The following is a 144,179-nucleotide window of genomic DNA, read 5'->3' as shown; positions in this document are numbered from 1 at the left end:
AACAAGTAATACAATATTTAAGAAACAGTACTACAAAAGAGAGAGCCTCCAAACATGAAAGAGAAAACTGATCAAAAAGAAAAGTAATAGATCTGACATTTTCAGTTTGTATGTTCAATAAAACGCCACGTCTGAGCAAATCAGATAATTTGATGAAAAATTGAATCCTAAAGGCAGCATGTTGTCTGGTCGGTCAGAAACACAGAAGACCTTCCTCACCACAAATATCTTTCTTGTAGCTGAAGATCCTCTCTCTTTTAAGTTTAAAAAAAGTTGGCTTCCAATCAAAAAAACAATGTTTCAAACAAACCCCTGTCATGTGCCCTTCAGCTCCGGGTGCTCTGTTTGTCTCTGTTATCTCCTCCTTCATGGCTCCTCTCACCTACTTCTTTCCTGCACAGCCAGGCAGGGAGAAAAGGTGTTTTTGCCCTGGGCTCAGGCACTACATTTACCACACAGTATTGACAGATGTAGGTTATTCGGTACATGTGGTCAAGACACAGCATGTGGATTCCTGGACTGTAATTTAATGCAATGTTTTTTCAAACTTTGAAAGTATTGACCAAAGTTTTTTGTATTTTTCAAAATTTTACTTTTCAATAAATTGTCCAGTTGAGTTTTAAATATGGGAGACATGGTGTTTTAATGTGATTTATTTTTTGTCTATTTAGCGACAGGGGAATCCTGGAGATTTTCTGAGATAGCCTCATATACTACGGTAATAAAGAAACAGCCAAAAGATACTACTAGTGGCTTTAAATTTAAAAAAAAAAAAAAAACTATTTACCTAACAGAGGAGAAAATGAGAAAATCAGTTTCTGGGAAATGACCTCAAATTAAATAACTATGTTAAAGAATTAATGAGAAACAACTTAACTGCCTGGCTGACCCAAGCATTTCGATAATAATGTTATATAAGTTACTTACAGTGAATAAACAGGGGGTTTCAGTGTTTCATTTGAGGAAATTTTAGAAGGTCACACGGCCGATGATAAGCACACTTTCGCTATTTCTAGCATTGAACTTGTGACCTTCCTGCAATTCAACAGTCTTTGTATCTGCTGCAGCAACCTAAGCACATGTTCCAGCATCCCACTTTGCCTCCCTCACTTACCTTTACAGCGTTCTAGTGGCTGGAAACAGCCATCACATCCAGCTCCTTTGACCATTAATTCATTACATTAATCTGCGCAGCCCACTCTGTAAATGATCAAAAGCCATCATTTTGCAATGTTATCGTTATCATCACTAATTGATTTGATGATCCATGCATTCCATTAATAATGTAAAAGATGGGAGATTAAGAATTTAACTGTCCATTGCCATTAATGTGATCAAGATGTAATAAATGAATGAGCTACATTTCATTTAATTTAATCAAACCCAATTTTATGCAGTCCAGTTTCAGCCCATATATCCTGCTAGTACGCACAAAGGAAATGCTGGTGGTTGAATGATGTAGAAGTTCTTCAATGTCTTTTTATAGGCTTAAGTTTTTAGACTTCCCCACACCACCTCTTCCTATAGAATAAATGAATTATTGAGAATGGCTTTCAAATGAATTGAAGTATTGTAAAACACAGGGATCAAGCAATATTATCCTTTTATTCAGACAAATAGCCTGTACTTATCCTAATATGAGGCAAAGACTGCATTTTGCAAAACAGCTTAGGCAGTGATTACATATTACCTTTTTTACTCACAAATAATTTACAATAAACCCTCTATTTCAAGCACACAGAAACTTGCTGAAGGGGTCATCCCCATCTCATTCTCGCCATCTCTCCCTCTCTCTCTGTCTATTCGCTGTCCAATTAGAAATGCTGCAGCTCCCCCTATTGGCATGGATCAGGTGGGAGTTTTTGGAGATCAAAGTTTCCCAGCTTTATCAAACACAGCTCTGTATTGTAATGAATACCACAGCCAGGAAGCCAGACATGACCAACACTCGACACTTATGAAGCGGTAATCTTTATCCGAGATCTGCGCACTGCACTTTGCCTAAATGGCACAGTCAACAGAGTGGTGCTGGACATGTCATTAAAGCATTCATGGGTGTAATTAAGCATGCCTAATCTCAAATGTCATCAGAAACGACTTCATTCGACAGTACATCTGAGGTTATTCACTTTCTTCCAATGGTGGAAAATTATATCAATTTACAGGGATCACACAGCGGCGGAAATCCCTCAGTCTCCAGTATAATTACTGGTCTCCTGAAACAAAAGCTCCCTTTCTGCCTTAACAGTCGAATCTCATGTGCCCCCGCTCTCGAGATCCCTTTGTCCAACGATGCCCACATTCAAGATGTTCAGCCAGTTTCTTCCCTGTGAAAATGGAGAGGTTGATGCCTCTCACTTGACAGCTAGAGAGCAATAGACACAGTGTGAGTGGCTCTCTGTCCTTTGGGCCTTTCCTCCTGATTTTTGGAAAGCGCAGATGAGTGCCACTTTTCGAGCTACATTCACAGCGAAGCTCCAACTGTCCCAATTTTTCACTCACATGTGATCAGGGCCTGATGCTTCTTAATCAGTTTGAACAGGATAAAAATGCAGAGAGGCACATTCTTTCAATTCACCTTTCAGCTGCATGGATAAGTGATAAGAGATGAGATATGAAGCATTGTGATATGCAACTGAGCTCGAAAACTATGCGTATTGTGAATGTTGTTGCCTAAAAGTGAGATAGCTTGGGATTTTTTTTTGTATAATGCTTCCCTAGTATAAAGAAAAATGAGGTGGGAAAAAAAAAGCAGTGATGATGTGATGCCTTAATTTAAATTGACTTTAAAGACAAATACTGCACATAATCTCAAGTTCTTCTAAACAAGTGTAAGCACGGGTACAGATTAGGTCTTGTTTGTTTATTTGTTATTGCCTGTGTGTGCACATGTGTGTCTTTTCAGCAGATCTGTGAGATCATTGGACAGCTTTGGACGAACAGAAATAAAAAAGAAAATAAAACAAAACAGCAGTTTAGAGTTAAGCACAGCTTACGCATGAGTTAAGCAGTGTGTGAACACAGCCTAAAACAATCAAAACTGAATTGATTCCCTCCTTACCCACTCCTCCCTTTTCTCCCCCTCAATGCTGGAAAAGCAGATTGAAGCCCGTGATAGCGCCGTATATCTGTCCGTCTGAATGTATATCTTTCAGCGAGGAGAAGGCTGGAGAAATGGAAATATGTGTGTGCAGAGTGGAGAAGGAGGGAGGTGGTGTGCCAGTAAGTAAAGTTTGCCCCAGGTGACAGTTTGAACAAACTCCCATGAAGCTCTCTGCCGAGAGAGTTGCATGCTGGGCCGCGCAGAAACAATGGACTAATTAAGGCGAGGCTCTCGGCGCAGGGTTCATTGCAAGTCCTTGGATCTCGGCTGGACGCTGGAATGAGTGGAGAGGGAGGGTGTTTTTTTATCCTGATTAAATTCAGATCAAGGGAGCTGACACAATCTGGCTTCAGTTCTGGCTTAATGAATGGCTCCAATTATTTTAGCTGCAGGTTCTATGTCCTCCATCTTCGGCATACACAGACACACATATACACATATTTGGGGTGTCTATGAAATAACAAATACAGTGTGGCATTGTCGAAGTTTTGATCTCAATATGTGGCTATAAATCATTCGACAAAACACATATATTGTTGTCTTTTTCCCTCTCTTATACCAGCTACTATACTGTACTGAAATAAAGTGTCAGTGTACTTTTCTAAAGTGTCACATGCAGATCATTAAATAGAGCAACTAAAGCCCTTGATTCAATCTATGCCAACCATATCAAGAGGAAAGATGAATTTGGAAAATAAACAGGGGCATACGGAAAATCTTAAGGTAGGTGCTTTCTTCTTTGGTGAAGGTGTAGGTAGAGGAGGAGAGACAGAGAGTAGGAAAATCAATTTTCCCAGGATCAGAATTTTTTGTTGTTGTTTTTTTTTAAAAAGAAACATTAATAACCAATAAAATCTCCTGGTGTAATTTGTGAGCCTTTTTTAATATCAAATTTATCCTGTCAGTCACTAAAATTAATATACCGTAACTGTGCATGATATCCTACAAATTGACTGAAACAAGAAGCAGAGTCAGTGTAATTCAAACAGGCAGTTTGGCACTGGACAATGAAGTGGTCTAGTAGGAAGCAGCAGGCAAACTTTCAACTCGCAAAAAATGTAACTCTTTACAGATTGGTACAGGTTTCTAGGCTATATTCCTCTGTACGGTTAAAGTAATAATTTTGCTTTTAGTGGAGCTGCATTACCAACACTGAAAGTAGTGGTCAGACATGGAAAAGATTTGTGTAAAATTGTCTAAAATTATATTCACGTTTCCATTCCAACTGGCGCTAGGACAAAAAGAAAGAGTAGTGGAAAGTTGTACTCAGGTGAAAGGTCTGTAAATTACATTTTATGCACAATGATGTAAAATGACTTGTGTTCAAAGTAAATAGTAGTTCACTGAAATACTAAATAAAGGCTTATTATATTTTATTAACTGTAGGATGGTGGGCTAGAAAACAACTCATTCAGCTCTTTTTTCCCCTGCTGTGATCCTGAAAGCTTTCAAACACTGAGTTGAATAAGCATTCAGCAGTTACAGGGACTGTCAGAAACAGCAAAAATATCTAGCATGAAGGCTGAACTAAGTGAATGTAAAAGTCACAGCTGGAGATTCTACTGTGCGGTGTTTTTTTTTTTTTTCCTTTTTAGTATTTAGCCACATTCAGCATGCACCTGTCAGTCTTGCTGTGCAGCGTTGATTTTTGGTCACTTAGAGAGCCCTCTGGGTGGTGTATTAAATCAGCAATTAATTAAGGTGGATGCAATCTGTTTCTTAACTATGCCAAAGTATTGTCACCTTAATTACTTTTCCACTCCATATTATTCTCTTGTTTTTGTGTGGTTTTCAAGCTGCTAGGCCTTGTTCAGGTGCAGACACACACCTCGCCCTCCCAGACACCCAGTCAGTGAACATTTAGAGCATTTATGCTTTACATAATCTCAGTGAAGTGCCCTCTTGCAGTTGCTTTTTCTCTGTGGGTTTTGTTCCTTTCTTGTGCTCCGTTCTCATGAGATTTATCATAACCTATCATGTGCTTTTTTTAAAAAAAATTCTGTAACAATTGTGACTTCCAAGGGCCAATACGCAAGATTGTAAACATAGCAGCAAACAATGACGTCCCATGTAAAGACAGAGTGAGGTAATAGTATCAGAGAATAAAGTAATTCCTGTTCTGTGCATGTTGTGTTCCCAGCTTCTCTGTTCTGTGTTTTGACAGCAAGTCTATTAGTGCAACTCACTAAATGTGAGTGCATGTGTGTCCCTCCCATTGAAACTGTCGGCCATCCCTGTTAAGCAGAGCGAGAACAACCTCCTACAACACACTGTCAAAGTGAAAGTGCTGTCCTCAGTGTCCAGCTGTTGTCTCAAAAACAAACTACAGTTTGTTTTTGATTTGACAGTTACTGATTTTAGAAATAGACAGTACAAGTACACAAACAAAAATAACAGATTTATCCAGGTACTCCTAAAAACATACAGAAAAAGAACAAGGGGGATAATACTAAAATAATACTAAAACCTATTTACTATCGATATACATCTATTTTATGATCAAAATCAATAGCTAAAAGTTCTTGTGGGCCGATCAAGGGACACTGATGTAAAAGTCACAGAAAAGAACTCTGCTTTCAAAGAGCTCCGCCAGGGTTCTTCTTTCTTTTTGGATGCATTTCAATACCATGACCTTCACACATGAGAGCAGTGTGAATCATACTTCCTCTTTTCCAAGCAATGAAACAGGCTTCATCTGCATTTAGTGAAGTGGAAGCATGTGAAACCATCCTGTTTGAGGTCAGGTGACTTTAAATGAAAGGAATTTACTTTCATTGCTCAGTGTTTTCATTTAGAAGGCACGAGGAGGAAAAACATTATTATTGATTTACAAGTTAGTCCAACCTGATTTACTCACCTCTCCCTGACAAATGTAGTTGGTTGAGTCCAGCTAAGTTAAACATTTACTTTACCTGGCTGGTTGCTTAGCATGCCACTGCTGTATCAGTAGCGGTAGAACAAAGAGGCCTGCTGTTGTTTGAAGAAGCAGAATGTTTATTGATAATTTCAGGTTTAGTCATCAGTTGGAGCCCTAAAGTAGCCACTAACAACTGTACCAACTGCCAGGAAAATGTCTAAGAAAGTAGAAAATGGCTAAAATTCAACATCACTGCTTTAACAATGCTTGAATAAAAGGTAAAAATAAAACATTCCATTATTAGGTGAGCTAATTAGAGCTGCCAGGATCTCTTTGTAAAACTACACTTGTCTTATCAGCTTAAATCTCAAAGTACGGCTCAAAGGAGACAAAGCTCGTCTGCCCCCAAATTGGCACCCTTTTGATTAGCTTCTCCTTGCTTAAATGAAATTCTAGAAATTATCTCAGTATGATCACAGGTGTGAAAGCTTCTCTACAAAATCCATCTTATCCTCTAAAAAAGGAAAGTTGGCTATTTACACAGACAAGGCTGGACTCATTAATGTGTCCTTTTGGTATTCTTTGATATAAAGCGTGGTTGCTAAGCAAATTTCACAATTATTTTAGCTTTGTATTCACACTAGATCTTTGTAGCACTGACATTTTACTCTTTCCTAAATAACAAGCAGCTTCATGACTAATTAAACGTACTCCTAACCTGACTGACATGTACAAATTGTCACAGCCAGGGTTTTGACCCCTCCGTCGCTGCTGTCTGCTCCTCTGCTACAGGTGTGTGTCGTTATACGTGCTGCATCCGCACTGTTGGAAATCAGCGTGGATGCAGAACAGCTGTGGAAGACGCACACCTGCAGCTCATCTACCAGCAGCAATAAAGACCGGCTCAGCGCTGCACTCAGTGTCAGAGCTTACCGACTGACTGCCTCGAGCTGAGACCAAGGTACGACACTGAGCTGTTGGAGAAGCCTGTTTCCCCCCCCCAGCTGTCCTCTAGAGCAGTGGTTCTCAACCCTGTTCCTCAGGACCCCATGTCCTGCATGTTTTAGATGCTTCCCTGCTCCAACACACCTGACTCAAATGATCAGCTCGTTATCAGGCTTCTGCAGAGGCTTGATAACGAGCTGATCATTTGAATCAGGTGTGTTGGAGCAGGGAAGCATCTAAAACATGCAGGACATGGGGTCCTGAGGAACAGGGTTGAGAACCACTGCTCTAGAGTGAGGATGTGGACCCCTGCCACCCTCCGGAGAAAGGGCGTGAACCCCCCCACCCCCCCGGATTTCCCTGACTAGCCGTCGTGAGCGCCTGGACTGCCACTCCCCTGGAACCTGACTTCCCCCCTCCCTCAGCTGGAGTGAGTTTTGGCCTGAGAGGCATTATTTGTTGATTTGTTAATAAAACCTGTTTAATTGAGATCCGCCTAGCGTCTGCTCTTTATGCTCTCACTCTTGGGTTCATACTGTGACACAAATATGCTCTCTGACTCCAATCAGCACAGTATGTGAGGAAAGTGAGTGTCATATGGCTGCTGAAGGGCTTAATGTGGCTGTTAAATGAGAAGTTACTGTAATGAATCATGTTTATCAGTTTGTCTTCCACTTCTAAAGACTTCCTATTATTTTCTGTACCATCCCCAGCTCCAAACAGACACGCCATTCAGTTCATGGTCTCAAACCAAAAACTCTATCCATCACTGTTGTTTACTGACAGTTCATTCTTGGGTTTTAAAATCGTTTGTTCCAACTTGGCGGCGACAGCTATCGAGCTTGTCGAAGGCTGGGAAACAAACGCATGCTGTCATCTATGCTGTCTCTCTCTCTCTCTGTCTGTCTGTCCTGGCCCGTGAGGTTCTTCACAAGTGACAGGTTTCTGTTTGGCAATCTGCTTCGTCCGCTGATTTGTATCGGGCTGTTTTTGTGTGTGACAGACTGAATGTGCAAGCGCTGCAAGTTTGTGTGTGCACGTGGCAATTTGTGTGTATGCATATGTCCAGCAGATTGAGTTCTAGTTAAGCATCTTCAGATGTAGGGATCTAGCTGGCAGTGGAAATAAGAATGTGGCTTTCACAGCCAGAAATAACCGAACATTGCTGATAAACAAAACTTTGAGTTGCAGAGAAGGAACATAATAATTGTGTGGAAAGAAAAGAAGGTGCACCACTAATAATTTCACATACTCTAAAACCATTTGCCCCAGTCAATTGAGTCCATCAAATGCCCCTAGTAAACCCAACTCCCTTCCCAGAAACAGATTTGAAAGAGATTACACAAGTCTGTGGTTCACACTTCACATTCATTAATGCTTTTGATAGTGGACACAGCTACATAGAAAACTTGCTCATACTGCTATCCAGTCATCTCACTTGCTGAGGACAGCCGATAGCCTGATGAATCACTTAAGGGAAGAAAAAGCCTTTCACATCCACTTTACAGAATAGTGAAATTCTGTTCTCTGCTTATCCCACTTTGTTAGGAAGATGGGGTTAGAGTGCATAATGAGTCAAGAAGTGCACCCCCAGAGCAGAGCCATCTTTGCAGTGTTGTAGCTGTAGAAAGATTGTTCCTGCATCATTTTTCAACGTAGTCTCCTTTACCTTAAATGCACTTGGTCCACCGATGCTCAAGCGCCACTATCCCTACAAATCACATCTTAAGCCTCCAAGTAGTCCTCCGCAGCATGCACGACCTCAGCATTATTGTGTAAATGGCGATTTCACAAGTGGGACTTCCAGTTGGGAATGGGACAGAAGTCAGGTGGTGCAGGTTGGGTGAATAAGGTTCATGGGGCGCGAGTTTCAAGCTCCATTTGGCTGCTTCTGCCACCTGTGCTGTGTGGACAGACGCATTGTCCTGGAGCAACAGCAGTCAGCTCTAGGTTTTCCTCTATGTTTTTCTTGGATTACTTTAAACATTTGCATCTTTGTGGACAGTAATGTAAGGCTTTATAGTTTACAGTTATACCCCAAAATGCGAGTTTAAACCTAACTCGATTTTCATAGGTGAGGCCGAGAAATTTTTGACGTACCCTCATACTTTACAGACAGTTATGGTTCAGTTAAGGAATTTTCAATACAGCAGGATAGAGGACTGTCATTTGTCAACTGCTCAGGCAAAGATATATCAGGAGCCAAAGGGTTATGTGCAGTATATGTCATGTATTGCAGAAATTGGAGCTCATCCTATTTTGTGAAAACTTGAAAAGACTTGATGTTATGGTTTGGTGAGTTAAAGTCATTGTCTCCCACTAAGGCCTAAAAAAATCACCCTGTTGGGACACAACATCTATTTGAACATAATCATTTGCATTAACACTTGGGAGAAGGTATTTATAATGTCCATCCATCCATTCTCTATACACCGCTTTATCCTCATTAGGGTCGCGGGGGGTGCTGGAGCCTATCCCAGCTGACTCGGGCGAAGACAGGGGACACCCTGGACAGGTCGCCAGTCTGTCGCAGGGCTACATATACAGACAAACAATCACAATCACATTCACACCTATGGGCAATTTAGAGTCATCAATTCACCTCAGCATATTTTTGGACTATGAGAGGAAGCCGGAGTGCCCGGAGAAAACCCACGCATGCACAGGGAGAACATGCAAACTTCATGCAGAAAGATCCCAGGCCCACCCCGGGATTTGAACCGAGGATCTTCTTGCTGCAAGGCGAAAGTGCTAACCACTACCTACTGTGCAGCCCTATTTATAATGAGTCTTATTATATTACAATTTGAGCTCATAAACTGCAGTTCAGCAGTGCTTATACTACTGTTGCTACTATTTGACTTTCTTCCTACATTGATGAAGTTGCTTCACAATGACTTTCACAGTTACACTGGGTGTGCAGACATAATGTGGTAGTCATAGAGGAGGGGAGTCACTGCAAAGAAACAGTTGCGGAAATGATAAATTATTACAATCACAAAGCTAACACTGTCACTACTTAAAATGGAGAGTTTCTTCTCTAATGCAGAAAGACTTTATTTTTGAATACCTATTTAATAAATTTCCAGATGTGCCAGTGGAACAACACATGAGGAATCTTTCTGTGTGGTGAATTAAAGAGCAAGTTAAAATGACAGACCAAGTTGTAGTGAGGGAGGATAGATGACAGTACTAGTGTCTTTTTCACTCATCTATAAAGCTTTCCTAAATAATTAACAGCCAGTAAAGCAATCAGTAACACCTCCAAATTAACTGAACACCACTGATTGGGGAATGTTTTTCTGATGAGCAACTGGAGAGTTATTGCACTGTACAGTACAATAGAACCATATTAATTAATTTGCAGCTGATACAAACGTTAAAAGAACTTTGACACAGACATCTGATTAACTAGTCAGCTGGCCAGAAACTGAGGCTTTGTTTCTGTTCACTGAGGTTCGGCTCAACCTCTGAGATGATTTTTTTTTGCCTTCAGTGCAAAATGTGTTTGTGAGGGTGTGTATATGTCCACGGGTGTTAAGAGAAAGAGAAAGTCATCCGTAGGAAGTGAAGATGCTGCAGCTGAATAATGATCAGAGCTCAGAGATGACAACCACTGTAGAGAGAAATCTGTGACCTTTCCGACTTTTCTATATCAAAAATATTTAGGGGGAGAGCAGCTGTCTCCTCTGATCTAAAGCTCCAGCCTGAATAAGAAACATTATCGTTCCCGAGTGTTACCAGATAGCTTTGTTGGGAGTGGTGTGTAGCTGGGCGGTGGCGGTGTTGTCAGTGTGTGTGTGTGTGTGTGTGTGTGTGTGTGTGTGTGTGTGTGTGTGTGTGTGTGTGTGTGTGTGTGTGTGTGTGTGTGTGTGTGTGTGTGTGTGTGTGTGTGTGTGTGTGTGTGTGTGTGTGTGTGTGTGTGTGTATTACTTTTTGCCTTCACATTTTCTTGTTTTCTTCTTCCCCAGACAAAACAATTGAAAGGCTGTTTTCATCGCCACATATTCTTTGCATTACGGGTAAGTCGATACACGCTGCAAACTCTTCAAAACCAGAGCTGCATGGGCGCTGTCATCCAAAACTAAATGAAACATTTAGCCAAGGGACACGGACCCCTACAAGGCAGCAAAAGTAGACGGCATATTAAATTCTTCTGAGGGAATGTAGGAAAGGGGGGAAAAAGCACTCAAACATTTTATATTGTAAGTGGTGCCATCTTTGATGGCCAAACAGCTCAATCAGCAATCTGTTGGAACATTTGGAAAATGGGATTCTCCTTCAGTGATGACTGCAGGCATTCACTTCCTCTGTGATGGAGTGATATCATACCAATCCACTGCTTTTATTTACCTATAGCACTCCATCTCAAATTTAATATTACAACATATATTTCCACATCTGCCCCAGCTAGTTTTTATCAGAGGTCAAAATGTCTCCAAAACGGCACAGTGGTGTCATTAGAAGTCTATCAAGGAAGGAACATTAAATAAAAACATCTTGACTCTGCTGTGTTACTATTGCAGCCTTTGCTACTGAGGAGCCCATGGACTGCAAATGGGGTGCAGTGCACTGTGGGAGCTGCTGCCATACAGACAGATTACTCTTGTCACTGCTGATCTACGTGGAATGGCTGGCCATTACCGAAATGATCTCAGGCCGCATACAAATGCACATTATATAAGCACAGCACAGGTGGACAATCGGCACGAGATAGATATTTGATGGAGACAAGTGGTGTGTATTGTAGCCTGTATGGTGAGAGATAGATGGCAACACAGAGTGCAGTGACGTGCTTGTACACATGCACACGCACTCACAAGCCGGGACACGTGCAAGACACACACATGTGCATACACTCATACACACGGCGCACACATGGAGTCCCAAAGCAGATAAAGCCGTCAGTGGAATTAATATCTGTGTTCTATAGTGCTTTGGGCCAAAGCCCTCACCGTAAACACATCACTCACAGTGTAGCCAACCAGCCAAGGGATCAACCCAAGGGTTGGGAAGGAAGGGAAACGATTTAAGTGTGCGGGTTTGTTGCAGCTGAGCAGCACTAAAACAGTAAGACAGTAAGCTTTGAGGTACAGAGGAATGGTGATGTTTTCTTTGTTGACTGTGGAATTTTTTTTTCTGGAAAAGTGCAGCATTTACTAAACATCTGCAGTGCAGAAACTGACAAGAAAACATTACCCTAAGCATCTGGTTACACTGTAAGTTCTTGTTATTGTCAACAAATCCAGCAAACAAACCAGAACTAACATTGAACTGATCCTACCAACAAGTATTGTCTGATGACTCCATGATGTCCTCCATTTTCATCCAGAACTACTAAAAACCCATCACTGAGCCACCCGATAATACAGACCGACTTAGTTTGAACACCATCCTGGTGCTAGAAGTCAACACTGGTATACCAAATTTGTGCTAGCTGAAAATAGTCCCCCCAAAAAGGCACAATTTACTCTTTTAAAGGTAATATTTAACTACAGCAGGCAGCTAAAATTGGTTAGCCTTAATTGAAAAAGGAAAGTATGAATTTTTGACCCACTTTTAGTGAGAACAAATTAGTCAAGGTTGGAGAAGACATTAAGGTTAATAAAAGGCTGAAGTGAGAGAAGTACAGGTTGTTTTAATTTTTCACAGTTTTTTTAGCGACAATATTGAAAATTTAAAAAAAAAAATTATCACCAACCGTATTCTGTACCCAAACAATAAAATAAGTGGTATCAAGCTTTCCCTACAACAGAAATGTCTGGCTTGAGATCCTTTTGCTCTTCTCCATTCAGTTAAGCTTCCTTTAAGTCCTTGTGCAAGATTAAACAGTCTTTGTTGAATGGAGGATTGTTTGCTTGAGTACAATACATCTGACAGATCTGTATCCAAAGAGGGAGCAGCAGATATCATGCCGAGTTGATATGAAAGCAGCAAAGTAGAAATATTTGATAACATGGCTTCAAAAGGATGCCAAACCAGAACAGATTTTTTTAAGGAGTCCCATTGCTTCAGCTACAACTTTGAAGTTGTTTGTGAAATTGCAACAAGTGGAAAGTCACTAATAATTAACCTTAACAATCTTTTGGAGATGATGTTGAACTTTCAGTGGATGGAAGGAGGCCGTAGGGTGGGAAAGACAGCAAGAGCGGACTGTGGGAAGGGAAAAAGGCGCAAAGGATCGGGGTGAGATCATAAAGGAGGGGCTCCAGAGCATTTGGGAAGTCAGAGCGGTCTGTGTCAATCACATAGGACTGGGCCATGGCTGAGTGGGAGGTGGTGATGGACCAGAGCAGGCTCCCGTTATCATGAAAAAAGGGCAGAGAGGGGACAGGCTTAGACAGTCAGGCGATGAGTGAACCTCTGCGGGAATGAAATAAATAAATCAAGAGAGTGAATTTTTAAAGGGGAATAAAGAGAGCGACAGAAAAAGGGAGAGACGGCTGTTTGGGGTCCGACATCAAAGTGGATCCAGGCTGAGGAGACCTATTGTGTGAGGGAGAGAGAGAATGAAAGAGAGGCGACGAACGTGAGGAAGATGGCGGGCTTAGTACAGAGAGCAAGAGATATGGAGGATATCACAACCGTTTTAGGAGATACGCTGAGACAAGACAGGGGTGAAAGTTAATTGAACAGAACGGGGACAATCTCTGTTTTCGCATTCTCTGTGGCTGCTTTGTAAGCCTGATTACTCAGTCTTTGCCACTGAACGGAATTACTTTCCTACAGGCCATCTGTAGAGCTAAGCACACACAGGTCTGCCATATGTCTTAAGGTAATATAGAAAGTCAGGATGAAGGCGCAACATAACCGAAAGAGAAGGCACATTTTACAGCTAACACACGGATCGAATGAATGGTAAGGCTCACAGAGAGGAAGATCAATGAAGTGATTTGGGGCTGAACTGTAGCTCAGTCCCATCCAGCTTTTTATTAGAAAACAAGCAGCAGAGAAAGTCTGTAATGGAGTGTCTCACCTCAAGTCTCCTCTTGCGGCCATTTTAAAATACAGGGAGGAAAAGATGGAAAGAGAAAGAAAGTGGTGATGAAGAGATACTGCAGAGGACTGATGCTGCCCTACGTTGTGACGAATGATGAAAGTTTCAACAAACACAGCATGTTTAATTATTTCAAACACTAAACCATGTAAGAATAACAAATATGAGCAGATAATACGGACATAAATGTAAATTTTGCCATGAAAACAAGAAACAGCATACAGTAATTGCAAGATATGGTCCTTAGATTTCAGTGCTGAAACAATATAGACAATATAATCAATAATGACACACCTGAAGACTAACAGCTGAAACCTACACAGACTGGGCATGCCACACAAACACTGTTCCTTGCAAATTTGCACAGATATTAGTCCTTTAAATTACTTTTGATGTGCTGCATATGTTGTTTAAACCACTGATTGTATATAAAGGTGGATGAATCCTCCATGATGTCACCCATAGGATTCCCTAAAAGAGATTTTGAAGGTCAGTGTGGCAGCTTCATCCGTTGCCTTTTTGCCTTTTTAACAGCACAATGTGGTTTTATTTGTTCTAATCTAATTTATTAATTTATTTTATTGTTTATTTTTACCACTGGTGTGCTGCTGACTGTAAGCCAAATTGCCCCTCAGGGATAATAAAGATTAACTTGACCTTGACCTTGGCAGTGTCTGACTTTTTGTGACTCCCAGCTTATCCAAAAATTAGCACCGTGCGTTGGCCATCTTCTGTCAGCACACACCTGTCACTCAGAGTTGGCACCCCCTTAATTGTACATACAATTAAGCCTCAATGCAATTCAAACAAGGGAGCTTATATGGAAATTGAACCTCCATATGGTAGGCCTGAGCAGGAGACTAAAAAGTCATAGAGACCAAAATATTTTTTGCACGAGGCTATAAACATGTTTATTTCTGCTGTAAAGTTGAACATTTTAACATGGGTGTGTATGCTTTTGGAAGTAGCGTCAAGTGGACATTTGGGTAACTGCAATTCTTGGCATTTTTGTGTTGGCTCCATGTTTATGTTCAAATACAAACCACTATATAACAACTTTTCGTAAATGGAACACAGTCAAAAAAGGGGGAGAATTCTGATGACACCCAAATCAATTTGATCACAGAATAAACAAGACTATAGGTGTGCACAAGCATTCAATACAAGCTTTTAATTGACAGTTGCAATACACCGAGTTACGTTTCATTCCAGTACCAAAACTTGTCAGTGCTCACCCGTTCTCCCACCCATGCAGTAAATACCATAGTGAACTGAGCAGTAATGATGTTTTTCTGTTTCACATTACACACAGCTGACAAACCGCCTTTGTGAACTTACATGTATCAACTACTGTACTAGCAGCGTTTTCCCCGTTTAGAGCAGTGTCATTGTTAAAATCAACAAAGCCAGACTAGAGTTTTCTCTAGTCTCTAAAGCATCTGTACAGGCACCAACATATGGGGAAGTGTCATGTGTGGGCTGATGACTGACTCAGAAATGCACAGCAATTCTTGAGAAAACAAAGTGAAGAAATTCAGAGAGAGAGAAAGAGAGAGAGAGAGAGAGAGAGAGACAGGGAAACATAAGCTAATTACGCGCAGAAAAAGTTGTAAGGAGAAAAGAAAATATTGCTTTCAGTTTGATGGAGAATTGCTTTTGAACCGGCTTCAAGTGAAACCCAAAAAACATGGAAGCACAGCATTTTCTTGTCAACCCATAAAAAACCTTCACAGCGCTAAAGCATGACAAGTTTCTGGCGCTGACCACCCACTTCTACTTGCCTCCTGAAAAAGTGTGAACTGAGTCACAGAGGGAAAAAGTATGTGAAAGTCTAAATCACAACTCAAGCACACACGAAACCGCACGACGCAGCCAAAAACTCCACGAAAAAGTGTTGCGCGGCACATACACATGTCCAGAAACATTAAAAGTAATGCATTTTATTGTCTTTCGTATCTAATCTGGGAAATGTTCGACAGACACAGGCTATCACTTAAAATTTCCTGGCAGCGTTTGGGTGAAAACTGATGATAGTGGGTCTGCTTAGTGTTCCAAATGCTGCCTCCTGAGACTCATCTGTAAACACACACTTTGAAGATTGCTTCACACTCACCCACTTATACTTAAAGAACCTCTTCATACATGTGCACACTTCAGCAACAAAGGCCTTCCCACTCTGTCTCTCCCTCTGTCTGTCCCTTTTCTGGTCTCTCTCTGTCTTCCCCGTCGCTCTCTCTTTCTCATGCTTCACCCAGGACGTCCGGATGAGCCTCTCTAACTCCTTGATACTGAAATGTCCCCCTCTCTACCCTTCTTTTCATCTCTCTGTTTGCCCGCTGCAGTGGGGTGGGAGCTGAAAGGCAATAAAAGAGCAGCCTGTTTCTGGTTCCACCAAAAAATAAAAAAGGGGACTGATCCATTCTGTGTTGAGTGGTTTGTTTTTCCTCTTCTCTGTGTACTTTGCTCCAGATTTTGGCCTCTTTTAATGTGGTCTTAATAAGAGAGAGGGAATGATTTAATAGAATTCATTAGCCCGAGCTGCCGGTCGCGGCTTGGCTGTCCATCCGAAATGTTTTCTGCACACACAGCAGCAGGATGTTGGAGTCTATAAAAGTCCATAAAAACCTAAACAAAGATATAGTGTTCAGGAGTTTTTAATGACTCCAGTCAAGTCAACATGTTCATTCAATTAGAAAGATTAATTTTCTCCAGCACGCAGCTGGCAGCCATGATTTGCAGCATTGATTTAAACAAGCGCAGACCAGAGATAGCAGCGGTCAGGGGTGGGAAAGAATGCATCAAAATCTACACTCACATTACACGCACCACCTTGACATTTTTATTGGGAAAAATTGTTTGAAATGTTTTCATTTCTTAACCCTGAACCCCAAGCAGTTTCCGGGCATTTTTTATTTATTTATTTTTTGCTCCTGTCACATTTTTACTCGCCGTTAGCTCATTTCTCAGTCCTGCACCTCTATGGAAACAGCACAACCATGGCCAGAAGAAGAGACAACTCCACAGTATGCAGTATGAAACAGTCATTTTGCTTTTGTATGCCATAAGTCACACATAAATAAAATTATAGTTATATTTATTTCATTTTTTATTTTACAAAATGGGAAGAAAAAAAAACATTTTTCCAAATGCCTTTAGGTGTTACCAATACTGGCAAAAAATGGTGACGTTACTTCTACTACTATATTTTTCATCTTTAATATTTTTCCACACTTGTCTCATCTCTGCTCTGTGTAAACACAGCCTGCACTTCAGCCTACTTCCGTCCCTGAATTTTTGTCATGTGACTGCAAGTCACAGCTAAATTACTAAAGGCATCACGGCTGTGCAAAGGAGTGCAGAATGTTTTTTGTTTATTATGGAATCTGGTTAGTGAAAATGATTTACTTCTTGCAGTTATTTAAAATGAGACATGTAGAATAAAGCTATTTTGAAGAAATATCAAAATCTTGAGCCTAGATTTGATTCATTTTGCAGATGGATCCAGACATCACAGATGAGTTCAAAGACCTTTGGAAAGTTGAGAATCCACCAATTCTTTTTTTGCTTTACAGCTCTTATCTCCAATAAATGGTGTGATTTTGACATTGTTTAGAAAAGACAACCTACCTTTTCAATCCTGATTTCAGAGGGTAAAAGAACAGCAATAACTTTTTTTTAATGAAATACATAGGCAAAACATTCCTTAAAATCATACATATAAAAACATGCCATCTGTGCATCTGCTCTTTAAATCAAAACACTCCAAACTACAGACACAAGGTGCGCTATTTGTTGTTGCTGAGGCCCTCTCCACCGAATAATGAATTCCTTAAAGTTGTGCGAATATTTAATAGGCAAAGGAGGCTTTTTAAAAACCACCAGCACATTTCATTGTTGTCTTTCAATAAAGCCAATATAAATATTTATTTTCACTGTATTGGTCTCATAAATAATTCAGGTAGGATAGAAGGAGGCTCTCAGGGGCTGTGGTTGTTGTTATTGTTACACTTTGGTTTACTGTTATGGCACTCTGCTTGGCCCAGAGCCATGGCCTCTCTTCTTACAGTGGTCCACTTCTTAACTCTTGTTTTGTTTAGAGGGAATCACTGTGGGAGCTTTTGTTTTTTTATGATAAGTTTGTGTTCATTTGGATACAGACAGAGAAAGATGGTGGTGTGTTTGTGTGTGTGTGTGTGTTTGTGTGTGTGTGAGCGCGCATATAGGGGCCAATAGAGACTGCAGAGAAATCAGTAAATCCCTTAAATGTGTTGTTCAGTTTATTATCACACTTAATTCTTTGGCACGTATGAACATGCACACACAGTGCTGAATAGTAGTTTTTTCTGCAATTCAAATCATATTATTTTTTAATAAGGATTGCTAGTTCTTCTAGTAAACATAACCCCAGTGTTGAAGCCATGCTACTACAAAGGTAGGTTTTTCTTAGCTAGTTCTATTTAGTGTCTCATCATTATGAACTTTATCAAAGGGATAATTGAGGAAAATACCTGGCACTGCAACACCATAAATTTCCATTTATCACGGAGGAACCAAAGTTCCAAATAAGCCATTACACTCCGCCGATCACAGCTTTCTATTCGCAGTTCAGACAGGGCTTATGAGTTTGACCCGCCAGCCTTCCATCAAGGGCTCAAATTGGCAAGATAAGTAATGCAACAGATACACAACAATAGCAATAAAAAGCTGTCTAAGGAAGAAAAAAAAAAACTCCATCAGATTAGGGTTAAGACTTCAGAGGTTCCCCTGCCTGCTGTCCTTAGCCTCTCACAGTTCAAAATGCAGGTGGTGGGGAGACAGCAGGACTGCTGGGTCAGCAGTCAGCACTCAGTGGTAAACAAGTGCAGAAGGAGGGAGAGGGGGAAGAGTCAGACTGCTCATGGAGAGAGGGAAAGCGAGATGAGGTAAATTTTGAGTATTCCAGAGTGAGTGGTTCGGAAGAGAAGGGCAAGTGAGGTGGGAATCACAGTGGGAGAGGAGGGAGAAGGTGAATTGAAGGAGACAGCTGAGGAGGGAGGCGAAAGAGTGAGAAGTCGAGCGACTAATGAGTCAGCGTTTGTTTACTGGAGTTTGAAAGCTTTAAAGAATACAAAAGTGTAAGTAAGAAAGAGGGTGGTGTGGCAGTGGATGTGTGTCAGTGGTAATTTGTACATCTACTGAATGAGAGGCAAATTGCAGAGAAGGTGAAATAGAATTTGGATAGTCTTTGCCAGGTTGGTTCAACCGGGCCAGAGATGTTGAAAATGTTGAAAGAATTAGTTTAGTGACAAGTCTTTTATTTTAGAGCATAAATGGACCCAAGATGCATTGAGAAGGCATTGACATCTGATCACTCAGACCACATTCAGAAATGTGTTCTTGGTCACACTGAAGGACCCATCTGACATCTGATTTCCTGTTTTCAAAAAGCTGGCTTTGTTCATGACATCTGAACATTCTGAAAAGCCAACAGAGATACTTAACCAGTACATCAAACATCCTGGGTGATTTGGTTTCCTTGGAACGGGCCAAAGAACAGATCCAGTCTGGGTCTAGTGTTTGGACTTCTTCCTTTTTTCTCTACATATTTATTTCCATTTAGAGCATGGCAGTGACAGTCAAACAATGGGCGTTCACGAAGTCGTCCACTTGTGATTGAATCACACAAGACACATGCCAAAACCAGATGTGAACACAGCAACTGAGACAGTCCTGAAAGTGGGGATTCTTTTGTTTTTGTTTAATAAGACTATGTCAAATTTTTTTGGACATAAACTACCCTTTTAAAGAGAAGAGATCCAAACATGTACTGAACCGATCAGACTTCTGCAGTTACAGTTGAATTAAAATTGCTCTCCCTCAGGCTTAGGAAACAGAATGTGCTTATAAAAGGACAAAAGGAGCATCCTGATGTCAAATATGCACCACACTGCACCAAATCTGCTGGATTTAGAAATGTCCATAGGCTAGGCCATGCTTAAAAAAGTTGCTGCAGTAGCTTAAAGTAAGCTGTGTAGCAATTCAAATAAAAGTTGAAAAATCATCCCATAGTGCATGTTAGCTAAAGCAAATGCCCAGTCAAGCTGGTGCAAATGGAAAGCAATAAGTTGATGGTAAAACGTGTGCACAAAAAAACAAAACAAATTCCAAAAAAGAAGAAGCTCTGATTTGAATGGATGAAGATTTGAGTTCCAGTTTTAGTAAAAAAAATTCTCACAAAAAAATTATATCAACACCAAACACCAGAACCAGAAGAAAGGAACAAAGAAAGGTAAGTATGAACAAAGAAACAAACAATTCAACAACATTTAACCTGTAACTTAATAAAGGATAACTGAAACAAATTTTGGCTGTGTGTTTTCCTTTAACCCATGGATGTAAACTGTAACAATTATGAACACAAACAAACCTGGGATAGTAAGTGCTACAATGTTACACTAGCATGGTTAAATTAAAGCAGAATACACAAAAGATGATAGTGTTGTGTGATGTGTAAAATGAATGCACTGAGGGACAAGTGGTGAGGTGAAATGAGAACTCTCACCCACTTTGTCACAGGCTAGTAGCTGCGATCAGTCTGCCCTGGTGTCTCTCAGTGTTATATTGTTTTGTATTGTGATGTATTTCAGTCTGTAGGTACATGTGGGGGTTGGTGGGTACCACAGACACTTCAGGCTTCTGTTGGTGGCTGCTACTTTGGTGTGGAGCCTGAGGCTCCAGGTAGCAGTCCGCCAACTTAGTGGAGAAGCCATTTGGTTTTTGAGTGTTCATGACCTGTGTGGTCAGTGAGTGTGAGGCACCAGTTTTGTTGAGTTTGTTTTTGCAGTCTTAGTATTAGTTTTAGTTACTGGTGGTGGGTGTTGCTGATGAAATTATGTTTGGCCGGGGAATTTAGTTACTTTGTTTGTGTTTTGTGAAGTTTGGAAACTCTGTTATCCTTCGTTTTGTTATATTCTGTTCTTTGATTTAGCAACACTCACCAGTCTTGTGTTCTTTATTATCACTTTTATGTTCCTTTGCCAATAAGCAATAAATCCCTTCACCTGAACCAATAACATTCTGTTTTTTTTGTTGCATCCAGCCAACCCCTAGAGGTTGGATCGCAATGCTGCTTCATAGACATTAGGGGGTTGGACGTGAACTGGAAATTTCCTAGCTGTAAGGAAAAAGTGCTAACCAAAGAGCCACTGTGCAGCCTGGTTGTAATTCAACACAGTGTAAATAAAAATAACTATAATTTACATAAAATATCAAAAGTGAAGTTGTGGAAAACAGAGAAATAGGAGGCAACCCTCTTGTTGCATTGCTGCACTACCTTCTAAAGATTGTCCACTCTAATCTACACTCCAAAAAAATAGTGTTTGGTCTCAGCAGAATAGTCAGTATAATGTTTGCCTCAGTCTTTTTGAATTATGACAGCCTCTAATGAAATTATGTGCAACCAACAAACCTCACTGAGTTTGAAGAATCTGCTTTTCCTCTTCAATTAAAGGTATTTTAATTTACCTAATGATTGTAGTATGAGCACAAGTTTTTAAATTGATTAGTCATAAATTAATTAAAATGTTCCAAGGAGTATTTTCACATTATTTAAAATTTTAGTTATGAACACAAGCTTTAAAGCTGGCAAATCTTTTAAAAATTAAGTGGCTCCATCCACAGGACTTAAAATCCAAACCTCAAGGTAAAAAAAAAATAAGACAATTTCATGAAGTTGTTTCTATCTGAATTTATTTATGAATCAATTAATTCAGAAGTTTGAGTTTAAATTCCAAACAATATTAAGTTGAACCAATAAACAATGTTATTTAAACCATCTTTCCGACAGGGATTGTTTCCGAGGTTAAATATAGTAGTTTCTCGTTTTTCTGTACACACTGCTCTGATAATACAGAACTCTTTAGTGATCAGCATTAAATGTCTAACCTTGTGAAAACATCTTCCCTGTTTTGGTTACCCTGCCCACTGTTGGCTCTTTTTATCTTCACCATAAAGAGGAGGGAAGGTGTGATGTTCAAATGTCAGCCAACATCAAAACTATACAGCCTTATGGCCTAAATGTTCCCCAAGGAACCAGCAGTGGCAATCATACTCGGTCAGTCAGTGTACAAATGTGTGTTCTGTTCCAGAGAACACAACTTGGTTTCATCCCTCACCTTGAAAAACTGACACACATGCATCAAGGTGATATGCTTGACTCGATTAATCACAGTAGAAGACAGTAATGTGTCTACATTTAAATGTCAATCATCCTAAGGTGAAATTCTTCATTAATTCTTGCAAAAAATAAAACAAAAAAAAATCCCCTGACTCACAGAACAGACTGGAGACATTTAGCAGCTTCCCCGAAAGTTAAACCTTCATAGGTTTTGACATCAACTCATTTTAAACTGCCAAAGAGCCACACTGGTGTAAAATAATCAATAATTTGAACAAAGCTACTCCTGTGAAAGCTTCTCTCTACAAGGAATACGAATAAGTGTTCTTCAGTGTCTGTGAGGTCTGTGAAGCCAGACCACCTAAGGCTGACCCACACTGCATGCAGACAACTTTAATCTTTTACTACTACCGACACGTAAAGATACAATCTATCTGTGGTCTAAAATGGAGTGTTCAGGATGGAAGATTTAAGGTGTTTACCCTCCCTACTGAGGCTCACAGTCAAATGTCTGTTTCCTTGATCTCCCTAAACTGCTTTATAGGCCCTTTTTTTATTGCTTCCGCAAATTGTTTCCCATAGGTTATCCCCGTCAAAGATGTTCATGCATAAAACTGTCCTCTCTTCATCTTTATTCATCGGCTGTCTTACTATTTGGTTACCTTGTAAACGCAGTAAAGTCTGTTTTTTTGTTGTTGTTTTTTTAAAGAAGATACTGCAAGCACATGGGTTGGGAGGCAGCGGTGATTTAGGTTTTGAAGAAACAAACGTTTCACTAAAAAAGATCTTTAGATTTTCAGATAGGGACGTGAAAGAAAAGCACTCCTCTTTGACGTGGCGAATGAACATCATGTAAACCCTCAAAACCGACAGAGAGGGGTTTTTCTTTATGCTTGTGTTGTTCGAAGACCTCTGCAAATTGGCCACAACTTTGTAAAGTCGACCTTCCCCTGGATGAATAAATGTACAAGAAAATGATCTTTTCATGACCTGGTTCTTTTGCCACCCTGTCTTGATGATGTAACACGTTTGCACCAGCAAAAGAGACTGAAAAAAAGAAAAAAATCTAAATAAATTGTTATAAAAATACATTCCCTCTCAAAGAAACACACACAAACACACATGCATCCACAAACACCATGTCTGTCTCCATTTGTCCGTGTTTTAAATCCCTGCCTGTAATGGAGTCATCCAATCGATAAGTTATACTGAAGAGTGAGTTGAAGGTCAGCGGCGTGATCCACTTCCAAGCTGCCCCATAAAATCTTTGGCCACTTCTTTGAGAGAAAAGCTTCAAATCCTGAAGGATTTTGTTGTTGTTATTTGTTTTGTCTCGATTTTAACTCAGAGACACCGAGGAATTCTCTCCACATAGATCTCATAGATCTCATTCAGCTGTCAAACTGCTGTCTCCCGGCCGTATTTATGCTTGTGTAATTACAAAAGCCAGATGACAAGTCGCTGACAGATGGCAGATAGATGGGCTATGCCCTTGAGTTTGGACTGTGCCCACATGGCCTGTTCATCAAAAACATAATAATACTGTTGGTGGAGTCACACATTGGAGCTCCAAGCCCAAGGACAGGGAAACGTCTGGAGGTCTCCTCAGAAGCTAGATGGCAATTATACATTCAGTGTTGAAGAGAAATGAACGTTTAAATGTTCACACTGTTTTTCCTTCCCAGGAGATATATATACAGCCATAAGTGCCATAAATATATTGGCCCGTAAGTGTTTTTGACAGCAAGTTCCCTCTTTTGGGAGCAATTCAGTTAATGCTTGTTGGGTGAGAAAATGGAGGACTTTTTAGATGTTGCAGCCATCAATCCAGAGCATATTTTTCATCTGAGAGAAGAGATGGGGGCAGCCATAACGTTATGTCATCTGTCAATAAAATACTTTCTTGCTCCCACAGCAACCGTGCAGCACCATCCAGTATTCAGCAGATTGAAATGCCTTACCCATAATGCAAAGAGTATGTGATGATGTATAGGCCCCTTCAGCTGTTTAAGTTGAGATAAAAGATAGCAACCACTATCATGTGTACACATAGCAATTTTTTGCCAGCGCTCGGGAAGAAAGTGAATGTGTAGGCCCACATTGCAATCATATAGTCAGGTTTGACTTGCGTAGCCTACAATAACCGGTCCATTTCACTGCAGGAACTAGGTCATAAACTCTTCACAATTCTGTCACTGAGAGTATTATTTCAGCTGCTCCGGCCACTCGCAAAGCAGAGCCAGGAAGACAGTTGATGTCGGCGTTCAAGAACAACAAAAGAGCGCATCAAAAATTGCAAGTGCCTTGCCAAAAAACGTCACCATCTCATCACCATCTGTTTTTCCTCTGCATAACTTTCATTCTCGGGCCGGGAGACGAAGGCTTTTACCCGCCGTTGCCTAGCTGCTGTCGTTTTGTGATGCGGCAAGCAAAAACAAAGTTTCGTCTAGAATATGCCAGTAACTCATCTGCAGCTGCCAACACTTCATCAACAGCCAGTGGAGGAACACTACACGAATCACAACACAGCAAATGGGCAATTTCAAGTATTTAGCCTTTCAAATCACCTGACAATACTGTTGCAACTTTGATTCATAGCTTTTGAGCTTCCAAATTGTTTTCAGCACATGCAGATATAATGTGGCTGGAAAAATATACATAAACTACTTCAGTTATTATCAGTAAATCATTAACTGAGGGATGGAAAGGGTCTGTCAAGCATGGCAACATCAAGCCTTTAATCTGCAAGTTGTTTTATTACACAGATAAAGACTAAATCATCCATTTGTTTATATTGCCCCTGGAGGCAATGAATTGCTTATGAGCACACATTATTTTGTCTCTTATTATTTGCAGGCAATCATAACAATTTACTGGTGGGCTTTCCATTTCCTGCCTGGCTTCAGTAACAGTTGACTAAAAGTTTAAACATCCTAGTTTGTTTGATTCTTGTTACGGCTTAAGGAATTAAACAGAGTTTGGAGCTGTGAAGATATTTCAGTTAACAGAGGCACGCAAGGGTCTGTATAATGAGATAGAAGAATGACAGGTAATTCAGCTGATAAGGAAAAAGTTGTTTCTTCTTTCAAATCTGTGAAAAGATTGCAGCAAAGAACACTGAGATTCGTGGAGACATTTAACGTCGGACACGCAATCATTCACTCTACGTGGCTGTGTGTGTGTGTCTGTGTTCCACACAGGCCTCTGTAGCCGTCATCCTGTCTCCAGAAGGATTTAATCGAGTCCCTCAGGCCTCGCGCTCAAAGGCAATGACTGACAACTGGCAGAGGGTGTAAGAGATATGCATGACTGTGTGTACTGTAAGTGTGTGTGGTGGTTTTGCCTGTTTCTGAATACTACCTGTCTATAGTGCTAACGTGGTATTCGAATTAAGCTATACATGCAAGGGCATTACATGTGTAAGAATTTGTACATACGTGTATAAGGTTTTAACATCTCGCCGAAAATTGACTACATAGTCGTAGTACTGGAGTGCAAGTCTGTACTTGTGGATGCTGTGTGTATTGTACAGAGTGAAACTGAAATTTTGGAATCAATGGAAAACCATGGTTGACCTCAAGTTTATAATTAGTAAAGGAAATTGGTACCACTTTACACTTCAGTTCAGTCATAAGAAGGTAACAATGATAGAATAATATGTGGTTAGTCTGTATAGTGTATATATACATGTAAAAGTAATAATAAATTAGTAATAATATTACAAGGAATAATAAAGTGATTACAAAAAAGTTCTTGTTATCTTGTGGAGTTTCTATACATGTTTGATTAATAAAAGCAAAATGAATGATGAATGAAATGAATGAAAAATAAATATATACAAAGGAAGCAAATATGCTATCCCTAGGTTAAGATTATTTCATCATATCTGTGCATGCTATTTTATTCACTGGGCTATTTTGTTTATATATTCTCTCAGAATACTACATTTGCAAATTTGGCAAGTTGAAAATGTATCTTGCCATAATCAACAGCTTTTTTCCTTCAAGTGAAGCCCTCCCCACACTACACTACATCAAAGTCTACTGCTGGATATGTTTTGTCACTAACAGCCCAAATAAAGATTGACATTTCATGTAAAGGCCTCACTGTTAATTATATCAGTGTACAGCTGCGGGTTAGTGTTGGCTAAAAGAGAGTTATCAAGCTTTGAGGCTGTGAATGGTCGCACTGTATGAACAGCGGTCTCATATGTCAATCTGCAGGGGGACTACTGTTGCACCGCTAAGCCTCGTCATTGTTACAGTTGCTACTGTCGGCGAGGGGACACACTTCCACTGCCGGCAGCCTGCGTGAGGGTGTTTATATGTGTCTGCTGTGCACAATATGCATGCACGTGGGCAAAAGCACGTCTGTGTCCACCTTATGCTTGTATCAGTGTGTCCTCAGTCATCTGTGTGCTTTCCATTGTGAGAGTGTCAGTGTGTATGTGTGTATTTTGGCAGAAGATCAGATCCTGCGCCGACAACAACAGGACCCTCAGTTTAGTGCCAAGTCACACAGTGCCCCCTAATTCCCCTATAATCCACCCTGTCTCCAGGCAGGTGATCCTTGTGTGTCTATGTGTGAGTGCATCTGTAGATTCGTGTTCCCAGTCCCACTCTGGTGACATCAGCAAACTGGTTATGCTCTCGATGCTTTGGAAACTCATTTTCCCATCAGCCTGTCACTCCACACAGTAACCGGTGAGCTAAGCCCGACATAGCCCCGGTTAAGCCTTATCATGTCCTTTGTCTCTCGCTGGGGAGTACTTGGGCTATTAAATACCAAAACAAGACCTGCCATCAGTCAATCTGTCAGCAATTAACATATTACAAGTGCATCATTGCTATAAAAAAAATTGATAAATGTCTCACCAACTGTTACCTATCTGCAGAATTTGGCGCAGTCTAAATTTACAGCATGATGTTTTCCAAATATAAGTAAACTGTCTTTGCCCTTGTGAAGATATGGTTCAGTTAAGCTCAGAGTTTAGTCTGGTGCACGACAGTGGGCTGACAAATTTCACAAAGTATCAACTGTAAATAATGTTCAGAAGTGTGTGAGGCCGTTTTTCAAAAATAAAACACTTCTCAATGAGGCTTAAGATGCCGGAGTGCTATGCCAAAAAAACCCTCCACGGTCATCGACAATAAGTTTTAACCTAATTCACTCAAAGATAACATATTCACATAGCTTGTTTTATTTCACTAACACTCCAAAACCAAAATATTCAGTTTACAATGAGTGTCGTATTTTATGTAAAATCACAGAAGCGGTATCGATCCTCTCATCTAACTGTCAGCAAGAAAGTGAATAAGTGTATTTCCACAAAGCGTATCTATTCCTCCAATAAAGAAACAGAAAAACGTTGCCGAAATTATGCTAGGACGGACATCAAACATTCAATATCGGCATTGCATCAAGCAGAACTCCACTTTGGATGCCAAAAGGATGTGTTACATTACCTGATATTTCTCTAAAATAATTCCAGATGTGTATGGGAGAAGCCGAAGCTACACATTCGGGAATGCACTGAGACAAATACACACACTCAAACATATGTTCATAAAGACTCACGTAGACATCACTGCTCTACTCGCACACAAACGCCCAGGACATAACCACCATCTTCTCCCCCTACTGAGTCTAACATGCCCACCGCATTTGTCAATCATTCAGTCAGTTATACCAAGTGTCAATCATCTTCCTCGCTGACCGGCCATCACGGTGTGCAGCCGGAGTGAATACCGGCCCCCCTGCTGCACTCCAGCCTGAACTCCTCACCCCGACCATAATGCACTTGGCCTCCCTCCAGCCTTCCTTCAGCCTCCCAGCTTTTACCTTTCTCTCTCTATTCACAACACAAGCATTTATGGACTCACAGATCCATCACTCGCGGTACTTTATGTACCCTGTATCCCCCCCTTTAGTGCTCCCCCCGTCCTTGTTTAGGCTCTTGTCCAACTATTCCTGGTATTTAGCCTGAGTGACAGTGTTTAATAATGTGCTCAAGAATAAAAGGGCATTATTAAAAGGGTGAAGGAGGAGGGGGGAGGCTGCTAAAAGGCCAGCTTTTAGGGAGACCAGGTGAGGAAGTGTGTTTGTATGATGGGTGCAAATGAGTCCCACTGGTGGCAGTGTATGTAGGCCCCGAGGTGTGGACGCATAATTAAAAGAAAGCATGCATTAATGTATAATAGCTTGCTTAATGATTAGGTAACAACTATCTTAACAAATTCCCCCTCGCTGGTGTGCTCTGTCGGACAAGTTCAGCACTGATTAAGATTAAGATGCCTTTATTATCAGTACTTCCTGGTATATATATTTCATGTAGCATGAGTTATAATACGCACTGTTCAGGAAATCACAATATAGAATGTAAGAATATACATATATAAACGAAATAACACAAAGAGTAAACTTGCACACTCCAACTGCAATCTGGTATGCAATTCTACGTGAAGTTAGCATTAACTGAACATCACAAAAGGCATTACTGGCATGTCTAGGAATGTGTGCTGCACGGCCGATCCAGGCCAATGATAAGGCACCATCTGTTACCCATGAGTGGAACTGGTGAGCTGTCCACGTCCACAGATGCATGCACACACCAGTCGTGTCACTTCCAAAAGGCCTCCCTCTGCAGTCAAGATTATGGACGGGGTCGGTTGGTTTTCGTTCTGTTATTGTAACGACTTTGGGAGGCGGACGCTGGCCTTTCTTCCTCTCTTCGGTTTCTACCGGGGATTACGAGAAGTAATGGGGGTGAAGGGATGGCTATAAACTCCCGTCTCCGCTCGCTCTCTTCTATGAATTTAGGGACACTGGGCCCCATAACAGCAGTTCCCTTCTCCTCCCTCCAGTTTTAATTTGATTGGATGTGCTAGCAGGGAACAGGGAGAGACTTACAATGGGAGCGAAGAAGTGACAAAAAAGGAAAAAAAAGAAGAAAGATCATGTTATATCATTTTTTTCTTCATGCTGTGTACAGACTTTGGTTGTTGTGCTTGGAAGAGGTTCAGAGCGCAAGCGGAGGCTGCCATGGGGCACAGAACGAGGATAAGGTGACTCCAGCTTAGCAGAAAATGACCACGGGATTGTGTTTCTGCAGAAAGCTTTTAAAAAGTGGCACTGCAATCCTTCTGACCTCACTATGGTTTAATTAAAGAGCACGCAAGATGAGCGTCACTCAAAACAAATGGAAACAGTACATTTTGAGAGTTTTTTCCCTCTCCTTACTCGCGTGACACTCAAGAATGGGGCAGGGAAAATGTCCGTTCCAATAAAAGTTTCTGATTTGTATTGTTCTGTTATCTGATGGTGGGCTGGAATGAAAGTCTGTCAACAAATAAGTGTCCAACACCAGTCTGAGGCGAGCATGTAACCATATGCCTCATATTTGTACTTGCTGGTGCTGTTTAAGAAGGCTTGCTTGCCAAATGTGAGGATTAAAATGAAATCTGAAAACAAATTGCTGGTATATGCGGTGTCAATATACACGTGATCTCCTGCTATACTGGAAAGTAGCGAGAATAATAATATAAAAATAACATTAATTAGACTGGCTACTGGAGTACTGAAAAAATAAGAGATTAAAATGTAAACAAGTAGTTGTCAAATGTGTTTTTTTTCTTTTCAGTCCTAAGCTTTTCTGCCATGGCAAAGGAATCCTTCTGAAGGCCTAACAAGAACATCTGTCAAAAGATTCCAAACCTGCACTGGTAGTGCCAATAAATTTAATAGAGCAAGAGATCTCTTTTCTTTCTGACTTTGACATGACTTGGCTTGAGTACAAACACAGATCTTTTGTCTGCTGTCTGCCTTGAGTTTAAATTTTTTGATCCAAGACTTTTTGGACGTGTGCACTCTTCATTCTGTGTGTCCAAAAAGGGTTCTGCTCACTGGATTTGACATCCATCTATAAGCATATGCCAGTCCATCTTCTAAACCTCAGTTCACCTGCAAGTCCCTCCCAAATCCACTCCTGTTACAGGGAACTTCATAATTTCAGCTTCACCTCCCCAGGGTGACATCACCTATAGTACCAGAGGAACAATACATAAATGGAGGTGGAGCAACAGGAAGCTAGTTAAAAACTGCGTCGGGAGGTTGGTGGGGAAGCAGCAGGACAGTGACGCAGACAGCACCAGTATGAAGCACCAGCGTAGATGCCCAAAAAGCAGTAAGAGGTCCTCAGACTGGTGGGAAGATTCCAGCAGAGCTGTAGCAGGGGGAGGTGTAATGAGAAAAGTCTGCGATGAGATAGTTAACAAGAAAGTTGTCAGGTCTACTCATCCAACCAACCCACAAGAGCTGCAGAATGAATAAGTAATGCAGTCTGCTCTCATAAATGAATGCTAAGTTATTTATGACTGTTATTGGCTAGTATGAATTGCAACTGTGGTGGAACTTTTAACGACCTGCACAAGTCTCTGACACAATTAAGGCGCTCTTTGTTGCCTCGACTATTAATTATGGCACTTTGAATTATTATTTCATGCCACCAAAACAATAGACTTACATTTATGCAATACAAATGCAGGCACAACACAACTCTGTGTGATTCACTGAAAAAAGCTTGATTTTCCTTGTGAACAAACTGTTGAGTATTGCATGTGAAATGTCAATTCCTGCCAATGCACAGTGGGCCTACACTGGATCTCCTTCTAGTTCCTTGCTCACAAAATGCTAGGATTTGGTGGCACAACGAGCCTCACAGGTATAATAGAGCATCTGTGTGTTCCTCCCCCCCATCCCCAGGCCCTCGTCATAAACCAACATGTGTTCTCAGTGAACTTATCAGGTTAAATAACGGGTTAACCGAAAGAGGGGTGCACCGAAGCTGCCAAGTGTTTGACGCTGGAGCACCGACGGACTATTGGCAGGAAACCCCTTGTGGCTGTCTCATATCCAATGGCAGCCTCCCAAGTGTTTGCTGCTGGCGAAGTGTGTACGCCGTGATGGGCATGCTATCTCTCTACTAGCTTAATGGCCACGGACCATCCTTTCGCCACTGACAACATGCTACTTGTTTTCTAGGTCAGGGATGTCCCTTAGGGGAGAAGGATGTGTAATGTGAACATACAAGTCTCCCCATACTTTTCTTGTTTGGTTTTTGTCTTTTTTTTCACCCAGTGTTTGTCTTGCTACCTCCATCATCTCTGCACAGCATTGCAGTCCACCCAGATCCCGTCTACTGCCAAATCCAGTGGCACAGTCAATGTTTTTTTTTTTTCTTTTGGTTCAATTTCACAAAACACACAGAACACATGCAGCTCCCTGACAGAGCACGTGAGCAGACAAGACAAGAATGAACGAGTTTTATTTTTATATTTTTATACATGAGTCTGTGCATGTGAGTTTTTGTGTCTGGAGGCTATGAATGCAGAAAATATGTCAGACCCGGCTCCTTAATCCCCATGTCCACCCCACCTCCGTTAACCGCAACTCCGTGCTGGTTGGTTCTCTCCGTCACACCGCAGACATCTCAGCTGTCCTGCTTCTTCACTGTCAAGGTGCTAACAAACCGTGAAAGGTGTCAATACAGAGGTCCTCTGATCAGAGTTTGGCTAGCACATGAAAGCTGTCACACGTGCGTTTTTGCTCGGAGCTCATCTGGCCTCGTAGCGCCGTGCGTGATGGCAGGAATACGACTGTGTGAGCCGAAGCTGATGGTGGGCCAAAAAACCTCGACATACTCTGGGTTTTCAGCGAGACCAGCTCTCCGTGCAGATGTGAGCAATGCTTTGGCTTCAGCCGACACAGTGCTGATCCAGACCTGTGAATCTGATACCAATTACAGGGGGCCTAATCATGTGCCTCCCCCAGTCCTGGCTTTTGTTAAGAAATGAAATAAAGAGATGGAGGAAAAGTAAGGCAGAGAATTAAAAAAGAGAGGGATATATATATATATATATATATATATATATATATATATATATATATATATGTATATATAATTTTTTTAAGTCCAGAAAGTGCAGCGAGAAAACACAGGTCAGGGGATTGTTTAGAGAAATGATCTGGCAGCAGAAGGCTTAAATATTCTTAATTTAATCTGTGAGGAAAATGTTTGCTGGCTTTCGTCTGGTGGAATGAGGAGGGATATAACACAGCGGACACATGTGAAATGGACTTTATGTTTTCTGGCCACATGTTAGCACGATTAACCACACCCAAAACTCACCAAATGCTCATGTAAGCACTAACAGACAAATGCAAATACACTCGCATATGGACGCAGACTTACAGCCACTCACACGCATACAGATGCATCATTGTCATTGCTCTGTTCTCGCAGGTGGAGCGTTGGCATTTAACCAGTCAGCATTGCCCCGCTGAGCTCCCAGCAGATTTGCGGTTCATCAGAGGGTCATATCTCTCCCACTCTCTCTTTCCATTCATTCATTGCTCTGTTCTTCACAGCAGCTTCTGCCAAACGGAGGGAATGTACTGCCCCCTAGTGGAGCCTGTCTGTCACATAACAAATAGCATCAGTTCGCCCTGAAAATCTTTCAGCTAATTTGAACCCATAACCTCTCGGTGAACCCTGTGTCATTCAGAGTTCACGATGTCTGAGTTAACAGCTAAGCTTCTTTTTATTCTCTGATAATAAAGCTTAGACACACGCCTGATACTCTTATTGAATTGAGGGCTTTTGTTTGTTCGTATGAAGCATCCCATCCTTTGGTGCTGATGTCAGAGGACAGTGTTTTCAGACTCCCAGGCTGAGCTGCAAGGTATGAATAGCATATACGTACTCAGAGCGCCGGAAGACATTTCCATATAATTCTTTTTTTTCTCCTTATGAATAATTTCTGTTCTGTATCTAGTTTCTAACATTGCTGGTCATTCTGTGTGTTCTTATTTCCAGCAACCAACAGAACACTTTAATTTTATAGTTTTTGAACTGTATGTGCAAAACTGAGACATTCCTTGCTTTCACAATTTTATACAAAATTCGATGCAAAATTCTCTGAAGGAAATATGAGAGTTGGTGTTGTCAAATCTAGTCTTGCTTCTAATTATTTATGGTTTTGAGCTACTAATTGTTGTACAAACAAATGAACAAATGGATATTAGTGAATTTGTATATGCGGTCGATGTGTTTTATGCAGACTGGAGAAGCTTTTATTTGTGTGGAATTATACAGTATTTATTTTCTTATATATATATATATATATATATATATATATATATATATATATATTATTAATCATATGAATACTACATATACAGTATTTATATAAATTCTTGACACTCAGAGATACTTTATAAAGTAGGCAATGAACAGTTTTTGCATATATGTATAATATACACACAATTAAAGGTAATTTTTGCATTAATATTATGATTGCTACTATTACTATTATAATTTCTACTGTTTAATTCAATTAAATTCTTTACTTTCTCTTCTTTTCTTTTATTTAAATATAGTAGCAATTCACAAAATAAGTAATCTCAGGGCACCTTCCACAGTAAGTTCATAATATGGTCATTTTCATAAAGAGAAACCCAAAAATTCAATACCCGCCTGTTAACAGTGGTGATGTTTCAGGGCTTTAAAAAAAAATGAATAGGATACATCTTGGAACCTGTTTCATTTTTTGAAAAACAGAATTTCCCCCTTTTTTCCGTTAAACTATTATGAGATGCAAAAAAGAGAGACAAAACAGTGCATGACAGAGAATCTGAACAGGTCTGAGAAAATATGGGAAAGAAAAATAATTATAATTTCCAAAGATCCTGTGGCCAGTTTTGTATCACTCTCTTTAAACTGCTTAAAGACTGTGTGTCAAAATGTAGCTGTCAGCTTGAATAAATTACCAGAAAGAAGACTGAGCGCACTTTTAAGGAACGTACCTCAACATATATTTTTATAATCCTGGACGACGCAGATTTCTGCTGAAAGTCATGTATTATTTTATCATTTCCTACAGAGCAATTTCTCCCTCTAAATCCCTTAGGCAACTTTAATTAGCAAGTCTAGACATCAGACTTTGTCCTATGGCTCCAAATCGGTCAGAATTTAAAATCCATCAGGGCCAAGTAAAGCATATAAAATCAAAGCAGCGTTCCTTTTAACACGAGGTCTTTGGGTTAGCTCTTTCAGAGATTTTTATATATCTCAGTGTTGTCTCTTTTTGTGTTTTTTGTTTAGATTACATTCTAAACTCAAAGGAGGAAACTTTATTTTGAAAGAGCATTTGTTACTCATTATTTATTAATATTTTTTTATTCAAAACAAGATATAAATTTAGATTGCTTTTAATTATTGACTTTACTACTCTAATTTTCACCACACATAAATATACAGTTACACATGCTTTATTTGATTTGTAATATTTTGTATTGTAATGAAGATTTTTGACATTAATAGTATGTGTTGAACAATATTTTTGGTTTTAGGGTTTGCTTTGTGTTTTTGTTCTCTGCTTTTTAAAATATATTTTTCAAGCAGTTGAACACAATACAACACATGTTGGAGTTTTAGTGAATAACATATATCTTGCTTTTTGTTTTTATTTTAAAACATGCAAAATCCATTGAGGACAAATAAGAGAGTCAGAATCTTTAAAAAGGAGGAAAACAAACAAAAGTACATGGAAGTTGTGGAAGAAACAAATTAGGCACATTGTGATGTGGTACATTTTTTCCTCATAGTGCTTTAATGAGTGAGCTGACCCCAAAAAATATATTCTTATTCTTGTATTTCCAGGAAACAAGTGGGTTTTTTTTTTGTTTTTTTTGCGTGAATACTTTGTTTTATCCAGCTTCACTGTGTTACTTCTGCTCTGTGGCACATCAGCAAAACAGGCGGCCTGTTTGTCAATGTTTATCATTGTTTTCTTATTCCTGACATACACATATGACCGGCAGCAATGCGGATGTGATGGAGGGGAACGGAGGGGAGAGGCTGACGAGCATGCTTGGTACTAGCAAAGACATGATGTAGTGGAAAGACACACAGCTATTTAGAAGGGAGAAAGAGAGAGGGGAGAAAAAAAAATGGGCCATTGCCTCTCGGCGGCCTCCCTGACAGCATGTTCACATAACAACTGGTCTGCTTTCGTGGACACTCTTATCTTAATGAGGCCCAATCCCTTGTTTAGCCCACAGTGGATCCACAGATAGGATTGTTTTTAAATAGGCCCCCCCCAACTCCTACGTTCCTCTTGTACCTCTGTTGGCTTACTGCCTGCACCGCATCAAGCCCAGGCAGGCCGCCTTCCACGTCTGAACTACTGAGACACGATACATCAGTGTCAAAGTTGTCATCTATTCTGGGACAAAGAGCCTGTTAGGGAAGATCTCTCTGCTTTTCTTGAGGGATTGACAAAGAGATTTGGCATAACTGTCCCCCTCAGCCATCCTGATACATATTCAGGAAAAGAAGGCAAGACAGTACTGTGAATGTGCCACTGTGAAACCACTCTCTAGGCCATTTGTGATGTTACACATAAAGAGGAGTTTGTCAGATGTGATGTCTGTCTGCGTTCCGGGCTGGAAAAAGTCAGAGACAGTGGGGCTGAAGATCAAGAGCCCAGAACAGAGCGCAGAATGGCAGAGGTCAAGAAAAGGTTGCCAAGGCTCTGATGGCTTCTACTGTGACTCGGAAGGCCTGGAGGACTTCCGCTGCGGGCGTACAAAGATGCACGTCCCAATGTAACTAGGGCACGGAGTCATGCATTAGAGGCACAGTGAGCTCTGACTCGCTGCTCGTGCATAAGTCACGACTTCCACCTTGGCCCCGCTGCCAACTGATGCTAGACCTCCACGGATCGCCTGGGCTCAAAATGCTCGCGGCAATCTGCAGAGGACGACTTAACCGCCAACACTGCAAACGCACAGTGAAAAGTTCATTCAGCATGTGTCATCTGAGGTCCTCGCTCGCTGTGTTTATACTAATGCTTTGTGAAGATGCGCAGCTTTGGTGCTGAAGACCAACTCCTCCATGTTGATTAGGTTAAATGTGAATTCTGAGGCTGCATAAACACTTAGTAGAGCTTCTGAGTTGGTGTCATAAGGGCGCACGTGCAGTCAAACTCACGGTGTGCAGGGAGAGTGCAGGGAGGTGTGCTAGGAGCCACCCAGTAAGATTATAGGGGAGGCACAAAGTCCTGTTTGAGGATGTTAGTTTAAGGGTGGGAACACTTGACTTACTGGCTGCAGGACTTAGTTTTGAAAACTTTGCGGTCAAATGGTCAGGAGCCACATAAAGGGCACTGCATCAGAGGAAACGCAGCTTCTCAGTTTTGTTTGAGTCACTACTTGTGTGATGATTGCTGTTAAAATAGGGACACAATATTAGAACTTCTATGTTTAAATCATGGTATGTTTGCCTGTAGTAAGAATCCTAAGTTTTATTGCATTCATTGCCAACTGGGATAATAAAAAGTGGGTGAATTAGCAAGATAGAAACACTGTCACATGTAGCCAGTACATGTATGTTAAACTAATATTATGTAAAATAAATATATATTTTTTTAAAAAGTGCTTATTTGATGCCATCTCACTGTGTATTTGCAAATTTTAACTGCATGTCTTTAGTAAAGCAAAAAAAAAGGTCAAATAAAATGCATCACAGCACACAGCCCTGTATTGTACTATTTACTGAAACTTGCCAGTAACTTTCAGCTCATGACATCACTTGTGTTATTGTTCATGCAAAATAAAAAAACAATAAAAGAATACATATTGTGTACTACTAAATGCCTTTATTGTCACTGCAGTAACTTGCATTAAATATGGCCTCAAATATTACCACTTCTGAAGCTTAATATGTACAAATCATTTTTAATGATTCTACACATATTTAAAAGATACTTTTTTCAGTGATTTGTATTACCATAATATACTGAGTGGTTTATTTTTACATTTTATTACATTTACACACTACAAAAAATTCTAACAGCTAGGCTAAAAGTAGCTAAATAATGAAATATTAAAAGAAAATACTTTTTAAAATATAGTGTCCGTTTAAATCTACCAAGTTTCAGTTTTAAATAATGTTGCTGCTGCTTGTAGCTAGGATGGAGAGAACCTAAAAGCATTTCTGGCAGCAGCAGTTCAGCCTGACCCGGGGAAGGGACAGATAACCAGAGCGGCTCCTAAGGCCAGAAAAAGCTATTTCAACCAAGGATTTAAAAGATAGAAGAGCCCTCATAATCTGCATACAGGCACAGAAAGACCCGGCAAATGTCCACAAGCAAGGACAAAAAGAACCAAAGGCAGAAACCAGAATCAGCTTTTTTACAGCCTCGTATTAACATAGCAGGAACACCAAGATGGAAATGTGGATAACATAGAAGAAACTGCAGTAAGTTCAATATGAAAGCAAACACATACCATGGTCTGTTTTCCAAGTTTACAAATGTACATTTAGGACTTATCAAAAGAGAATACTGTTATTAAAAATAATATATTTAGCATTCGAATGAAAACAGCTATAGTAAAATGTTGTGCATTTTGAATAAAATGCACACACCATGGCATTACAAAGGCAAAGTTACATCAGCTCAAGCTACAGTTTGGATGAATTAAATATATTGTGTATAAGTCCATTGTCATATTTGTGTGCTTTTGTGTCACAGAAAGATCTTTGGGCCTTTTTTTTTTTTTTATTTTACCACAACCTGAGCTTGTGGTAAACCCCAGCTCCCCCTTGGTTTAGATCTTGCCCTTGTGCCACTCCATTTAACTGACGTAAAGAAAATCTGACATCTGACAAAAGTCCCCGTTATCCAATCTTTGCAAAACTGCCCAAGAAGAAAATGTTCAAGTGATTGACAGAACTGTATTTCCTCCAGGAGCCTGGGTGAATAAGGGCTGTAAGAAATGCACTTTCATTTACAAATAGCTCCTTGGGGAATACAAAGCCACACAGTGCAGAGATGTTCCCCAAGGTTCCTCCCCTGGTCCTCTGAACTTACACGGCTTTAACTTTGTGAAACTGTCAGTTTGAAAACATGGATTTCTGGAATCAAATGTAACAACAGATATGTGTGAGCCAAAAAATGAAAATATTAAAATAAATCCAAACTATGCAACACAATCTAACACAAAGTAGGTACACCCCCTATCAAAAGGTTTAGGACACCTTCTAATTTATTTAAATGAGAAAGTGTCCTAAAACTTTTGACAGAGGGTGTATGCAGATTACTTCAAAGGGAGCTCAAAGTTTAGTTGTAATTAAAACACCAAATGCATGATGCTGAGACTAAAAAAAAAAACATACAGAAGACTACAAATTTTCCCACACCATAAAAATATCAGCTGCATTTTTAGCTCAACCCTAACCCTTACTCTCATGCAACAGACTTAAAATAAAATTCCAGCCGCAGCTAACTTAATTTTCCTGAGGGTTATCTCAAACCATCATTTTTTAGAATAATTTCTGCTGGACCCGCTATGATGTGACTGAAACTTTTAAAGTTGTTTGGGTTTTTTTAGCATAAAATATGGATATTTAAAATGAAATTTGTGAATTTTTTTAGCTTTATAAACAGAAATACTTACAGAGATAACATTTTAAAAAAAAACTGCCAGCCTACTGTCAGTATTTTCTTTTTTTGCACAATTAAATTTAAATCCATGTTTGAACAACCACACCTCAGGAATCACCAAAGATAAAAGCCACTAAGATTTATTATGATTTCTCATAATGCTATTGACTGAGAAGTAGATTGAACAGTCTCTGATTAAGGGTGAGTTAAACTATGAAAAACGAAAACATGAAGCTCTGCTAGCTTTCTGAATTGTTTTATGGGGACACGGGTACAAAATACTTAGAAAACATCTACAACTCATATTACATAGCTCTTAAAGGGGAACTTCGGTTTTTTTCAACCTGGGGTCTGTTTTCATTTGTCATTTCATACATGTGAGTGATGGAGAAATGAATTTTCGACATAGCTCCAGTATTTAGCCAGGCAGGCAGCTTAGCAGCTCAGCTAGCAGCTCAGCTAGCGAAAAGTATGGGGCAACAGGACGCTAGAAAGCAAATCTCGTTCCGAAATCGCGCGATTTCAGAACGAGATTTGCTTTCTAGCGTCCTGAGATTTGGATACAGACCACTACAAAGAGCGATCGCCAGGTAATGTGGAGGTTGTGGAGGTGCAATGATCTAAAAGTCCACACCATGTAACAAATGTACAAAATTAAAAGCTGACATTTATGTTTAATATCTGACTCATTATTTATTCAGTTATACAAGCAGGTCCACTCAGGCAGTATTTTTTTTTAAACTGACGTCTTCCAAAGATTCAATAAAATACCTTTGACAAAGGGGGAAAAGATTTGGATTAGAGAAGACAGGCAACCCAGAGATGTGGTGGATGAATCACAGATAGGGGACAAACAGTGGAGAAGGAGTTGGAAAAACAATGTGCGTTAGAGCAGCGGTGTTGTGACAGTCTGGGAAGCAAACAAGACTGAACTCACAGATCACCAAACCAAATGAGACTACATGAGAAGAACGAATAAGTTGTCAAAGTCTCTCATGAGCCGCCCTTGTTTGTTTGTGCCTCAAACCATTGCGCTCCGTTCCTGAGACAAAAACATTATAGACCATGAAAACCGGAGAAAAGATTAAGTTGGGAAGAAAGTGAAATGGAGAGTCGGGGGATGGATTATTAAATCCAGCAGGATTTGTCCGTGTTTAATTTATTTATTTTTTTTGTGAAAGTTTAAGGAGAGGTTGTTGAGAGGCCACAGCCGGGCGGTGTTATGCAGTGTAATTGTGTGGCATTTGTCTTGGCACTGCTCCGGTGTGACTGCGGCGTCTCGGCACCGCATGAGAGCAACACTCAGCCTGCAGTTTGGTTTAATTTGATGAGACATTAATTGGCTCGACAGTGAATCGGGCATGTAACGCTGCTTGGACGGACCAGCTCTCTGACATGTCAGCTGGGTCGCAGAGTGTCCGGCGGCCTCACACCTCATTGTAGCGCCACAAAAGGCAGAGGGGTCGCAGGTGAGAGCTGAGAGTGGGCCGCCGGGGGGGGGGAGGGGGGGAAGAAGGTGAGGGGAGGGAGTGAAGATGAAGGCGGGAGTCCCACGGTTAGGTCAGGAGTTCAGTGCTGGAGTTTGTCACCTGCTTGGCTTGGCACGCAATCCCTCCTCTTGAAGAGCAAGACTAAAGCTCCGCCGCCCCCCTGCACACCCCAATTCTGTCTCCAACTACCTCCCCCTAATTGGATTTAATGAGCGATTTAACAGCACAGCAATGCCCAATCCAATCAAACTGCTACTGTCTGCCACCTTAATCCTGGGTGTCCTTTCTAATGCTAGCATGTTTCAGGAGCCTCCTGTCTGCAGGACAACTCCAGCATTCTTGCTTCTTGCTCCTGCATCACACACTCTCCCTCAGCCTCCTGCCTCTTTCGCTTAAAGGCCACACTTTCTAAATCAGTGTGCAGTACGACTATCAGTGTGCAGTACATGTTGGTCATTTCAGACCAACATGTGATTTACACATATGTGCAATAACTACTCAAGCTATCTATTATTTTCATACTTTTATACAGAGTGCTTTTTGTAATGCGTAACTATTTTTATAATGTTTATTTCTACAGTTTCTCTCTTGCTGCTGCTCCTACTTTTATTGACAAAGCTGTCTTTGAGAAATGCACAAAGAATTCCAATGACAATACAAATATTCTATTCTACTCTGTTCTATTCTATATTACACTACCCTGTCCAAAAACGCCTACATATTTTAGAATAAATGCAAACATAGCCTTGATCCATTTTATCTTCTACCCACATTTAATTCAGTTTCTTAAACCGTAAATGTAGATTCTTCACTCCATCCAAACAAACAACACTATTGCTTTTAAGGCAGCTGCTCAGAATTCGTGGTGCTGGCACTTCAACATTTTATATTTCAGCTGTCTTCAGCAGTGTGCAACCTAATCAGAAGCCGCTGAAAATAGAAAATGAAACTTTAAAACAACACAGTTCAGTTTGCACAAGCTTCTGCTGTAATATGAAGAATATCTGAGCTGAAGAAAATGGCTTCCAACAAGCCAAAGCACCTACAATGTCCCTTAATCACAAATAGATGCTTAAATGCAGGATGCTATGGAATTACACCTACCATCTAACTATTAGGTTGTGTACATGTTTCTACCTTCAGCCATTACTTCACTTTTAATGACCCCCCGCTGCACAGTGCGACTGTTTCGCTCTCAAAGACGTTGCCAAAGCTGCAAATTCTTCCCCCACGTTTATGGCACCAAAGCAAAAAAAAAAGTCAGTACATAAAGCATGCGCACAACTTTGCTGTTTACGATGTTTCCGCTCTCGTTCTCACGAAGTTACAATTGAGGAGTACTCCTGTTTTGTATGATAGAAGATTGTGGAATTAAATGAAGGGACTGGGGAGCATCCGTGCGTTGCAGGAAGAACTGTGGCGGCCTCCATAAAGCAGTGCTTCGACTGAGAGAGATTTGTCACTGCAGGTTGGCAAAGCTGCTTCTCAACGTAAAATGCCGAAAGCAGCTTAATTATTAGGTCAAAGGAGAAAGAGCAGAGAGCTGCTGGGGGGGCGGGGGGTTAAACATGTCATTATCAACGCATTTGTTTGGGGTTGTCATTGCAAGTACACAAAGGCATTATTTTCGTAAAATCACCCGAATCCACAACAGCATGACCGTACCACAGTGCAACACTTTTCACCTCTCATTTTACACAATGCAACTAAATAACTTATTTATCCCAAGTCTATTTTTGTTTATCCCTTTGGCATTTGTATTATTTATAGGTTTTATATGAATATTCTAGCACAAAGAGATGAAAGCTGTGCAATTTCAGCTGTTTTAGAACAAATGCAAATGTAACTTTACTTCAAATTAAAAATCACAATTCCGCTGTCAGTGTCATTTTGCCAAACAAAGCAAAAAAAAAAAGTCAGCCTTTTTGTAATTTAATTTTTTAAAATTTATTTGAAATATATAAATAACATAAAAATGATCAGAATAGCTTCTATAAAAGTACATAATTCTTGAGTGATTAAATTCATAGATGCTGTTTTATCATTTTTCACATTCTCCTGAATTAATTCTACTGTGTCACTTACAGTTCAATTCTGCTTTAAATGTCCACTATTGAATTTGTGTTGACCGTTCAAACTCAGGCATTGGCAGTGATGCATTTCTAACTACAGTAATCTACAGAACTGGATTTGCAAATGCATCCTGATGTGCAAACAAGTAAACATGTCACGCTCATTTATGAACAATTCTCTAAACCTACTGAGCTGAAAAGCACACAATGCAGCATTATTATGCACGACTAAACAAGAAAAGCAAGTCTTTGCTAATACAAAGGTTTAAATACAATCTGACAAGGAATCTGGTTGCATTTAATTATTGAACAATGTATATAAAAGTAAAGATAAATAGAGGATGACTTGAGTGCTGTTTCTCCAGAAAAGGCTTCATGTGAATTTGTAGAAGTCAAGAACAAGTTCAGCTCTGTTGTGCCTTTAGGGGAGAGACATGAATAAACTAATTTATGGAGAAAAGCTTACAGTGTATGTATCCATATGCTCCCATATTTAAACTATGCCCCAGTTCATGCTATGAAGCAAACATCTGCACTGCCTTCTCTCTGTGCAATAGTAATTTCACTACAGCGGTTAGAACTGAATCTTTTTTTTTTTTTGAATCTGAATCTTTAATGTCCTCCGTTTCACTCAGTGGCTCTGCAAAAGTCCATCAGAGGGGCACCGAGAGTCATACCAATTTCTGCTTTACTGCCAGAGTTTATACTGTAACTGACACACAACTGCACTAAAACAGATACAGATATTTATGTTTGCATATGTATCCCATCCTGAACTCTCTTTGAGGCTTTGAGATACTTTAATCTCTCTACCATCACTGTGCCTCTCATCTCATGCCGTTTTCACTCCTTTCTTTTTTCCTGGCTCCGGTTCTCATCCCACCCTCCCCTAAGTTTACCCAATATCCCCTCGGTTCAGCGGCAGGGCACTGGGTCACGGCACTGGCTTGATTTTCACACTGTTCCCTCTACTGAGCGCCACATCAAGTTAATCAGGGTTAACAATTGCGGCGGTGCCTTGCTGAGCAGGGCTCCCATCGGCTTAGCGTGGCCTCGGCTCTGGTGATACAGATGGGCTAGTAATCTCTCTCTTCTGAGAGCAGAGGGGACACATGAGGGTGGAGGTAGGTGGCTGGGTGGCGGGGGGGTGAGGGGCAGTTGTGGTCAGAGCGCAATTAAATAGCGACACGGGACTCAGGCAAAGTTGGAGAGAAAAATGGTGAGATCTTTAGACTGTTCGGTACTGCAAATTTTCCTGAAAGCAGAGTAATGGAATGAAATCTGAACAGATGATAGCCTTTGCAATAACGGAAGCCAGCTTTCTAAAATTTAATTAAAACAAAAGATTGTTCAACACTATACACTTTGCTCATGTTCTCACTGTCGGGTAGCTCCAAATTTATCTCGTCTATTCATTTCTCGGCCTTTGAGCTTTGACTTAAAAATACCTTTTATACAGCTCTTTTCACCAGTTTCTCCCCCTCAACAAATTAGCTTATTTATTTGCCCCCAGAGCAGCGTTGTCTAAAAAAATAAATGTAAAATTAGAATTTGTATGCGAGGACTCGAGGTTTAATGGCATGAATCATAGAAAGGGAAGAAAGGAGAACAGTGCTGCAATGCCAAGGTGAAATTAGTATTCTTTACGTTGACTTTGAACACCGCTGGAATTAAATATTCTGCATAAGGTGTAAAATGTAAGTATCTTTAGGTCAAGATTAGTGTGGTGTCAAAGGTCAAGCAGACCACAGGAATTACAAATCCAGAGTAAGTGTATGATGTTCTAAGATCAAAGAGAGGGCAGACGAGGTTGTTAGAATAAAAGTTCCAGCGCTGTGGATGACTGAAGCGTGACCCATTTGGAAAGACGGAACTGTGTGCAATAGCAGCTGGCTAACTTGCACAACACACCCCTGGGTGCCCCGGCTATAGGCTACGCAGACTTAATTATTCGTTCAGTTAGAAGAGGCATTACACAACCGTGCTTTCCTGATAGGACCCATGAAGACTAAAAACACCCCTGGGTGACTGAAACGGAGCTCAGTTTTCTGTAAGAGTTCTTACAACTACCAAGGAAAGTAGAGTTTACATGACCTTCTGAACTCCAAAAACTAGGCTACAGTCTGACTTTGGCATGAGATTGTCTTGGATTTAACGTGTTCTTATAGCATCTTTTTTTTTCTCCCTCTCTCGCAGCTCCACCACTCTGCTTTCACCATTTTTTTTTCCATAACCGTTTGCGAAGTCGCACCTCTTCCGAGTGACACATGTATTATTAACACGGGATTCAAGGGGCATCCCTGCAGGGACACTCAGAGACTTTCACAGGTTTCTGTCGCTGCCACCATTTTGATTTGACTGCAGCTGGAACAGTTTTTTGCACAAACATTAGGAATCCGTGACACTAGTGCACATACTAAATATTTAATGCACTTGGCAACGCAAAGGCGCCGAAGTTTTAGCTGGAGAGCACTTCTCTCCACTTATTACCCATCTCAACAGGGTTCATGAAAGTCTTCAAAATCACATTGAATGTATTATTCTTGAAATACTAAGCTGTCCCAGGAAGGGGAAAGGGTCTTATAAAGTGCATGTGAAAGGACAAGAAAAAGTAGTCATGTTGGAAACGTGGTAGCTGATGCTGTATTGTGCTTGGTCCGCACTCCCGCATTTAAAATATGTATGCTAGATTAAGCTACGATGTCCCACGAGCCACTAGAGTCACAGTTCTTCATTCCTGCAGCGTCCCAACCCAGTTTGTGAGGGTCAATCGGTGATCAGGGCTGGGTAAGGAGATTGACGAAATAAAAAACAAAAACAAAAAAAACAACAAGCATTAAAGACCTACTAAACTCCACTTGGCCTTGTTGGCCTATCTAGTCGAGGGAAAACAGAGTTCACCAAAAGTTCACACGTGTCATCGTTGCTGAATTTGGGTGGAAGTCTTTGATTGGTGAGGAAAAAGGGAGGAGCGAGTTTGCCAAATTTACCCCGACAATTGTTGATATGACACACGGCGTGTACACTTCTGACCCTGATACGCGGGGTCGTTGTTCGGTCAGACTACCGCTGCAGGCCAACTGTGTTTAGAGATCGTGTGTGTGATGGAACCCAGTTGAGATGGAAAAAAAAAAAAGCAAAAACCCAAAATATCTCTGTTACCGACGCTGTGTCGTAACATTTCTGAGCCGGCCCCGCCCGCTTCTAAATGGGTTCAACTAAAGTTCACAGCAGAAGCCCCGCCCCTTCGCCAACACGTCAGCAGGCAGACGATGTGTCGTCATCAGAAGAAAAAGCTTACCTACAACCTCATTTCTAGGTCCATGCTGGCAGAGTCACAGCGACCCCCAGCGGGGTGCATCCACTTGATATAAATTACAAACTACAGCCTCAAAAAAGTTCTGGCTGGGTTTAAAGTGTACCAGAGAGAGAAAAAAAAGGCCTGTTGGCAGTTTCTGTAGATAAATTCTTTCACCAGCTTTGACATTTCTCATACATACAAATCATTATCAATTACTATCAACAGCTAAATGTTGAATTTTTTTTTTCCATGAACTGCAGCAATTTTTTTTTGACAGTATGGCTACAAAAAAAATCAGTTCCAAAATGTGTAAATGCAAATTTGATTATGTTCACATTTTTTACAACATGTTGCACATTCTGCCACATTACGTAATACTTCTATGGTGAAACGTGAAAATAAGTTGAAAAAGCAAAGAAAAATGGCATTATTTTAACTGCCTATTCCTGTTCTTAAAATGTGTTTTTAGAAATATTTATATGTACTGTACTTTGCTATTTGATGTTCAAAATTGAACATTTCAATTTTTCTATTATACTTTCATTTTATTCACATTATTACCTAACTGTATTTTATTTATTTCATTAAATAATATCTATTTGAAATTACTAATAATGTATCAGTATTGGTAAAATGATTTTATTTGTCTATGCATTTAATATTATCGTATGAGGCAAGTAAAGTTAGAAAGATTTGGTTTATTTACTTTATAGGACATGATCCAGCCATTTGATTATTTTTAATTTTTTCATGCAAAAAAATAACATTCAGAAAATCAAACAGAATATTATTATTCTATTTAAAATAGCACTAATATTTTAGCACTGGATATTGGATTTTAAAAAAGCATTAAAGTGCAAACTCAGATCTACACTGACATCATTTTCTACAAAGCCTCCTATAAATTCAGTTATTGTTTACTCATGAAATTCATTCATAAAATCTTAAATAATAAATTAAAATAATCAAAAACATTAAAATCCTATTTATGCCATTTCACCTACATTCTACCATAATATTTAACATGTACTGCATGAAACTGTAAAAGGAAGATTTTCTTAATGATTTTTAACAGGACTTTCAGCTTAAAGTTACCGCAAGCACTTACCTATAAAAATAATTTTAAAAAAAACATGATTGTGAGCTGTGTTAGTTAGGTTCAGATGTATTTGAGATACATTTGTATGAGGTCAGATGACATTTTTTCCTCCAAGGTGATAACATGCACACTGTTCAAAAGCATGAAATTAAAGAAATATATAAAACGTAATTTCAACATATTTAAAAAATATATTATATTTGAATTATATGCAAGTACTGTATTATTACAACTGCACTTTTCAGTCTCATCATTACTGTGCACACACACTCACACTCCCATTGCATATGAGAGAAGAATGAATCACAAACCAATGAAGTACAGTGGAAGTTGGTCTTTTATGTTTACAGACAAACAATACAAAATAAGTTAAAGTAAAGGTTTGGTGCCCCAAAAAATGCAATAAATAGATGCATAATAAATAAGTCTAAGTTCATAACATCTTTTGGTGTTGGTTGTTTGAGAACATAATCAAAAAAGATGCAACATAATCTAAACCCTTCAGCCAAAAAACAAGTAAGACACAGATGCATTTCAGTGCTGACTTCAAAAACAACTGATTTTTTTTTTTTTTTTGTGGAACAAACTTGTGCTGATGTTCCCCAAATGTATTTTTTCAACAGTGCATTTGACTGGCCTCGGTAGGAATGAGGATAACAGACTTCAGAACAAAGACTCAGAGTGCCCACTAGTGTTAGAAATAAACACTGCACCAGTATCATGAAATTAGAAATGTGTGCTTCAGTTTTTTGTTTTTACCAGAAATTCCAACATTCACCTTCACTTCAGGTCTGTGAGGTATCTGCATGACTTCACAGAATAATAAGATATGTAGAATTGATTTGCTGATATATGAAACTGTAGCAAAATGGAATATTTTAAAATTTTCACACTAACAACCATTACTTGTGATCCCTTGAGAATTTTATTGCCGACATGTTGAATATATCATTGTAACTTCATTTTCATCACAACAACCTCACATTTCCATCTTTTTGTGTTATTGTTTGCATTTCTTTTAGACAGTGATGCCACACACTGATGCAGTCACTGTGACAATATTCATTTACAAAGCACTTAATTCTATATTTAAATGGATACAAATGACTTGCAAAGAAAGTGAAACATACAGTCTTTGCAAATATTTTGCTCTGTCCAGGGAGAAAATCGCTGTATGTCAGATGTAGATGACATGGCAGTGAATAATGAAGCTGGATTGAAAGGTTGTTTCATCCAGATCAAAATCCTTTTCATATATCTGCAAACAAGATTTTTGGTCAAACATTGGAACTTTTCACTTAAAGAACTATCAACCTTGGCTCTGAATTTGATAAACAGATTGACAGATTTTTTGATCAACCCAATGCTAAATTCTTAGACATCAGGTCCAAGTGTCAAGGTTAAGCATTTATTTTATCCTCCCACAGCAGCAGGACAGAATTCAGCTAAATCCACAACCATTTAGCATGTTTCTTAATTTATTTGTAAGGGTTATGTTGCATGTGGTGAAACACAGGCAGAAGGTGCAGTTCACCTTAAGGGAACATTTTTCATCCAACGCTTGCATATGCACTGTCAGCAGGATTCTATATTTCCATAGGAAATACACTGTATTCACTGTATCGGTCCTTTGACCAACTTCTGCACAGAGAACTGACAGGTCCATGCTGGTGGTGTGTTTTTTAATCACCCTGTCGGCGGGTCCAGCTGCAGACAGTGAGACTCTGGACGGACTGAAGGTGCAGGACAGGCAGCTCCCACTGTGTGAAAAGTCAGAGAAAGAAGATGGTCATTTACCTTCTAGACCAGGGGTGTCAAACATACGGCCCATGGCCAAACCAGAACGCCAAAGAGTTGAATCTGTCCCACAGAATGAGCTCGCAAAAGTGTAAAAATTACAGAGAAGACAAGAACTGCAATTTTTCTGTGAAAGTAACCGCTACTTTAAATTTGTCCACTGTACTGCCCAACTTTTATGTATTTTTTATGCAAACATTTTACACATTTACAAAGCAGGGGATAACTCACCCTTCTTCCACTTTAGTCTGTATGGTGTGACGGTTCGAGTTACTACACAGATGTGGAAATTAATGCAAACTGAATTTTTTTTTTTTTATCTTGACAAGCTGTTTTGATACCTGTGACTAAATGTTTTGTCCCTTTGTAGAAACACTGATCTGTAAGTTGTAATGCACATATAGAAAAGATAAACTGAGGCGTAATATTGCTGAAATGTCACCTATCTTTCTGAAGAAATTTCAGTTTGTTCATAATGGTATGCAAACAGAAGAAAGTTCACTAAGCGTGAAATTGTTTTTGCACTAAAACAAAGGAAATTATTTGAAGTTGTCGTTATTTAGAGGTTATTATGCTCTGATTGTACTGCTCCAGCCCATCTCGATCAAACTGGGCTACATTTGGACCCTGAACTAAAATGAGTTTGACACCTCTGTTCTAGACCATAGATTAATAGCTAGTAAAGTGAAATTTGCCCCCCAAAAAATAAACAATGTATTTGAATTAAAGTGATTACAAGTGGAGATAAATTCAGTATTTTGCCAATAATCAAATGCTTAAAAAAGGCTTTCATTACATTTTGAATGTCACTTATTAATATTTTGCATTTATGCAACGACAGCAATTATCTTGTATGCTTATAGTCAACCTGTACCACATGTATTGTTTTAAAATAACAAAATAAATACATACTATAAAAAAAGAAAAAGAAAAAACTACGGTACCTTCTGCAATCACTGTTCCTCTGTCGACTGCCTGCAGGTTGAATCCTCGTTTTCCAGACAGTCCAGCTCTTCCTCTACAGCAGGCTCCACTAGCTGGTTATAGGAGAAGGCCACCATGACCTGTTTTACATGCAGATACCGGTCTGATCAGAATTAACACGATAATATGAAATGTGATGTGCTCTGAAAGGCAAGCCAAATAAATGTTGGAATCTTTTCTACATGACTTGTATTTTCTGACTTTCTGATAAGCCAATAAAAGCCTTTTTTTTTTCTCCTCTCGGACTGCAAGGTTGCCATCATTCAGGGATGTGACACTGAAAACATCCACACATATTAAAACCATTTGAAAAAAAAAACAAAGATAAAGAAAGTGTTCATTCAAGAAAAAAAAATCACATGAAATCGTGCAAAATATCAAATCAAATGTCTCCTGGCTGTACCATTGGTGACCTATTTTTCCATCAAATATATTTTAAGGACAAAGCAGCAATTTAATTTAATGGAAAATTAGGAAAATAGGACAGAGCACTATTCTTTACACAGTTGCTAAGTGAATCCTGAAAGCTGATTCGGAGCGTAGTAATATTTCAAATATTTTTGCACATGAAATGTCTGATGCTATGAGCACTGAAGCCCTACTTCAGAGGAAAGCAAAGAACAGAAAAGCCGTGAAGAGGGGGTTTCCGTTCAAACCAATCTGGAAGACAGAAGTGCAAGCTACACTTCTTTTCACCTGTTTAGAAGTACACACCCCGAGTCTTTTCTCAAAGAGCACATCCCCAGGCTTTGTTCTCCACTTTGTCGCTGTTAGTGGAAACATTTGGTTGCTGAGCTCTGGTTTGCCCACGCTTCGTTACGAGCATTACAAACATTTTGTTATGCTTGTTTGTTCCCTAATCCAAAAGGAGCTGCTGGCAATACATGTCAACTTGCATCTCCGTCCCCTAACTTTGAACCCTTTTCTGTGGTTTGTTTGCTTTTGATTTTCCCAATTAGACTCTTAATGCTACAGAAAAAAAAAAAAAAAAAACAAACACTTTGCAATTGGAATTTTCCTTGGCACAGAAATGCGACGCACATTTCCACAAATTATGGGGCACCCATTTTAACCGCTGTAAGCTCTGCCTCTGGAGCAGTGAGGGCAAATAAAAGAGTTTGTGCGCCATTTTCATCCATGTAAGCACAATGCAAAATGACGAAAAGAGGGTGTGGTAATAATCTTCATGTCCTCAGCAAAGCACATTACTCATAACTAATAAATGAAAATAAGTGCTCAAGAGAGAAGAAATAAGGGCAAGTAATGTTACCCCAGAGCACAAATATGATGCCAGATGCAAACAATGTTCCTCTGGAAAATGAAGTTACATTTGTGAAGATACTAAAGGGAAATACATGTCTTGTAATTGGCTAAATGTATTGAATGAGCAATTGTTAAATAAAACATTGTTTATTTTCATATTTTCTTTAATCTGCTTAATTTGAGAGACAAATGGAGTTGGGGATTGTATTTGTAGCTTCACTCATTTAGACTTGATCGAATTTGTGATAGAATAAACCCCTTCAAGTAGTTGTGTAAACAAGGGCCCATCTCCTCTACTCAATGACTTTTGCGTTCTCAATCGCATTCCTTTTTGCTTACCGACAACATTACAAGCAGTCCCATCATGACCCCCATCATGATATACATGTTCTCAGTGAGACCACCAGCCCACAGAGGTCCCAGGATGGTGGCCAGGCCTCCCACTGAGCGACGAACTCCCTGACTGAAACCTGCAGTAGCAATGACAGACAACAGCTCAACACCCAAAACATCACAGGGTGGAAGACATGCATGCTAAAGTTACGCGTTTTAAATCTGCATTGTAAATCAGTTCCAGTTGTTTCTAATGGAAACCCAGAATAAGTTGCGGGAAAGAAGCAACAAGAATCACAAAGCATGCAATGCCGTCCATGACCACTAGATGAAGCCGTGTCTCACCTTGTGTTTTCTCAGAAGTAATTTTGGAAAAAAGTGAAACCTGGGATACTGCTACAAACGGCAAACCCACAACCTGCAGAAATATTCCAATGATGAACTCTGTCAGCTGCCACGGATAATCTCCTACAGAAATCACAAAGTGCAATAGGAGAGAAAAACAAAAACAAAAGTCACTCTACCACATATTTCTACACAATCCACTTCTTAAGCTGTCTCTCAATGGGAGATCTGGGTGGGGTTCTCTATAAGGCAGCGTCAGACACCGTTCTTGAAGATCTGGTTATGCAAGAACAAAGGACTTTTCAAGTTCAGTCTAACCTCGTGGGTTAGCCAGGAAGATGAGGCACCAAATACAGGAGATGTTGGCGATGCTCAGACCAATGACGAGAACCACCCGCTCCGCTACATGACGGCTCAGCCAGCGCACAAACAGGAAGCCAGCGATCACCACCCCACCGGCCAGGCAGTACATCACACTGTTCTCCAGCTCGCCGAAGTTGAAATACTTCTGGGTCAGCGGAGTGACCATGGTCTGAGGAGAGAATCGTTGAAAATTCAGTATCGCATATGAACGCCATATAAACACGTCTTCATGAGTAAAAATGTCTGCTAGTGGAGCTACAGTGCCTCTAAAAAGCATTCACAATATTATTCAGTGTTTTTGTAAGGAATTTACAAGACACAAAGACTCTTTCATGTCAAAGTAAAAACAAATTTCAGCAAAATAATGTAAATTAGTTAAAAGTATAAAATATGAAACAAGTACTCATCCCTTTCAAGCCGGTATTTAGCAAGAGGCACCTTTGGCTGTAATCACAGGATTGAGCTTTTGTGGATAGGTCTTAATCAGCCTTCCACATCTGGACACTGCAAGTTTTCTTTATTGCAAAACTCTGTCAGATAGCACATGGATCATAGGTGAACAGCTACAAATTCTAATATTTTGCTGCATTCATTGTACTCTCTACCTTTACAAGTTTTCCATGACCTGGACATGACCACTCAGATGATCTCCATTTCACTAATTCTATGACATCTAGCACCAACTGGCTAGACCTGTGTTGAATTAGTCAAGTCATTTTGAAAGGAGTAAATACTAATACAATCACTTACTTTAAGTTTTATACTATAAACTAATTGATATTACATGGATGAAATCTGTTTTTACTTTACTTTGACATGCAAGTGTACTTTTTTTGTCAGTTCTTGGGAAAAAAGCCTTTTAACCATGATTCTATTTTGAAAAGTAATAAAAGAGAACACACTTTTAAAGACACTGTGTAATCCCTGATCCACCATGGTTTTAACAGTTTCAAAATTACTGAGAACAAGAACAATCAGCGTAATGAAAGAAATAGAAAACCTGTTTTCTTATTCAGTCAGATGATATGTACACTTCCAGTCAAAAGATTGGACGCACCTTCTCATTCAATGTTTTTTTATTTGTATTATTTTCTACACTGTAGATTAACACTGAAGTTTAACAATTTTTTTGTTTACAACAGAACTCCATATGTATTCTTTTACAGTTTTGATGTCTTCAGTATTAATCTACAATGGATAAAATAAATAAATAAAAAGCACCAAATGAGAAGGTGTGTTCATACTTTTGGCTGGTAGTATATGTGTCTGCATAGATGCAAGTATGTATTTGTCTTGTGTGTCTTTAGTGCACCTCCAGTGCTGTCTGATTGAAGAGGGTGATGAATTGAGCAGCCAGCAGCACAACTACTTCTTCTTTCAGGAACTCTGACAAAAAGAAAGCGACAGACGTTGTTGGAGAAAGGACAAAGAGACAGTCAGAGATCAACAGTGAAGTCAGTGTAGAGAGAAAGTGAAAATTTAAAACATTGCCAACAGATAAATATTCACCATTTTTGCATCTGCGGATTTTGCAAAGACACTTTCATGGCCCCCAGTGCTCCTTACAATCTCAATATTTAGGCAATTTTAAGAAATTAAGAACAAACTTTTGCATTTTGTAGCCTGTTTGATACAAATTATTGGCAATTTACACAACAGCAAATAACTTGGCAAATCATGCTACTTAGTTTTTTGGGGTTTTTTTCAAAGCTGAATACAGTCTTTGCTTTGCAGAATCCGTTGGTTGCCTGATTTTACAGGGAAATAAGAAAACTGCACAGCCTGCATTTAAAAATGGTTCGGTGCTATTTAAAAGATAAATTACAGACAGTTTGTAGTTATAAAGATGAAGTTTGTGAACAAATTGGTTCCATTATTTAAGAAGAAAAAGAACAAATTTAGCTAATCAAAGCAAACAGGCAAAACATCAACCCAAACCAACCATCTCACACAGTGAGTCACCTACCTCGCATCATGCTGCAAGTAAAGAAACTGGACTTGTTGGTTTCTGGTGGCATAGGAGAGGGAGGTGTAGAAATATGGTTCATCGTGCCATTGGAGGCAGGAGAGGTGTGATTCTTGAGTGGGCTGGATCTCACTACTGAACCGTAGGACCCCACCATCTCCTGGGACGACATCAGCGGCTTTTCCTCTTCATTGCTCTCGTCTTCATCTTTCACAAGCTCTTGCTCGGTCTTCTCCTCATTGCTGTTTATCAACCTATTCTTAGCCTTCACATTCTCAATTGGTGGTAGATCCCAGTACATGAAGACTACCACAGGTTGAAGAAGAGTCCACATCAGACACATAAACAGCTGCAAAGAGGGGTGGAAGATGAGTGTTACAGACTTTCTTTGGAGGGACAAAGAATGTATCAAAAAGTTGGGACATCTTAGTGCGCACACACTGGCACATGTCCATCCTTACCCCTGGTGAAGTATATTTATCAACTAGAAAGGGACCAACATGGAAGTCACTAAGCCTCAAAAAGATGTTAAATGCTGGACCTGTGAGAAACACAAAGTCAAAACCTTTAAATCGTGTCCAATTCTGCTACATAACTTGGGTAAAGAGCAGATAAAACTGAGCTAAAAACACCATGATTCATCGTAAATAAACACAAAAGAACATCAGGCAGTGTTCATTGTTTCCTATCAGATCGCAGAGGACCACTGACCAATCAGAAGGCCAGCTTGTCGACATGCCATGACAGTAGCAAATACATTTGCACGGTCCTCTGGGGCAGTGCACCTGGTTAGAGCGCCAAAGATGGACGAGCCGATTCCTGAACCAATACCTGGGGGGGGGGAAAATCATTACCTGAAGCTAAAACCTCTGAATCCTACTTAGACAGGATGCAAAATCATTATTTATGCAGTGTCACACCATACCGGGCTTTGCAAAAGTTCTGTTACACAGTTTCATGATCTTTAGAGACGTTTACATGTCGGAGTGAAAAATTCCATTAAATAAACTGAAAGTTCTACCTTATAGGCAGGTGTCCTTTATACAATTTTTTTTTCTCCGGTGAAGTTGTATCAAGATGGAAGTCAAAAGAGTTGAGATATCTGCTCTCCTTCATGCTGGCCACAACAAGTCTGACAGAGCCAAGCAGCTGAACATCAGCCGGATGACCATCCACAGAGTCGCGGAGAGGTTCAAGAATGGTGAAGATCTTTCAGTGATCTTTCAAGAATGGTGAAGACCTGAAAGATGTTCACCACTCTTTAGCCTCTCCACGACTCTGTGGACGGTCATCCGGCTGATGTTCAGCACAAAGGAGAGCAGATATCTCAACTCTTTTGACTTCCATCTTGATACAACTTCACCGGAGAAAAAAATTTGTATTAAGGACACCTGCCTATAAGGTAGAACTTTCAATTTATTTAATGGAATTTTTCACTCCGACATGTAAACGTCTCTAAAGATCACGAAACCAAGTGTAACAGAACTTTTGCAAAGCCCGGTATTTACCCTGTCTTCGACAAATGCAAGATCAACAATTAATTTCAAAACAGTAATGATGAGTTAAAAGCTAATAATTCATTGGTGCCAACTGAAGGATTGCAATTCCTACATTTGTCCTTTTATATACATGCCCAAGGATGCTCTTCAGTATGACAAACACATTCTTGAAACCTAATAGACAAAATGATTATCAGCCAAAATTACTGTGCACAGACTTACCTGCTACAAATCTGCTTGACAGTAACAGCCACTTGGAGTAGCCCATAAAGTACATTAAATTACCTGAGGAGTAAAAATAAAAGTAAGAAATGAGGCGTGAATAGTCATATACATAACATTCAAATAGAAATTTCAAATGGTGTTTTTATTTTTGTTGAGAGAAATCGAGCGCTCAATATAACTGGGGTTCAAACTCACAGAAATCCTATTTGTAGGCAACTGTAATGGGAAAAAGAAAACATGTGAGACTTGGGGACTCACCCACTATTTCAAAAAGGTTGCCAAACAAGATTATCTTCTTGATGGCTCGCCTCCTGTCAGACCAGTGGCCAAACAGGGGTCCTGACAGCAGCCCGCTCAGACTGAACGCTGACAGCGTCAAACCCAGGAAGTAAGGTTCTGCATCTAGAGTCTGCAAGTACCTCCATATGGTGGGTAAAATCACAGCTGGGGAGATGAAAATGAGGAGAAATCATATAATGCTTATTCTTCTTTTCCTGAAACAGCATTGCCCTTCAGTAAGTGCTTGGAAAACAGTTTAACATCATAATGAAACCACATTCAAGACAAAATATGTGCTATGAATCAAACACACAACGCTATAATATGAACTGTCACCTTGACAAATGCATTACTAATTCCCACATATAGTCCTAGGTGAATATAAAAATCTTGCAGGTCCACCTTGAATACACAAATATGGTGTTACAACTGTCTGTTATAAGGAAGTCACCTTTAACTCAGAGATGGAATCATCTGGTCTTTATCAGGTTAACACAGAGTGATGATTTGAAAGGAGATTATCTGATATCACTGTGTTGTAATTCCAAGTGCAATTTCAATGTCATAATTTAAGTAAGGCAAAGAGAGCTGCTAAAATCCAATCAAGTTTATCTTTGGTTGCCTTGGTTCTCCCTATCAATGTTTCTCTCTTTTTGAGACAAAGGATAGTGTTGACTAAATACAATCCAAATTCAATAATTTAGTCAGCTGACACACAATGAAGCATACTCTTAGGGAATTCCAGAGGAAAGGATGGTTCAAATTCTCATGTCATCTGTGGGAATAGTTGTGTATGAAAGTGATCGAACTAAAAGTCAGAAAACTGATTCTGGCTTCTTTGTAACAACTTTTAGGACACCGATTTTCTGTATCACGGTATAACCATGTATTCTAGCCATATTCAGCTATTCTGGAATTAGTACCATCTGTTTGAATCATGTTGGGAAAGTATGACTTTTAAAAATGTAAACATTTAAGTTGGATTCCCTACAAAATGAATCATTTCACCTACGTATATCTCTGCAGGATTGTTTATCACATTACACTGTAACATATTTGGTGATCAGTGTTAAGAATATATTGCTAATTTAGATATCAAACCTCGCTGTAATCGGTGGCTAAGTTGTGTTTTTGCGTCAATAACTTAACAACTTGCTCTCTCTACCCTTATTTCAGGTAACTCTAGCCTTATTGTGGGGTTGTTTTTGTTGGGTATTTTGGAAGTTTAACAACCTGAAAAACAGTTTCACAAATTTCATCAGATGTCTTTTCCAGTATCTAGTGAAAAAAGCAAGCAGCAGAGTCAACATGGAGATTTTGAAAAGGCTAAGCCACGATGATGGTTAAATTTACTGAGCATACAGTGGAAGAGTGACTTGTTTGTTTTCTATTAGTATGAGGGGCTGGAGGAATCCTGACTACAGCCTGAGTCAGATCTTATTTATTCTTTGCCATATTCTCATGCAACAAACTAATTTGTTTACTCAGAAGCAAGAAAATACAAGCAGCTCCAGCATGCATCAACTTGTCAAAGCACTAAGTTGCAGCTAAATGTGTGCAATAAGTCAGATCTCCACAACTTAGTGTGACAGTCAACAGCAAAACTAACTATCTGGCATCAATTGTCGCTATGTATCACTTCCAATGCAAAGAAATGTGCCTGTATTGTTGATAAATGAATTTCAGGGTTAATGGAACAATTTCTGTGACTAATAAGAGTCACTAACAGAAATCTCACCGTATTCTACACCGCTCAGGAGGAAAATGAGTCCAGTTGTGAAGTACGTCAGCCTCTTTTTCCGTCGATTATCCATCTTCGTTTGGCTCCTGGAATCTTTATATACTTTCTATACGTTCATGCTTCACATTTCCATTGTCACCGCTGGTATAATTCCGAGTGCGCTGCCTCCAATTAAAGCCGAATACAGGAACATTAACAGGACTGTCAGCGACCGGCTGGAAAAAGCGTTTAAAATATAAAATAGTGCATATTATTCCTGGTATCTGGAAATGAAGTCAGTCGGCTTTTCGTGCAGGTAACGTCTGCTGTAGCAAACAATCTGTGCTACGGCAGCCGTGAGCAGAGTGCTGCTGCGCTATTTAAGCCGGACTACATCACTTCCGGTCGTCTATAGATACACATAGATATATACAAACAGTGTTTGTATATATCTATGTAGATACACCTTGGCACAGCCCTTTAAACAGCCCTCACGCACACGCGCACATACACACGGCTCATACTGGACTTTTTTAAATTTAATTTAGTTATTATAACATTTTGAAAAAGGCAATTATGATCAGTATCAAGTCTGAATTTATTTATTTGTTTTTAAATTAAAAGAATAAAAACAAATATTATTTTGATTCTTTAGAAATTGCTGATCTAACCAGACAGTTGCCTCAATTAAGTCTGTATCCACGTTATTGTCATTGGAACACTCATACTGAGGTTTGTCCTAGACTTCTCCTCATTATGCATTTTATTATTATAATGAGTCTGATTGTAGTCGGACACACGCCTATTGTTTATCAGGCTTTTATAGGGATTATTTTGGTGTCAAACGTAAAGCATTTGGGTCAGATTGCAAAAAAGATCACAGGTCATCTTTTCATATTCACTATCTGAAACAGTCATTTTAAAATGGAGCCTAAAATAGGCTGTGGTGAAGTTAGAAGGTTGTGCTGCATGATGGAAATCTCAAACTGACTTGCATCAGGCTTAATGTTTATTTAACTTTTTACACACCTATGGCTGTTTTTATTATTATCAGTATTATTATCATTATGTATACTATTAGTTAAATACACTTTCAGTTGTTACTTGGGTAGGCTGCACATTGTTATGTATCTTACTCAGTAATGTCTTCTCTCTGCTCTGATGTTGTGTTCCCATATGTGTTGATGGGTCAAGATTCATGGAGTCAAAGTTGATTAAAGTATGTATCTTTTATTCTCGATCTAACCATTGATGAAGAAAATAGCGCATCCTTTTTGCTACAGACACCCCTACCTCTAGTATCACTCTTTATTCCATAACCAATGTCAGTGATAACTCTCTTGCCATTTGTCGCCTGCCAGTCCAGTTGATTAATCACTTTTGTTATTAGTGACTGTTCTCTTGCCTTTTGTCTGTGAGACTTCTTGATTCCATCAACTTGACTGATTAACAACTATATACAAACTGACCACAGTGTCACAACTATCGGACCAGCTGTATAAAATGTCTGACTCTGTGAATGTTCTGGGTTGGCTTACCTTCAGAGACTCACGCTCTGTGTTGGTACACCCACCCTGTCCAGGAATACTAATAAACACCCCACTACAGCAGACTTCGCATGAGGATTTTGTGTAAATTTCTTCAACACCATCTACCTGAGAGTAAAATGTAGACAAAACTTTGTTGTACTCTTTAGTTTTGTGTCGAAGACTGTGAGAATGAGTGTTCACTGTTCAGGATAGAAGACAAACTGCTTCTCTCCAGTTAGGCTGTTTATTCTCTCATATCAGTGTCTCAAAAATCTTGTACAATGACCTTTTCTGTTTGGAACGACCTCCCAGAAAAAGATATAATCTGATATGAACACATTTTATTCAGTATGGTGAAATGTCATTGGTTATAGAACACAAACATATAATACATTCAAATATTGAAATGTGATTGGCTAAAGGTGGGGATAAACCGTGTTTACGCTTTGTTCTCTCACTAGTTGGTGCACAGATGTGTCCATATCTCTTGGCACATGATTCATCCAATCTCCAAGAACCGCACCCTGCAAAAAGAACCCTCTTAGCACCCACTTCCTGCTCTCTACCTGTCAGTCTATTCCTTTGTTAGCTGCAATGGGATGCAGCTTCTGGTGGTATCTCATAGGGAGTATTATTATGGCTTCCACCCATAAACAGCCTTGAATTTGCAGTTTCAGTGATATTAGTTGTTATCTTATAAGGAAACAGGAATATGCTGTGAAGCAAAGCCAAATCTCGCTATCATTTTGGGGTGTGTATGTGTGAAAACATTCTTTGTACTGATGCGTGTGTAGCAGCTGTAACTTTCCAGTTTGACCTGTCTGCATCCATCAGGCATTTAACGATTCAGTACTTAGGGTTCATGCTTGAATCCATATCAAGATCAAGCACAACTCATGTGTTAATTGCACAATAAATGGTATCAATATAATATTGCAATATTCATATGTGGCATCAATTTCAGTGTCCAGTGAGCAGTGCCTTTGTGAGATAAGAAATCCCACCAAGAAATGTAAGGGCTACAACAGTCTCTTTTTATAGACTGTGTAACATGTCGCACAGAAAACACGTAAAATAAGCAGCTTAGGTTATTTGAGGTCCTGAATGAATGCCAGCAAATTCTATAACAGCATGCCATAAGGACACCACTAAATATGTTTGCTCCAGTACTATGGCCCAAGTAATGTGCAGTCTACAGCTGCACCTTGTCACTTGGAAATTATAACACATCTCACATTCCATTTGCATTCAAGATGACATAATAGATGAGCTGCCACTACTGAAGACATTCACGTGTACTGTAGTACATTGCATACTCTGACCAATAATCTGATGTACATGGAAGGAAAAACCCTCAAGTCCCAACTGTTTATACTGTGCCAGAGGCATAAATGTGAACTACACAAGGTCCAGTCACTCTGAAAATGGTTTACAAAGATAAGCGCAAACTAATGCAAAACACTGAGTGTTTTGAATAAGATTTATTACATTAAAAATAACTGATCATTAGCAAAAAAAAAATTTCTTTAAAGGTCTTAACTGTTTTACAAAAGCAACGCTATTGAGTTATAAAAACAAAGCATACTATTCAAACCCCGTGTCTCTCCAGTGGGACTGTCAAAATAAATATTCCTAAAATAACTTTGTTAAATGTTATAAAGCTACAAACTTATCCTTGGCATCACTAGACCCAAGTGCATTTAAGGCTTTCCAAACGCAAACCAGGGTTCTGAGTCACCAGCAGTGTTCTTCTCTATCCTGTGACATCCATTACCACTGACAGAGGGACCCTGTTTTAAGTACAAATGCTGCCTCTTTGCCCTTAATTAAATTTTCTGTCCCCTGAGTGTTCACATTTTAGTTTGTTGCCATCTAGCTAACAGTTGCCAATTGCATTCCAGATAACAAAGTTCCATTTGAGTTGGGATTAAAATATCAAAATTTCCTAAAAGCTAGGCTTAGGGTTTGCTAAGGTACGCTGTGAAACTGGAGGGAAACAAGCTAAAAAGAAGAGCAGAGGTTAAAACCAAATGAGGCTAAGCGTATTCGGTAAGCTACTTCAATAACTACACATAAATGTCAAGCAGCACCTTGCATAAGATCATGTTCCAATTATTCTGAACCAACCATCCTCACTTGTGTTCACTGGAACTTTAATTAGACACCTGAGACCAAAAACACTGTCCAGTGAGTTTTATGGCGCAGTTAACATCAGCTTCTTTATAAAACCTTATCCGACCTTCTTAACTACAGCACACAGTGTTCCTGTGTAATAATGTTAAACAGATTCTCCATTCTTGCTGATACCAAGTACTGTACAAGAAAACTTACTTTGGCATGTCGGAAAGCTCAGCTAAGCAGCAGTTCAGGTATGTGGTCAGAAAATATCCCCAGAAGAAAAAAAACATGCCAAAACACAACATAATAAAAGTATGATCCAAGGTGATTTCCCATCTGAGAATCACTTTGTATAAAAGAAATCTTTATTTACAGTTGAAGTTGCAGCAGTTCTTACATGTCACAGTCTTTAGTCCTTCTCCTCGGAGGAATCACTATGAATCAATGAGAATAAAAAACAAAATATGTTTTCTACAGACTCCATGTGTTTTATCTATGTGCTCCACACTTGGGAATTTAAATGTTTTCAGCACCCAGTTCAACAGGACTTTAAGGCTGTGGCAGTAGCAGATGGATGAGTGTGCAGAGTTGATTTCAGAAGGCCAACTTCTTCATGAGGAGGTAGACTCTGGAGTCCACCTCAAAGCCGTGAAGGTTGTTGGCATCTCCCTGCAGCCTCATAAGAAGGCCTCCATACGACACATAGGCAGAGCTGAAAGAAGGAGCACATACATTGAACTGACGATTATGCTACCTTATTTTCGTGTGCCGTCCCTCTTCTGTGTTGCAAACACTGACACACAGTTTTGTTCCAGCAGCTGATGACTTTCCATTTGTGTAATACATGATGCATGTGATCATTTGTAGGAAACTGTGTGGGAAGACAATTCACTTACAGACGTGTGGCAGCCTCTGTTGAAGTCTCATCACCCTCAATCTTGTAAACTTTTCCATACATCACATAATCGAACTGGTCTGCTCTGAAAGTTTAAATAAAGTGCAATGAGAATACAAACTCAATCAGCAAAAAAAAAATAGTGTTCTTACAATGGCGGTGTATCATTTAATATATACATCCTACAAAAAGCAGTGATTAGCAAGGTTAAATGCATTTAAAACAAAAAGTACAATGTTTTACCTAGAAGGCCGATCATCTTGAGGGTTATACTCTCCATCATCCGGTGTTCCATCTTCATATAACGTGCTGGCAATAACCAGCCTGAACTTGTCACCTAAATGAAATTAATGAAATAAAAATACATTGGGTTCTCAGCATGGGAGCAAGACCTGAATATGGAACTCTCTGAAGAGTCTTGGCAAATTTGTCTAGAAAATATTCACACTTCATCCATTTGTATTAGACAATGCCTCATCCAATTTAAGGTACTGCATCGTCTACATTACTCAAATGACAAGCTTGCAAAAATATATCCTAATGTCAGTCCAATCTGCATAAGATGTCATCAGAGTCGAGCTACTACAGGTCACATGTTTTGGAATTGCCAGATTTTGAATAGCTTTTGGAAGAACATCTCTGAGGTACTTTCACACATGTGTAAGAAATTAATAACACCTTCACCATTCATCTCAATCTTTGGGGTGCGTCCTCCAGAAATCACTGTCCCTGCAACACAAGCAAAGGCAATAGCCTTTGCCTCATTAATGGCCCGTAGACTTATCCTTCTCCAGTGGAAATCAGATAAACCACCCTCTTTTGATGGCTGGATCAGAGAAATGCTTTGTATGCTGCAGCTAGAAAAACTTAGATATAGTAGAGCCAACTGCCTGGAAAACTTTAGAAAGACCTGGTCTCTTTTCCTTGAATATGTGCAAAATCTGTGTCCATCGTAAAACTGCCATAATACTTTGTATTAGTGCAATCTGTGATGCTATATAATCAAGTGAAGGAGAACTTGTTTTATTTATTTATTTTTTTACTTATTTCCATGTTGACCTGATGCACTTAATTATGCTTGCAGACCCACTTACCTCAAATGTATGGTCGTGGTATTCATGATTATTATATTCACTTTATATATTTTTTTCTCTTTTTTTCTGTTTGTCTTTTTTGTCACCTTTTGGGGTTTTTTTTGTTGTTTTTTTTGTTTGTTTTTTTTTTTTTCTTTTATGTAAACCAGGGGTGGGTGGGAGAAGGGAATTTGTTCTTTGTTTATTGTAAATTTCATTGTAATGTAAAGAAAAAATTATAAATAAAGTGTTCAAAAAAAAAGAAAATTAAAACTCGAGGGAGCTTCGACACCTAAAAAAAAAAAAAAAAAAATGCATTGGGTTCATCATACCATCATTTTTGACCCAGAGCTATGTATGTCGTTTTGTAAAAATGTATTATCAAAAGGTGGTTTGGTTTGGTTGCAACATGACAGGAATATTACACAGCACATTCAAGTGTGTGCCAGAAGTGTGAGTTTGGAGAAAAAAAAAAGTCAAATGTTATGGGAGCCAGTAAATGTGCATACAACAACTATGTACCTAAAAGAAGAATGATAGCTTCAAAAAGTGTACATTTATTCTGATGAAATATTTAAATTAACAGATATGGTCAATGGCTGATGATACTATATACGAATCATTTGCATTACGATATCAACAAAATCATTCAATATTGACAAGTAATTAATATTTAACTTAAAATAAACAAAGATACACAAAGGACAAAAATGTTGTTTTCTTACCAAGATCAACAGGATAGATCTGAATGTTCACATCCAAGATGAGGTCCATTTTGAAAGACTCACTTTCACAATGAAGGCGAGACACTACAGGGAAAAAAATGATTCATCACAGAGTTTGTATTAGTTATTTTACTCTTAAAGGTTGAAGGTCATTAATTGAAAACCACTCGGGATATTTAATAACTAAATGTAAATAAAAATATAAATCAAAAATAAAAGAAAAAAGATCAGCAACAACTAAAATCTAGATAACCGAGGCTGCATTAAACTGATTAATGGCAAACCACTAACAACACTGGTATTAACTTGGTACCACATCTTTAGATAACTCAAAAAAATAAAGTGCAATATTCACTCCTCCTTTACTTATGTTTATATTTTCACTAATAAAAATGCATGTGGGTGTTTAGCTTGATAGATACTAAGGCAGATCATCAAAATATTGTCACATTTCACAAAAAGGAAAACAAAACAGGGATAAGGTAACTTGTGGCATTACCAATAAAGGAGTAGTGACCAGAAACAATTACAACATTTTGTCAGTGTCTGGTGTTAAAATTTTTCACCTTTTTACGCTTGTTGTACAATCACATTTCACATACCTCTGTCAAACTTCTTGCCATCAGGATCGATATCTTTTACATCAAAGATATCCTCAAACAGAATCCCAGCCATTTCTGTACCAGTCTATGAACTTGTAAGGGAAAAAGAGGGACAAAAAAAAAGAAGTCAGTATGACTCAAGAGATTGTCATATGGTAAGAACCTACATTGTGTATGATAATCTGAACAAACTAGAAATGACATTACACTTGGAGGTGTTGATATAAATAAATAAATAAATAACGAAAATGTTTGCTTATTGTTGGTTATTTCAGTTCACTTTGGCCAGATCTTTGCATGTTGAGTCAAGCAATACAGAAAGAAAGTTAGCAGTATCTGGGATTTTCCCTGAAACTGTTTTCCACCTGTAGGAAGCTTCATAGCTGAGCCAATGTCCCATGCATCTCTAGCCTACACAGCATTGATACAACAAGCCTGGTAACCATGACTGTTTCAGAATCAGCCAACGTTAAGGGGTCCTGTCACTGCATTAACTACAACTTCTGCTGTCTCCTGTTCAGGTTAGCTGCTAGCTTTAGCATGGTATCCAGACAGTTGCCCAAGCTTACCTCAAATAAGATGGACTTCCTCTATTATATTGTGAACACTGTGGAGTCGCTTTCAGTACGTTTCGCTCTCGGAGAACAACTGTGTAAAGTCCACGCTAAATTCCTTATTTGAGTAAAGCTTCATTCATTCTTTTCTGAAACAGACTGTACCGCGCAGAAACAATGTGCTCAACCTTTGGCATGAGAACTGCTTCCGGTTCAAAACTGTCAATCTACGTACAAAACGAGTTGTTGTTTGCTGTTTAGAAATATACATATAAAAAATAAATACATGGGTGAACTATTACTACCTATACTTGAAAAAAATAAACAGCGTTATGAGAAAAGTCAACAATATAGCAGTTTATTTGTCGCTTTGCTCTTGTTAGTATTTACGACATCTCCTTTTACTTTCCAGCCTTCATTTTACAGCTATTCGGTTGCTAGGTGTTTTTTAGCGTCCTATCTGTGTACTGTTGCTAGCTAATGGCTACCTAACGGATATAAAGTGTAATTAAAACCACAAGTCATGCTGAAAATGGATTCTATCAATTTTATCTGCGGATGAACGCCTCGACATGTCTGTAAGCCCGTATTCACAGAGTAAACGATGAAGGAATGAGGTCATAATAATTTTGTTGTCGTCTCCTACCGTCAGAAAACGTTACCTGATTAGCTAGCTTACCAGCTAGTACGAGCTTGCCCCATTTGTGCTTATATTTTTGCTGTCGCTGAAGTTGACTGTCGAAGATATTTGTTTTCATAGCTTTAGAACGCCAATAAAACTACGTGTCATTTGGCCAAAAAAGAGTGACCTGTGTTGCAACGCCTTACACTCTAAAAGTAACTAAATACTTTTAAAAATACTGAAATTGCACAATTAATTGCACCCCAGTGAAAAGGTTAAGATTTTGGGGGGGTTTTCAGGTGATCATTTATTGATTGATTGCATACGCTTTCCTGTTCTTGCCGAAATGCTCACTCGAAGTACAAACGTTATTGAATGAGAGCAGAAGTCTTTGCTGTCAGTAGGTGAAAATTTTAGACACTCACATGAACTCCAGGGAGGCAGCCAAGATGGGGGACATCTTGGCAACAGAGGCCGATCTTCTTGGGATGATTAAAGAGGTAAAACATTCAAATTTTGAGAATGCACATACAGCAATGTGTAAATTTAAGAGGGCATCAGTAGAATTCAATCAAAATCAAACAAAATGTGCAACTTTTCCCTCATAAAGTGTACTTGCATGGTAGTGAGGGAATTGTTAAGATAAGCTTGTTTATTGTGTAAGACTGAAAGTATAACTGCATTTTGCTCTGCTTAAGGTGGACATAATTGCACTTGTTTGTTTCTCATGTAGTACCTCAACTTTGAGGAATTTGAAGAGACGGTTCACAGTTTTGACAAGGAGTGCCAAAGCAAAGGGAGGCTTGTCTCAAAGCCTCGAGGAAGTGCTCTCAGAGACTCAAAGACTCGTGCTACTCAGGTAAAAGATTCAGTTTTTAAAATGTGATGTTCCTGCAGACAGGTTGGTTGTTTATTTGTGAAGGTTGGAGCTAGGGATGGACAGAAAGGGTGGAAGGGATATTTACCCACAATACTAATTAACATGCAGATGATGGGGGAGGGGTCAAGGTTTTAAGCTTTGGTATTTGTGAAACAAATCAAGTTCCTTTGTGTTCCAACTTAAGTTAGTAATGTACTTCAATGTAAGGAGTCAAGAATGGCAATCTCATTTGTTTTCAAAACATGTATACATATTTGTTTGCAATTTCCTGTATTTCTGATCTATTTTGTCTACAGAGATTGTAAGGTATTTTAACAGTCATGCAGATGTTACTGGGCATGAGTTATCATTGTGTAATTTCCAGATACTGTATAATATTCAGAAATACTAGCCAATTATTATTAATGAATGACATCTTCCCAGAGTTTTTGTTTTTCCCCACCTCACTCCTTCTTTAATGTGCCTTTTTTCTTTCTTTTTTCTTTTTTTTTTTTAGAAAGACCTCCTTAGCTCTTTTGATGATGGAGATCATAAGGTGTTCTTTGAATTGTGGACAGAGAATATTCCGTCAGAGGTAAAAGACGCAGATGCTGAGGCCCTGCGCCTGGAGTTCTACCTTCACATTCACTTTACCATCTACCCACTGAGGAGACACCCTGGTAGACACGTATGTAAATCCATGTTTTCTTTCTTTATTCATTTTTTGAAAAGCTACAAAAAAAGTACGTGCTGTTTCGCAGAATGTCCACTAAGCTGTGCTATAGTCTTTTTCTTACTTCTATAGCATGATATCCCTTGCATTATGTAAACCACAGCAGTTCAAGTAAATAATGTATGTATGTAAAGTTTTTAATTTTTATTTATTTATTTATTTCAAAAGTAGAAGCTTCTTTAGTGTGTAGTGGTGGTAGCAGGCCAAGAGACAATCAAATAATAGAGGAGAACTCATGTGTTTTCAAATGATAATGCCAATTCATTACTTATTTAAAATAAATAATTTCACTGGAAAATCTTGATGTGCCTCCAGGACCGAGCTGAATTTGAGGAGAGGATTTCCTACTTCAAACAGTACCTGGAAACTCGGGGAGCAGCACTGAGCCAGACCACAGAGTTTTTGTCTTACTATGCTTTGCCGTTTGTTCCCAACCCCACCGCCCACCCCTCCTTCAAAAATCTTTTTCAGGTGCTCAAATAATTACAGAAAATTATTTTGGTTTTTGCCTACAAGTTGTGACATTTGTCAAAAACATTACCATGGACTACTGTGACAGTGTGCATAATCATCATTTCCATTTTTTTCCCCCCAATGTACGTTATGTGTATGTAGGATTCCTGGATACCAGAGTTGAGAGATAAGCTGGAGCAGTTCCTCTCTGTGACACTGAAGCCATCCAACACTCCGAGGCTGATGACCTTATATGTATCCTTTAATCATGCCTTCCTAAGAAGTTATAGCTGAGAAAATTATAAAATAATCAGAGTACAGATGTACAGACAGTTTGTTCTTGTCTTGTTCTGATCTCAGCTACTTTGTCTTGTTCTGAATAGCAAATCTAAATGTCACAAAAATCACAGTAAACTTCCACCACAGCTAATAGTTATAGTGTCAAAATAGGTTTTGTCAAGAAATGCTCAGTTTAAATTCTTTACACTGTCACCGATTTAGACATTTAACAGACCCTCCTCACTGGGATGACTTACGAAAGGCCCTAACAAAAAGTGAAAAATATTGGGGTTAATCAGAGGAGACACATGCCTCTAGAAGCTGGCTTCAAATGTGCTTTCTATTTCCTTGTCTAGCTGAGCTACATTTGAATCTCAAATAAGAATCCCCTCTGTAGGGAACTAAAGAATTCATTGATGATCAAACCGCTGCCCAGTTAATAAGTAACTTTTGGCAGCTCACATCATATCCACATGAAAATCAACTGCTGGTGAATTGTCCATACACAGCTGTTCAGAGGACATTAGAGAGAGCAACAGTCTTATTGTCTCCCAGCTACTTAAGTGTGTGTAGGCACAATGAATGACAGCTCTGTTTGCTAGCACAAGGGTGTTGGTCAATTTGTCTTTTTTGAAATGTATTGATCCCTCCCTTTAAAACAAACAAGCATTAATGCTATCCCAACTCTTATATCACACTATACAATGAAATGGATTGGCCAAATGTTAAACAAAGATCTGTGACGAATTTGTCCACTTACAAGCAGGATGTTAAACATATTGTGTATTTGTCTTATATCCTTTTGACATTATCTCCCTATATTGTTTCATTGTACGCACCTCTAGATGAACCTTCCAGCTAATGGAACAAATACAGTTACGGGTATATACAATTAAAGTATTTGATTTGAGTTCATTCTTTAACAGGCGTCATGCAGAAGGAGGGTGGGAGGAGCACTAAAGGTAAATATTCCAATCGCAGAATTTATCTTTTACGTTGTATTGCAGTCGTCAAATCTGTGCGTCCATTAAACTACTTCTACTGTGAAAATACAGACACCAGCTACAGACTGCCTGCACAACAACTCTGTCAGTGCCAGTTGTAATTTTTGTCTTTAAACGGACTCTTCAATCCATAGTTTTGAAAGTAGAAGAAGTGTCAAACTCAAGACACCGCATGGCTTCATTGCTCATCAGTGGCAGACAAAAATTTCAGATGAAGAAAAACTCTTTCTCTAAGCACAAACACAAATGTCAAAATCTAATTATCTTATATCTGTTGTGTAGTTACACACATAATTTGGATTTTTCGACAATAAATGGAATTTGTTATGATTAATGGATAAAAATATTATGTAATGGACAAACTTGATTATATTAGGCTTTCCCAAGGATTAGCCCTGGAGAAAAGTTCTGTCCATATGACAAATGGTTGCAAACAGAAACTGATAACGATAAAGAATTATTTAATGATCCATTAGAGATGGAATCAACTGATATTTTAATTTGCAAAGTTTAAATGAACAATATTTTTCAATTATAATGATAAACATCCATCAACAACTTTTTATAAATAAATTACTTTCAAATAAGTATTTTAGGTGTTGTGACAAAGACTTTACGTTAATGGTACAAATGACGTCAGTGATTGTTTCTGTGTGTGTTTGTGTGGCGGTACAGAGGCTATGCAGCAGTTACAGCTCCAGCTGGTTGAATCAGACCGCCGCATAACAAGCTATGTGCGGAAGTTCAGCAAGATGCAGGCCGACTACCAGAACCTGATTGGAATCACTGCTGAGCTGGTCGACTCATTGGAGGCCACTGTCAGCGGAAAAATGGTAGGTCAGGCTACCGAACAAACATCAGTTCCAACAGACAAGCTACGGGTACACACTACATACGGTAGATGAGCAGAGTGCACACTAACACGAGCGAGCTAATGAGTGGTGACACAAACACTAGACAGACAAACAAATTGGCTTTCATTAGCCTTAACAAGTGTACATGCTAACACGAACAAAACTGGATATAGACAGTGTAGTTCCAGATTTGACTAGAGCAAGTTTAATATTTGCTCACAAGCGCTCTTTCCATTTCATAACACAGCTGTTAAACACACACACAAATGATAACCCTGCTCTTCCCACACAGACTGTCTTAAAGCTCAAGAGGCATGCTGTGTTTTTGCAGATCTCCCCTGAGTACCTGCAGAGTGTATATGTTCGCCTGTTCAGCAGCCAGATGAGGCAGAGTGTGGTGCAGAGCACCGACTTCACCAGGCCTGGCACTGTGAGTCAAAGCACACAGCCCTCTCTCTCCTTCACACCTCACTGACAGAAGAATAGCAACACAAGACCTGTAGTCAGTGCGATTTCAGTAAAAGCATGGAAACTGGCAAGTGAGGGACTGCTGATAGGAGTCATAGTCAGAGGAAACTGCACTGATTGTTGGTCAAACAAGGATCTATTAAAGATCGAGGATTTCTCTGCCAAGTGTTGCTTTGTCCTTTGTGCACCACGCAGCCAATTGTAGCCCAAGTATTCTGCAGTATATATCCTGGAAGAAGGTGACTACATCCTGGTGTTGCATATATACGCACTCTTGTGGAAGGCTTGGTGGAAAGTTAAAGACACATTACACAACTCTAAACACAGCAAATTAACAATTTCAGAGTAAGCAGACACAGTGGCTCACACAATCAACCACCTGTGAAATGTAACTCTGCTTTTGATGATTCTAATAATCCTTATGGTTAATGTGAAAAAGTTTTATATCCTTGTTGCTACTGTGTCATTACTGTTACATCATTACTCTGTGGCACAGATAATCAAGAGACTTTAGAAATACACTAAACTGATACAAAGCTGTCCACAGTTTGACAATCATGCTTGCTGCCAGTGGCCTTCATTGTGGTGTTCAACTGTGGCCTGTGAGATCTTGTTTCCTTCTGTTTTGAACTGAACAACTTTTTTTCTTGTGTGTCTGTGTTTTTGCGTGTGTAATGCTTTTGCCCACAAAGGGATATTACTCTATGAGTCCCTATGATGATGGCTATGTAAGTTTCATCTGTTTTCATCTTTACTTCTCTGCTTCTCATCTTGCTTGTGCCTCGCCGTGTCTCCTTCATCTCCTCCATCTCCTCCTCACATTGTTTTTAGGTTCCCCCCTCTCCAACATATCACATATCCCTGATATTGTTTTCAGTGTATTATCCCCGCATTTTTTCCAAGTTCCAACTCGATTGTCCTATTCTTAAAGGATGTTTGGCTTCACTTCTAGTAAGAATGACCTCTTTTGTTTGGCCACTTATTAAGCCGAACAAGAGCGTCTTTCAGGGCACAACTCATTATTATATTCACTTGCTCCCAAAGACCAGAGTCGTATTTCTGCCTCTCAATTCTCCTTATTGGCTGTCTGTCTTTTTACAGCTGTTTGTCAGTTTTTGTTTTCTTCCCTTATGTTTATTGGTATAGTTTTTGAAATGATTTAGCGAGACTCCATTACAGGACAAGTATAGCCAACGCAAGGTGCTTTGATGTACAAACATTTCTCCCACGCTGAGGTTGTCAAGCAGGATGATTACGTTACACCCGTGTGAAATGACGCAGCCAAAGCACTTTATGTAACTGTGATTGTTCTCAACACCATTAATAGCAGGTGCTCACGCTAAACATATAACTGTTATAATTTAGATACGTTGCATGCAGCACCCACAGCAAAATTTACCAACGTTTTAATGGTGACTAATAGTTCATTTGTACTGTCATTACCAAGAGCTGGTACACTGTTCCAGGTAACCTGGATAAAATATTTGTCAGAACTGTATTTGTCTTCAAGCAAATCTTATGAAGCAACCTTTCACTCATCACAGCAACATAACTAACCATAATTATCAGACTCTTCATGCCCTGTATGCCTCCTAAAGATCTTAATTGTTTTTTCGTTTATTTTTTGGCTCGTCCATTATGATTTATCTTGATCTCTGGGGTAAACGTGGACGAGACAAGGGAATAGAGCCCGCAAGTTAGACAATAACATCAACAATAGATGATCTTTAGCTGACACACTAAAGAGGTAAAAAGAGTAAAGAAATTTCTTATGTAAACTACATATTGTCAGAGAATTCGGGTCAAGTCCTTGCTTTGTGTCGGTGCTATGCTGGAATCTGAGAATAAATGTGGCCCTTTAGTTTAGTGAAAAAAAATGAAATTCTTCTGAAATTGCTGCAGAAAAGTAATTTCTGTTTGAACCCCACTATTCTTGATAATTATTGTCTCTCTGTAATAAACAGTATATGTGTGCTAGTGCTTAGTTGGACGTCACCTTTCAGGAGGCCTTCCAACGTCCAATCCTTCCAGTGTCAAATGTCACAAGAAAACATGTCCCCTTTTCCTTTACCATTCTTCAGGGCAACAAATGTTTAGAGAGAAAGGAATTTGGGAAAGAATCCAGGTATCACTGGTCTCATTTTTTGCCTATTTCCTGCTGCACACCAAAGCAAATATGTGGCTAGACCAACCGAAACCTCAGACGACACGGATCACTCTCCTGACCTTAGGCTGCCCCCGCCATAGGTACAACCACCTCCCAAGTTTTAGATTGAATTTCAGAGTCTAAAATCCCCTTTTACTGGTTAAAAACCTTAATAACAAGTTTTACCCTTCCTTGATACACACATACACACACAACACCACTACCTCATTGATGTGTTTCTCTGTTCAGAGGCGTCTATTTCCTTTTGTCTCAAATAACAACGCACAGGCCCATAGTAGAGGTGCATTGAAGTGTAACAAATGCAGAGATACTAACCCACCTTCTCTGGTACCGGTTCTTAGCCAACTTGTTATTTACTGCATGGGTGATATTACCAAACCGTACTGCACTGTATGTTCCAGTGTTCAGCATGTAAACAAAAGCATGATGAATGCATGACTAAAAGACCAATAATGATTTATTAGACAGCAGCTAACATGATTGTTGTAGATGGAGGACCCTCCTGCTAAGAAGAGAGACCATATAAGAATGCTGATGATTTATTGGAGCGGTTGCATGGGTTATGTTTTGCACAGCTCAAAGTAAAGATGTGGTAAATGTCATCTGAAATAATCTTTGAAATATACTCTGCTCCTCATTGTCTTCTCCATTGATTGTGCTTCCTGTTGTAGGCCTCTTCCATGCTGCGATTGTCCATCGCACCACAGTAGGTCTTAAATTTGAAGAACTTTTTCAGTTAATCCCAACAGTTTGGCTATGGGCATGATATTACACAATTGACATGTTATTTTTTTTTTATGAATCTCAAGGAGACCTAAGGACGTACCAATGTTGCCCTCATTAGACTACGAGAAGCTAAAGAAAGACCTGGTTGAAGGCGCAGACAGACTCAAGTCACTGCTGCTTCAGGCATTGCGCTGGGTGAGAATATTATATCCCCTTACAGACATCCTGTGTCATATTTGGTTTCATCATGATTGACTCAAATGCACTTTTCCATGATAGTTTTTGTCTTTAACTGTAGCCCTTGCATTTTCATTTTACCTTGCTTGCCATTGTCCGCTGCTAAAGTAAACCAGCTCCCATTGAGAGCTGATTAAAGTATAATCTTACATCTGTATCATGGTATCTGCCCTCCTAAATTAGCATTACAGGATAACTGCATTGCGGATACTAAGGGCCATGCAATTCTCAACAAGCATTTGTGAATCATCCGTGGTCTTGAAAGCACTCTAGTGTTACCTCTATTGGGACTGTACCCTTATTACAACTAAGATTACCATGTTATAGAAAGGCTACTTTCATATACTCTATAGTGTGTGTTTAGCGTTACAGTTTAAGATCAGCTCAGAAAAGTCATATTTTACGCAGCAGACCAACATGTCTGTAGTCTTCTATTTTGCAGTTTTATTAGAGCGTTGTGGTGAGAAGAACAATTAGGTTTTATTTTGGGACATATTCGTAAGTGTAGCAATTTGTGAGCAGGAAAAAAAGGAAGCATACACTTTATATTTGCGTTGCATGTTTCGACTTTTGATTCCTAATTGTTGGCTCTGTTTCTAATGTTTTTTTAGAGACTCACACGCTCACTCCCTGGTGAACAGAGAACTACTGTGCTTCAGGCCTACATCAGTAATGATCTACTGGAGCGCTACAGTACTAAACAGGTGGGTCTATAGATTTGACTGTAATTGTATTGCATTTTGTATTGACACTACAAAGCACTTGTTAAGGTAGACTAGTAATTAAAGAATGACTGATGGTCTGAATTATGACAATAAGTTTGTCTTCTGTTCTTTCCACTATTATAGACAAAGAAAAAGAACTTGATGTCTTTTGGCCACACTGCCTTATTACTCCCAAGACTTTATGTTCAGACAGGTCATAGCTGATGAATTGGCGCCTCTGCCAGATGTACACAGTTTTCTTTCACACTGATTCCTTAATGCTACAAAATGGATGAAGAGCATCGACTGTGGACAAAGTGGACACAGCTTCTCAGATGTTTCGGAATCCACATCCTACCTCTTTTAGCTTTGCTCTCTGGCTGTTGTCTTATTATAATCATTGGTCCATCATTGTGCTCCACAAAGCTGACAATGAACAATTTCGAGCTAGGTCTGTCCCATTTAGATAAATGCTTTTTATTTAATTACAAAAACCTGCATATAAATGTAATATATAAATAGTATGCACATTTTTTCTCAATCAGACATGCAGTATTTGATTTCAGTTGAATTATCAACAGCGAGCATTGAAGAAATAAGACATTACAGTACTCTGATTTTCAATTTCCCTACATTTTGAAACGTTTAGCTAACAAACAATGTCTTTGCCACTGGCATATTCTGAAGTTACAATGAACTGAAAAAGACTGATAGGACAAACTGATAGAACATGTATGTTATAGTTGAGTCATATACGGTATAATTACAATAAAGCAACTCATATTTTCCTGACAGTTCTTTTGAGCTGAAACGTAATTTCTCAAAATCGTATCTATTTAAGTACTTACAATGGTTTATTTTTGATAATTTCATTTTAATCTGACTGTAGGCAGTTTATGAAATGGTCCTAGCCTCAGATTAAGTAACATTCTCTAGCAATTTACAGTTTCTACATAACAAAGGCCAGGCCAGGAAACTCATTCCCCTCTCAAGAGACTTTTTTACGCAATTTATAGATTTTTTTTTTCTTTTCTTCTTCTTTTTTCTATTCACATTCCCTTCACCTTTAGCTTCAGGCGCTATGTTTTAGAAAATCTTTATGCAAGAGAGAAAATGATCTCCTCAGTGCTCCAAGCCACCTGTAAATGACACTAAAGTTGTTTACTGCGAGAAGACGAAATAATAGTGGAAAGGTGTCAATTTCTTGGAATGAAATCAAAAAACATACATTTTCTGTCTTTGACAATGGCAAAAAGCATAAAAAATGATAACATGTGAGTTTTAACAGACTGCTAGCTTGCGGCTTTGTTGTGCCTCTACACTGCTTGTACTGCTATTTTAAAGGCATTGTAAAAACAAGCTGGCACAGTAACAAGATGACAGGATTCCTAAAATTAGAAGAAAGCACTGGAAATGTGGCAGCTTTTGCAGCCGTACACGTTGCTTAACTGTCTAGCATACAGAATTCTAACATTGCATCAGTTTTTACAATCTCCCTCTACCTGTCAGAGGCTGCAATATTGAAATCACTTGAAGAAACCATTTCAGCATGGTAGCATCTGTGGATAGTTCAGGAAAAGCACCTTCACAAACACTGACATTACATCAGTAACACTTGCTTATAAGGAATTTTATTGATATTTTGTTCCAAATCTATTGTACTTGAAAGCAGTAGATTTAGTTTTAATCTGCCCTACATTTTGTCTTGTCATAGAAAATTGTGCTTCATTTGCTGAGATCAACAAACGAGATCGTTCGCCAGTACATGGCTCGTCTCATCAATGCATTTGCTTCCCTTGCAGATGGTGAGTTCTCAGAATCCATTAGATAGGTTCAAGCATCATTATTTCCCTGTAAGATGAGTCATTGTCTGACTGGATGCACTTGAGAAAACAGATTGATAGAATGGCTTTTCAGTGGCTTTTCTTTTGGGAATAAAACCACTAATGATGCTCCACATCAGTGTGCCTGTATCTATAGAGGGCAGCTTGTATGGAGACAGTACTGTAAAGACAAATGTTGTTTTTGATGGCTCAAATGCTAATGTTACAGACAGGAATTACTTCATTCTCAACAACAAAGCAAAATGTAAGCAGTGGTATCAATATGATGCTGATAAATTTTTTGCTCCTGGTGCTACCTTTCAGTCACATGTAGGGACTGAGATGGTAGAAATATTTCTGCATTTGGTTTACCCCTCACTTCTGAATTCAGTTAGCTTTTGGTTTTGTTAAGGAGATGCACTTCCTAATTCTTACATATTGTATTATATTGCCCTTCTGAGTGTACTAAAATCATGAGTTAAGATAAGATAAGACTTTATTGATCTCACAAAGGAGAAATTTACTGTTACAGGGCTCTTAGAAACAAAAACAGAGGAGTGCAAAAGTCACGAAAGTGCAAGAACAAGATAATAAATATTGCACATAATAACAACTACCTCAAATTTGTTGGACAATGTATTGTTTTCCTTTTTAAAAACACTATTTACAACTTAGACAAAGCAGATGTATTTTTGTGTTGTTTACAATGTTGCCCAGTACAACTTTAAAATGCATGTGTCCTCGTTGATTTTTCGTTCCGTGTTGTGTTGATGCTTACAGGTCGCGTTTACCTCTCCCAGATTCCCATTCTTTTGAAACTCCTGACAGAGGTGCTCAGGAAGGAGGATAGAGAGTCCCTGACTAGAGAAAATGTGCTAGTGGCTCTGCAGAAACTCAGCCTCAGGTGAATTTCAAAATCACCAGGGCTTTTATAAATCCTTACTTTTGCATTTTCTAGAGAGTCATCACCCTTAACCTATGTGAATGCTTAAGCTTAAATTTCATGATTGTCTATCAGATTGCACACAAGTTTATGGAGTGAAAAAACACTTATCACCGCAATATTGCCCTCTAAAGGGCAGCTTTAAGGCAACTGGACACAGCCTATGCAAGCTGACATGAATGAAAAGGCTTTCTAAAGCTACATTTACACATTTTCATTTGAGTAGAATTGTTTTTTACACTTCCTTTTAAAAAAAAAAAAAAAGGATTTTTTTTAGATCTATTTCAACTCATAAATGGTCTAGAATCAAGTGGACATCCATCATTTAGTAACATGTCTTCTTAGGAGGAGCCAGCAGACAGCCATGATCGCAGATGATCTGATTGGATGGTTGGTGGATGAACTGCAGGACTCAGACTGCCTCAGTGACAACACCCTGGAGTACTCTGCAGCTCTGCTTATGAACCTTTGTCTGCGAGCGAAAGGTAAGCAAAGCAAAACAGATATAGAAGTCAAATGCACACACAAAAAAATAGTAGGATGCCCTTTAAGAACCCCTGCCCTTCCTTCTGGATGTTTTATTGTGTTACAACACGGATTCGGAGTACATTAAAGATGGGTTTGTTCCCACTGATAAGGAAAAAAAACAATAGAGCAGCTTCTTCAACATACAAAGCTTTATACTGGAAGGTTTCTAACCCTGGTAGAGGCCAAAATGTCTCTCACAGAAGAAAGTCTGAGTTTCTAAATAGTCCATGACGTCATGCAAATCAATTTGATCTCTTTTAAAGACAAATAGGCTCCCTGTCTAACATTGTTCCTCTTGGATGATTTCATTATAGCTATGACTAAAGGCAGTTACTTTTTGGGTGGGCCTTCAATACGAAGTTTTATCTTCTACGGCCTCTTCTAAGAACAATGCATATCATCATATCTGGAGTGGATCTTTGTCAGCTCCGTTTAGTGCAAATACACAGTGAGCAGTGATGCACTCTGTCTTCCTCAAGACCTCTCTTGTTTTTGTCTCCGTTGCCTGCGATTGCTTTTTATACAATATCAGACTAAAATACAGTGACATTTGATTTGTTAGTGATTGTTTTATGTGAGACACAAGAAGATAAATCTTTTCACAAAAGTAAGCAGAATGAATGAGCTGGAGGGAACTAATAATTACTGATTATATGAGTGATGTATTATAACAAACAGAAGAGTCAGTTTGTCAACCTCAAAAAGGACTCGTGTGGCCGAGTTTAAGTCTGTGTATGTGTGTGGAATAACTGTCTTTGTACAGGAAAAAGGAAGTGTGCAGAGAACGGCAAGCATGTGCTAAAGGTTCTGACCGACCTCCTTGGACATGAAAACCACGAGGTGATACACGCATTTGTCAACACACGGACACAGATGTTATATGCACAGTGCATGTAATGTGCTCACAGAACACAGTCATATAGGCTGGAATAAATACTAACGAATGGAGTAGAAATACATGTGTTAATACTCAGAAAATAGAATAGGTGTAGAATTATTGTTATTACAGGATATAGAGAACAAAATCTTCTTGTCCCCAAAAAAGAAAAAACAAAAACACCACAAAAGAGAGTGATCAACATTTCTATCTAAACACTAAAGTGGACAACAGTACACCGTCTATCAATTATTAGCATTACATGAATACAGCCTTACTACTGGTTGATCTGTTGAACTCACATGTCAGTACCAGAATAACCCAAGCAGATGCACACTATGACACCATCTGTCTTTAAACCATTTTTTCACGACTTGTCTGCAGCTTCCTCGCTATTGTTTCAGATCCAGTCTGTAGACATTCTTTACTCTTTGTATCCAGATTTGATGATTACTGCATGTTCATACAAACTGTTACTATTTGATTTGAGATCATAAAGATAGAGGCTGTGTGGTGACTTTGTCGTTTTGCTTTCCTCAGATTCGACCGTATGTGAATGGAGCCCTGTACAGTATCCTGTGTATTCCCTCTGTGCGACAGGAAGCCAAAGAGATGGTGAGATAACAGAAATGTCTTCACCTGCTTGGAGGAAACAGACGCAGTTTGTTTTTTCTTCCTTTATGTCAGCACACAGCCAGTGTTCGGAGCGGAAACAACAGGTGTTCAGTCACGAGACAACCAAACTTTGCTCACAGATACTGGTGAGCCTGTGGGTTGCATTTGCGTTAGTGCTTCAGATAGACTGGAAATGGAAATGCAATCGCCCCCTTTTACGATAACATGTGGAGTTGGAGAGTATTGATTGATTTGAATGTGTTCCGCATTTCACCAGATATCCCTGATACTTGCATCCCCTAATTTATTTACAATTTAAATGTATTTGAATAATTTTACCAGCATGTCTCTAAATGGGCACGACTGATCTCCAAATATAGTTACAGTGCATACTTCCATTGAACATTTAACATGTAATTCTTGCTTTTGACGCTACCTATAAACTTCGTATTTATCTTATCTATTAAGCTGTAACCTGGTGTGAATGTGTTTCCCTCATGTGTGCAGGGTGTAGAGGACATTCTTCGCAGCTACAGCGAAGAGGAGAACCCAGACCTCAACAGACAGTTTGAGTTCATCATTAAACAGTTAAACTCAGGTTAGTGAAGTCAAATTTTCTGTTACAGTAAACAGATGCTGCCCTGCTAATCCAAAAGTAAGTGCTTTACTTTACTGAATAACTATACTTATACGTAACAATGATGCGTGAGCGTATTTTCTCATATGTTAGCAGCAGTTATCTCTTTTAAAATATGTGTTCTATTTCTTAAATCACTGCCTATTACCAGGCATTATGTGTGTCTTCATAATTATATTTATTACTAGATTATAGAAGTACAGTATGTGACGCCTTTTCTGATAAAGCATGGCGATTTGGGACAGATTTACGTTTTTTTTTTTTTTATCCTAAGGGCTTCAAAACAAACGCAACTGGATTGCTGGTTTTTGGTTCTTGAAAATGTTACCTCTGTAATTCAACAAGCTTCTTCAGACATTATAATCCTTCTACTGTTTTCCACTCAGCTGAGGAGGAGGGACCAGATTCAGATGATGAAGAGGAAGAGGATGACAATGATGTAAGACTTCCTCTCAGCCCGTTAGACATCAATATATTGAGTTTTTCGTTACCGTATTATATTATTCCCATCTCCACATTAATTCAATGTAGCAGTGGGAGTATTTTAATCAAGATAGATCCAACTAACAAATAAGAAGAAAAAATGAAAAATATGACCAAAAAGGGACACCTTATATTTGACACCTGTCCCAAACCTGCAGATGGCAATCTCACCATGACACGGATATTAGATGTCTTTTGCATGTCTGTATTGCATGTGCGCTTTTCAGGGGGTCATGGGCTTGAAAGATTTAGTTCTGTGGGAAAGTGGGTTATCAAGAGAAGGTATACGGTGGTAAGTTCAAGTGTAAATGACTGGAGTCCCCTAGGTGTGTGTGTATACCTACAGTATGTGTACAGTATGTGAGTACCCTATTCCCCTCAACACTTCCTTGAGTGTGGGTGCCCTTGTTCCATTGCTGTGATCTTTGAGTTTTTTGTAGCCCATATCCATTTACCATGCGGATAATGGCGAGCTGATATACAGTATGTTCCCCACTGCTGAAAGTGAGTCCCAAACGTGCAGGCTACACTGGTCTCTTGTCAGAACCTTGTGAATTGGTGCCAAGCACTGTATTAGTGTTTAACCTACTTGTATACTCACGTCAATGCTTTATGGGAGCAAGCACGTTTTCACCATGCCTGAGCAAGCAACATACCACCAAAGTCACCGCAGACTCAGCAATCAGCACATCCCAGAAGAGTTTTATATAATGGTGTTTTGTTTTGAAAGAGTTTTTAGAAGAGCTGCAGAAACAAGGCACAGGTCATAATGTCACAGCTGTGTTTACTTTATTTGAATTCGTGCTGTCACCAAATCCAGACTGCTAAACCGTTGGAATAGAATGTCTTGTGTCATTGCACAGTGTACAGCGAAACTAAGCAGCTGTCCTCAAAGTACTGATACTGATACTACTGTTTTGGTTAAGATTTTTCTGAAACACACTTTGTCAAGCACAGATTATGTAATTTTAACTGATTTGTGATCATTATCTCCTGACAGGAGGATTTAATGGAGACGGACCTTGATAAAGAGGAAGTTCTCCAACCACAGCACAGGGAGCTGTCTGGAGAAAGTCTGCTCACCACTGAGTACCTGGGAGTAAGCAAAACACTCTGAAATAAGATGCTGCTGGAGACTGGGCAGACACCAAATTTTCTACAACATCAACTAAGCACAAAAAGGCTCTTTTTTTTACTAACACTGTAGACAAGCTCACTGCTTACTAATTATTATTGTTGGAATCTGATTATTGGGTCTGCTGTACAGTTCTAGCTAGTGTGCAGCCACAAAAGGAAACAATGCTTGAGACAAGGAGAAGTGTGTGTGTGTGTGTGTGTGTGTGTGTGTGTGTGTGTGTGTGTGTGTGTGTGTGTGTGTGTGTGTGTGTGTGTGTGTGTGTGTGTGTGTGTGTGTGTGTGTGTGTGTGTGTGTGTGTGTGTGTGTGTGTGTGTGTGTGTGTGTGTGTATGCAGGGGTATGAGACACTCAATTTGAGCCCTAGAGAATTGGAAGATTTGATGTCATTGTGCTTCTTAATACTGGCGTGGACGATATTTTTAACAAATGGTTCAATAAGATGCTTCTTGCTCCCTTTGAGTATAAAGTGTGCTAGCTAAAGCGGCCACTTTTGTTACACAGGCCCCTACATTAAAGTATCCTGCAGTGTAATGTTTATTATGCAGTGTCAACAGTTTTGAAGAACATCAGCATGTGCAAATCACAGATTGGAAGTTAAATCATTAAGACAGATGTCAAATGGCACTTGTCCACTGCCAATGATTTAGTAACTATATTTTTTTTTTTTACTTAATGCATTCTTTAAGTCAGCTTGAACTGAATGCAAGGTTCATAGATGTGAGTAAGAAAATGTTCCCACATGACACTGAATCACTGTGATACATCATTATTGGTGTCATATTTACTCTGCCAAAGCTTGCATTCAGCCCAAAACACTGGGCTTCTTTAACATCAGGATTAATGACTCTTGATATCCCTGTTTCATAATTATTCTGTGCTGCTTGTCAAGTTCTTGTCAGTCACCTACCCTGTTTTACATGAGTGTTACCATGTAAGTTGGAGTCAGGTGCTACATGCTACTAATCTTGTGTGTGTGTGTGGTTGTGTAGATTATGACCAACATGGCAAAAGCAAAGAGGAAGTCAACCCCTCTGCCACAGCCAAGTGTTGATGAGCCCCTACAGCGGCCAGTCACCCCTAGTTCTCATCGTAATGCCAGCGCAGGGTAAGCTTATGTCACACGCAATGTCATGAAGTCCAAGTTGGAGTTCACTCTTAAGTTACAACATTCTTCAAGGTGTCTGGTGTCAGTTCCTCAGGAAGTCTACAAGACATAGTTTAGTTTTTCTTTTTTTCTTGACTTGTGCACTGTGCACTAGACAGTCATTTCCGAATGATTTGTAAGCTACCAGAGACATCTAGAATTAGATAAAGGCACCTGACATCTGGACTCTTTTCTCTCAAGGCCGATCAGTTTACAGCAGCACAAATAGCTTGTAGTCTGACCTATAGGTCATTTTGACAATGATCATGCCGCCCCCTTTGTTCATCCACATGGATACAGCCATCTCCAGACAGTAGAACTAGTTCAGTAGGTCAACGCAAGAATGGGTACAAGTGCATTTTGTCATTAATCATCACAAAGCCTGATTTGTCAAAAAATGAGCCAGTACGAGTAGACTAGAACTGGACCATTGTCAATGAAAACTGTAAGTTAGACAGCAAGAATAAAAGAACGGGGAATATTTTAGAGTAATGAATACGACAGCTTTCAGGTGTCCTACCAGGTCTTGGAAATAAGAGACTCGCAGCAAGTAGTTGTTGCTTCGGTTTTATGACTAACTAACAGTAGACAATAGTGTTACTAACCTTTATTTATAAATCAAATTTAAATATAAAATTAAAGATTATTGTATGACTATGAAAAAAAGCTCAGATGAAGCTCAGTAAATATACTTATCGAGGAAGTTCTTAGTAAGAAATCTGAGATGTATTGTTCGTGTTTGTGCAGGGATTATCGAGCCAACACTGAAGGAGGTGAGAGCAGCAGGGACAGGGAATACCCTCTGAGCAGACAGAAGAGTGAGGAAGGAAGTCTACCTCCTTCCCGGTACAACTCCCGACCTCCGACACGCTCTGGCAGTCGCCCCAGTACTGCAGACTCCCTACGTCACAGCATCGGTGGGTGGCTATCAGTTACGTTTTCAGAAATAATTGACGAGCAAAATACTGAATCTTTGAACGCATCTCAATGATGTGTCTGTGTGACTGTTCATCAAGCATTTCCATTCATATTCCTCATACTTAATGCATTCTGTGCAGGAACAATCTAATTTCCCTTCCACCTGCTGTGCTTTATTTGTTTTGTATTGGATCTATTTGATCTGATGCCCAGTGTCAACAAGGAACACGAGGCACTTCCAGACAAGGAAACCTCAGCAACTTCCTGAAAAAGCATAAGGGATAAAGACTCTTCAAAAATGAGCACCAAATGACTAATAACCTGTTTTGGCTTCCCATAAAAATACTGTCAGCATGGCATCAGGCTGTGCTCATGTGTTTGTGACAACGTGTGTAACTGTACTGGTGAATAGTTTTTCGTTTGGGATATATGTATAGTTTTGATTTTACTTTAAATTTGAATGCCAATTAGTTTCACGAATCTCTTACCGTGCGCTCTGTCACACACACATTCAGACTCGGAGTGTGGGCGACTGTCCCAGGAGTCTGAGTTGGACAGGCCATATGAAGGTAGAGCCAGGAAAGGCCGTTCCCAGGAGGAACTCAATGGACACTCTGCCAGGTAAACCGACACGCATCTGTTAACTGCACATACACACGCACGTAATGCTACATAATGTGTGTTTTCACATTCAATTTAGTGGTGAAATCAGAAGGTTGCCTAATGAATTTATTTTATGTATTTTATTGCATAGATTTAGATGAGTTTGAGACCTTACACACAATCACAGTCCCAAAGGGGTTGTTGAACTTAATTAAACAGTTATAGTGGTACAGATACAAAATTAATTTGAAGTCACAGCAAGCAGCGGTCATGGGTTCGAATCCTGCCCATGGCCCTTTGCTGCAGGTCCTTCCCCTGTTCTTCTCCTCACATTTCCTGTCTCTCTCCACTGTCCTATATAATAAAGCCTAAAAGGTCAAAAGCATGACTTAAAAAAGGTAGCGCCAAACCAAAAGCCTAAGCCACAAACTTTCGTCAAGGGCAATGTTTCTATTAATTCAGTATATGTCAGCTTTAGGAAGGGAAAGACGTAGAGCACATGGGCCAGCTTTTATATCCTGTGAGGCCTGGATGAATCAGACCAGCTGACAATTCTTCTGTGTGAGCCGTTTGCCTGTTCTGAAGTGCACTGTAGTGGCATATGGAGAAGTGATGCTCCTTAACTCATAAAATACTTCCATGTTTCATGTCACATGCATTAATAGTGCATTTCAGTTCAGTGCTCCAATTATCTCCTACACATAACGTTAAATTTACTGTACATGTGTAGAACTCCTCCGGCAGATGCGTGTTTCAACAGACATCGCAACTGGAACGGGAATCTGCTGATGTAAGAGTGCCGTGGCAACAAAGCCATGGACACTTCTAAACAGGAGAGAATGCTTATCCTGACCGCAGGCTGGTTCAGTTACTTACATTTGAAGCTGGATGATAAGTTACGGTACAGTGGCTATATTTACAGCCCATCCTGAAAGTGGTCTGTTCTAAATGCAAATTTTCAGTTCACTGCTCAGCAGAAGTGTGGGCGAAGCTATTGGCGGTTGTAGAGTAAGGCCAGTGTGAAATCAATCTGAGCAGTTCCTCAGCAGTGCCATATGTTTTTTGTCTCCCTTTGCTACAGACACATTCTGTAGCAAACAGTCTTTCTGTCAGAACCACTGCAATCAGTCGGGGTGAAAAGTGGAGTAAGAAAATGAGAGGAGATACTTAAAAAATATTTGGACAGTCGTATCAAAAAACATTCATGATCTATGATTTCTAATGTCATTTCATTAAACATTAGATAAACTGGCATTAAATCAGTAGTGGAACACATTTAGCAGAATTTTAAACAAATATCTACTATAATAAAATAAATAAATCAGATTACAACTTGAGAAAACAAATATACATGTCTAAGCAGCATGAAAAGAGTTATTTGGACAGATTTAGATTAACTGATTAAGTTAATATAATGGACAGCACATAGAAGTACTCTGTGTTTTAGGTTTGAACTGTACATATATTATAAAGTGGTTTGTTAAAAGAAACTGTTGCACAAATATGACTGTTCCAGTAGTCTGATCAGCAAAAAACTCAAAAACAACTAAGAATATGAATATAGAAACTATAATGACATGTTGGAAAAACTACAGACGCAGCATTTCCATTGAGAAACGGTGACATTTTTTTGAATGGGAGTCAATTGAAGTATTGGGTTTTTTTTTGGAGCCAGCATCTAACAGCTGTGGGTGGTATTGCAGCTTAATGTACTTCTATGCTCGTTACAACCTCAAACCGGGTTAGTTGCTGCTCGATTTAGTCAGGAACTGGATCAGAGTTGCGGCCGATAAGGAGCAATGCAAATAAAAAAAATAAACAGCATAACTGTAACGCCCAGAGATGTGTGTCGATGTTTGTGTGTGTCTATGGAGAGAGCTGGCAAGAGTGTTGCTGGACACCGATGGGTGACTCAGCACTGCCAAGCTGGTCTGTGAGACTGTGACATGCGTTTAAACGAGCAGTGCCCACAAAGAGACCCATTCAATCAAACCTCCCCTGCTTCTCCTCTCCTTTAAATCCCAGAGGAACTTGACTCCTGAATCCCGCCAACAGTAATGAGTCCCAGGAAACTGCTTCACTTGTCCCTCCCCCCCTTGTCCCCCAGGAACGTAAAACACCTCTACAATGCAACCTGGCCGAGTCTGACTTCAGTAGCCTCATTTCACCCCAGTTTGGACGACAGCTTTTATAGTGAGATGAAATGGGCATTCATATTGAGGTGAATAGAATCTTAGCAACACAGCAATTTGGCAAACGTCAGGTGAACTGATGTATATTTTTATTGTTGTTTTTCAGCTAATGAACACATTTTTCTCTTTTTTAACAAAGCTCTGATTGAGACTCACTCACTTACACAAGGGAACACCTGGAGGGCAGGTTCAGACATTATTCAGACGTCAGTGTTTAAAGACTGCAGTGTTGTCCACACACCCCTACTGTGGTTTCTGAATTTCAGCAACACGTATGCAAATTTCACTTTGCTGTTCCGCAGGGATAGCGTGGAAGTATAGTGCCACCACCAAAGTTCACAGAAATACAGTCACAGTTTGTAACAGTCAGTTTATACCAGATGATATCAGGGAGTCTGGAGCCAATGGGGCTGTCCTGACCAGAAACAAGAATGAAATCCATCCATTTGATATGGTTTACGATTGCTCCACAGGATGTAGGTCATTTGGCTCCTGCCAGATTAGCAGAGTCTGAACTGTCAGTGTGACTGGATGCAGAAGAGCCATTCATCAACTGCGATCCTGTTTCTTGGCCTCACATGACGCCACATTTCCCTCTCTGTGGTTTTGGTGGCGCCATAAATGCAAACAGTTTTATCAACTGATGTAAATTAGATGCAAAGAATTTCCAGGAGGATATAGCTATAAAGCAGAGATACAAACTGTTCTTAGAATGTGTGAAATGCTCTGCTTGAAACGAGTTAATGACCAGTTTGACCACACTTTATTTATTCTAGTGTTTCTCTGCATAGTTTCACAGTGTGACTGACAGTAATGAAGCATTGTCTTCTTTTTACTTATTCGTATTCATGCCTATTATAGTCCTAAGAAAAAAAGTGATTCTTAATTTTCTACCGTTTTCAAAGCAGTGTGTGAAGTTTGAGCAGAAAGGAATTGCATTCAGAAAAGATAATGATGCACAAGTTTGAGCTCTTGCCCTTTATGAATTTCCAAGCTGTGTTTAAATGATAATAAGTCAATGTAAAACCATTACCCACACATGGAGAATCACTGAAAACTATAGAAACTTGTCAATCCTGAAAGTATAATGTACTTTGTGTATGTGTAGTCAGGCACCCTGTTACCAGAAATGAAGGGTATCGAGTGAAATGGATACTATTTAATATCAAGGGCAAGAGGCTTGTGCAAGGTTGATCTTGTGCTGGGCAGCCATGATTTCTTTGCCTGTAAAATCGTTGTGAAATTAGATCTGTTCACGGCTGTAGCACGTCATGATGACTGAATAGCTTATCAGATAAAAAGATGACCTCGTCCTGAATGATTCTTCTAACCATGAGCAAGTAACCAATCAGAATAATTGTAACACAATGTAATAAAGGACAATTTTAGTTATTTCTCAAAAGGCTAGATTGGTCAGTGTAGCCTGAATATAAATTTGTAGATGATCTACACCTAGTTTAACTGGTAAACTGTGCTTGTCTGATTACTTTGTACCTCTATAAATCATAGTGTTTATTTAGTGATATTGATTTATTAGCATTCAAACTCATTCTTTACTTTTTCCTCTGCTTCCTCTTGTCATCAGTGTTGATTACATTCCTGAATTTGCCAGCCAGCCCAAGATTCCCCGCACACCTGACACAGCAGCCAGCCAGAGCAGTGCTCACCGGAGTCGAGGCTCGGCGCTGGCGCCCCAGTTTTCACAGTCTGAGCCACAGCAGAGCAGCCGGCCTGGCTCTGCCAACTCCAGCGGGGGGTAGGAAGTGGAGGTAAGCACATACTAAGGGTGGGAACTCAACATCGGACGGTGTTGGCAAATTTTGGAACGAGCTGGTTACTTTATCTGCCCTGCTAGGCACTTTGGAAAGATAGCCAACCATGATTTGGGGGAGAAAATCAAGTTGGCTCAGAAGCACAGAATTGTTGTTTAAGATGATCTGGGCAGTTTGAGGAGACAAAAACAACTTTTATGGGTTTTTTTGGTCTTTAATCTATGTTGCAGCATGAATTTTTAATTTTACATGAAAAATACATAGAATATATGGAGTATACAATACTGTGATATAATAAATCTATGAACTTCACTGGCAACCTAATTAAGAAAGAAGTGGCTAATTGTGTCTGATCCAATGCGTTCATTTCCTGAAAAATAAAGATAGCTCATCTAAATGATGAAATAGAATCCTCCACGTGCAAAATGACCATAAGCAGACATGCTCATGGAATTGGTGCATAAAACAACCAGAGATATAGAGTATAGCAAAATCTTTACAGATTTGTCATGTGTCACCCAACCATAGCAAATAGCTGGAAAAGAATAACTAAACTAACTGCCTCCACCCGGCAAATGTCCTGTGTTGCAGTGCTCTATGTAACTAAACCTGTGTAACCCTGATCTTAGTCCCTGCTTCATAAATTGCTGTAGCGGTGTGACTGCTTGTGGAGTCAGTCGTCTTCTCTTTCTCCCACCTGTTTTACATTTTTCCGGTGTTTACAAACATTTATATTTACAGATTTTACCATACCTGTCCGCTCTAGTGGTTGTCCCAAAATAAATCCAGACATGGTGATAACACCATTACGAGGGGGAATTTACTGTAAGGAGACAAATCATCCTCCAGTTTCCTTGAGCTCACATCTTGAATTACTTGTTATAATTTCGACAGTTTTCACGGGAAATCTGTAACAAAATCTGCCATTACTTTGTTTCAAGGCCTCTGCTGAGCTATGTGTTTACGCAACTGTGTTTTGCCACTGATGACACTCGAGTACAGCTAACAAAAAGTAGCATGTCACTGACTCCATTCATTCAGTCGCTCACCGTTGGCAGAGCCACAGATGAGATATCAGACTTCCGCCACACCTGAATAGTGTGTTTTCTAACTGGAAAAGCAATAAAATGTTGCAGCAGTTGTAAGAATGAGGCTGGTTCCAGGGCCCTTTAGCTGAATGGATAATCTTTACATCTTTACATCTTACACACAACTTGAGTCACTGCAGAGAAGCTCTGGTGCTCTTAGTTGGATGATAACATCTCTCCATGCTCTCATGCATTTTAATTGCATTTGAAGAGCGATTACCTCCGGCTCTTACATCGGGTGCCCTTACCATGAAGCTTGTAATGGCAGCTAATGGTCACTCAAAGTCATCACATCATCCTGTGTGTGTTTTGTAATTTTGAGGTCTGCAAGTGTCTGACATAACTTAGCTGAAAGGGCAATAAGCAGACACACATGGCATGGCAAGTTTTGCAGCTTTACTGTGAGCTTTGATCGCTTTTAATGGCATGCTCCAGGCTGGCTCTATTTTTTACAGTATTTTTTTTTTCTTTAGATACCGTCTTTTCAATTTATTTAGACTTGAGTGGAGCTTCTGCTGCCTGTCAAGTGCTATTAGCTCTAATGTTTGCTGCTTGGCGGAGTTTGGCTGCAGGCAGGGAACACCAGCCACATACTGAGGCAAGATTCCACTCAGGCCCACTTTTGGTTCACACATCCGGTGTAACTGACAGAGACGCTCCCTTTAACTAAGGAGAGATAGAGGAGGCATTTGTGTGGCTGACTGGGCCACCCACTCAGCCAGGACAAACAAAGACGGGAGCCACTGCTGCTCTGCCACATTGGAAGGATGGAAACGCTGCATTATCCTGCCCAAGTCCGGCCGAGCACGCTGGCTTCATGTGATGACAGATCCCCGTTATGTTGCCGTCCAACCAGAGAAGGTGGAGGAAGTGCGGCTGTGTCTCTTCGGACTGACGCTCTGGTCCTAACTGTGATGAGGAAATCTGATTTTTGCTTCCCTCTTTAATAGGCCGGGAAGAACACTTTCCTTTTCATATGCTGTGATGGGAACTTGAAGGCTGCAGTGCCCAAACACAAAGCATAGTCCTTTCATTGAAAACCTTTGGAATCATATTAATAGATTTGGCATTTTACTGTGAAGGACAGCGAGTAGATTTTAAGTTTTTAGCAAGGTAAATTAACTTTTTTTGTGAAAAAAAAACATATTTGACATAAAGTATTGTTTCATGCTTGGTACTTTTAGCTGTTTAAATGGCAAAACATGACTGGGGTAAACATTTTTTAAATTATTTTTTAATTGACGAGTTGAAATCTGACTCTCCCCTCCTTTCCCTTTCCCTGTAATCCCCTTTATCACCCACCCACCCAACATCCCTCCCTTCATCCCTCCCTCTTCTCTCCCTGTCTTCAGGCAGGCAGTCAAAGAGGAGGTGAAGAGGGAGCTGTCACCATGGGGTAGCACTATCTCCCCAGGAGCATCGGGCTTCCTGTAACATCATCCTCCCAGGTTGTGATCAGGGTCAGGGCAGCAGAGATGGTTGAGGATCAGCAGCGAGAGGAGGAGCAGGAGTGCGCGGAACAATGTGCAGGATTGTGGTTCTGCATTTTTTCCCCCCCTCTTCGGCTTCAGGACAGACGACTTCTGTAACACAATATGAAGTCAGACAATAATCCCAACCCCCAAGCCATGCAGTCCTGTGCCCCTCGTAGCCTCATTTAGCCTTGAATTTCTGCAGTCCTTCCTCAAGGTGATACTTGGCACACCTACATGTGTGGGAAGTCCTCCAGCTATGGCAAAATGTACGTGCAACTGTTTTGAGTCAGAAGCATTGATATTAGTGAGGACACCCCAAGATAAAAATATTATATCACCTTCCTCTTCATTTTTTCTTAATTCTTCCTGTCACATTGTCATTGTCTTTACCTTGGTAGGGATAAACAGATTTCCAGAGATGCTCCTTTTTGTGCATATATCCTCACAGTGTCTAGATAAGTGCGAACATGAGCTTAAGGTTTTAGACTTTTAGCATAGTCAGGGTTTAACTAAATGTAAATGGAGGATTTAGAGTTTATCAATACAGCAGGACTTTTTATAGGACTTAGTTTATCTTTGAACTAACTGCAGTTCATAAAATGCCATTAATAAAAGAGTGATGTAGAAGGGATTTTTCAAAGTTCTCATATTGATTGTCCAAATCAATATCCTTCTGAATTTCACAATGTACAGTATGTATTGATTTTTCCATAGGGTGGAATATGTCTGTCCGCATGAATAAATGATTGTACCATTCTGCAAACACTTTGCTCATGTCAAAGTAGCTGCTTCTGCTTAACTGATGCTTCAGGAAATGCACGGGTCCTGGTATGACTTTGTCACGCTAGTGCATGTGTTTCTTAGTGTTTTTAATACACTTACATGGACACAACATCTGGCAAAAGACTTGAATTTGTGTGAATGTCTTAAATTCTGCATTGTTTGAATTGTACATTTGCAATGTTTCCTGATGTGTATTTATGGTAAATGCTCCATTTTTGGTTGTAATGCATTTTGATAGATGATACATTTTACATGTTTTTAAATACATGTGTGACATGTCACCTCTTTGCTAGTATTCTGTCTTCCTTGTCCTGTTAACTACTCTACTGTTGCTGAATTTTCCAGTTCTTATGCATGTTTAGATCCATGCTACATTCCAGTGTACACCTGGTAAGTCTTGAATCATAAATCACCTTCCCTTACATATTTTACTACCCATGGCTGACATATTGTGTCTCACACAGCAGTAAGATTTCTGCTCTCATGTTGTAAACTAAAAATGTACATTACCCTGGCCACCTTACCTGAAATGTGCACCCTTGCAGAAGATGCATAATGAAGTCCTCATTTAAATCTTCCTGAATGATTGGCATTAGAATTCAAGATCATTCTGTGACCTGTTGTTCATCATTACTGGAAGACACTTGGTCACTGTTTTGCTGCTCTGTCCTCCTCACCACACTCCCATCTATTTTTAACTCTTGTATCAGTGGCCTAAGTAACTTCAGGTGTTGATTGATTGGGTGATCGGTGTTAATAGTTAGTGTGTGCTGTGCATGTGATGACTCTATTTTTGAGATTGAAAAGGTCAGGTGTCAATATTTTGGCAGGTTTATGTCTGATATTGTAAAGCTGTTTTTTTTTTCCTTAAAAGCAGTCAGCATTGTGAAGTAGGTGGGGAAGATTGCAACAGAATGACTCCTCCCTTAATCAGATTCCAGCTATCATTTATACCTGCGCTTCTGCTGCTATGATGAGAGGTCTAGTGTGAAATCAGTCTATTAATATGAACACTGAAGAGACTGTAAGGGTCCAAAATGTACTCGGAAGGAGCTACAGAGCGTAGTGTTGATGGCTCACACTTCTCCATACGAGAGCTCGCATTGCCAAAATGTCTTCCAAATGATGTTGGCTGCCTGACAAAACTAGACTACATTTAAGTATCCTGTTGCATAATCAGGGTCAAGGAAGTCACCTTCTTCAGTAAGCGCTGCTTCATTTCGGACAGTTCCGTTTATGATAACAAAACTTAAACTAAAGTTTAATCCCAGATTCAAAACTTATTTCAGTGAAGTAGGAGTAGGCCTTTTCCATGTCTGGGAAACTGGCTGTAAAATTTTCATGAATGAATGTAGGAATTATCATAGGACTGTATTAGAAACTTGCTTGTAAGAACTTTGGCTTCCCTCATGAGTGCATAATGTCTTCATGAACGGGGGGGAGGCGTCTGAGAATTTGTTCGTATGTGAGGGCAGTCTTGGACCACAGGTAAAAGTGGTCAAAGTTCTGGCTCAGATCTTTTTGGCTACTTTTCCCCGTCCCATAACAGCCCAAATTTAACATGCCACTTATAATCTGATGTCTTTGATTCTGATTTGGGCCACCTTCAAATGTGGTACAAAGTCAGATGCAGAGCAACCGCTGTATGAACAGTCATGTCAGTGATGTGACGTTCACATCACCAGATCAGCATCACAACCCTGTACTAGCCAGACACATCGCACTTGTGGATTGCAAACATGGAGAGTGGCTACAACAGTCAGTGGCGAGACAGACCTCATCAGTAGCTGTGTGAGCACTTCTCTGAAATATTTTTGCACATCAGCCTGTAAATTAAACCATAAAAGCTGATTTCATTGGCCTGTTTCCATCTGTACAATGGCCTGCTGTGTGTGACGTCCTGTTTTTTTGCCTATTCAGGTCAGTTCAGGACTGTGACCAGTTCACACAAGCTGCTGCTTTGCTTTCAGCCCCCTGGTATTGCGCATGCTGGTTCACTGCTACACTGTTGCCATGGCTTACAGGGGCTCTTGAATACAACACAGCCGTCAATAATGTTATTGCACCTGTGCTTCTCCTACTATTCCAAATCTGTTATGAAAAAGATCTTATGTCTTCATTCGCATGCCCCAATCTACCAGAATCCACTACTTAAACACCCATTGTGTGTCACTAGTAACTACAAATTAAGTCCTTCTGATCAAAATGTCAGCCCCATAACATACTGGGTAACGCACAGGAACAACATTGCTTGACAACAAGCAGATGGTCAGTCAGTGTAAATATAGACATATAAAAGCTAGAGGGATAGAGGGATACTGATAGTTTTGGCTGACTAAGTCTTACTAACTTTCACATGGCATCCCCAGAGGAATGACATATTCCGCAATTAATGCTGTGGACGCTGCCAGCGTGGAGCAGCACAATGTGAGGAAACAGGCCACACATGACAGACTGACGCACTTGCAGCCAGGTGGCCATTTAACCCTGAGCTCGAGCCACGCTGGAGCTGTCCAGCTGTAACGGCGACAGAGAGGAAGCTGCTGCTTTCTATCAAAACACAAATGTGGATAAAGACTAAGGGATGGAGCTTACTGATATGGAAAACTATCGAACAGTAATTGGGGCAGCTTCTGCAGGATCCCACAAGACCAGAAACTTTTATTTTTTGGCTAATTGAATTGAAAGTTCACGTACATTTCTCACTGCATCATCTTGACGCTCCGTCTTGAACTAGGGTCCCCATCAAAATGTGTTTTTAGACTATGTCAGTTTTGTGCTTGCAGAGCTAAAAAGAAATGTTTTGGAAAGCAGGGATGCCACTGAAGAGCCCAACATGTCATGAGAATCACTGGCACCCATGTGTTTATCAGTAGACAGCCATGTGCACTGCTGATAAAAGGTGACGCCAACCAAGAAGAGACAATGTCTCAGTGTCTCTGTCTCCCCAACCTCCTGTTTCCTCTTGTCTAGTCCCTTTGAACAAACAGGCCCAAGTCAACCCCCACATTTTGTCATAAACACTGCTCCGTCTTTCCTTTCGCACCATGTTATTCGGTTTTGGTACCTGCACCAAACAAAGGGAAAGAATAAAAGAACAAAGAGCACACTACATATTGACAGAAGGATTCCTGTCAAAGCTGTGGATATTTCCAAAAACATTGTGATGTTAAAGGTCAAAGAGGCCTCTCATCAAGCAGACAGAGCTTATTTGGAATTCACCTTTTACATTTCTGACCTTCTCAGGAATGTCCTCGCAAACTACCTCTTAACCTTCAGCATGAAAGCACTTACACGTTTTCTGTGTGTACACTAGGGCAGATCCCAGCTGTGGGTTGGGAGGTTTGAGGGGACGCTGTGATGTTGGTCGAAGGTTGCAGATGGTTGAACAGCAACGCGATAGAACATAAATCACTGTCACAGCTGAACTCTGCATCACTTCTGCAGTGAGAGATGCTTTTCTGCAGGGACTTCAGCTGATTTGTCTGTCAGGTGACTTTGGCATTTCGGGTTTTGAGCTTAATAGTTTGTTTTTAGCACTAAAAAGCAACAGCTGACAAAAAAGTCTCAAGTCAAGGGTTAATTATTTGCTTGTTCTGGAGCTTTTGACCGTGTCAGATGGAATTACTGTGGATGTTCACATTTTCCACTAGTGTGAGCATTTTTAGGATTTGATTGGCAGTGCTTTTTTTTTTTTTTTTTTTTTAAAAGCCTAAATCTCACATTTTTGCCCCTTGTTGAAGTTTAGGGTCATTGTTGGATCTTGTAGCTAGTGGGATAAAAAAGAAGAGAAAAAGCATCCACAAAAATTGTGGGTCACATTTGCTGTTCCCAGTAATTACCCAGTACCACTTGTAACATCACAGTGAGGCAGAGGAGAGAGAAGAAGATGCCAGAGTAGTCATGAAGCTAGGTTTTGTTGTTCTTACTTGACTTGAAATGGCAAAACAACCTTTGCTGATGAAGGCCACAAGATGTGATTAAAACCTACATAATTGGATTTCCAGTTCTACTTTTGCTGTCCTGATGCTTCAGTAGGCTAACCACATAATAACCACAGCTGGATTCCCAAAATAACATCAAGTAAATCATCAATATTAATTATGCCACTTTGCATGTGGGACACCTCAAAAGGACAAACTCAGTCATGTATTTGAAACAAAACAGGAAGGTGTGTCAGCACTACCAAAGTCTTACCGGAAACTTTGGTCAACCTTGGTTGCTTTAGAAAGGAGGCCAGTGTTTACCTATAGCCTCACCTGACAGACGCCTTCGTAACACGGTTTGATCACACCTCCTTTGTTCTATCTGCTTTTCCAGAGACAAAGATCCCCAGTTGATGGCTGAGTGGAAAAGGAGGGGAGAAATATTCCCTCCAGCCACTTTTTTTTTAACTTCTTGAGCAGTAAATTCTTTCACAGTGACTGAGGAGCTCGCAGTCATGGCCTCAAGCTTATTCAAAGAAGGAGGGAGTTGTTTTAGTCAGTCAGCTGACAAAAGTCAGACAGACCAAAGGTAATCCTCCTTCAAGTCCCTCAGGTGTGTTAAACCCAACACGGGATTAGCACAAGCTTCCTCTGTGCCAAAAGCAGTGGCAGCTTTTTTTTTTTTTCCATTTCTGATTAACGGTCTTATTTTTTTACCATTTTAACTCCGCAGCCGTTTGGCTCACCTTGACTTTCCAGAATAAACTGCAACAAAAGGTGAAAAGAAGCTGTTGAGCAGGAAATTGTTGTTGTGTGTGGGGGTGGAGGGACAGGTGTGGTTAAATTGTGTAATTTTGCATGCCGGGGACAAAAATTTCACAACTCTGTGTCCATTTCCCGGCCCAGAGGTGCTCATTTATCGAAAACTGTAAAGTTGCATCGCTTGTGGAAACATATCTGTCAGCTTCTGTAATTATTAACCTCTATTATCCTTATCTTCATACTTGGACTTGGCGAACAATACCGATCTTGTGAATAAGACCTGCTGTCTGACTCATTCTGTTATCCTCTCAGCAAACGTTTAACTTAATCAAACATAAAAAAAATGCAGTGGGCGTTTCGTCACAAAGGATCAATCAAAACCAATTCAATGCGATCGTTATTAAATTAAATTTTAAACCATGATTATGTTGCCTCTTGTTGTTTCAGTAGATTAAACAATTTATTGAGCTCTAGTATTTTGTCATAGTTGATAATTCTCTGTCGGTTCATCACTGCAAGCAATATTTTTCATATACATAGCTATATGTTCCATTGTTAAAATGAAAATTTTGCTCAGTGCATCGTTAATGTTGCCGTTGTTGCTGCAGACACTAACTTGAAGCCTGTTTTTCAGCAGAATCAACTTATACAAGATGAAGCATAAATTAGACATGAAAATCAACAGAACTGCAGTAACATATATTAACACTAATCACATTATAGTGAGTCACATGTTTTCTCGCTGGCTGAAGCTTCTGTCAAGCCTCACTGATAAATGTTGTCCTTTCATCCCAGTGCGAGATAAGATACTGTGATGTCCGTCACCACTTCGCACCTCTCCAGAACTTGCAGAGACCAAATCCACAGAGAGGAGGGGGGAAAAAGAAAAATCTAAACGGGAAAAAACACGGCCAGTAGGCAACAGGATGCACATGGCCCTGAGAAGGATGACTGGTTGGATCCAGGAAATGGAGAGAGAAGGAGAGGAAGGAGAGATTTTGGATCGCAGCTGCGTTTCGGATTGAAAAATTCCTGTTTTGAAGTGCGGAGACACATTTTGTTGTTCTTTCCCCACGCCATAAAGAGGCGGAAGGGCACAGTTTGCCACAGCAAGGGTCAAGTGCAGTTGTGGCGGTGACAGCTATGCAATCAGCATTTCAGCGAACACAGCCCTTATTTTGTTTTCATCTTGGAGAGATATTTAAAGTGATGGTCAACTCAAATTTTCTTCTTATTAAACCTTGTTTTGCATCCATAAATGATAAGAAAACATGCCATCTCTTGGTGCATGAGTAGCATCTTTGTGATTCCTGGGATTGTATCACTTATGAGGCAACATTTTTGACATTCGGTAGCTATCGGTGAGATTTGGAAGTCATGTTGGAGGAATACGTGCAACAGAAGCAAGCTTCCACGTGGACCGTTTCAAACGGCGGATCATGGAATATCGATGTCACTTTTATAGCTTGTTAAGCAAATAAAATCCTTAGTCACATAATGACTGTGAAAGGCCAGAGAGCTGATAAGAACTGTGCAGTTTGCTCTGACGACTCATTAACACTGGACTTCCTGTTGATGTATCAGTGGCGTGCAGGAAAATGATATTATGACCCTTTAGCCGATCATTTAACACAAGGTTTATAAGCCTGAGGAATTCATTCCACTTGCTCAAATTTCTATTGCCATCTTTTATGAGTTGTTGAAAATGTCTTCCATATTGTGTCATTTATATGTGTCAAACATTTCACATACCTTTTGATTTAAAATGGTTTGTTCACATTTACCTTCACTGAAAGCTCTTTATTGAATTGGGGCCACCAGAATGCAAAAAAAACAACAAAAAAAAACGGAAAATCAAATCAAGTTAACAAATGGGTAGCCTTCGTTATATTTCCAGTTACAAGTAAAGTGTTAAAAAAATGTTGCTCGACTGAACATCCAAAGCACACTGAGCAACATCGTCATTCTTCTTCATTCATATTTCTGTTCTGTTTTTGTCTTCACCATCAGCTGCTATATATCTATATTTCCATACATATATAGTTCAACACAATGCAGCAAGTATCGGTAGGAGTATAACCAGCAGTGAAAATGGCAGCAGACAGTGAAAAATTACAGTAAAAGGAGAAAATGTTAGCATAAGTTGTAAAAGCAGATAATAGTAGTAAACAGTCACAGGCGCTGTTGTTTTATTGCCTTTGTGACGTGAGTTTGATATACGATATCTTGGGCAATCTAATAAAGTGACATTAGTGGAAACTGAACCTTGCCAAATGATTTTTTTTCTGGTTCTTCAAAGGCCTTTTTAAGCACTGGTTCACTGAATAAAAAGACTGAAGGTTGTTCTATTTTGCTTTGGTATGCTCAACTTGTCTTCTTCGTATTCCAATCTTATGGCATTCTGTTAGGGCTGTACAGTGGCTGGTGGTTAGCCTCACAGCTAGAAGATCCCCGGTTTGCATCCTGCCCTGGGATCTCTCTGTGTGGAGTTGGCATGTTCTTCTTGTTTGTGTGTGAGATTTCTCCAGCTTCCTAAACACGATTTAAATGTGGGAGTTATATATAAAAAGTCACTTATTGTACAGTCATCGTGAATGAGAAAAATCAGCTCTAAACCTGTACTCTGTACCAGGCTGTAAACTTGTTTATTTCTTCTATAAATTTGGTCATTTTAACATGCGGGTTTATGGAGACTGACTTACCTTTCGAGTCAGCCTCATTTAAAGGAGTTGCGGGTTTTTTTGCAATCGTTTGTTGGTCTCATTTTTCTGCTCCTTGATTGTGAGTCACTGCAGTTAGATATGATCGCTGGGCTAAACATAGACATGAATGTCATTGTTTTTTTGTCAGCAACACAGACAGAAGATTTGGTGTGATTAGCATTATTATTAATATGATTAATTAGGCTATTTATTTGAAGTATTGTGTGACAGGACGTCCGGGTGAACGCCTGACTCTCATCTAATGGACTTTTCAAAGGGTACATCACCCAAATTACTATTCAATAAAGTAAGCGAAAACAATAAAAACGGAATAAAAACCCGTAGGATAAACAAATTCCACACAGGCTAGTAGCTAAAACTTGACAACATGCGTCTAGATCAGTAGTTCTCAAATATTTTTGTGACAAAGCACAGCATTTATTTTATATTTTCATGGAACATCTTTACATATTATTGTAGCTGCACTGTAAAAAAAAATGAAAAAAGTGCAAAAATATCACTACAATCACAAACACAGACCCAGTTTTTGCATGAATAATGTGAAATAAAATATCAGTGAATTTAAAAAAAATAAATGAATGGAATTTTTAAACATAAAACGATGGTTGACATACATTCACACATTGATTTTTATTGTTTAAATACAAACATCAGTACTGTTAAAATCAAGTTTATTTGTGTAAATGTATTTCTAAAATTAGATATTTTGCACTGATGTCTTTGTTTAATGGGTTATTTGCACATTTTTAAACATAAATGTTGAATAGATGTGTTTTCATTATGATGCACATTTATCAGGCGTGAACTAACCGTGACGTCACCCGTTGGTTTCAAGGCAGAGAAAATGAAGCCCGGATTTTGCTACTTCCTGGTCGCCGTTTTGGATTTTTTGGAGCCAGTGACGTAAAAAGCGTCATCAAACAGACTGGACCTGAGAGCAACTCGGGACAGGATTGGCTGAGGACTCTCTTATCCCGCCCACATTTTACCGCAGAGGCTTCTGTTGCTGTCTATCAAGTATAGCCACGCCCCCTGGCTCCGCCAACTTTAACGATTTATTTTTTAAAATTCAGTATTGATTTATTTTAAGATTGGCCACCTGATCTCTCATTTTGACCATGAAAACTAATGGGAAAAAATCCTGAGCTGTAGAAAATCAGTCTATCAAATTTTATTTTCTCCAAAAATGAATTGGGGTCTATGGAGAAAAAGCTTTTTGGAGCCAACCCTAGCGGACCGTGTGATATTGCAAGTTTTTGACACTTCCGGGTGGGCTTCAAATTTGGAGCCAGATGCTAGTCCGTCTTTATATACAGTCTATGGCATTTATGAGATTTTTAAAATCCCGAATTTTACAGTATCTATACTTTTTTTTTTTTTTTTTACATTGAATCAAATTACATAAGACTAATTCCAAGACACACTATTTGAGAACCATTGCAATTACCACTGTAATATAATGTGAAACAGAAAGTGGTGTTTGCCTACAGCACTGCATCCTGCATTTTATATTCATTTTCCTCCGAAATATCTCGAAAATATTGCAGTTTCCAGGTTAAAATATAGATTTCCGTGCTGGGCTCAGCCCCCTCAGCTTCACATCCTCTCAGCGCCTCTGATCCACGTGTGTGGTTTGTGCACTACGTAGCAGCGACTGCGCCTTTAAAAGCGGACCTCAGTCCTCAGCAGCGCAGATTGCAGAGCGCACATCTGCCCTGTAGCGCGCACTCCTCCTCTACTTTCTCACCGTACTTGTTGGCTCGAGATTGTTTCGATGGAAAGGATTATTTTACCACTTTGTCCTAAATCCGAAGAGACATAAAAGTCAAGTTATTCCACTTTTTTTTTTTTCTGGTCTCGATAATCAGCGCTCCTGGTTTCTCAACTTCAATCACTGATCGGCTCAAACAAAAGAGAAAATGTAAGTGGCATATTTTAATTGATCTTCAAACTGGCATTTTAGTAAACGGAGGAAATGATACAATGATAATTCTTACTATATCAAGTGGCCATTTATTCTGTTAGTGTTTCAGGCTGTGATTGCAGAAAAGTCAACTGAATTTACATTGACAACAAGTGCATTTGTGCCTAATTTAAAGACCGAATTTTGTGCCTGTCGGTTGGTTTAACCTGCTTCCAGTACTGATCACTTTGTTGGTGGTAATTGAGGGAGAAGGGGGAAAAAATAAGAAGAAGTTTTTAAAAAAAACTCTCCCAGGGGCCCACATGGGAGTGTCTGCTCAGTGGTCGTGAATTCAACGAGCCCTGGCATGACATGATGGAAATGTGAGAATCTGTACATTCCACGTGTTCCTCCAAGAACAGTACTGATGCAGGTTGAATAATAGCTGAAACCTTTTTTTAACATGTTTCCGCTGAATATAATTTGTTTTCGAGTAAATTAAAATCATAAAGCCACCACAATACAATTGGAGGAAATACTAGCATTTTACATTCACTGCTCTGTGTAACAGGTTCTGTTGCCAAAGAACTAGTTAATGAGGCATTACAGTCGTTTCTGAGGCTGTTCTTTGTTTATGCTGTGTACACATATAACAGAAAATGTACTTGTAGATTAGATGAACCGACAGAAATCTATTATGATGACAGTCTTTCCTTCTGGTTTTACTGGTTCTCCCACAAACAGCAAATATCCTTATGTGGGTAATTTAAACATACTGTTGAACCTCTAAGGAATCATTTTTGACTTCTGTGAATTTCTTCCTCTATATTTTCCAACTTATTTAGTAAACATTGTAATGGAAAAACTTAAACTTTACGGATTCATTAGTGAGGTTGTTTTTAATCTTAGACCTATCACAATTATAATACCTGTGGTTCAAACATTAACAAGTCAAGGCCTTTCAACTGTAATTAAGTTTTACTGTTTGATATTTTCAATGACCCGGAGGGATTCTCAGTGTTCACTACATGGGTGTAATCTGCAGACTGTGGTGTAAATGCAATTTAACATGTAGCTTTCCCTCTATTAAACGACATTAGATCATTTTGCCCTGCCCGACTGACATCTGTGATCTTCGTCTTCCCGCAGAATGAGCAACAGAGATCGCTGGAGGGTGTATAAGAGGGCGAGCGTCATGTTTTTCCTGGCTGGGGTGGCGCTGACTGTTGTGCAAAGAGGCAGCATCAGTATGGGGGCTCCCTTTGAACTGGAGAGGCAGGCTCGCATGCATGGCTCTCAGGGAGCTGAGCCCGGAGCTGCTCTGGAAAAGAACACCGACTCGTACCTGAGGATGAAAGGCTTCTGGAAGACTGGCAGACACCACCCGCCCCCTAAAGCTCGGACCAACACAGAGCAGCCTGGAACCAGCGACGACAGCAGCCCCAGAACCTGGGATGTGACCAGCTCCAACTGCAGCGCCAACCACAACCTCTCGAGCCAGGAGTGGTTCAAGGGGCTGGAGGACAATTTCAAGCAGTTTTTGCTTTATCGCCACTGCCGGTATTTTCCTATGACACTCAACCACCCAGAGAAGTGCACGGGGGAGATCTATTTGCTCATGGTAATTAAATCGGTGGCTACCCAGCATGACCGCAGGGAGGTCATTCGGAAAACCTGGGGCAAAGAGCAGGTGGTGGATGGCAAGAGGATAAAGACCCTCTTCCTTCTCGGTAAGTCCTCCAATGAGGCGGAAAAAGCGAACCATCAGAGACTTGTGGAGTATGAAGACTACATCTATGGGGATATTCTCCAGTGGGACTTCTTAGATAGCTTCTTCAACCTGACGCTCAAGGAGACCCACTTCCTCAAGTGGTTCCACACTTACTGCCCCAACGTGCAGTACGTCTTCAAGGGGGATGATGACGTGTTCGTCAGTGTGGACAACATCTTTGAGTTCCTAGATAGTAGCAAACACAATAAGAACCTGTTTGTGGGGGATGTGATTTTCAAAGCTAGGCCCATTCGTAGAAAGGAAAACAAATACTACATCCCCCAGGCTATGTACAATAAGACGCTTTACCCTCCATACGCAGGGGGAGGGGGTTTCCTGATGGATGGGACCCTGGCGAGGAGGCTTTACTGGGCTGCAGACACCCTGGAGCTCTACCCTATTGACGACGTTTTCTTGGGCATGTGTCTTGAGGTGCTCCAGGTGACTCCTGTGAAACACAATGCCTTTAAGACGTTTGGCTTGGTGAAAAATAAGAACAGTAAGTTGAACCGAGAACCTTGTTTCTTTAAGAGCATGATTGTGGTGCACAAGCTGCTCCCGTCGGACCTCATGCACATGTGGAATCTGGTCAACAGCGACCTGGTATGCTCGAAGAAAGTGGAGCTCCTATAGCTTGACGAGAACACCGAGATAAGGCCGGCACCAAGTGGCTGAGCTTTACCTCGGTGGATGCCAATAGGAAGTACAGCACATTACATGAGAGGCAGACTTCCCCATCTCTCCTTTATGTGGAGAGGTGCCAGGATAATATTTGAATCTGCTTTTTCTGAACATTTATGCAATTTTCGGAGGACCTTCTTCTAAAGTCTAGTAAATTATGTAAAGATTTTTTTAGGGGTTGACACAGAATTACGTATTTATATTAGCTTTTTGAAGGACTCACACTGTCAGCGTGCAGATTCAGTGACGACAACCTGGTGGAGCTGATGCATTGATCGAGATGTCAACTAAGGAGGACAATTACTTGTTCTACACTTCAAGGCATCTTATTCTGCATAATAGTCTAATGTGATGCAAATCTTTGAAAAGGGTCCTCCCATTCTCTGTGGCCAGCACCGATTCTTCCTCTTCCTTCTGCTTTTGTACGGCTGAGAATCAGGAACCAAGATCCTCGTGGCGGGGACCTGTCACTAAATCACCAATGATAGTGAGTCCATGAATGTGAATACACTTTGAATATTTAAGGTAAAATTCATTACCAGGACAGGTGATTAAAAAATCATAAATTAGTTTTATCTGCTGTAACATATTGTGCTTTTAGATGAATCAGAGGGAAATAATATTTGGTTTAGATTGATATTGAAAATGTAAGAGCAGTTAGTATTAGCGAGTGCCCCAGAAGCTTTGGTTTGAAAGCCACTGCACTTGGACCAGTATGCTGCAATGGCTTCAAATGGCTTCAAAGTTGGAGAAAGACACAACTCTCTCTACCTCAGTGATTCGGGCAGAAAATCCTAATTTTATCATTGGTCACCATTCGAACTACAACATTGCGTGTTTTATATATGCAGTACATTTTCCTAAAGTAAGATTTAAATCACCATTTCTGTGTTGTAGAGGTTCTTGCATTCATTGTTTTGAAATGTGTCTGATTTGATCCGGATGTCTACTGCATATACACTACTGGAAAAAGCACAAAAAAAAAACCACTTGTTATGCATATGCTGTCCATAAGTTTGAATGTGCTGATATACTTGACATGGATTTGGTAGAGGGTTTAAAATGACACTGTGAACTAAAACTATTGCTGGTACGAGAATATGACATGCTAATTTAACCGTCCCCCACTAAAAAGGGGGCAAATTTGGGGTTCTTACATTTAATTTAAAGCAACAGATGAACATATTAATGGAACGCTAAATGATTATAAATCTGAACGCTGTGGGTGTAGTGTGCGATGATTATGTGTAGATGGTGTAAATATATGTAAAAATCAACATGTACATAGAATGTTATTTGTAAATAAACGCCTTGGCAATACAGTTGTCTTTGAAGAATCTGTCCTAGATGGGCTGCTTTTGTCTTGCCTTATCGGCGTCGAACATCTATGTGAAAATCTGCATCAGGTCACCCAACAATAGTGTCCTGTGTTGACATGTGAGTATCAGTTATGCAACTGAACAATGAAGTGAACATACATGTCCAAACAAACACTCAACTAAAAGTGATGTCTTAGTTGATATCAGTATTTTTCTCAATAATAGCGTCTTCCCCTGATAAGTTATTAACAAAGTGTCATTTCCATTATTCTTACACTATTTAAATATGACAGAGAGTTATTACAGCTACTAGAGAACATTTATTGTATGAGCCCAAAATCTGAGAAAGAATCTTAAAGACCAACAAAACAACCATGTAATTTTCCCACTTCGGCGTAACTTTGCCCACCCACTGTCTATTTTGTATTTGTTTTCAGAAAGTGACTGCAAATACTCCTGACTTGGTGTGACATTTCACACTGTTTATGTTAAGTGTCCCCGTCAAATATTGCGTGTCTTTTCACCAAGTAGAGCTGCTGAGACTGATACCGCACTTTAACAGTGAATGTATGAAGCTTTGAGTTGGCCCAAAAACACAAAGAGGGCATCGCGAAACAAAAGAAATACCTTCCTCTTGTTCTTCACGATCTGTCTCTGAACAAAGACAAGAGAGACGCACAGAAACTGGATCGTCTCTATATTGTGTTTCATGATGGTACACTCGCCGACATAGAAGCGCAGCTTAAGGTTTATCTCTTTCAGCTGTTCCCTTTGTTAGGCACAATGTAGAAGTGATATGAAGTCAAATCTATGAAGAAAAGGAAAATCCATTGTTGGACTGTTGTATCATTTGTCAGTGTGGTTTATTCAGCATGACCTGGCAAAGAATGTACCATCATTTACTGCAAATGGTTCTATTCAAGTCTAACACTGCCTAGACCATCTAACAGAACAGAAGAAGAGATCGCAGCAATAGGAAGAAAGTACATCCTAATGAAGATCTCTTTTTTGCAGTTTTAAGCACCTTGATTTCCACTGTTGTATGTGAGCTGGGATTGGAGGTCAGATACCGCTGATATGAGGGCGCTAATGGGGAATGACAAGTGAGTTAAATCTCCACGTTCAAAGAAACACAAGCTACAAGAAGATGTTACTGTGTGAAAAAGCACTGAATCTTACTTTCACGCTAAAACTGCACATCCACCTGGAGAGTTCAGTCCAGTGTAGTTAAGCTCATAGCAGCGGATGCGGCGCTGAGGTGTAATCAATGATTTTTAACTCAGCCTTTTTAGTGAAAAAATTTAATTTACTTGGAATTTAGGCTGATGAGACTAAGAAGCAGTGCTGTTATTGTTCGTGGGATCAGGGAAAGCCATGAACCTCATATCTTAGTGGTTTTAGAATACAATCTGGTGCACTTCTCAAATACTTTTGCCTGTGTTGCTTTTTCACCACACTAGAGGCATAGCTCTGAGAACTGGATTACCAGCATGTCAGTCCATGACTTTGAACGAAAAATAATTCTACAATTTATTGCGTGGAATGCTATCCCATGGTAATATACAAATTGTGGTGCCACCAGGATCTCTTGGGATAACTTGTGGTCCTGTTTGCCTTTAACATTTCTTTTTGACCCAATGACTGCAAAACTAATGCAAACATTTCAACCAAATGAAATGAGCTTTAAAAAAATATCGCCAAAATGAAAGCTGAAAAGAGATCATGTTGCAACATTGTAAAAGCTGCTTTGCATGCCATTTCAACTGGTTTCATGCCACAAGATTGTGCCACAAACCTGCTGACAACCTCAGGGTTCATGAAATGCTGCCAGAGCGACTTTCCCCTCAGGCTGAACTGTACTTTGTATTTAGTGCTTATTTGCAAAGAGTAACATGCAAACAGAATAAACTAAGATGGCAAACATGACAAGCGTTGTCTCATCAACATATCATGAGCATGATAGTTTTTTAAAGCAGCATGTAAAGCAGCCTAGCAGAACCACCGATATAGACGTCTCATAATTTATCTCATAAAAATATTGGTTTCTTATCCTTTCACATACAGGAACTGCTAAGTTGATATTTTATTCATTAGTCTTCATAGCTCAAATCATGAAAAAAAAATTACACAAATATTTCTGAGTTATACATATTTATTATTGTTTTGGTGTGTATTTGGGATGAAAATAAATGTACAAATCATTCACTGTCTATAGTTCAATTGGCATTCACTGAACTTTAAGCACTTCCCATTGTGTGTACATAAAGATGCACTAACTTTTATGGTGGGAAGTCATACTGTTAATGGCCATCGCTCAAATGTGTACTGTGTATGGAGGTACAGGGAGTGGTGACCCAATAAAAAAAGAACAAATGATTCTCACCTACCTCCTTAAAGCTGTCATTGTCAAAGCTCAAAGTAGAGAGGAGCCTAAAACCCAAAGACAAAAGATGAAAGGAGGTCCATGGTCAGGAGATCGCAAACAGTCTGTGCTCTGCCTTCACACAGCAGATGAACTTTTAACACTCATTCTGACTTTTCCCAGCCAAAGGGCCAAGAATGAAAAACACTGGCTTTGTGGCTGGGAGAATGGACTTATCAACCGTTAGCCAAATTGTACTATAATCTAGTGTAAATTTCCCACTGCAGTGATGATATTTGGCTGTATGCAAGTACACAGCTGGCCTTCTAGCCTGCCTACAGACCAGGAGCTTCATATTTGCCGACACTAATTGGAGGAAGCTTTTGATGTCAGTGCGGTCAGCAGGTCGGCTGGATGGAGACGTAAGCTTTCACACTAGCTCTCTATTTTCTTCAAAGGCCTCTGGCGCAGCATCATTGGCTTGGTTAAAGATAGTAACGTCATTGTTTTGGCTAAAATTAAACATAATATTCCTCATCCTAGAGGCTTCTGACAGGCCTCTCTCTTCTTCCAAATCATGTACTGTATACTGTGGTTCCCATTACTGCTAACTACTTAACTAAGAATGAAGCTCTTACACTTTAGAGTGTGATTTTACACCCCAAAATACAGAACAGTTCATTGAATGGACTGCACAAATGTCAAAGTAAGTTTGAAGACATGGAATTTACTAGAACCTGAGACTGAATTTTTGAGGCCACTGTTTTTTTTTTTCTTTAAACTTTCCAGGCAGCAAACTAGCATCTAACTGTGAAGACACCATCTGACTCAGCCTCACCTTCTGCTCAGCTGTGATAAGTACTCTACAGAAACTGAAATAACTCATATCAATTAATGACAGCAGCATGCCCACTGTACAGTATAATGTTGAACAACAAACTTAATATTACCACCATGCTATGAATTAAAAAATACTAGACACATATGTTGCCAAGACTTAGCAGAGAAGGCCAATACCACTGTGATGTTTGGATGTGAGTAATGAAGCTGCAGCCAGTAGCCACTTAGCTTAGCATAAAGCCAAGGTTCCTCCTAGCTTAGCATTAAGCTAAAACCCCCTTTATTGCACCTGTACAGCTCAGTATTTAACTTTACCAGAAGCTAAGTTAGTTTTTTTCCATATGTTTTTAATTTTCTGAGCTATCTAGCCGCATATTTACCTCACAGACATGCGAATGGAAGCAATACTTTTATCTCTCAGCAAGAAAGCAAATCAATCAGAAAACTGTCACAAAAGTCCAAAACAAAATTGCTGAACAATACTATTAAGCATCTTAGGAGAAGTTGACAAAATATAACACAATACATCAAGGCTGCCAACTTGTGACCAGACCTTAGAGTGAGATTTGGTTTGTGTGGGATGCTGACAGGGGGTCTGGGGCCCTCCCCCAGAATATTTTGAAAATTATTGATCCTATTTCCTGTTTTCTGGTGTAAGACCATTTTGCCTGTTAAACTCTTATTATAGAGATAACATTAAGGGATAAAAAATACTGAGCAAAAAAAAAAGCATAATAAAACAGAGCAAGGACAGGCAGTACTGAAAATGGTTCTTCATGTAAAATATGGATGAAAGCTCTGTGGCTGGATGTGCACAACACATTTTCGTATTTTCCACAAATATATGCATTATTGAAATAACTCCAGCAACCACTTTGTAATATTTGTCTTGGAGGATTTTAATGCACACACTCAACAGCTTCAACTTGACTACATCAGCCAACTCAACAATAAAAAGTGCTAAAGCAAAAAAAAAAAAGCATATCTTCATAACTTAAATTATCCATACACTGAACAGAATTACAATCAGACACTAAACTCTGTCCCACAGGAGCAGGATGACAAGGACTAAAATCAGGACTAAACCAGGTCTGACTGGACCTCACAGGAGCAAAGTCCATCCATCCATTCTCTATACACCACTTTATCCTCACTAGGGTTGCAGGGGGTGCTGGAGCCTATCCCAGCTGATTCGGGCGAAGGCAGGGGACACCCTGGACAGGTTACCAGTCTGTCACAGGGCTGCATATACAGACAGACAATCACAGTCGCATTCACACCTACAGGCAATTTAGAGTAGTCAATTAACCTCAGCATATTTTTGGACTGTGGGAGGAAGCCGGAGTACCCGGAGAAAACCCACGCATGCTCAGGGAGAACATGCAAACTCCATGGAACCCAGGCCGAGTGAGTGTATAACTTATTATCTAGGCCCAAAAATAAATAATAAAGACTATAAACTGAGAATAAATGACACAACTGTAAAGAGGAACAGGAAAAGAACAGGGAAAAATTAACTTGTGAGCCATGTTGTACTCCCTGGTGGCCTTTATTGAAGCCTTGATTATCACTGGGGTGGGTTCATATTTATGGCATGGCTCCAAACCAGCCATTTTAATAGTCATAATAGTGTTCCCTCTAGAGCAGGGCTCCAGACTAACTTTTTTTCCTAGGAGCACAGTGGCCCCTTACTGTAATTTAGGGGCGCACACTGAAATCAACTTGCAAAGTAAATATTCACATTTGGCACAACATAACAAGAAAAGCACTCAGAGAGCACAGTAGAGGCTGCTCAACTGACGGATCATTTCCAACGGATGAAATATTTAATAAAAAATGACCTTGTGCTGCAGTGGCGTAGTGGTTAGCACTTTCGCTTTGCAGCAAGAAGACCCTTGGTTCAAATCACGGCCTGGGTCTGGGATCTTTCTGCATGGAGTTTGCATGTTCTCCCTGTGCATGCGTGGGTTTTCTCCGGGTACTCCGGCTTCCTACCACAGTCCAAAAACATGCTGAGGTTAATTGATGACTCTAAATTGCCCGTAGGTGTGAATGTGAGTGTGATTGTTTGTCTGTATATGTAGCCCTGCAACAGACTGGCGACCTGTCCAGGGTATCCCCTGCCTTTGCCTGAGTCAGCTGGGATAGGCTCCAGCCCCCTGCGACACTAGTGAGGATAAAGCGGTGTATAGAGAGAGAATGGACCTTGTGCTGAGCACAGGCATGTATTATCCATGTGCACGTCATATATTTATACCAAATCACATGTAAATTACCCTTATAAAGGTCTGTTGATCAGTTCATCAATTTTGACAAGCCTTTGTTTTGCTAGTGTTAAGAAAAAATGATGTCAATCATTTATTTAGAGATGTTGAACATTGAATGGGGTCAAATTGACTAAAAGATAATTGGAGGGTTAAATAGTCGAACAGTAAATTCTATTTGAACCTGAACAGAGCATGCGTACATGTGTAACTTCCTAAACGTATGTGAACCAAAAATGAATGATCTTGCCACTGGTGCTCAAATTCTGCATATACATGTTAACATCACAGTAAGACTCCCTGCTATTCCACAATTGTACACTACAAACAATTAACAGTTCAGATCTACTGCTCTTCAGACATGAGCTTCCTGATCCTATGTAATCTATGAGCCTGGACTTGACCAAAGTGTTTGTGTAAGAGTGTAACAGCATGCACTGTAGTCCGACATTGATGGAACTAAGTGCAGTGGGTTAACCATTACGAACATCCAGGAAACGTATAGACGATTCATTTCTACTCATACATCCACTCAGCAGAAGGACAGTGCTGTCCAAGATTTCCCATATCACACTCGAATAAAACCCGTGCCATTGTGCCTTCACAGCACATCTGTGCTATAGTACACCCTGCACATGACAATGACAAAGATCCTCTGTGAACGGGGACTCTGAGCAGTACGCTCCCATTTAAAGAGGGCCCTATTTAACTCAGCTACCAAGCAAATGAGATAGGTATCAGTCGTTGTCCCCTCTCCTCTTCACAAAGCCCTATTTAGTCAGCATCAAGCTTTGTCGTTTGATATTTACAAGTCAAAATCGAGGAAGTCAGGGGAAAGATATCAGTTCCCCTCCATTGCTTCCTGTATTAACCATTATCATGTTGGAAAAATATATCCTTCTAGAGCTTCTTCATTGTCTGATTACTCTGAATTGCAAGGTAGTTGGCTGCAAGTTCTGTAATTTTCGCCCTTCTCCTTCAAAAACAGCAAGAAAGCAGGAAAAACAAATGCTACAGCTACATGAAATCAGCACTCAAAGGTGAACTCGGAAAAGGAGGCACACGGGTCATTCTAGATGGCTGACATAACGCCGCAGAGACAAGCTGGCATGACCTCTGCCACTGTTCAAGGCGGGGGGCAACAGATCTCTAAATGGGGGTATTCAGTGGTGCCATCATCGGTGCCTCCCGCCCAGGCACCTTCACGAACAAAGATCCCTGTTCAGCTAGCAGAGACATCAGCTGACAACATACTGCTGTCCCCTGTCTGCTGGTGTCACTGACAACACAGACCTGTCCAGATTCAGGGTCAGCGTTAGTCAGATCACACAGCGTCCTACTAGTGACAAATCAGACAGCAGGAAGAGCTCAGACTCAGTTTAGGATCAGACTAAGGGTGTCAACAGCACATCACAGTTTACACTAACAGTTTGTTTGTTACATATTATATCATTTTAGATCTGCTTGTCGGAACAAAACTGCTACATGCTTGCTTTGTTCTGATTGGTTTCGGTACATTTATCCATGGCACTCTAAGTGTGAACTACTGGACTTCATTTCCTTGTATGCCAAGGCAAATTTGACCAGTTAAGCTGATAATGAGAATGATTTTTCAGCTGCTGATATGGTTGATGGTCACATTTGTCTATTTTAGCAAAAAGAACAAATTCTTCACACTTGATCTGCATCATTAGCATCACATTTGACTTTTCCTCCAGCACCACCATGAGGTCGATGTATTAGTTTTTTAATGACTACTAGAGGGATTGGTCCTCGGAGGATGAATTGTGGCGATTTAGATTTTCTGACTTTAGCGCCATCATGAGGCCAAAATACAACGTGTGCTACTTTGTTTTATGACTAAATATATGTCAGTACTAATTAGTGTCAGTAAAGATTTGCTTTCCAAGACGCTAGACCAGGGGTGTCAAACTCATTCTAGTTCAGGGGCCACATTCAACCCAATTTGATCTGAAGTGGGCCAGGCCATTACAATCACAGCATAATAGAGAAACAAAATGACAAAAAAATGAGACAAATGATACAAAATAAAACCAAAAAAGCGAAAAATAAGTGGACCAAAAAAGAACCAAAAAAATCACACAAATCACACAAGACAAAAATGGCAAAAAGAAACAAAACTACACAAACATGAGACAAACAACTAAAATAAGAGAAAAAAAAAACAAGACAAAATATTACAAAAATAAGGTACAAAATGAAAAAATCGAGAAATAAAATGACAAAAAATGAGTTGACAAAACAAAAGAGACAAAAAAATTTCATTAAAAACTCACAAAGCGACATAAAAGTCAACAATAACAGCACAAAAACTTACAAAAATGACACAAATGAGACAAAAATGACAACAAAAGAAACAAAATGACAAAAATAGTCAAATTACACAAGCGAGACAAAAAAACCACCAAATGACAAAAATGACACACTAAACAACAAATAAAGCAAAACACAAAATGACAAAAACATGAGACAAACGACAAAAGTCAGACTAAAAAAAACAACAATAACAACACATATTACAAAAATGAGACACAAAAGAACAGTGGGCAATCTAGTACTGTACTTTATGATCAAAACAACTTGTGGTCTAGAAATTATTTTAAATTTATGGTTTTACTAATTTACAATCTGCAGTGAATGTCTTCTCTGCAATTCTTACACTTTACAAAGTCGTCCCGTGCGCCGGACTGGACCCTGTGGAGGGCCGCTTTTGGCCCGGGGGCCGCATGTTGCGCACGACCAACACTGTTAACATTAGCAACCATTGTGACTGACAAAAATGGTACAAGCAGCCATATTTTGCCTTGTGTGCTCTCTGCTTTGCAGTCCATTGCTATTCAAATATATCATCCATGCATGTGTTAAGCATACAGTTTCATTAACTACAAATTTAACTGTTATTTTATTATTACAAAAATGTCTCCCATAGTAAAAACTGTGTTAGTAGCAGCACACGCAGACAGCTGCTGCAGGCTCTCTGGTGATGTTACAGTGAAATAAATTCTCATCAGCTCAATATGAAATAGGTTCAAATAAATTGTCAAGGTTTAAAGACACATTTGAGTGTTGCAGCTCTGTCACGAAACGCTTGACTTGCTTCAACCGTCAACAAACTGAGCTACTGAGTCAGGCGAGGTCGAAAAGAAAATTCTCTCCGCTGCCTGCAGGTCATTATTGCAAGACAGATGTATTTTAAGGTCTATGAGAGAGTTCTTATATGACACCTGTGTTTGCACAATATTCCTGTGTGGGTTACAAGATATGAATAGGAAAACCTGCATTTCTGAGGTCAAGACCTCATATTTAACAAACAGTCTGCCTCGGGAGATTGCTTTGTAAAGTCATAATGACAGGAGCTTATCTAATGATCTCTGCAGTAGCAACAGCTGCTTAAAGGTAGACCTTAGTAAGCGGAGCTCCCTGTTCAGGTGGCAACCAAATGTCACCGGCCACCTCAGGACTTGAGCTTCACTGGACCATGTATTGTCACCAACATCTTTTAAGAATTCAGGGGATGAAATACATAGAGATGACATGTAAAAGTGTTTCAATAGAGCTGAATGAAACCTCCCAATCCCTGTAACTCAACACTTTAATGTGGTATTGATACTGGCAGGTGGCAGGTCTGCCACATTACATAACAGTTAGAATGCACAATAAAATAAATCCTTTTACGTAAGCTGCCATAAATAATATCCTCCGTTGAGATTCCTCACACCAGTTAGATAAAAAAAAAGACAACTTTTGCCCTTAGACATTCTTATTCATAACGTGAAATATGAACCCTGCCTCCTTGTAGACGGCCTTCAGCAACTTCTCATACATGCGCCTGTCTAGTCTCTGTACATGAACAGTGAAGTCTGGAGTCTTGGAGAACAGCGGTCATTGTCTTCGCACAAAAAGACAGCCTGATGAAGACTGCCCCCAGGTGGAAAATAGGGTTTGCCATCCATAAGTTTTTTCAGTTTATGTGAGACTGATGAAGCCTTTTCATGAACAAAGACAAGGTCCCTACTAGTAACAAGTAATCTGATCAGATCTCGGCTATGGGATTGGATCAAACAAGAAAAAAGGATTCTGTAATCTGTACAGATCATGAAATCCATTCTTGGCTTCAACCTGGATCAATCCCTAAATATGCACTGGTCAAAACTTTGTGATTCAAATAAATTATTAGGGATGATTCTGATTCTAGCTGAAGGGTGGATTTCAGCACTAAAATGTAATGAGACTTTAAATTGGTCTAATAAACTATAAATACAGTATCAGCAGCAATAGACTATAAAACCCAGACTTACAATCTCCCTCCAAAAAGCGGTTTCAAAACATTAGTCCCTCCAAAAAATAAACTGAAAGCTTTCCACATTCTGCCTTTTCATGATGTAAAACGTGTTCAAAATAACAGCAATGCATTTGTAAAATCAGGACTCACGGTTAGTGAGAGGGTAAAAAGTAAGAAAAGGGAATATTTCATGTCATTTCAATTAGACTTACTCCTGTCTCTTTCCATTGGCTGTTCTGTTTACATGGCTAGTAGCTGTATTGCATTATGTATTCCCCAGATAGAGCGCTGCTACTCCAGAATGGATCATCTTCATCAAATCCAATGTCGTTTTGAAAAACTGCCATAGTTACAAGGTTCTGGCTGTACTTCAGTTGTCTGGCTAAGATGAAAAACCTTCATCTATTCCAGAGTTTATAAGTTTAAGACATTTTATGGCAGGTTTTTAAAAATCTGTCCATTCCAATCCAAGGCCACTGACCTGAACACCATTACAAACTGCTTTCAACATAAAAGTAGACTTTGACAAACTGCACGTCAGTAGAATTCATGGAGGGGATGCTCTAATGTTTTAAAAGCAATAAGCCATGTCAAAATGTCTTCTTCATTACAACTATTCTCCGACAGCTCCATATTATACTTACAGCCAGTGGGACTCTGCTGATTCTTATCAATGCCTCAGACTGATTAAGTATAATCAGGACAGACATTTAAAAATCACCACCTACAAGGTTTTATTTATTTACGAGAAAATCTTGAGAGATGGGAGAAAAATTAGTCAATGCACTACAAAGATTTTATGTTACATAGATTAGGTCTTCCATCCTGAACTTAAACACTGACTGTGCCCTACCAAACGAATAGACAAAAACATCCATAATCCTAAACACTCAACTCTGTTGAGCATGGGCTCAAAGCTATCAAAATATGCTTTGCACATTACAGTAAAACTTGGCATCTAAAGCAAATTAAATGACAAACAAAATAAAAACAAAAAAACATGGATACAGGTGTATTTCTTTTTTTTACAAAAGGTAAAATGAATCATACAAACTGTTTTAAATTTACACAATGTCTAGACGAACATATCTTCACAGCAAACTTGTTTGCCAGACCCATTCCATTTTTCTCCTTCAGAAAAGCAAGTAAGCTGTCAAGGGCAAGAGGTGCAGGTTTGCATTCGGGACATTCATTACTCACACATAGCACTTAAGCTGAAAAGGTCAAAGTACCATTCTGGCACAGAAGGATGTGGAAGGTTTGAGGAGTCTAAATAAGGGGCTAAAATGCCCATTAACAGTTAAATATATACCAATGACGCTTTCTGGAATGTCCAAAAGCTCTGAAAATTGATGAAACCAGAGTCCATTCAAAAAAAAAAAAAAAACAGACTAAGGCTTTAGTCATCAAACTTGATTTTCTTCCCCTGGGGTTTGGCTCCAAATCCTCCACCTCTTCCACCTGAAATGTGGGGAAAAAAAGGAAGCTTAGTTGACTGGTTAGCATTATCACATTTATTCTACCAACCCTCACTTTGCCCAGGTATTGCCAAGTTCTTACTAATCCAAAATCTTATCTCTTACTGCTCAAACATGTAATAAAGTTAAACTCCTCTTTCGAGCAGGAGTTTAACCCCCTAAACTCACCTGTTTATAAAATTTGATATTCATGGAGGTTTTGCCATGAATATAGTTACTTACGCCTTCAACTGTTTAGGTGTAATGCTACATGTTTGCTCACTTCAGTGTGCAGATTTACAATAATGCAAATTGGTCTCCAGCTCTGCAGCTTCAACATACCTGCTTATCTGCAAATGAAGCCCTAATAATTCTCCGTTACACAATGGCATGTTGTAACATTATAGAAACTCAACCATAAATACCTGCAATCAAAACTGATTCTAAAGAAAAACACTGTTCAGTCATGGCACTGACTTGCTTATTTCACTCATGGCATGTTCTACCATTATATTTAAAGCACCATAACAGCACGGCTAAAACGTTTTTCCCTGTTGGCTTGGTCTAACTCTCCTTACCTCCAAAACCACCTCGTCCGCCTCCGCGTCCACCTCCACGAGGACCACCTCTTCCACCTCTTCCGCCGAAGCCACCGCGACCACCAAAACCGCCCCGCCCTCCTCTGCCACCACCACGCCCACCGAAGCCGCCTCCAAAGCCGCCACCCCGGCCTCCACGGAAGCCGCCTTCACCCTTGGGCTTGGCGTAGTCCAGGGTCACTTTGCTGCCATCAATCTCGCCATCCTCCATTGCCTCCTTCGCGGCCTTGCAGTCATCCTCGTTGTCAAAGTCCACAAAGCCAAAGCTGCAGAGCAACACAGGGTTTAATTATACCTCACTTAAAGAATCATGGAAACAAGTGATTTAAAATGCCTAAAAATCTGAATTTCCACTGACAGTACTATGTACTGCAGCCAAAATGGTCAAATTATATCAAAAACTTTGATATGCAAGCCGAGTCGTCATTAATGTATTTCTACAGAATTTAAAGTCGTTCCATATTATTGTGTTTCACATCAGACATGGGCAACTCCCACTAAGGTAGCTGCCTGTTTAACTGCGAGTTTGCTCTACTTCTCATGCGAATCCGTACACTGCCACTGTTGGACAGAGCGGTGCTCATGAGAAGACTAAACAGGAGGAGTATTTGCACCTCTCCAAACTTACCCTTTTGAGGACCCTGTGTCTCTGTCTGTAACTATCCTGGCTGCTACAGCACCCTCAAAGGAATCCTTAAGGGTCTGATCTGTAGTGTCCTCAGACAGACCCTTGACAAAGAGGGTTTTTGTTGGACCTGGTAGAAACAAAAAAACATCAATAACACTTATCTAATGATCACTGTAAGGAGAAATGCTTCAACACATTGAAGCCTCATGCTTAGACCAGATCAGGACTTGACTATCTTTGAATCATCACACAGTGTCAGGAAGTCAAATTTTCATCACATCTGGTTAAGTGAATCTGGGATAACACAACTACTCAGTTTCACATCAGTTTAGTTTGCATACATACCCGAGTTTCCCCTGCCCCCATCTCTTGCACCGCTGTTCTGGCTGTACTCCAGTCGGATTGACCGGCCTTCAATGTCTGCGTTGTTGAGGTTTTCCAGAGCTTCCTTAGCATCATCATTGCTCTCAAACTCTATAAAAGCAAAACTAAGGACAGAAGAATAACATTGTCAACACGCTCATTCACATAAGCCCAAAAATTAACAAAAACAAATCAACTATACTTTATTTAAACTTCAATTATTATTTACCAAATCAGGTACAAGTATATGCTCCCCCCCAGACATTTCTACTTGTTGCACAGCAGACATAAGCAACACCCACATGAAGGTAGGGCAGGCCTGTTCTAACTGCGCATTGGCTCTGCTTCTCGTGCGAATCCATGCAAAACCATGAGTAAGATTATGAGGAGCTCATGAGAAGGGACACAAGTTTGACATGTTACTTCTGACTTAAGGATGAAAAAGGCAAAACCATAGAAGGATGACAAGTTCTCTTTGGACTTAAGGGTGGCATTTTACTTGTCAATACATGTACCACACAGTTACTCACCCTTTGGGCCTGCCATCTTTCTGTGGAATCCTGATAGAGACTGCCTTCTCAAATGTAGACTGCAACACTTCCTCAGTAGCACTGAATGCAAGATTATTCACTACCAGCGTTTTATTGACTGCTCCTGATGCTGCAAGAAGAAAGGCAGAAAGGAAATGAGTTAGGCAAATAAGGTTAAGGGGCTCTTTCTTTGGCTATCTTGTCGTTCACAAAGAGGTGTATTTCAACATGATGTGAATACCAGTCACTACTATGATGATACTTGGGGAAAAAAAAAACAAAAAACCCAAAACAATCTACGCTACATAAAAATTTACTGACCTTTAAAAGAAAGAAGTGACTAAAATGTTGCAGTGAGTAATAAGTCACTGATCAAGTTGCACTGTTATAAAGCTAAGTGTTACTGCTCAGCAAACATAATTGTGTAAATAGAAATGCAATAAGCAGTATGTCTAAGTGCACATGTTAAACAGCTAAACTACCAATACCAGACTCACGGCTATACAATATAGTCTTAGATGTTTACCTGCCACTTTGGCTCCTTTCTGGCTCTTTTCTCCAACAAAGTCAATCATTATAGACCTTCCCTGTACATCAGCTCCCTGGGCCTCCTCCAACATCTTCTCTGCTTCAGCCTCAGTTTTGAATTCGATGTAGGCAATGCTGCAAAAAGGAGAAAAGACTTCATGTCTACCACAAGACTTGAATATTGCTAAATCCAAGCCACATTTGCCTATTTGGTAGCTATACTGCATTCCACTAAATAGGTAGAACCATTGCACAATTGTGATTAAAAAATGCTGAGGAACTACAGCCTGTCAGTTAGCGGGCTTACCCTCTGTTTGAACCGTTCTGGCCCTGAGGTAGCCTGATGTCAACAGCATCCTCAAAGACTTCTTTCAGGTCATCAGCCGTTGCAGAGAAGGGAAGGTTCTTTACAAACAGTGTCCGTGCATCCCTCTCTGTGGAACACAAGGCAAAGTCAGCATGGGTATTGGGAACAACTTCTCTTCAATCTCTTGAAAAACATCTATTTTTTTTTTTTTTGTATTATACCTTTCCTGCCATCCTGTGAGCCTTCTTTGCTTCGGGCTCTGTCCAGTTTGACCTCCTGACCCATGATCTTCTTGCCGTTGAGCTCCAGTGCCTTCTGCAGGTCCTCTTCAGATCCAAAGTCCACATAACCAAACTTTCTATTGGGTAAGTCGCAAAAGAACGATTAGGATTCTTGCTTCAATTTCCATAAATCAGCGGTTTAAAAACAATGTCCTAGGTTGCATTTTCAGATCATTTGAAGTTTTTAAAAAAATGTTATGTTCCCAAAACAACAATAGTATTCAGTTAACAACTGAATACAACAATTGACTCTTACTGACTTAATATATTATTTTTCCATTAACTATACCTAGATCCAATTTCTTAGATAAATTCAGAGGCAACACCGTATTGTTATCAATACAAACACAATTAAAAAGATCAGAAACTTAAACATCTACTGTAACCACAACAAAGTACTGATAATAGAATAACACTTGAATCAAAGAAAGCTCAGCTTGTGATGCACTCATTTTACACACATACTCATGCATTACTAACAAACACTGATCACCAGTATTCACAGCCAAAGACATAAATGTTATTTAAAAAAACATTAACAAAACATTGAGTACTTACTTTGATCCTCCTAACCGGACATCGACGACCTCAAGGTCATTCTTGGTGAAGAACTTTCTCAGTGATGCTTTGATCTCATCAAAGTCTTTGTTGGAGTTCAAGTTTCCAACAAAGAGACAGAATCCTGGCAAAAAGGAACACATTTCAACTCAGTTTTATTATGTCTGAAGAACTGCATTAATCATGCACAAGTATGCCAGACAAATTCAGAATAGTAAAGGTGACATCACACATCAGTATTAAGTCCCTTGTTGATCATCATAAAACGGTGAAATCAGAATAATGGGCCAATGCCTTTATTCATACCTTCTCCTTCTGACTTTGCTTTCTTGGCTGGAGGTGTGTCTTTCTTGGTCTCTGCCTTCCGCTTTCCAGGTGTCACTGGGGCATCTGTTCAGAAAGTTTTCTTGTATTAAAGTCACTCAGCAAAAGCAGAAGAAAATTTAGAAGAGACTGATGATAGACTGAGGTACACAGAAAGCCAACCCTTAGTAAGTGCAATAACATTCAATGAATTGAAAATAAGTGCAAAGTATTGAAATTTGGAATGTTCACATATTTAGCATTTGTCATTCTACACTCCGGCTTTTTCGCCTTGTCCACTACCAGAGCTTTAGTTGTCCAAATACTGACTTCTCCACTTCATAAATTAAATGGGTTTTTATACTCTATTAAACCATAAACAACATTTTTACATCAGTAAAACTTACCATCTTCTTCTTCGTCATCCTCATCATCATCGTCGTCGTCATCATCATCATCCTCCTCCTCTGACTCTTCCTTGGCCTTCACCATGCCTGCTTTCTTTGCTTTGGCGACTGCTGGGGCAGGAGTGGTGTCCATCTCCTCTTCAGAGTCTGAAAAGCCAAAGCACAAGTCTGATTACTACTGAGACCAAATTCCATTATGACACCATTTTCCGTTAACCTGTGTCAGATACATAAAAAGGTGACATCATACATGATCAGTATTAAGTCCCTTGTTGATCATCACGCTGCTGTAACTATAGTTTCAAACCCATTCACTTCAGTGACTTTGTATTACCAATATTAAGAGAAACTGAAGTCTTTGTCTCACCATCTTCTTCATCGTCATCATCCTCATCAGACGACTCTTCTTTAGCAGGCTTGGCTTTTGCTGCAGGCTTTGCAGCTGGTTTAGCTGGAGTAGCCTTCTTGGGTGGTGGGGCCTCCTCTTCTGAATCATCATCCTCATCGTCGTCATCATCATCTTCATCAGAAGACTCCTTTGCAGGTTTGGCCTTGGCGGCAGGTTTAGCTGCTGGCTTGGCTGCTTTCTTGGGTGGTGGGGCCTCTTCTTCAGACTCATCTAAACAGAAAACACATGAAAATCATCCATATTAATCGTGGTAGCTCAAGACTAAACCTCTGGAGTCCACAAAAAGCTATAAAACAAGAATGTAACAGCGATTGAGGATAGAACCGGCAGACGATGGAACACACACCGGCACCGAAGACATAGCGCTGCATTTGTTTTTCCTCCGTACATAACACACATGAGTACTAAACAACTACATGTATGCCAAGAAATGGAGGGTGTGGGGACATATTCACATTCTGTCATTAACTCTGGTGACTTGCCATAGTTAAAAGAAAATGATAAGTTCAGAAATGTATCAAGCTTTTAACAAGATCTGTTTTGGTTGTCTACCCTGCACAACAGAACTTACCATCATCTTCATCATCGTCGTCATCATCAGATTCCTCTGCCTTTGCGGGGGCTGCCTTAGCTGCTGCAGGTTTAGCTGGTGTTGCCTTGGCAGGTGTCTTCTTAGGTGGGGGAGCCTCCTCTTCAGAAGACTCCTCTGTAGATGATTGACAAGTCATGAGACCTTTTTGCACAATACTAGGTTCAATTTGAGAGCAATTATGTTAAAACTATCAAAATTTCTGTGTTACAATGTCCTTGTCCCATTTAGCATTTCTTATTTCTAAAATAAAAATCACTACATCTCACTGTGTGGGATGAATTGCCCCCTGGGGACAAATAAAGTTTCCTGAATCTGAATTTAGACTACTAAATATCTTCCATGCAATATTTGGAGACATCAATGCAACAAACGTCTACACAACTTACAGCAGATATGATGGCTCTACACAATGATATGGCACTCTTGCATTACAGCTACAATTTTAAAAAAAAGCACACTTACTGCACATTCATTGTATCTGACCAATGCCCAATGCATTTAATAGTTTTCTGGATTTAATATTTTTTTATGTCCATGTCTACTAATGTGTACTTAAAAAACGACCATGTGCATATAAGCGGCAGTACAAATCCTACTGGTTCAAGATATGAAACACGTGAGACTCAAATTACACAAAAACATAAACGTTGCATGTATATTTTGTTTATTTACCAGAATCATCTTCCTCGTCGTCGTCATCGTCATCATCTTCGCTTTCTGCTTTTTTGGCAGCAGTACCATTTTTAACAACCGGGGTTGCTTTAGCTGGTGTGGCTTTCTTCACCACTTTGGGGGGAGGGGCCTGCCATGTAAATGAATTAGGACACATTAGAGTGTACTTTGTAAACTACTTTAAACATTCACAAATGCACACAAAAATGTAAAAATAGGACAAATTGCAAAGGTCTGTACCTCTTCTTCCTCATCGCTGCTGTCCTCTTCACTAGATTCCTCCTCCACTTCTTTAGGGGGTGGAGGTGCCTTTTTCTTTTGACTTGCTTGATTATTTGCTGCCTGCAAAATAGTTACAGAAAAAATAAAATATTAAAGCCACCTTACTGCCTTCAATAATCAAAAATTCAGGTTAGGTAAGTAGAAAGTACTTGCAATCACGGTACTGGAGGCATATGTGCACGTCACCATGTTTGCTAACACATAATGCGATTCTTTAAAGTTAAAAACACAAAACCCTCCACCGACATTGGTGATTTAATCAATCTACAAAATAACCGAGGCGGTTTACCAGGAAGTTCTTTAGAGATAGCTGCCCGTGCTAAGTGTTTTCTCGGTTTTGGTTGCTCGCCTCGTGTGTCACTCCGAGCAGGCGCACAACCCACGTGGAGCTTAAGGGGTCGGCCAGCTAGCATGTTGGCTAATTTTACAGTTTGCGGTCAAATTTTTTTTAACTATACCGAATAGTTACCGCGAAGTAAATCGTTAAAATGAGATCTACAATGTTACGGTTGATTGCGGTAAATGCGACAAAGTGCTACTGCGCTCACATATGGAAAGAAACATGCGTCAAATCTAATTTTGGGGTCGTGCTAATGCTAATAGGTAGCAAATCGAGCTAACACGATGCGCAGACATCTCGTTTGACCATTATCTGTTAAATGTCCGTATTACAAGGAAGGTTTCGAGGGATATTTCAAGTCTTGTCTTCTTTGCATTTCTAAGCACCATGCTTAAAGTCGAGAACGCGCATGAATGCCATCTTAAGTTTTCATTTAGCGGTAGAGGAGCAGGCCGGGGAGCCAAGCGCACAAACATGGCTGCTCTCCGGCCGAGAAGAAACGATTAGTGCGGAGAAATTTACCCATGCTTTCTCGACCGAGCAAACTCTTAACGAAACGTCATAATTTTAAGAAAATAATGCACTGTTTGTCGTACATGAACGGACATTTTCCATTCGTGTCGGCTTCCCCCTTTTCTCGCACACGCAGCCACTTTTCCGTGGAGGCCTCATGCGTAAACACAGCTTCATTTCTACCACAGGCGCGCTCACACACACGATTAAACAATAAAAAAGGCGACATTGTGGCTTACCTTTGCTAACTTCACCATGGTGCTGCTGTGGTGTGTTTCAGTGAAACACGGGGACCTGGACGTTTATAGACAAGTAACAAAACAGCTACTGCATGCACGTGGCTGTGCCTACTCGGTGGGACATTGGACAGAAAGACAGATTAGACGAAGACGCGCTCCTTACTCCCCTGCTCTGCGCGCACACGCGGACCCGCCCACATGACCGTGTCAGCCAATCACAAGTTAGCATTTTCACATCGTGCCTGCGCATCGCCTACATACAGGAGGCGAAGAATTTATTACCGCACGAAACTACAGGCTGTCTATATATACACAAGTAAATGGATAAATGCGTCAATATAGGCAATTTTTTGTGTCTTCTTTTAAATCAGTGCTTCAAAAAAATCTGAATTTACCAAGCTTTTATTTCCACGTGGATATTTAACTTTAAATGTTAGAAGAAGTAGGAATTATCGACAATTTATCTTTCTCTCTCCCTCTCTCTCTCCCTCTCTCTCTCCCTCTCTCTCTCTCTCTCTCTCTCTCTCTCTCTCTCTCACACACACACACACACACACACACACACACACACACACACACACACACACACACACACACACACAGAGAGAGAGAGAGAGAGAGAGAGAGAAAATGATGTGTACATTATGTGGGAGCAATACAAAGCCTCTTTCCACACCATGCAGCTGTTTATGTGAACCACGTGGGTCTGGCCAGTTGCCTTGAACCATCAACCACGTGTGACGCATCAGTCGGAACGCTAAGCTACCAGTTGTAAATCCACGGGGAAAAACACAACAGAGCAGTTATAAGACGATACTTTTCATTCACTTTACAAATAAAAACCACAGTTTCTCTTAAGTTCTCTAATTTCATGTCACTTTGTACACCTGAAGAGGAAAATCCAACTTTTGAAATTTGCTATGGTGTTAAATTTCAGTACTGATGTCAGCATTCATATATATTGAATCTATTTGTTGGATTCACAATATCTATATTATTTATATATATGTGTTTTATATATATATCAGAAAATGCTCCATTGCATTGTTGCGGGTTGCTTCACTTAATAATTAAAAGTAACTAAAAATTCCCTCCATCGACAACAATAATTTGGCATTAAAGTCGTCCAAATCATAAAAACACCTTCATCTTATTTAACGTAGCATTTCATCCATCAGTCAGCCAGTTATTTCCCAGGGGAAATTTCCTTGCTCACACATTTGAGTAGTTAACCCTCAACACCACACAGAGGCAGCATTGCATTTTCCATCCCTCACTCACAGTGGAGTCTCAGTGAAATAAGGCTGTCCACACAGTGATGAGTAAGATGAAACGTGAATGTCTGATTTTTTAAAAATCAGATTCTATATTTTTATTCACGCTTATTATTAACACTGAGGAGGTTTCTTCTGAACTCTGGTGTCTTTCAGTGTTGAAAAACTTGCTCCCTCTTTACCACTTTTCATCCTCTTAAACCCCACAGTGATAAAAAACACTCCTCATCTTATCTTGTTGCTGTGACTTTCCTGCTCTGTGATCACTAATGTTTCTCTGATTGCTACAAACAACCCACTGCTGGTGAGTTTCAAACAGCAGGTTAGTGTAATACAGAGATAGTACATCCAGTAACACACTACAAAGCCTCTCAGGATAAGCAAAGCATTTCTCTTCTTTACACTGCTGTCTTGCCGGGCTGAATTAAATATTGTGAATCCAACAAATAGATTCAGTCACAGCAATAAAACGACTGACACATGGAGTAAATAACACTAATTATCTAATTACAATGCAACCCGAATGCTATTTTGACCTCCCTAAACATTGTTACAAAGGAAGAGAGGATTTTCTTCATCACAGGGAAATGCATTATTCCTGCAACCGCACAAAGTGTGTCATAGTACGACTGGAACTCAACTGTGAAAATAAGCGGGGGTAAATCCCTGGTAATGTTTCCTAATGCGCAGTAATATTTGCAAGTGTCTGTGTCGTTGCTGTGAGTGACTAAATGAAAAGGAACACATGAACAAGCCAGTAACTGTTTACCACTGTCTTCTGGGCCTTTTCGTTCTCTTTTATACACTCATATTGGGACACTTTTTAAGGAGGAAATGGAAATATGACAGGATTTTGTCAAAAACTTTAGCAAATGTTGTGAGGTTAAGAGCTGTAGAATTCAGTTTCTATTTTTTTTTACTTTGGAATATGTGAGGCAGGGGGAGAATATAACTCTGTAAAATGTTCCCCAGTTTCTGTTATGCAGTCATTCATATTCAGATTTTTATCATGCCTATGAGACTACTTTCTCACTATCTATCATTTTATTTTTGTTTATTGGTCCTTGATGAAAACCTTTAATGAATGACGGCTTTGCTATAAACGTGACCTCAACAAAACCCACAACACAGTACGAAATTTAACATGTTGGTGCTGATCGAGATCTTGCTATTGAAAAGCGTACGTCCCTCCCTGTTGGTTTGCCTCATCTTGTGAGAAGCTTTTATCAGTGTGAGACAGGTGTTATCGTGATTTGCCACATTGTTTCCTTTCCTCTCTCAGGTTTTTTTGTGCCCATTTTCCCCCCCTGCAATTTGGACACCAGCTACATGAGGAGTCTGTGTGTGGCTTTTGTGTTGCTCTGTGTAAATTTTGCTCTTGACCCGTAGTGTCACTCTTTGGAGAGCAAGCTGTCCCAAGCAGGTGCAGTAGATGTATAGTGGTGCAGTTGTTAGTACTGTCTGACTGGGGCCTTCCTAAATGGAGCTGCATAATCTTCCTCTGGGTTTTCTCCAGGTGCTTCAGTTTCCTCCCACAGTTCAAGCGCTGGAGAGTAGCAGGTCGATTCTCGGTTGCCTGTCTCTCTGTTAGACCTGCCATGGAAGAGCAAATCAAACCCCAGGATAAAGTGAGTATATCTAAGGGATGGATGGATCATGTATGTATTTGTGTTTGAGTATATGGTGTGTTCAAATTTGCATGTCCCTGCCTTTGAATCTCCCATATTTAGTAGAATGGGTTTTGTAGGTGTCATTATGTTTATGCTGGCATAAGGGAGAGAATTTATTGGTAAAAAAAAAGAAAAAAAAATCTACATTGAATCATTTAAAATTAACACAAAATGATGGGGTTCCTTGCGTTTTTGCAACAGGTGTCTCCCTTTCTTGTTTTTGTTTCCCCCAGCTCTTCAATGCCCTCTAGTGTGGGAGTATATTCATGCATGGTTGAGCACTTTTTTTTTGAATACTGTAAAAATCCAATTTCAGTAAAAGTGTTATTTTGTTTTTTTTCCACAGTACTATGCAGGACTTTTAAACCTGACTTTAATTAAAAATTTTCAGTGTGTGCGTGACCTACTGCAATGAAGAGTAACATCTAATTAAAACTGTCACATTCAGTATCCACATTTTATCCCATTCTGAGTTAGAATAAACACAACCCGTAGATATTCCTCCAGTACTTTTGGGCACGTCAACCCCTTCAGTGGGATTAAGCAATGAGCCTCTGGAACAACATGTCTCTGAAATCTCAGCAAGCTAATTTATCTTCATGTTTTCCTCATGAACACACTTTTATAGACTTGCATTTAGAGATTTCCATCTTATATTCTGAAAATATCTCATACACTGTAGTGCTTTCCTTGTATTCTTGTTGTTTTTTCTTCCTTTTTCTCATCAAGAAAGACATTATTACAGTCGTCATACAACTTGAAGTGATGGAAGTAACAGCTTCACTTGGATCCAAGTTCCAAGCGCTACTGCAACAAAACTTCCTGCTTCATCTTTTTTGTCCTCTAAATCTACCAACAGCGTATTTTTTCTTCATATTTTACTGGATAGCACTACTATAAAAAAAATCTGCCAAAGCCTGATTTAAAAAATCCCTGCTTTTGAGACGTTGGCCCACTGACAATGTTACAGTTACTGATTACCACGACTGATGATTTGGGAATTTTACCTTATTACTAAATCACTCCGGGCCAATGAGAAATGTAATGGTACAATGTCACATTTCTACTTTCCTTGTAATGTTTGTCTCTCTCTAATTTATGTTCAAATGGCGTAAGTCTGCATGGCACTGAATGTTGATTACAAAACCTTGGACTTGCTTTGGACCAGCTTTAAAAGGCGTACCTAATGAGGCTATGATGACGCCATTCATACATCTCCAACTCTCTGAGGGGAACACTGAATGAAAAGTAGATGAACCGTGAATCCAACTTATCCTAATCCAGAATAGTTGAGTCGGAGCGAGACCTATAAACACGCTCCTGTTGGAAATTTTAATCTTACACGTGCCCCTATTGATTTAGAATGCTTTGTTACACCATTTCCAAATGTGAACAGTTTAATAAAAACTAGAAGCAGCCAAGTGGCTATGCTAACTCCAGACAAGTCAATTTGTCCAGGATACCAGATTTTTACCCAAAAGCTAGAGAGAGAATATTCATTAACTGGAATTTACTGATGTCAGTGAAACACAAATACCCAGAGAGAACACGTGTAAGTGCACATGGAATGTTCTTTTTTTTTTTTATCATTTTTGAAAACATTTACAACTATTTAAGACAAAAGAAAAGGTAACAAACAGAATTGACCTGCAGTTTGCATCCATTTTCAAAATGCTACATAAATAAAACTCATATTTATAAATATCTCTTTTATAAACATATAAATAGTTTTTTTAAAACATAAATACATTTATGCAGGAGAAGATGAAGTACATGAATGTACAGCAGCAGCAGCAGCAGCAATAATATACAGCTTTGCGGTTTGTAATTTTTACACCATTGTCCACCATGTTGTAGTATACATCTGTTTGTTGACCATTTTGTATGGTATACATATATGTATATATACCTCCATGTTTATCATATATATACTGCATATATATATATATATATAGAGAGAGAGAGAGTTATATTTCTATGAGGATTTTGTAGCATTGTCATCTCAGTCTTTGTTTATGCTGGTTGTGGTGACTTTCGTACCGAAAATCTGTCACTTGATGAGTTTCTCTTTTTTTCCCCCCTCAGGTAAGAACAAACTCCACTTTTGTTGTCCAAACCCATCGTCCAGAGAGCTGGAGAAAGAGAAGAAACAGGAGAGGAAAGATTAGACTTTTCAGAGACAGTTTAATAAACTCAAGTTAACTGATTGTGTGATTTTTCTCCAGTGTGTACTCATCAGCCTCCTGTCATCCTTGGAACATCTAAATCTATCCTAAGTTTTTAGACTGCCTCCTCACCTCTAAGCACATATCTACTTTTAAGGGTGTCCACTGATGAAAAACACACTTCCTCATGTTAGTCACAAAATCACACTCCTTCATCAGGACTTCACAGCTTTCCACAACCACAAAGCAGGCCTCAAGCCTCTGGACTAATTGTGTGTCACCTAACTTCCTCATTACTTCATTCACCAACACAGCTCCTTTGTTGTTTTTGTTCTCCAAACACTCGGGTAAAGTAAATGGGCTTCCCAGAAAGATCTCCTCCACCACAGGGTGCTGTATTTTCATGTGTGCGTATAAAAGTGTGTGTGCATCCCCACTTCCTTCCTCCATCTCCCCCTGTTCTTTTTTTTCTGAAACATTCTTGTTTTCTACATGAAGCAGATGGGATCATTCATAATGATGCGCATAAGAGTGGACTTGCTAAGTACTAACTGGATTGGTTCCCATACATCATTTTACATCAGTCTAGAAGGGTTTTCCTGCTGTCTGAAAAGGACCCTGACCTGACCCTACACTGCATGCAGCATAATGATATCACTAGTCTGAGACATGGTGTGTTTCCTCTCCTGCAGTTTAACATCATCTCAAATAACCATTTTCCTCATGATGCAGAGTCAGTCAGACAGCTGAAGTCTATGATGCATCTGATTTCCTACATCAAGCTGACCTCTCATTCAGGCATGAATTTATCACCTGGCAGATTACAACCAGTTTCTGTGCTCTGTAAAACTGCAACTTAAACTTGTTTTTTAATCGACACAGGCCTAACTGTGATTGCAAGGTAATGCATCAAGAACAACCTTAAAAATCGTTTTCATTTTCTTCTTCTTTTTTCAAATTTTCCAGCCATTCATTCACCCATCCACCCATCCTTTTGCACAGTCCCTCCATAAACTACACCAATCTCTTGCTCTTTATCTCCTCCCTCTCTCACTCTTGTGTTTCTTTCTTCCTTCTGACCTCTGCTTATGTATCATTCTGTGAGCTTAAAGAGAATCCATCTAAGTCTGAGGCGGGACTGTGATATGAGAGCGCTCACCATCGCCGCGCTGCTCCGACCCTTAGCAGCCCATCCCGCTGATGGTTCCTATCCTGTCCATCTTGTGTCCGAAGCAGCCACTCCGCGACGCTGACCCCCCTTTCTTGTTTCCTGATTTGTGTCTCCTCGCTGCGGGTTGGTCGTTAAGGAGACGAGCCCACATCCCTCTGGCCCGGGTGTCCATCCGTAAATCTCGCAGTAACCGTATCCGAGAGCGCACAGCGTCTAGCCGCCTCTCCCTCTCCTCCGACTCCAGAAACTCCGCCAGCTCCTCGCCCAGCAAACTTCTAAGAGACTGGAAGAGTGAGAAAATAAATAAACGATGTCTTCCCTCAGGCAAAAGAAAATAAAAAATAAAAAAGCCCACATCGTGCAAAGAGATGGGATTTTGATAAAGCTGAGATACAGTCTCGGTGCCTGTTTGAGCAGAGCAGGCATTTGCATACTGTTTGAGGTAAACCTCAACTCGGTGCATATTAAATAACTTTCAAACATTAGAAGCGCTTGCCAAGGTGGAACATGTTTTTTTTTGAGAATTTATAGGCACTACTGAGCCGGATATTGGTTCTGTCTGACCGAAAACCAACTTTGGAATGGATTCACAAGATGTTGCAGTCAACACCTTAAAGGAATCCCCTGATATTGTAGATTTACCTTGTGGATTCTGTACTTCTACCATGTGGCAATCCAGCTCAGATAAGAATCACAGGTGCTTGCTGCTTGCTCCTTTTGGGCATCAACTTTCTGCTTTTCTAAATTGTGACCAGCTTAGCAAACGACTACATCATTTATTTCAAATATTTATCACTGAAGGGTTAGTGTTTTTCGGTCGTTTCTGTGCCATGTTGCGTAATTACGCACAAACAGTTTAGTTAGTTGTAATTTTGTTTTGGCAAAAAAAAAAAAAAAAAAAAAAAAAAACCCTAGAAAAATGTTGATGATAATGTAAAATGGTTTGGAACAGAGTTTAAAAAGCTTCCCCGCGTATTATTTCATTCCAATTCTTCTTTCTATTCTTTTTTATTATTATTTTTGGAGAGCCTAAACGATGTAACTATGCGCTTAAAAGCTAAAACAGACGAAGCAAAATTGGGGTTAAACATCACTGAATGAAAAAAAGTACATCCTGTCTTTTAATAAACCAAATGAAAGTGGAAAAAATGCATAGAAGTTTTAGGCTGCGAGTGTGGAAAAAAACTGTCTTTACCGAATTACTAAACATAACTGAAATTATGAAATATGATGCGTACAACAACAGTCCAACAGTCCTGGGCGCCTGGACCACAGAACAGCTGTTCAGTCCTGAAGCAGCATTCAGTTTCCAACAGCCAACAGCGCGAAGCAACTAAAAACTGTTCTCAGTAACAGGGTCAGTGAGGGATTTCTTCTTACCTTCTGCTGCGTCTGAGTTAAAGGTTTTGCGCTCATCCTCTGTGAAAGCAGGGTGACCATAAGTCCACACGCCACCAAGTATGACAAGTTCATTTTGACAGGTCTTGACTTATTTCAGGGATTCCTATGAGTTGAAAGTTCAGAAAGAAGGACAGTAGCTGCAGCCAATCAGCTGTTAAACATAAGAGGCTTGAGTCCGTCCTTTACTCCAAAGCTCCTCAAGTGCTCCTCTAACTCTGTGTATTAGTCCTCACCGCTTTATAGCCAGCCCATGGTGATGTCATGTCAACTCGCGTAATAGTCCTTCTTCCTCGCCAATTCCCTGTTTTCTCTACCTGCCTCTGAGCACGTCATGCCAGGGATTAATTAAATGATACAAGCTCCGGTCATCGAGGGCTTTGGAGGAAATGATATAGGCTATAAACGATCAAAAACGCTCAGTGCTTTAACTTCTAGACCCCTGGCTCATATGCGGCAGCTGAAACCGAAGGTGGTTTCAAAGGCTGTGCGTTAAGAGCTGAAGAGCGACTTTGGCAGAGAAATGACTTCTGAGATGCCAACCGCCTGTCCTGCAAAACATCTTAGCAAGTCACAGAATGCTACGCGTGAATGACATATTTTCCTTATAGATGAAGTGAACACTCGAACGAATTAAAGAATCTGAGTCATTTTTAACGAGACGTTCCAGGGATCCACTGCGAGCACATGTACTTTTTGTCATCCAAATGCTTTTTTAGAAAGCATCTTGAACAAGTGGAATTCTACTTGAAATAATCTGATATGTCTTTACATCACTGCAGTGCCACCCTTCATCTATTTTAAAGAAATGTCAGGCAGATTTTGTTTTTCCAGCGGCGTAATGCAAAGAAACAGGGATGGATTTACACATCTGTGCGCAAAGAAGTTACTTGACATGAAGCAGAGCAGTGACATCAGCCACACGGTACATACAAGTGAAATTTATCTGATGGTTCATGCGACAGGAATGACTTGTATGGGATTATAATAAATCATTATCGATCTATTAAAATGACAGTCTGCGTAAAACGTCCATAATTCATTAGGTCAAATGTGATCTTTGTGGATCCTGGTGATTTCTCACGGCTGACCAAAACCTGTGGCATCACCAGAGGAACCACAGAGCAACACAGAGCTACTGTGGCTGCCTGTGTGTCATAATTCAGACAGCCTCCTGCCCATATATATATATATATATATAAATATATATATATATTTAAAAAAAGCAGGCTGAATGAGAATTCTTTGCTTTCTGAAATGTATTAGCATATAGCTCCATACAGACACACAGATAATGAAAAACCCCTTATGAATAAGGATGCAACGTTGCTACTACAGTGCCAATTCAGAATGTGTGCTGCAGTGTTTTCCCTAAAACAAAGCTGACCCAGATCATTTCAAACAATCTTAAATGACATTTTTTTTAAATGACCCGGATGATTTTGCTGCTAAGAAAGCCTTTTTTAAAAGACCTTCAGTCACATTATGCAGCACTATTGAGGGTTCTGCAGTGCATTCCCATCCTGCTCATGTCAAGCATTGTAAGGAAGCTTTTGAGGGAAAATTACTATTAGCACCAGAAGTCCAGAAAAAGAGTGTAAATGGTTCAGGTACAACCTTAAATACTAATTTTCTGATACGCTGCTGAGACTGATGCTGACGCTGCATGCATATTACACCCAGCGTCAGACATAATTCATCAAAAATATTCCCTTCATTTAATTTGGCATGCAGTGTTCAGACCCTCGCCCAGAGAAAGGGTATAAACTGCTAAGATAAGCTGGAATCAATGCATGAGTTAGCTGGTATTAAGAGTTATCACGTTATTGATTAAACTTGACCCTGTCACCCTGCTAAGATACTGGTTCACTTAAAGAAAAAAGAGTGTGTGCAAAAGAAGATCTTTTTGCAGCGTCCACGAGCAGTCTGGGCCCTGCAGAGCTGAGCTGCGTACTCAGGCAGCAACGTCTGCTTTGGAACACACAGTGGCAGTATTTGCTGTGCTGAAAAGTGACATAACCTGCATAGTCACATGTTTACTGGATCGTAAGTAATTATTCAGTAGATCATGAGATCCCGATATGACTTTTTAGAGCTGATTCAGAATATGTAATGAGTAAATTTGATTTTGTGGGCTGTTTATTTTACATATTTCTAAAAACTCGCGTGGGTCTGACTGCTGTGAAACTTCAAATGTTTGATCTGTACTGACTTCTGTAGCACAGATAATGTTTGGATGATGGCACCAGTGTCTTCACTTGCGTAGACCATTGTAAATGTGACATCCCTGACAAACATACACTGATCTGTGTTTGGCTCTCTACCAGAAAGTGACTAATTTACTGTGCATACAAAAACTGGCAGTAATGGGTTGTGTTTTGTTTTGTTTTTTAAAACAAAACTCTGTTCTTCAGTATATCAGCCCTTAATTGCACTCTGATGTAGGGTGAAAGTGTCTCAAACAGCATTGGCCCATAAACTAATAAATCTGTTTTGACATTTAGAAAATAGATGAACATGATTGGTCTGATATTTGGTGCACTAACACTCACCGTGTGAGGATAGTACTGTCCCCCTGATACACAGTTAGCTGAAACAGGAGACAAAAGTCATATTACATTGTTTGCAATGTAAAATCTGATGGACACAGACAGTCCCTTTGGCTAACAAATGAAACACACTCCTCAGTCTCTGTTATTGGTGGAAAAACATCTGCCTGAGGAGGCTAAAGACAAAAGGAAAAGTTTTTCATCTCTTTCAATCCCATATGGAATATGTTCTTGTTTAAGTCGTGATCTCACAACATCACTTGTTTTCCGCTGCTGGTGTCTTCATACTGCACTTTGAAGTTATTCTTTCTAAACAAAACTTTCCTGTAATCCTTGGTGTGTTGGTAGCTGAGACTCTTTTCTTCTGCTTCTTCTTTGCTATGGTGATTACAGTTACCAGTATGGACTACCCAGCTCCTCTTTTCATCCACGAATATCCAAGAATAAATAACTTACTCTGCTGAAGTTTAACAAGAAAATGTAGGGAGACACAATTCTAAGAGGCTCAAAACTTCTTGTGAACTGGGAAACAGTTTTACAATATATCCATCAGCAGAAACGTGTAGAAAAGACATTCACTGATTATGAAAATATTGCAAAGTTTTACTATGAATGATTTTGTAAGGAAAATGAAACTTCCAAAATTGGATATGTGTTTGTTCGCTGACTGGGTTTGAGAGGACAAAAGAGTTTAAGTCAAACTGAAGCTTAGAGGCAAATTTAATAATTCAGACAATGTTTACTGAACATGCATGCTTTTTCCCCTCTAAGCTTTGCCCTCTTTAGTGCAGCACACGGCTACTCCATGTAAGCAGCGATGCAACGTTTAAATAACTCCACCAAGGAAGTTTAAGGGTAACGTGCTTTGTTCACTTTTTCATTCATTCTCTGCCCAGATTTTCCTTGGATTATAACCATTGTGGTATTATAGTCTTTCTAATTCACTACTTACTGACTGAAATGACTTGAAACCTGCCAGAGTGATGCAAAATGGGAGTAGGCAGCTTCAAAATGCAGCAAGAGTCTTTGCCAGTTCATGTTAAAGATAGACATAGGCGGTGAAATAAAGAATGTGATCGCTTGAGGTCATTCAGTGACACATCTGTTGATGAAGTACGAGCGTGTCTGTCTGTTTTGGCGTTTCTTTTCTTGTGCCCTTCGTAATAAACAAACTACATTCACACATGCTATCCGCAAATTGTTTGGCAGTTAAACGAAAGCTGTTTTCTAAATCACTAACAACATGTAGTTTTCTGACATGAGTCATGCATCCTTTCACTTGTGTGGTGTAAGACTGCAGCGGCGCTTCTACCACTGACTCATATATTTGCTTTCACTCAGACACATACCACAGTTTATACATGTTCTTTTTGAGTTTTATTTAAAATAAGTGACCAAAGTCTCCAAAGCTCATTGATGCAGGGATTGAACCTGTGACAGTTTTCTTACCAGACGTTTTCTTTGCAGTGCACAGGATCTATAAATGAATCTGTAGCTTCTTTATTCAAAACGATGGTGTGGTAATGGTCAGCATGTGTTATTTCTGGGAAGGTCGGATGCAAAAGCACCTGCAGAATTCTGATAGGTTCAAGTGCAGGTTTCCAGATCTGTGCTTCCCTGTCATCAATGCTGTTTTTCCAAATAACTCCTCCATGCTCTTCTGCAGCTTCTTGTGGTAGGTAGCACGAGTGGCACTTTTTTGCCCTGTTTAAGATGAAATCAGGTGTCACTGAATTATTTCCCGGCATCATTTGAAAGTTTACCTTTTTCACCAATTGTAGTCAGAAAATCCCACTCAAGCTCTGAAGCGTCTGCACTGAAGATGCTTCGTCTCGTTGGAGAGCCCCTTCATATCTTACTAACCCAACTTCACTTTCAAAACAACAGTATGGAAGCTGCTGAACTCTTCCGACCCCGTGTCCGTGACGTCTTTTGCTGGTTTTTGCAAAACATTTTTCTGCCATTGCTAAACCCTTTATTTTAAATTTTAACAAGTGAGTGACACATTCTTCCTTAATGCCGCAAGTGTTGTGTCACAAGTTTGTCTTTTTTTGTATCGTTTAACAATGTTACACGCTTTTCCCGATGACATCACACGGGTTACTGAGAGCACCTATTTTGCCGTGCCCTTTTGTTCTCCCCCTGTCTTGCTCTGGCTTCGCCGCAAATTCTTATCCGCTTAATTTTCTGTAAATTTTTGTAGCTTTCATGTGGCTGAATAAAAATGAAGCAGCCTAACTGAGTTGCTGCTCAAATCCTATGGAAGGACCATGTGTTGCAGTAGCCTTTTTGCACTGAGTGTCTACGGGAGGGTTGAGTGTCCTGATTCCTCTTCTGGGGTTTGTGTAAGACAAACTACAAGGCTGTTATGGTCCTATAAATAACGGTTTTATTGCGTGTGGAATTTTAATGCTTTTTACACAAGCCCTCTGAAGGCTTTTGCATGTGCCAAAAACATGCTTGCCTTTAACGGTAAGGGACGGATGCTCGACTAATGTATACAAAATACTTCATCTTACACTTGTTTTCCTGTGGAGCAGCAAAAGTACATTTATCATGCTCATTTTCAATTATAAACATGAAGGGTTTTGTGAAGGAAAAACTGTTGCTGTGAGCACAAACAGTCAGTCAGTTCAGTGTCACCCACACACAGACACGCAGATATTTAGATGCTGTATCTGAGAGTAGATACGACACGAGGTAGAGCTGCCCCACTGACCTAAGCTCGTGTTGTACCTACTCTCAGATGTATGTCGTTTTGGATAAGAGCGTCCGCTAAATGAAACTGTAACTGTATTTTTTTTCTGCATTTTGCTGTTTCACACATGTACAGTATCTTATGCCTTCACCTCCACTTTGACCTCCTAATGAGAAGCTTTAGCTCTTGAAAAATGGAAACAGTTCTCACATGACCATAGTCTTACCTTTTGGGGGAGTTTAGTTGCATAGGAATGTAATTTTTGTGAGATATGGTCGTTACCATTCGTGGAAAGTGGTCCTCACAAAGCAGTTTGATGTCTTTATTCTCCTCTTTGCAGTGAATCACTGCATCTTCAACAGCTTTACTTAGTAGCTACATTATTATTTTCTAAAGCAGTTGTTGGTGAGGCTTTTAAGACCTGGTTGTGAATATTTTCTGCCACAATAACATGTTCAGTTGTTCTTTGGTGAAAACTTAGAAGTGGCCCAATTAAAAATCTCTTACATAACACAAATGTGCTTATTAGGGACCCCTAGCTCACTACCACTCATTCATTTAAAACTGTTGGATGGCTACAGACCACTGCAGGTGTAACATAACAGCAGATGAGTTTTCCTTAGAATGGTGGATTCCCTCCATAATATTGTTTAGTACTGGTCATGCATGAAGCCAGATACAAAAGATGAAGAAACCACAAGTGGAATACAGTCATATGAACAATAGACTTTTATTGCTTGTTCCAAAGCATGCACTTGTGCCTTTAGTTTATTGTAATTCCATAACCAAAATATACTGATGGGTTTTAAGCAGACACTGAGATGACTAAAACATGGAAAAAAGTCTCTTACAAACAGCACAAATTGAGATATAACATCTCTTGATTGAAAGGCATGGAATCACAATTTAATACCATCGCTAAGTTTCAAGTGAAAGCCCAAACTCCAAACGACAGATTTCAAGCAAACAATGATGCCTGTTCTCTGTCAAGATTTGAATTTAGAAAGTGCTGCGCTATGTCTTATGACATAACTCCATTGACCATTTAGTTTACTGTTTATATATTTAACTTGTGTGCCAGAAATACTCCACAGATTCCTGTGTGTAATTTTTTGCTCTCATGGCATGTTGTCTCAGTCGGAAAAACATTCCAATCTGGTGGCAAGGGGAAAGAAAGAAGCTCTTAGGTCAAAAGCTATTCTTACCCAGATATTTTGTTTTCTGGACCACAACAGATGCAGTCTGTCTTGTCTGTTATTTTACTTACTGTGTCTTTAGCACTTAAAATGGTTGTTACTGCACAGGCACAAACTGCTAACATCACTAAACACGGAGCCAATAATATCTGCTTGGAAGTCACGGCATCAATTTGAAAATAGCTTTAATCATCATAATAATTATTCAGATTTTATTATTCCCCCCACCCATCTTCTATTATTGATGCCAAATCATAAAAGTGAATAATGTACAGGCCATTTTAAGAGCATTTTTTCAGTGTTCACAGTGTTACCACACATACTTGGTGACGGAAATGTTTTTTTTTAAGCCACTCTAACAGTAGTGTCGCTTTTTCAAACCCTGTGGAAAAACGCCTGTTTGGGGTTTGGGTGGCACAAGCTGTGACAAAACCACATGGAAACAGAGCATTGCATCGCAGATATATAATCTTGCATCAAGGATACGAATAATTTGCTTGACTGTAAATGAAGTGTCCCATTGCAAGACAAATGCCACTTCTCAAAAACACTGCAACGCACTGTTTCCCTAATTATTTTTTATTTGAGACCAGTATTTCCCGAATATCTAATCCATGAGCAATTGCTTTTAAAACTTGTGTGAGTCATGAGGATCATGTTTTTTTTCAAGGATAAAAGCTGCTTTATCTGAACTCAGCAGAACCAACAGAATATGTTGCTGCTGTAGTCAACTGCATGCCAATCCACAGTAAGCCAATAACGCAAGATACGTACAAGCCTTGCCTCTGTGTAATTGATCCATTAAACAATTAAGTACAGCATCACTTCATTGGTGTAATTTTTACCACTACTGAATGCTTCCAAAAGTGTCTAAAATACAAGTATGCAGTTTGGATTGGGCAACATTCTTGCAGGAGCACCCCAAATTTTGTGATGGCCATATTTACAGTGACTTTCGACTCCCCAAAACATCTCAGAATCTTCTGCTGGCTATCTAAACTTTCAAAATAAAATTGAAGCGGCGGTTTTCCCTCTTTCCAATCCTGACAGCCTCTACTCATCTCAGCACCAGATTACACTGATTTGCACTGTTAAACTGAAAACACGCAGCAGTGTGTCATATGACGCACATCAGTAGTTGCCCCTTCAAACAATAGGAAATGTCACTCTGTAGTGTGTCATCAGGAAAACAATGTTGCAAAAAATGTTTTCAAGAACTTGTAGGCATTAGTTTAAAGTCATGCATGTACACTCATCAAAAGAACCAATCTCCAGAGCTGTGCCTTGCCAGGCATTATCTTTGTTTTGCTATTGTCTTCATAATGATGGGATTGTCGGTTGTATAGTGTGAGATATTTTTCAGCCTCAACAACTCGTGAGAGACAGTGACAGCAGGAGTTGATGAGAGGAAGCTGTTATGGGAGCATTAATGTACAAACAGGGAGTGGGTAGGAGAAAATATGCTGTGAGGTGAGTAGGACAGTGCGCTGACAAACTGCAGGTGTTGGTGTTGCCCAAAGAAAATAATAGTAGTGGCTGTTTTGTTGTGTGCCTTTCTGTGTTGACCTTAACAATACAGCAGCTGTTTGGTAGAAATTCCTATAATCATACTACACGGATACTTGAAAAAGTTCCCTGCATCATCCTGAAACAAAGGCCAGAACTTCCATTTTGGAGCATGACTATATATTACAAAGCCTTACATAACAGTCCACAAAAACTCAAATGTTTGAAACAATCAAAGAATAAAGGAGAGCAAAGCTTGGAGCTGCTGTGCTGTTGCTCCAGGACAATGCATCCATCCACACAGCACTGCTGCCCCATACATCTCACTCACCCAACCAGCACCATCAGACTTCTTTCAATTGCCGAACTGAAATCCCACTTGTGTGGTCACCATTTTCAGAAAGATGATGAAGTCATGCATGCTGTTGAGGAGTATCTGGAGGCTCTTAAACATTGGTGGACCAAGTGCATTGAAGTTAAATATATCTATGCTGAAAAGTAATGCAAGAACAATCTTCCTTCTGTCGTGTTTTCTAGTGAGGTTGAGAACTTTTTGAAGTACTCTCATATCTGTTACTTTTTCTTCTTTGCTAACTGCTGTTTGTTTACTAAGTAGACTAGAGACTTCCCAGGCTAATAAGGCCTTACACACCATTTAGTGCAACTATCTGGCAAAATTATGACAAGTTTAATGTCTGAGTATTTGTAAACCCTGTTGAGTTTCACATCTTCTGAATGTTTTGACTGCTGTGTAGGAGCTGAATAGAGAAGCTCTTTATCAGACCTTCTCTTCAGTATCTGAATGCACCACCAGGAAGAATTCAGTTGCTGTGATTGTAACACTAATAAACTTTAAAGCTAGTGCATGCATGTCACTGTGATGTATCAACTGTGTTGAGGAAAGTCTTTTAGTTTTTTTTTTTTTAGCATACTGAAATAAAGTGAAAGCAGCCAGTCCCTGAAAGGAAGAATAAAAGTCATTTTAAAATTGTCACATGTCTAACGGTGACGTAAACTTTAAGCACGCAGCATTTACTGGGCCGATTTTACAAAGCCACTGGAATGGTCCTTTAAAAGTGAAAAAAATAGAAACAGCCAAGACGCAGAGGTGTAATACAATTACTTGACCTACCAACTACAAAACAACTTAGTCTTTGTGACAAATGATTTATAAATCATTCCTGTCGTAATGTCTGAGGACAGACTGCAGGCAGGGAGTGATGTAACTGAGCTGAAGTAAAAAATCCAGAGGGGCAGATGCTCCATGTGAAGTCACTTCTTTACTACACTTGAAAAACAACAAGGAATGTGTGTCAGGATAACCACAAAGGAAATTCAAAGGCTTTGGTGGAAGGTTTTAGGGCATCTAGCTGAGGTTTCTACACAGGAGTCACTTAAAATGATGTAACAAGGAAGAACTCTTGGACAGGACAAATTTACCAATCATTTCATTGAATACTGGTATAAAAACAAAAATTAGAACTGGAAATATCCAGATGGGCGTTTATACCAAACAAAACAGCACTTGGTGAGACAATTGTTCCAAATGGTCAGTGAGTTTGAAGGTTCACGAGATGACACAACATTACTTGGTGCTTAAAAATGAGTGAAATTCACTCATTCATGTTAAAAAAGTAACCTGCCAAAACTGTGAGTTTGTACATATTTTTCTACTGTGCCAGGATATTGTGTCATTAAACGAATATGGGGCATGCGATTTTTTTAAAGCTAAAACTGATCTGTAAATATCGCATCCACTTACAAAACTAACTTTAAAACCCTCTCTGGGGCGCCCCAGCAGCTCAACAGGTTGAGTGGTTGAGCCATAAACAGAGGATATAGTCCCTGATACAGCGGTTATGAGTTCAAATCCAGCTCATGGCCCTTTGCTACAGGTCCTTCCCACTTTCCTGTGCCTCTCTCACTGCTGTCCTATCAATAAAGCCGAAAAAAAAATCCCTCTGTGGTTATTGATAAAACTCCTTAAAACTTATGTCTGTGCATCAGCGTTACATAACTAGAAGTTTTCATCATGAAAACAAATCCCTCAGATGCGACTCCACGCTGCTGCTTCCCTAACAGTCTTCAAATCTGTGAAGTTTCTGCCTCTCTCTAAACTCATTCCTTCCTGCTCGCTGCAGCTGAAGCACACCAGCTCACCTACAACTCTGATCAAACACTGTAAAATTACTTGACGCTACACAATGAAGTGCTGTAATATTTCACGTTCACATATCTTGCATGCTTGAAAACAAAACCGTTTCTGAAAAAGAAATGAGTGCCACACTGCAAGCTGACAGAATTTTTTCCTTAATTTTGTTACCTATGACACCCTAAAAGTCTAAATGTGTGTTTTAGCGATCGTAAGTACACTGTAGTTCCAAGGAGGAAATGCTCAACCATGACGTTAACTGCTCATTGTGCTCATGATGTGTCTTCCAGCAAATATCAAACACTATATGGACATGTTATGGAATGTAATACAAATGACAACAGTGAACATTTCATGTCTGTAGCAGCATCAACTACAATGCTAACTTTAATTATTCCCATTCATTTTTCTGATTCTGTTTTTGCCTCGATTTGACATGCTCCAAACTTGTCTCAAAGGAGTTGCAGGTTAAATTAAAGTGGCAATCCTGACTGAAGTGGATTTAAGCAAGACACCAGGCTTTGTACTTGTTCCTGCAGAGTTACAGCACTCCTGTCTCTCACCTAATATGAGCTTGTTCTGTATGGTGGACTCAGAAAAAGCTGCAGGCTTGAATGATAGGAGTGCTGAGTTGTGAATGTGAATTGCTGATTTATACCCTGGATGGAGAGAAATAAATCAGTGCCTGGAAATGGATTGAAAAACAAGATGTGCATGAGCAAAGCTTACATCAACTTTCCTGTCAAGTGCATCTGTACTTCCTTGGTTGTCCTAGAGGAGATAAGCAGTTCTACGGCATTATAACTCTTCTTGTTTTCCTCCAATATTGAAAACTGTTCCTTGTACATCCTCAATTTCAGAAAATATATTCACAAAGTCAGTGAGACAACCTATTTTTTTCATTGATAATACTAATTAAAGTTTTTTTTTTTTCTCATTTCATGTGAACCTACACAGCCAAATGCCTGATTGCCAGTGAAAAAACTCTGTTGGAAAAGTGAGTGAATGTGCCGGCTGACTGGAAATGAGCTGCCATTATGGCTTTGCGTTTCACTGAAACCTGCATTTACAAGTCTAGCTGTCACTTGGAGCTGTTATAGCCACTTGCACACCAGAGCAATTTCAAACCAGATGAAGCATTTGACAAATGACGTGGTAACCATGTGAGGTCCAACCCAAGTCAGAAAAAACCAAGACAGTCTGGAGATGGGGTTTTCAAAATAACTTTCACTTCCATGTGCCTCCCATTTAGTGGGTGAACTCTGACGTCAAGTTAGGTAGACCTGCGCAAAGGCCACACAGGTTTGTAATAAGCAATATAGGGTAGAGCAAAATACAGACTCTTTATATTTACAGTATGTGTGTGACTTGCATGTGCAGTAATTTCTGTGTTTTTTAGCGGGTCGAGTGTTTGTGTTGGTGAATACAACACATTCAAAGTGTTTAAGAGTCTGGATAGGGTTCACAAACTTGTTTCGCCCTTCATTTAACATGCATGGATTTAATCTTGTACGACTATGCAGACGTAATATCATTTGATCTTCTTTATTTGATTACATTTTTTTTGATTTACATAAAAGAATGCCTTATTTACCTTTGAGTGAGTGCACACGGCACAGCAGACCCACAAGGCAAGAGGTCTGTAAACCTTAGGCATCAAGAGAAAAGCTGTTGGCCAAAGACCTGAGAAAAAGGTCTTAGCTTGATGGCAGTTAACGTTGCAGTCAGGAGCTAATTCAATAAAGATTTTTTTTCACTCAACACTCTAAACCTGAGCCTACAATGAGAAAGGATAGGAGACAGTTACCCAAGAGCTGTGAAACGGTGTCTGATTTGCCACATTAAAGGAGAACTCAGGCTGCCGTCAAACAGCGTTAAGTACTGCTCTCATAAACTCTGCTCACATGCTAGATGGGTGTGAATGAACTGCACCATAACCTTTGGGTAACCTCTCTGTCACTCTTAGAATTCAGGGGTCAAAGATAGTTTTAGTGCTTTTGTGTATATTTTATCTGAAAGGCACATACTGAACCACAAATTAACAAATAATATTGACTGAAAACCAGGATGGCCCATCCCAGTTTGAGGTCCCAATAAATGGAGCCTCAAACTGAGATGAGGTTTTGGGAATGAATGCCTCAATTAACAGCAAGACAATACATTTTCAATAACTCCACATAAAAATTTGCAGTCACAGATCTGGTGGCGCAGAATGTATCAAAGCGATGAGCATAATTATATTCAAATTGAATCAATTCAGTCAATCAAATTCAGTTTAGTTATGCTACGGCAACAGTGAGGCCAGAATGGACAACACTGGATTGCACTGACTGGAGACAGTTGAAGGAATTCTGAAATACAATCAGACTTATTCTCCTCATCACCAGGACAGAGTGACGTATAAGAAACTCCAGTATTTTTCTTTTCTTCTTCCGCCCAATCAAAACTATAAATTCACAGCCATATAACAATGGTCCATTGAACTCTACAGTTATAGAACCTTTTCTATAAATTCACAACTGCAGTGCCACTAAATGTAATAAAGCAGAAATACAAGACAGCAAAGCTACACCTATTTTAGTCAACAGTGCAAGGTAACTTTCAACAGATGAGAGATGGCCTTGTCTTGGTACAGGGATCTGCAAGGTAGAATTCAGTTCATTAAACAACATTAAGAGTAGGATGCACCACTGTCCATTGTTAGCAAGAAAGCAGCCACAGCCAAATCTACTACATGCATTCTGTTGGCGATGGCTCAGAGAATAGGACTGCAAATCTCACAAGAGCAAATGTTTTTTGTGTTTGCTGTGGGTGAGAGGTGGTCAGAATATAAGCTGCAGGTCCTGCAAACTCAGAGGAGGCAGGAGTCAATAAATGACATGACATTTTACAAAACAAAGCAAAGCAAGGTAAGTCTGGTCTTTGGGTGAATATCTAAAAGATGGAAAAGGATTAGATTTGGTTCCAACAGATGTGCTACTCCTTAAGAGACTCAGAGAAACCAAACAAAATAAAACAACCTCAGGAAAACAACAACAGCGAGCAACACCTGTTCTAAAATAATACATAAAATATTTGTGAAAGGTTTAGTTTTGCTTTAGGTGTACTTATTGCACTAGAATAACCGTAATTGAAAGCACTGGCAGCATTTGTCTTTAATAATAACAGGTCAGAAAAATGAAATGAAGTATTTTCCCTGCAGGATGGAAGAACACACAGTTCATGGAAGTGTACTGTGCAGACGGGAATAGTCAGAAAGTTTGTAGGTGCGTGCAGACGTAGACACACACACTGTGGAAGGAGGTGGTAATGGTCACAAAGACAGCGGGAGCTGTAGTGAACTCAACAAAATGAGGCCACCACTCGATTTAAAAGCTGCTTAAAAGCCCATTAACGTGTGAAGGCGCAATCTTTGTGTTGAGTTTACTCTTGTCCTCCTTGTTTGTCCTGTTTTAGGAAATTAGCTCAAAACTTGTGATAGAAACTTGTTTAAATGCTGATTATTAACAGTCATGTTGCTCTTGGAAGCAAAGTATGCATTCTGTATGTTTACGCCGAGGTTTTGGCTGATATCGTCAGCATTATAGATATGGACAGGTAGGCCAGATTAATATGTTGGT

At 39.7% G+C, this 144,179-nt stretch overlaps 5 protein-coding genes and 3 non-coding genes across 10 annotated transcripts; 2 read left to right on the top strand and 6 right to left on the bottom strand.

Moving 5' to 3' along the window:
* Positions 1-46,843: 46,843 nt before the first annotated feature.
* On the bottom strand, positions 46,844-57,685 carry mfsd8l1 (major facilitator superfamily domain containing 8-like 1). Of its 2 annotated transcripts, XM_022193544.2 has the most exons (12): positions 57,317-57,685; positions 55,558-55,743; positions 55,297-55,359; positions 54,287-54,406; positions 54,037-54,116; positions 53,576-53,924; positions 52,922-52,995; positions 51,565-51,778; positions 51,247-51,369; positions 50,908-51,038; positions 49,266-49,385; positions 46,844-48,284 (listed from the first exon to the last, which is right to left on the bottom strand). In XM_022193544.2, the coding sequence occupies exons 1-11, from the start codon at positions 57,390-57,392 to the stop codon at positions 49,275-49,277; spliced, it is 1,527 nt and encodes a 508-aa protein (XP_022049236.2). In that variant the 5' UTR covers positions 57,393-57,685; the 3' UTR covers positions 46,844-48,284; positions 49,266-49,274. The 2 variants fall into 2 exon arrangements, with proteins under 2 accessions (XP_022049236.2, XP_022049244.1); XM_022193552.2 differs by lacking the exon at positions 54,287-54,406.
* Positions 57,686-61,252: 3,567 nt separating this feature from the next.
* polr2h (RNA polymerase II, I and III subunit H) lies at positions 61,253-65,010 on the bottom strand. Its single transcript, XM_022193531.2, has 6 exons — positions 64,810-65,010; positions 64,241-64,332; positions 63,639-63,722; positions 62,084-62,177; positions 61,842-61,925; positions 61,253-61,657 (listed from the first exon to the last, which is right to left on the bottom strand). Exons 2-6 carry the CDS (start codon positions 64,311-64,313, stop codon positions 61,540-61,542), a joined length of 453 nt encoding a protein of 150 aa, XP_022049223.1. The 5' UTR covers positions 64,314-64,332; positions 64,810-65,010; the 3' UTR covers positions 61,253-61,539.
* A 205-nt stretch (positions 65,011-65,215) lies between these two features.
* Positions 65,216-91,199, top strand: LOC110950750 (lisH domain-containing protein ARMC9). 2 transcript variants are annotated; one of them, XM_022193511.2, is made up of 25 exons: positions 65,216-65,916; positions 66,150-66,275; positions 66,793-66,963; positions 67,324-67,479; positions 67,624-67,716; positions 68,678-68,702; positions 69,420-69,577; positions 69,930-70,028; positions 70,759-70,794; positions 72,905-72,939; positions 73,043-73,154; positions 73,808-73,900; positions 75,615-75,705; positions 76,504-76,627; positions 77,012-77,151; positions 77,958-78,034; positions 78,612-78,686; positions 79,194-79,284; positions 79,710-79,762; positions 80,807-80,905; positions 81,933-82,048; positions 82,835-83,004; positions 83,521-83,626; positions 87,386-87,569; positions 90,013-91,199. In XM_022193511.2, the coding sequence occupies exons 1-24, from the start codon at positions 65,842-65,844 to the stop codon at positions 87,558-87,560; spliced, it is 2,496 nt and encodes an 831-aa protein (XP_022049203.2). In that variant the 5' UTR covers positions 65,216-65,841; the 3' UTR covers positions 87,561-87,569; positions 90,013-91,199. The 2 variants fall into 2 exon arrangements, with proteins under 2 accessions (XP_022049203.2, XP_022049212.2); XM_022193520.2 differs by lacking the exon at positions 70,759-70,794.
* Positions 91,200-100,017: 8,818 nt separating this feature from the next.
* On the top strand, positions 100,018-104,004 carry b3gnt7 (UDP-GlcNAc:betaGal beta-1,3-N-acetylglucosaminyltransferase 7). Its single transcript, XM_022193499.2, has 2 exons — positions 100,018-100,250; positions 101,382-104,004. The coding sequence occupies exon 2, from the start codon at positions 101,383-101,385 to the stop codon at positions 102,634-102,636; it is 1,254 nt and encodes a 417-aa protein (XP_022049191.1). The 5' UTR covers positions 100,018-100,250; position 101,382; the 3' UTR covers positions 102,637-104,004.
* Positions 104,005-114,481: 10,477 nt separating this feature from the next.
* ncl (nucleolin) lies at positions 114,482-122,945 on the bottom strand. Its single transcript, XM_022193488.2, has 16 exons — positions 122,781-122,945; positions 121,647-121,748; positions 121,407-121,536; positions 120,714-120,848; positions 120,101-120,352; positions 119,734-119,880; positions 119,330-119,413; positions 119,024-119,147; positions 118,406-118,542; positions 118,185-118,311; positions 117,876-118,012; positions 117,350-117,479; positions 116,802-116,944; positions 116,457-116,583; positions 115,808-116,094; positions 114,482-115,233 (listed from the first exon to the last, which is right to left on the bottom strand). The coding sequence occupies exons 1-16, from the start codon at positions 122,796-122,798 to the stop codon at positions 115,172-115,174; spliced, it is 2,142 nt and encodes a 713-aa protein (XP_022049180.2). The 5' UTR covers positions 122,799-122,945; the 3' UTR covers positions 114,482-115,171.
* On the bottom strand, positions 116,294-116,420 carry LOC127533816 (small nucleolar RNA SNORA75). Its single transcript, XR_007941692.1, has one exon. It is a non-coding gene; the product is annotated as a small nucleolar RNA SNORA75 (small nucleolar RNA).
* On the bottom strand, positions 120,440-120,579 carry LOC127533818 (small nucleolar RNA SNORA57). The gene has a single exon (XR_007941694.1). It is a non-coding gene; the product is annotated as a small nucleolar RNA SNORA57 (small nucleolar RNA).
* Positions 122,946-127,418: 4,473 nt separating the features above from the next.
* LOC110950723 (uncharacterized) lies at positions 127,419-129,081 on the bottom strand. Its single transcript, XR_007941354.1, has 2 exons — positions 129,049-129,081; positions 127,419-127,856 (listed from the first exon to the last, which is right to left on the bottom strand). It is a non-coding gene; the product is annotated as an uncharacterized LOC110950723 (transcript).
* Positions 129,082-144,179: the final 15,098 nt, after the last annotated feature.

Source organism: Acanthochromis polyacanthus, chromosome 4 (assembly GCF_021347895.1).
Source record: "Acanthochromis polyacanthus isolate Apoly-LR-REF ecotype Palm Island chromosome 4, KAUST_Apoly_ChrSc, whole genome shotgun sequence".
Lineage (NCBI taxonomy): Eukaryota > Metazoa > Chordata > Actinopteri > Pomacentridae > Acanthochromis > Acanthochromis polyacanthus.
The sequence above is the reverse complement of the archived record's forward strand: the minus strand, read 5'-3'. Positions and strand labels throughout refer to the sequence as shown.

What these genes read in the sequence shown, in the direction of transcription:
- LOC110950750 (XM_022193511.2), top strand. Translation starts at nt 65,842, where the DNA reads ATGAACTCCAGGGAGGCAGCCAAGATGGGGGACATCTTGGCAACAGAG. An exon ending in CAAAGACTCGTGCTACTCAG is followed by an intron (nt 66,276 to 66,792) that starts GTAAAAGATTCA and finishes TTTTTTTTTTAG; the next exon opens with AAAGACCTCCTTAGCTCTTT. An exon ending in CTGCAGAAACTCAGCCTCAG is followed by an intron (nt 76,628 to 77,011) that starts GTGAATTTCAAA and finishes ATGTCTTCTTAG; the next exon opens with GAGGAGCCAGCAGACAGCCA.
- polr2h (XM_022193531.2), bottom strand. Translation starts at nt 64,313, where the DNA reads ATGGCTGGGATTCTGTTTGAGGATATCTTTGATGTAAAAGATATCGAT. An exon ending in TGGCAAGAAGTTTGACAGAG is followed by an intron (nt 63,723 to 64,240) that starts GTATGTGAAATG and finishes TTTTCCCTGTAG; the next exon opens with TGTCTCGCCTTCATTGTGAA. An exon ending in GATCTATCCTGTTGATCTTG is followed by an intron (nt 62,178 to 63,638) that starts GTAAGAAAACAA and finishes AATTTCATTTAG; the next exon opens with GTGACAAGTTCAGGCTGGTT.
- mfsd8l1 (XM_022193544.2), bottom strand. Translation starts at nt 57,392, where the DNA reads ATGGATAATCGACGGAAAAAGAGGCTGACGTACTTCACAACTGGACTC. An exon ending in CCTGAGCGGTGTAGAATACG is followed by an intron (nt 55,744 to 57,316) that starts GTGAGATTTCTG and finishes TCATCTCCCCAG; the next exon opens with CTGTGATTTTACCCACCATA. An exon ending in TACTTGCAGCATGATGCGAG is followed by an intron (nt 52,996 to 53,575) that starts GTAGGTGACTCA and finishes TCTTTTTGTCAG; the next exon opens with AGTTCCTGAAAGAAGAAGTA.
- b3gnt7 (XM_022193499.2), top strand. Translation starts at nt 101,383, where the DNA reads ATGAGCAACAGAGATCGCTGGAGGGTGTATAAGAGGGCGAGCGTCATG.
- ncl (XM_022193488.2), bottom strand. An exon ending in CGACGATGATGAAGATGATG is followed by an intron (nt 120,353 to 120,713) that starts GTAAGTTCTGTT and finishes TTTTCTGTTTAG; the next exon opens with ATGAGTCTGAAGAAGAGGCC. An exon ending in AGCAAAGTCAGAAGGAGAAG is followed by an intron (nt 119,148 to 119,329) that starts GTATGAATAAAG and finishes CCTTTTTGCCAG; the next exon opens with GATTCTGTCTCTTTGTTGGA.